Genomic DNA, 144,179 nt, shown 5'->3' with positions numbered 1-144,179 from the left:
GCCCAGTGTTGTATACTCAGCTAGCTCCATCATAGGCACCAACCACCCGTCATCGATGACCTCTTCAAAAGGCAGGGCTTCATCAAGGTGGTATCAATCATCCAGGACATGCCTCTTTTCATTTCTACAATCAGAGGGGAGGTACTGGAGCCTGTAGATGTACACTCAGCATTTTAGGAAGATCTTCTTCCCTCTGCCATCAGATTTGTGAACGGTCCGCGACCCCACAAACACTACCTCGCTCTTTTGCGCTCTTTTTGCACAATCTAACCTCTTATAATTTTTCATGCATTGTGCCGTACTGCTGCTGCAAAGCAACACATTTCAAGATGTAGCTCAGTGATAACAAAACCTGATTTTGATTCTGGTAATTGAAACAGAAATTTATCAGCAGAATCTTTGGAGTGAGGAGCAGTGTTTACTTTGCAGCTTATTAGAATCTGAAACATTAACTGTTTCTCCCTCAAGTTCTACCTCATTTGCTGAGCATTTCTAGCATTTTCTATTTTTATTTAAAATTTCCAATTTTTTAAAAAGTTTTCCTTCTTGTCTTTTAAGCAAAGCAAACAGTCTGCAGAATTTTATTCCAAGCCCTGTGCTGCGTTGTTCAGCATTTTCCACTGGGACTACTGGGATGTAATTTTCAAATACTGTAGGCCTTAATAAACTTAAAAAAATGCTTATAAATGGTAACTGAATTTTACTGAGACAGGTGTACTTGTTAAGAGGTGTAAATGGGCTACTTATCTGCTGGAAAAGAGAGTAAAATAAATGGGTTGGAAGAGCAAAGATATCTAGGGATGCTGATTCACAGCTGAAAGGGCCAATTCAGGATATTAATATAATTGCCAAAACACTGAGGTGCAATTCTGGAGAAGTGAAATTGAAAAGGGCTTTCCATTACACCATTATATTATATCATTTGCACTTCCCATTCAAACACCATCCTATTGTTTCAATTGTGAAATAAAAGCAGAAAACGCTGGGAACACTCAGCAAGTCAGGCAGCATCTGAAGAAAGAGAAACGGCTGACATTTCAGGTCTAGGACCCTTCATCAGGACTGGGAAAGAGAGAAGCAAGAGAGCTTTAAATAACGGAGGAGTGGGATGGGTTGGGTTGAACAAAGGAAATGTCTCTGATAGGGTGAGACCTGATGACTTAATATGATAAAATGGGTGTTAAAATTAGAGTAAACCTTCTTGTTTATGTATTATGTTGCTAATAGTAAAATTGTGGAACATATTGTGGGCAAGACCATGCAACACAATGGGAAAAAAAATGGCCAAAATTATGAAAGGCAGAATTCGAAGTTCTGACAGAAAGAATGAGTGACTTACCTAAAGTTAGAAAATTTGATCATTGAATTTTGAAGGCTGCAATTTACCCAGAAGGAAGATGAAGTGCTTTGCCATGTAATTGTGCAAGAGGCCATTAAGAAGAGATTAAACAAGATATGTGCAGGGAGGAACATAGTATTGTCAACAATTCTGTAGAGTTATGGTCATTATTAATTTTAAATCATTTATTATTTTATCATTAATAACTTATTTTTATTGGGATGAATGGGGTTGATGTTCATGTCAATGGCCTGTAGCAAATAAACCAATAGCACGAAATCACTGGAAACTTTCACAGCAAGATACAGAAGTAGATTGCCAGGCCTCCCTTCTGCGCAAATACTGCTGCTGCCCAGGTTGGGACCCGGCTCGGTTTGAACTCAGGACCATCTACCTTGAAGTCCATTGCTGATACCACCACACCACCAGGCACCCAGTGAAGTTCACTTACTGTAATTCAAAGTAATACACCCAAGATGCTGAAGGAATTCAGCAGGCCAGGCAGTATCTATGGAAAAGAGCAAACAGTCAACGTTTCGGGCCGAGACCCTTCATCAGCCCTGAAACATCAACTGTTTACTCTTTTCCATGGACGCTGCCTGGCCTGCTGAGTTCCTTCAGCATTTTGTGTGTGTTACCTTGATTTCCAGCATTTGCAAATTTTCTCTTGTTTGTGATTCATTTACGGTAATGTAGTTTTTTCTCTATAATTATTTATCATGTATTTAATTGTACCGCTGCCGTAAAGTTAACAAATTTCACAACATTACATGCCAGTAATATTAAACCTGATTCTGATTATGTTGATGGACTATGGTAATGTTAGAAGGCATCATTGAGACTGGTAGGTCAAGGACTAAAGAAAGATGACATGCGCAATTGAACTGACCTTGTGTTGTCCCTTAATATGTGGCATGAGACAAGGTTTATATAGGTTAAATGGCCTTGCTATAAAACAGTGATTAGCAGTTTGAGAATTAACAACAAAAGATGTTGCCAAACAATAGACTCACATGTGGCTTCAGTATATGTTACATTCTAAAGTCCTGAATGCTGTAAAGTTTTTTTGTAGTAATTCATTTCATCTAATATTTCAACCAAATTTCAGAACCAGATCTAATTCTTTCTACATTTTTATCCACATTCAAATATGCACACATATTTTATTAAGGTTTAAGATGTTGTAGGAATTAAATTTAATCTTTCTGGCTTTTTAAGAAATGTGGCTTGAATTTTTTCCAAAGGTGAAATAAAAATAGGGAAACTGTCAATTCAAACTGTTTTTTCCCCCAAACTGGCACTTGTAGAAATTTATATGAGGTAGCAAGCTAGCAAGGCAGAGTAAGCCACATGCCTTACAGCAGACGTTTGACAAAAGATAAATTAAATAAGGTGTTGTAACAACAAAACAGATTGCATTTAAACATCACCTTTAATATAGTATAATATGTGTTGGTATTTCATTTTTACTAGTGCTGATAAGCAGCAATGATCAAAAGTTTGTTTGAGATAGCCAATTGTGAGGAGTGATGAAGTAGAGGCAACAGGGATGTTGGGTGGTGAGGGGGTGTGGGGCGAAGAGAGAGCAAATTGATAACAGAGTTTAGGATCCAAAAAGGTCATTTGGAAATCATTATAAGAGACTAGAATTGGTGGAGCACAGAGCTTTTGAAGAGTTGCAGGCCCTATGTCAGCTTATAAAATAGGAAGGAGTGATATGGGATAAGAATGATATTCTTTAAATTGAGGTGATGTTGAACTGATAGCCAATTTAGGTCAGCAAACACCAAAATGTTAGAATAGTGCTTAGTTTAGAATTAGATCTGGGTGATGGAAATTTGGATGAGCTCAAGTTTCTGAGTGGTGATGGTTGAGTCTTGAAGAAGCAAAGGAATGATTGGGATTTCCTCAGCTGATTGGAAGAAACTGGGGCAAAAATGAAGAACATTGAAGAGATAGGATTAGAAAATTGTGGTATTGGCATGGATGTTGGATGGAAAGTGCAACCCACAGTCAGGATCAAACTCTCAAAGAAATACGATAGAATCAATGGAAAACTACAATTAAAGAAATACTGATAACCAAAATGGAAAGATAACTAATGTGCAAAAGAAAATAAACTGTGCAAATACAAAAAAAATAATTATTATTAATAAATCAGTAAATACCTGTAAATATTATTGAGAACAGGAGTTGTAGAGTCCTTGAAAGTGGGTCCACAAGGTGTGGATGAAGTTCAGTGCTGAAGTGAGTGAAGTTATCCACATGTTCACCAGTCTGATGGTTGAAGGGTAATAACTGTTCCTGAACCTGATGATGTGAGACCTAATTCTCCTATACCTCCTTGCAATGGCAGCAACAAGAAGAGAGCATGGTCTGGATGGTGGGGGTCTTTGATGATGGATGCTGCTTTCTTGTAGGAGTACTCCATGTGAATGTGCTCAATGGTGGGGAGGGCTTTTCCTGTGATGGATAACTGTATCCACCACTTTTTGTCAGCTTCTCCAGTCCTTAGCATTGGTGTTTCCATAGCAGGCCATAATGCAACCAGTCGTGATTCACTTCGCTGTGCATCTAAACAAGTTTCTCAAAGTTTTACATGACATGCGAACCTTTAGAAACTTATAAGGAAGTAGAGGCGCTGCCAAGTCTTCTTTATAATGGCACCTATGTGCTGGTCCCAGGACAGATCCTCTGAATGGATAATGCCAAGGAATTTAAAGTTGCTGACCTTCTCTACGTTTGATCCCTGAATGAGGACTGGCTCCTGGAACTCCAGTTTCTTCCTCCTCTAGTCAATAATCAACTCTCTGGTTTTGCTGACACTGAATGAGAGGTAGTTTTTGGAGGAAATTTTTAATCTCCCTTCTACATGCCAAATCACCACCACCTTTGATTCAGCCAAAAGCAGTGGTGTCATCAGCAAACTTAAATGCAGCATTGGAGCTGTCTTAGTCTCTCAGTCATAAGAATAAAGTGAATAGAATGGGGATTAAGCATCTTGTAGTGCATCTGTGCTGATGTGATTGTGGAGGAAACATTGTCAATCCAAACTGACAGGGCTCTGCAAGTGAGAAAATCAACGATCCAGTTGCACAAGGAGGTATTGGAGGCTTAGCTTTTGGAACTTATTGATTAGCTTCAAGTTGAAACCCCGTGTCAGGACTGATGCAAATTTTTGGCCTGCAGCATTGGAAATTCTTTTCTTCCACTCAGCCTCCCGAGTTCATCCAGCAGATTATTGCTGACATTATTTTGTTAATAGTGAATTACTAGGATCTGTGGAAAGACAAAATTGTTTAGTCAGAGTTATGTTTTGTAACTCTAAAACTAATCAAAAGAAAAGCACAGGAGAGCCGGGGATAACTTGTTTACATTGTTTTTACTTTAAGCGAGACACATACAAATGACATGGGGGGGGAGGGGGCGTGATGACGTATGCCATTCGCATACTTTAGCATAGAACCCCCAGTGCATTATGTAAACAACAAAGAGTGCTTCATCAAACAATATATTTACAACATTACTCAAATATTACCGAAATAGTAAATACACGGCATTCCTTCCTGCTTAGCTATAAACTCCAACTCAATATAGAATGCTTCTCAGCTTATATTCCTATATAATATATACTATGTTGAGTTCCATAGCATAGTAAATTTTAAATTGTTCCATTCAGGCCTACTGCTTTTGTCACTGTGGAGAATTTCTTACTGTTTTGGGATAACGTCTTTCTTGACCGGGTGGTGGTGGGGGGGGGGGGGTGTCACTCTACTTCGCAGGAGTAACTTATGGATGTGAAACAATGTCAGGTTCTGGACCCTCCTCTGTGGTGGTTGTAGGAGTTGACTCTGGGCCTGCAGGAAGTGGTTCTGACAACTCTGGATACCTTTCTTTGGGATGTGTTGACATCCTGAACAGTACATGGCAAGCTTCAATGGACAAATTATGAGTACAGTATTGCAGGAAAGCTGCATCCATCATCAGAGACCCCACCACTCAGGACATGCTCCCTTCTCAGTGCTGCCATCAGGAAATAGGTACACAAGAGCCTCAGGACTCATGCCAGCAGGTTCAGGAACTGTTACTACCCCTTCGCCATCAGGTTCTTGAAACAAAGGGGATAACTTCACTCAACTTCACTTGCACCATCATTGAAATGTTTCCACAACCAGTGGACTAACTTTCAAGGACTGTTCATTTCATGTTCTCAATATTTATTGCTTATTTATTTATAATTATTGATTCTTCTTTTTGTATTTGCACAGTTTGTTGTTTTCTGTACTCTTGTTGAACGCCCTACTCGGGCGGTCTTTCATTGACACTGTTATGGTTATTATTCGATAGATTTGTTGAATTTGCCCACAAGAAAATGAATCTCCATGTTGTATCTGGTGACATATATGTACGTTGATAATAAAATTTATTTTGAACTTTGACATCACCATTTCCTTTATCAGTTCAAGGGGTGGAGCACCAAAGCCAGATGTGGCAGGAATCTGTTATAGTAATTCAAAATCCTAAAATGGACTACAACTGTGGCATGTCCTTTGGTCTTGGGGCATCCTCCACTGCTTGAATTTTCCCAGAACACTTGTGTAATCCTAGCATATCAATGCTGTGACCCCAGTAAGTGATGATTGGTTCAAAGAATTCACAACTTTTGAGTCATCTCTGAGCTCATAATCTTCTAATCTTTTTAACACTGAGATTTTGGAGATGTTCTTTGTCATCCTTACCAGTAACAATGATACTGTATAATCCAGGTAAAACTGAGTGCCTATGCAGCTTTATAGCACCTGGTTTATAGCTTTCTGACACAGTGCAGGTGCAGATGCTACTCCAAAAATAAGCCTACTATAGTGATGAAGCCCTTTGTGGTTGTTTCTGATGAGAAACACATTAGACTCTACTTCCTTCTCCATTTGTAAGTCCACTTTACTGAAGTGTTACAAACGTCATTCAGACAGGTGTTATTTTTTTCTCCAGCATGCATTCCTCATTGGGTATCTGCACTTCATTATCTTTGAAATGCCGTTCAAATTCATTTTGTGGAATGAATGAAACAGCTGAGTTAGTGTCCAATTCCATTTTAATTAATTTGCCGTTCACTTCTGGTGTAAACCATATTGCTTGTCTATTGTTAATTTCCACCTGGTAAATCTCAAGGCTACTCAGTCCAATGTTACTCTCATCCTTATCAGATTTGTCATCAACAGCTTGCAAGTTAGTGCTCTTTTTGAAGCAGCAACATAAGCTTTTATCTTTTTCTCTTCACTGTACAGTCTATTTACTTTTGTCTTCCCGACATGCTCTTTGTATGTACCTTAATTTGTTGCATTTTCTGCAATTTTTGTCTCTAACACTACATTGATCCAGTGTATGTGAGCCCCTGCCACAATGGTAATACAATTTGTTCGATCAGGCCCATTTCTATTTAGACATTGCAATTTTGTTTGTGCTCACTTCAATCCCTTTCTGCAACTCAACTGCATCTCTATCTGCTGTTTCTATTGACACAACTATTTCAACTTCTCTTTTAAATGTAATTTGTTCTTCTGTTAGGAGCTGCTTATGAATATTTTCCTGTAAGATTCCACAAACAAAACAAACTCTCAGTGCGTCTTTAAGCCCATCATTGAACAGCCAATGCTGAGACAATCTCTACAATTCAGCCAAGTAAGCTGAAATGGACTCCCCTTCCTTTTAATTCCACCCATGGAACCTGAAGTGTTCTGCTATCATCAATGGTTTCGGTTCTGAATGTTCCTGCATTACTTTCACAATATCAGCAAAGCTCATTTCATCTGGATTGGTTGGAGCAGTTAAACTTCTAAGCAAACTGTATGCCTTTAAACCCAATGCACTCAGCAAAATTGACACAGACCTCACTGGCAATTTCACTTACTTCAAAATACTGCTCAATTCACGCAGTATACAGTACCCAATATCAGTTATCTCCTGGGCTATCTATCTTTCTGATGTAACCAGCCATTTCTGCTATTTTTTAAATTTGTGCTTATTATCACCCAGTACTCACTGTTTATGAACCCATGAATTTGTCCATTTTCTGCCGTTTTAAAAATTCAACCTGTTCTCTTTCATCCTTCCAAGGAGACACACGCTGAGCTGCTTTTTTTTTAAAAGCTCAGACGACCCACTATGCTTTTTTTTTAAACATCTTATGCTTCAACGGGTAGGTCTCCATCTCAAGTTTGCTTTAAAAATACATCAACACCATGATTATTTTTGTAATTCCATAACTAAATGAAAGGATAACAAGGGAGAGCCGGGGCTAATTTGTGTATTTTGTTTTTACTTTCAGTAAGACACTCACACATGATACTGTGGCATGATAACATATGGGATTCATGTTCTTTTCAATAAATCCACCAATGTATTACGTAAACCACAAAGAATTGGTTAATCAAACAAGATATTCACAACATTACTCAAATTTTGGTTGGTTGGCATCCATCTGCCTCAAAGAACAATGGGTGATGATCATCACCACAAGCCTGGGTGGAAGGTGTGGAGATCCTGAGGTGCCCAGTTGTCAAGATCCCCCCTCAGCCTCACCAGTATAGCCCAATGGAAAGCTTATGAAGCAATATGTTTGGCACCTGCTTGGCTGCAGGAGCTGCCGGAAGGATGTTCAATGATGTCCAGCTGCCGTAGGGGCTCCATTTGCTGTCTGTGTGTAATCCCATAGCTTTCATCTTTCCTGACACTGCTCACAAGGCAGTGGGGCTATTTAGCTATTACTGAGGGTTCTGGTTCATGAGCACTAGGGCAAGTCCACACACTGGTGGACCTGTATGCTACATGTGCAAGGGCCAGATCACCTCCCCATCCTCTGCAGTTCAGCTGAGTCCAAAAGGAATTCAGTCGCTGTGTGTCACCAGCGAGGAGGCACTACATGAAGCTTGCTGTTGGAGAGGCTATGTACTGGCAGGGAGAGACTTTCACATCCAGCCCTCCTTTTCACAAGACTGCTAGCCAGCAGTGGAAGATGAAATTGAGAGCGACAAGCACTAACCACTACACTGCCACACTAGACACATCATAACAACCATTTTGACACCACTCAAATATTGCTGAAATATTAAATACACAACAGTCACCCATATTGATTTTCAATTGTTGCTAATGTTTATATTGAAAAGAACAACAAAAAGGCACATACAATCCAGATTTCAGTAGAAAAATTAGGAAGCAATGTTTCAATTGTTTAGAGACTAGAGCACAGCAATTAGTTTCAGCCATCAAAGTGTCCAGAAAGTTTTATTGTTTCTTGTCTTAATGCACAGCAGGTTCAGTGATTTGCTAATACGGATGAAAATGATAAAATCGCAGTGTTGCTTAACTGTGAATCAATGAAAGTCATGAACATTGGGAGTTATGGATGAATGGGATTTGGTGTGCATTAGGAAGAAAGGAATTTTGTATTACTTCAAGATTCGGAGGTTGGAGTCAGGGAGGTTTTCTAAGGATGAGCTTATGTAGTGAAGTCCAGAGCTAACAAAGGCATTGCTGAGGGTTTCAGGAGCAAATAGACTGAAATAGACCTGGAGTCAGAAAATATTATGGAGGTTGAAACTGGGAATTTGCATTATAACAGGAATATGAAATACTGCAATTCAAACTGAGGCCATAAGACCATAAGACATAGAGCAGAATTAGGCCATTCTGGCCATCAAGTCCTTGTATGCAGGAGCTCTGCCCCCTGGTCCTAGACTCCCTCACGATAGGAAACACCTTCATCATGTCCACTCTTTCAAGGGCACTCAGTATTTGACAGGTGTTATGTTACTTCTATTTAAACATTCTGTGGATTAACAACAACAAAAAAAATCATGTTCTCGAACAATTAGAGAACTTTTATTTACAGAAATAAACAAATACTTATTTACCCCCGCCACATGGTGAAACATACTAGCAAACCCCACGCATGTTCAGTGCTCTCCAATCAGGAACTGGCACATCATTGCACGTGATATCACTACATCTTCCCTTCCTTAAAAAGAAAAAATAAAGAACAACATTAATCAAAACAAATACATAATTCAACAAGTCTCTATCAGTCTCTCTGTGGGTTTACTTGTTATTATTTACAGGTTTTGTCTCATCTTCATCCTTTAACTGAATCTCTGAAGAATCACAACTTCTTTTCCTTAAAAAGAAAAACAAATAACAATATTAACCAATAAACAAATCTATATCAGCTAACTGACACTCTGAAGTTGGCTCTTCACTATCAGTGTCATAACTCTTCTTGTGCTTCTTTTTCTTCTCCTTTTCTGCTTTAAGTTTTTCTAAACTTTTTTGTATACTCTCACATGCCTCCTGGTTAGAATCTGGAATTTCAGGCAAGCAGTTCACACTATCCTCCTCAGCAATATCCTTCCCTGCTTCTGTTTGGACTGTATCTTTCCTAATTCCTTCCACTTCCATTTGTAATGAAATACAAATCTTCTTTTCTTCATCTAATTCATTCATTAACTGTGAAATCTCTTTTTTATGCTGAGACTTCATCATTTCAATAAAACTTCTCAATTCCTTCATTTGTGCTTTCACTTCTTGCTTATACTGTACCCACTGTGAGCGTTCTTGCTCTAGACGGCGATTAGACTGAATCTCATATTCTCTTAGTCTCTTTCATCATTGCTTGCATTGAAGCAACCTCTTCCTCCCATTGCTTTTTCACATCATCAATTGCCCCCTGTTTGGTCGTCTCAGACACTGCAGTTACTGCTTTTATATTCTCCATGTCAGCATTTTCATAAAGCACATCTGTATAAAATTCCTCACGTTCATCTTCAATCACAGTAGTTACTTGTTTCATTTCAGTTTCCTTCCTTCTACTTCTAAAACAGTGCGAAAAATGATTAATCTTACCACAGCTGTAACAAAGTTTGCCATATCGGAAACACTGATTTGGACAGTATTCCCATGCACAGCAATCACGTGACTTTTTTTTTTCAAATGCCGTCTTGCTTTCTGTTGGTTTTGTCCGCTTTTCTATCAGCTAAGGTGGCCGATACATATATCTCAAACTGTTGCTTGAATATCCTCCAATTCTCAGCTTCATAGCCAGTCAGCTGCAATTTTTGTGGGCGTTGTAAACCTTCCATATTACTGAATACCATTCAAACTCTTTTCTTCTTTTCTTTTGGATTATCTTCGATTCTTGATTTTCCTGTATTATTCTTCCAAAAGCACTTCTGACACTATGTTATGTTACTTCTATTTAAACATTCAGTGGGTTAACAACAAATAATCATATTCTGGAAGAATTAGAGAACCTTTATTTACAGAAATAAACAAACACATCTTAGCTCCTGCCACATGCTGAAACATATTGGCAAACCCCGGACATGCTCAGTGCTCTCCAATCAGGAACTGGCACATCATTGCACGTGATATCAACACAACAGGTTTCAATGAGATCCTCCTTCATTCTTCTGAACTCCTGTGAGTAGAGGCCCAAAGCCATCAAACACTCAATATACATTATCCCTTTCATTACCGGGATCATTCTCATGAAACTCCTCTGGACTCTCACCAATGTCAGCACATTGTTTCTTAGATAAGGGGCAAAACTACATACAATTCTCCAAGTATTGTCTGATCAATGCCTTATAAAGACTCAGCATTACATCCTTGCTCTTGTATTGTAGTCCTCTCAAAATGAATACTAACATTGCATTTGTCTTCCTTACCACCAATTCAAACTCCAATTCAACCTTCAGGGAATACTGCATGAGGACTCCCATGTCCCTTTGCATCTTTAACTTCTGAAGTTGCTCCCTATTTAGAAAATAGTCTATACCTTCATTCCTTCTATTAAAGTGTATGACCATACATTTCCCTACACTGTACTCTGTCTGCCACTTCTTTGGTCATTCTCCTAACCTGTTTAAGTTCTTTTGCAGACTCTCTACTTTCCCAAAACTACCTGCCCCTCACCTGTCTTCATATTGTCCACAAGCCGGGCCACAAGATCAGCAATTCTGTCATCCAAATCATTGATATATGACAGGAAAAGAAATGGTCCCAACACTGACTCCTGTAAAACACGTCACTGGCAGCCACCCAGAAAAGGCCCTCTTTATTCCCATACTTTGTTTTCTGTCATTCAGCTAATCTTCTAGCCATGCTGGTATCATTCCATACCATGGTAATACCATGTGCTCTTATCTTGCTCAGTAGCCCCATGTACAGTACTTGGTCAAAGGCCTTCTGAAAAGCCAAGTAACCGGCACCCACTGACACTCTGTTGTCTCTCCTACCTGTTATTTCCTAAAAGAATCCCAACAGATTTGTCAGATGAGATTTCCCCTGAAGGAAACCATGGTGACTTTGGCCTGTTGTATCATTTCCTTCCAATTAGCCTGAAACATCATCCTTAGTAATAAGCTTCAGTACCTTCCCAGCCACTGAAATTAAGCTAACTGGCCTATAATTTCCTGTCTTTTGCTAGGCGAATATAACATCAATACGAATACAAAAAAACTTCTATGTTTCATATACACTCAGTGGTCACTTTATTAGGTACAGCTGTACACCTACTCATTAATCCAAATATCTAATCAACCAATCACGTGGCAGAAACTGTATACATAAAAGCAAGCAGACATGGTCAAGATGTTCAGTTGTTGTTTCGACCAAATATCTGAATGGGGAAGTAATAGGGTCTAAGTGACTTTGACCATGGAGTGGTTGTCGGTGTCATAAGGAGGTGGCTGGGAACGGACCCAAGTGCAAAACACAGACACTGAAGTACTAGGGACAGGACTAGGATACAGGGTGAGGGCAAGGACATGGACACGAAAACCGGGAACCCGGAACAGGACTGGACAAGAGAGCTAGGAGCCCGGGCTTGGACTCCGAGCCAGAGACTGGACAAGGACCCAGTACCTGGGTCTTGCCTCTGGCTCGGACCCCAGAACTAGGCAAGGACGAGGCTTGGCAGGAGGCTGGAGTCTTCAGGCTTGCGGCTTGAGGCTAGAGACTTGAGGTGAGGCTTGGCAGGAGGCAGGAGGCTAGAGACTTGATGCGGGGCTTGGCACGAGGCAGGAGGCTAGAGACTTGAGGCGAGGCTTGGCAGGAGGCTAGAGACTTGAGGCGAGGCTTCAGGCTTGAGGCTAGGCTGGAGGCTTCAGGCTTGAGGCTAGGCAGGAGGCTGGAGGCTTCAGGCTTGAGGCTAGGCTGTAGGCTTCAGGCTTGAGGCTAGGCAGGAGGCTGGAGGCTTAAGGCTTGAGGCTAGGCAGGAGGCTGGAGGCTTCAGGCTTGAGGCTAGGCAGGAGACTGGAGGCTTCAGGCTTGAGGCTAGGCAGGAGGCTGGAGGCTTCACGCTTGAGGCTAGGCACAGTACTCCTGGGCAGGGCACAGATCACCACCTGACGGAGGCATGGAACAGGAAGGGACAGAACCAACCGCAGGTACCGGCAAGACGGCCTGGCTTACCCGACGGAGGTAAGGGACAGGAAGGGACAGAACCAACCGCAGGTAACGGCAAGACGGCCTGGCTTATCTGGGCAGAGGCGAGGGACAGGAAGGGAGCTAGGTACAGGGTGGCTCCAGGACAAGACTGCAGGTGAGATGAGGCGAGAGATACCAGCAAGACAAGACAAGGCTTCTGGCAAAGCAAGGCGAGAAGAGAACTTCAGGCGAGGCGAGAGTTACCAGCAAGACAAGGCAGGGCTTCAGCCGAGGAAACAGGAGGCAGAGGAAGGGATACAAGGAGTAGGACAAGAACAATCCAGCAGCCACGCCCTGGTCTCTGAAGGTATTTATGCAGCCAGCCCCAACAAGCATCAGCTGCCTCAATTAGAGCTCAACAAGAACAGAAACAGGGTAGACAGGAAAACCTGGAGCAAGGGTCGATGGACCGGACTGTGAACTGGAATACGGTCTTCACGGACCGGACCATGACAGTTGGTGCCTGATAGGATGGTTTGAGTATCTCAGAAACTGCTGATCTCCTGAACTTTCATACACAATAGTCTCTAGAGTTTACAGTGAATGGCGTGAAAATTAAAAAAAACGTCCAGTAAATAGCAGTTCTGTGGGCAAAATGCTTTGTTAATGAGAGAGATCAGAAGAGAATGGCCAAAATGGTTCAAGCTGACCTCTCTCCCACTGTTCTCTTTCTGCTACTGCCTCTCTTCCTCTCCTTCCTTCCTCCCCCTCTTTCCCATCCACCCTCTATCTCACTTCCTCCACCCCATCTGTCTCACCCACAACCCCTCCCTCTTTCCTCCTCCCTACCCCTTCTCCCTCCTGCTCCTTACCCCTCCCCTACATCCTCTCCTACTCTCACTTCCTCCCCGCTCACTGCCCCCTCACTCCCTCTCTCCCCTCCCTCAGACCCTCCCACTCCATCTCACACCTCTACCCCAGCTACTCTTGCCCACCCTCCACCCTCCCCACTCTATTCCTACCCATACCTCTCTTCCCCTCCTCCAGCTCTCCCACAAACCCTGTCCTTCCTCCACCCCACTCCCAAATGACGCTCTTCCCATCCCTTCCCCACTCCCACCTCTAATCCCTTACCCCTGCTCCTTCCCATATCCTCACTCCTCCCCTTCACCTTCTCCTTCCCCCTGCACATTTCTTTCCCTCTCTCCCCTACCCTCTGTTTCCTTCCTCCTTCCCCTTCCCTGTCCCCTATCCCACTCCCTGTCTTCCCTTTTCCTACCGTCTCTTTTCCCCTCCCCATCTCTACTTCATCTTCGCCACTCTTCTCTCTACTCCCTCGCTACCTCCTCCCCTCTTTACTGTTCCTATAGATGGCAACTTGGCCAAGTATGAGCAGAGGGCAGATAGTAATTGGTTTATTTTTGGATTGGAAGAATGTGAAAAGTGGAGAGCTGGGACTGTTACCTTTCTTGGATCTATTTTAGTGAGTTGGACCTTGGAGTGCATGCCACAATTTCTTAATCTGCAGATGACACAAAGCTTGGCAGCATTGTGAGCTGTGAAAAGAATAGAGATAGTTTGCAGTGGCATATAAATAGGCTGATGGCAAAGGCAGACACATGGCAGATGAAAATTCTGAGGTAATGCAGTTTGGTTAGAAGGTTGAGGAGTGGTGATATAAATTAAAAGGCATTGTTCTTTAAGTTTTTGGGTGCAGAGGAGCCTGGGAGTATCTGTACACAAATTACTGAAAGTGGTTGGACAGTTTGGAAGCTAATCAATAAAGTGGGATTTATCAACAAGTGTATAAAATAAAAACAGGGAAGTTATACTGTATTTTTATAAAACACTGCGCCAGCCTCATCTGGAGTGCTGTGTTCTGATCCAGTTGCCGCTTTGTAGGAAGGATGTGATGGCGCCGGAGAGGTTAAGAACAGGTTTACAAGCGATGAGGCACTAAAATTGCAGTAAATGATTGGAGCATCTGGGGCTACTTTCTTTGGAGAAGAGAAATCTGAGAAGCTAAGGGAATATAAAGTGGACAGAGTGGATAGTGCAGAGGTCGAGTGCTAGAGGAATATAAAATGAAGAGGAAAAGATTAAGAGTGACACGGGGAAAATCTTTTCTCAGCAGCATGTGACAGGAATTAGGAATACACTGTCAGCAGGTGTGGTTGACACAAGGTCCACGGCAGCCTTCAGGAGGGAATTGTATTAATATATGGTGGTGAAAAAAATGGAAAGGTTGTGTAGAAAGGGTGACTGGAACCACAGAGTTGCTTTGGTGGAGAGCTGGCACAGACATGGTAGGTCAAATTGTTTTATTCTCTGCTGTAACCTTTTTATGACCAGTGCTATTTTGGATGGTGTGTCCAATCTTCATATGCAGCACTTTAACAAATTGTTTCTGAAGTACAAGCAAATAGCATTTTCTAAGCCTCCTTTGATTATCCTTCTTTTTATTATCTCAAGGAATTTCAACAAATTTGCCAGGCATAACTTGCACTTAAGGAAACCAAATAAGGACTTTGGCCTGCTTTACTTCCCCATGCCTCTAAATACCCCGAAACCTCATCATTAATAATGGACCATAAGTTCTTACCAACAACCACCAAAGTCAGATGAACTGGCCTATAATTTCCTGTCTTTTTCCCCTTCCCTTCTTAATGAGTGCAGTGACATTTGCAATTTTCCAGTTCTCTGGAACCATTCTGGCTCTAGTGATTTTTGAATGATCACTACTACTGCCTCCACAATCTCTTCAGTTATGTATATCTTTTAGAACCATTGGCTGTAGTCCATCTGACTTATCCACCTTCATACCTTTCAGCTTTCCAAGCACCTGCTCTGTAGTAATAGTGACTACACTTATTTCTGCTCCCAGACCATCTTGGATATCTGGCATGTTGCTAGTGTTTTCTACAGTGAATACTGATGAACAATACTTATTCAGTTCATCTTCCTTGTTTTGTGTACAGTGTGCATTCAAATATAACACCTTAAGTCACGTATTCACCACCCCTTTTCTCAAATTTGTTTCCATGTTACCTGCAGTTAAATTCGTATCCCTTGCTGAACCTAGTGTTTACTCTGGAGACCTTGGTAATCTCTCCTGCACTCTGCTTCCTTTTACTTTATCTACACTTCTCTGATTTGTTGAACCCAACACCTCCTCCTCCACCAGCTATTTAGTTTGAAACCCTATCTCTAGCCCTAGATCTGTGATTTGACAGGAACCTGGCTTTCACAATCTCTAGATCTCTGAAAAAGATACTCTGGCACTCATAGTGCTCCCGCGATGAAAGGAAAACAACAGCTAAATTGGGCTTTGAACTTTTTTAAAAAAATGCCTATGAAAATGCATATATAATTTATTTTGAGATTGTAGCTGAAAGTTAAATATAGGTCACATCTCTGTGTAGAGGTTCTCTTCCTTATGAAACACTTGAGTGGGATTATCATCATCATCTGAGTGTGGCTGGATATCTCCATCTAACAAGCCATCTGATAAAAAGACACCTCTTGTAGTGCACCTGTGCCTCACCACTGCACTAGAATGCTTGCTAGATTTTGTGCTTGAAGTATTGAAGTAGGACTTGAACTCATGGAAGCCTTGAAAATGGATCAATTAGTGTCTGTTTTTTGTGGGTAAATTGTACACAAAGTGATTTTAGTTGGGGTTACACCTTCAGGCACAATTGCACCCACTGGGACATTGGCTGGGGAACTCCATGCATGACTGATATTTTCCTAGCTACAGTTGCTTAACTGACAAAACTATAGGCTGTGCATTGTATATTCCCCCCCCCCCCCCCAGCCCCCATATATTGGATCTTTAGGATTCAACCTTTGAATGTTTTGAACACACTTCAAAACTAAGAATGTGTCACATTAATATTGCTAATGACATATCAAAGGTTGTCCCCTCTTCCCATCAACCTTTTGTATGCAACATCTGCCAGCCCTGTTTTTCATGTTTGGTAGGTGGAAACCTTTTCACTGATTGCAGCATTTTATATAATTCAGGTCAGAATTGTCCACTGTGACCTCTGACAGTTGATCATACCTTAGAGTGAAGTGGGAACACTCACACCACTGTGACATTCTATTCTTAACATATTTTTGGTTGGGTAGATTCTTTATTTGGAGGATCTGGTTGTGCATGGGAATGTTGGGTAAAATTGAATTTTTGGGCTCTCTTTGTCACTCTGATGTGAGAGTGCTGATATCTAGTACTAGTGATTAAGGAATTCAACTGTGGTCTGAAAAAAGCATGCATTACTTAATATAAAAATTGCTGGTGAACGCAGCAGGCCAGGCAGCATTTATAGGAAGAGGTACAGTCGACGTTTCGGGCTAAGACCCTTCGTCAGGACCCTTCCAGCATCTGCAGATTTCCTCGTGTATGCATTACTTAATGTTTGATTTAGCAAAGATATTTAAATTAATGAATGGGTTTCATTCAGTATTTTGGAAACAGCATTTCTGAGAGATGGATCAAGAATAAAGGATCTTATAATTGGAATTTTATCAGTTAGTAATAAAATCAGATAGCACCTTGTCATAAAAAGAGTATTAAATATCCAAAATTCCACTACCCCCCTTCTTTGCAGCATACGCAAAATACTGGAGGAACTCAGCAGGCCAGGCAGCATGTATAGTAATGAGTACAGTCAACATTTCCATGAAAAAACCATTTCCAGGTCTCGAAAAAAAGCTGAAGAGTAGATTTTAAAGGTGGGGGCGGGGAGGGAAGAGAAAAACACAAAGTGATAGGTGAAACCTGAAGGGGGAGGGATGAAGTAAAGAGCTGGGAAGTTGATTGGTGAAGGAAGTACAGGGCTGGAGAAGGGGGAATCTAATAGAAGAGGACAAAAGGCCATGGAAGGAAAAAAACGGGGGAGGAGTTCTAGAGGGAGGTGACGGGTGGGCAAGGAGATAAGGTGAGAGAGGGAAAAGGGGATGGGGAATGGTGAAGGGGGGGAGGCGTTAACGGAAGTTTGAGAAATTGATGTTCATGCCATCAGGTTGGAGGCTACCCAAGTGAAATATGAGGTGTTTTTCCTCCAACCTAAGTGTGCCCTCATCACAACAGTGGAGGAGGCCATGGATAGGCATATTGGAATGTAGCCGTCAGGTTGAAGGCTACCCCTTCCATCCTCACTTTCTCACCTCCTCTTTAAATGTTTAGTGACTAAGAGTTCAATTGACCGTATTTACGAGCTGTTTCCTAAGAAAGGAAGCAGATTCAATGGGTCGAATTCTTCTCATATGTCTTATGGTCTTATTAGGTTCTTGATTAGTTAAGGCTTCAAAGGTTACAGGGAGAAGGCAAGAGAATGGGGTTGACAGGGATAATAAATCAGCCATGATGGAATGGCAGAGCAGACTTGATGGGCAGAATGGCCTAATTCTGCTCCTATATTTTATCGTCTTATGGCAAGGAATAAAGACCTGTGGAAGATAGATGGATAATTGAAGTTAAAGCAGAGATAAAGTGTGGTCTAATTGAATGGCTGAGCATATTCAGAAGGTAATATGGCCTATCTCCCTGGACACATATTCAGTATTCAGGATCTGTTGCAAGATATTTTAAAAGAAGTTTCTTATTGAACAGTACTGTCCAAAAGGTCTTAGGCACCCTGGATTTTTCTATATGGTGTCAGATGGTATGACCTCCACAGAGCCCTGATCTCAACTTTATCGAGACTGTCTGGGATTACCTGAAGAGACAGAAGCAAATGAGACCGGCAAAGTCTGCAGAACAGCTGTGGCAAATTCTCCAAAATGCCTGGAACAAACACCAGTTGATTTTCTTATAAATCTGCACTGCAGTTTACCTAAGAGAATTGATGCAGTTTTAAAGGCAAATGGTTGTCACACCAAATATTGATTTGATTTGATTTTGTTTTTTTTACTGTTTACTGTTCTTTTTAGTAAATGTTTTGATATTTAGAAACCTTGCATTTCATTATGTTTGAAAGCAACTTCACTTTACAGAGTTTTCTTAAACGTGCCTAAGACTTTTTCACAGTTCTACACATTGTACAAAAGTGAAGGACAGGAAAACAAAATATTAATCAATATATTCTCTCTCCATGGTAGCATCTGGAGGAACAATGAACTCTTGTGGGGGCCTTAGTCCAATGATTATTATTGATTGATGAAAAATGATGTGTAGCGGCTACAGTATTAAGATTTTATATCAATGAGCTTTTATTGACACCACATGGGAATATTTGTCTGGTCATAGTGAAGGTGCTAAGCAAAAACAAGACCTTCTTCCAAGGAAGCAGGTGGAAATTTGGAGAGTTGGTTAAACTGTGTTTCCCTCATACATCCTGTGAGAACTAGTTCCGGAAGTATATTGGCCAATCAGCAAATTAGAGCATAAAAAATGAAGACACAGAAAGAGGCCAGCTGGCTCACGGAGTCCATGCTAAATCTATGTACATAAAATTCAAGTTCAATGTTCAAAGTAAATGTATTATCAAAGTACTTATGTGCCATCATACACTGTACTACGCTGCAATACATTTTCTTGCAGGAATTCACAGTAGAAAAAAGAACTATAATTCATGAAAAACTACAACAAAGACTGGCGAAAACCAATGTGCAAAAGAAGATAGACTGTGCAAATACAAATAAAGGAATAAGTAAGTAAAGAATACCAAGAACATAAGTTGCAGAGTCTTTGAGTCCATCGGTTGTAGAATCCATTCAGTGTTGAGGTGATTTAAGTCATGGTTGAAAGGTAATAACTGATCCTGAACCTAGTGGTGTGGAAACAGTTATTATCCTTCAACCATCAAGCTCCTGAACCAGCATCCTGAACTAATGCTAGCAAGAGAATGTTTTTATAATAACAGTGAAAACAAAGGTATATTCTTTTCATATTTTCTTGTAACTTTCCTCTCATTGGCTGAATTTGTGTAGCCCAGCATAGCAAACAAACTTTCATAAATCCTGCCCAAAAATAAGAACATCTGATGTGGGCAGAATATTCCATTCCACTGCCTCAATGAGAAACATGGCAGACTTACAGATATAGAAACAAGGAAACAAAACATTCTCTAATCTTCCAGCAGGGAACAAAAAGACATTCCAGTACAATAAAGTACATGTACAATCAAATCAGATACATTTTAGGATGAAAATGAATCCCAACTGTTTAATTCTTTTTTATGTCACAGAATAAAATGATACTTCAGTGGAACTGATGTTATTATTGTCTGTGTTTGCTAGGAACTTGAATCCAGATTTTCCACTGTGTAGACTTTAAAGAGCAATGGATTGCCTATTATAGATCTATGAAAACCTGTGCTCCAGTTACAGAGGGCCCAATCTTCATTTGTTCATCAAAAATTTTTTGATTGCACTGAAGTATTCTTCCACATTCACAGCAGTCTTCATTCCTTTTGGCAATGAATAGTGTTTTTGGTCAGGCATTTGATCTGGAGAGGTAGTCGAAAAATAAATATCTCTTACATTTTGTCTTTTTCCCATCCATCCATCCATCAAACTACATTTTCACCATTTCCATAGAGTCACTGCTCTAACTGCACTGCCCAACTTCACTTCACTCCTCACTGTCACTTTCCTACTGTTCCCCTCCTCGCTTCAGTCATAGGATAGGGAATGTGGAGGTTATATTAGGACTGATTATTCTGCCTTTGATCCCCTTGCTGTTCAGGTGGAAGACAGAGTTGTTCAGCCATATCTGAATGATGGACAATCAGTCTGACAATGCAGTAGTCATAAGAGTTGGGGGAGAGCTGGAACTGAACATTGCCCATGCAATTGCATGATTAAGAGTTGTGCAGAAGATGCACATTGATTGTAATGGCATGTTCTCTACAAGGACACGGTCAAAGAAAGTTATGTTCTGATAAGGTGCTGATTTTCAGTGACATTCAGACTGAGGTAGCTTTTATGACTGAAACTGAAAGAGAGAGACCTTAGGCAGAAGAAATTATCCACAACTCTTTTACAGAGGGAAGAGAATTTTAATTATCAGCAGCTTAATAGAACTGGAAACAAGAACACAAGATTTATGCCTCAAGGATTAGATTAGATAACAGAGGAAGGCTAAGGGAAGATATGAAATTACGAAAAGAAGATCATGAGATTGTGGAAGGGTGAAGCCGGTTGATTTGCACAATAGTGAATCATTATAATGGGGAGATGGGTAGCAAATATGAGACAGCTGATCAAATAGTCTCAATTTTGCTCATAGAAAGCTCTTTACACTTACTAAAGGTGAAGAAATGGTTGCTAGTAAAATATTCCCAGGTGAGACTAATCACCTGAGATTAGATTGGAACTGGTGACATTGTTGTGTGTGTGTGTGTGTGGGTGCGCGCACACACGCACATAACTGTCTTGGCATTATTATTTACCTTATCATGTACATGTACTTACATGACACTCTGTGTGAATTCAGACACAGGCATGTAGTGTGAAGTGTTTCCCTGTCCCAGTTGCTCTCTGGAGTTTCATGATTATTAGTGAAAACTTAAATAGAACCATGCTCTAATGTCTTTCAGTCTCATTACCAGAACAAGTTCACAGCCAGGAGAGATGATTGGAGTAAGTCCAAAGAGAAAATGATACAGAAATAGAATATATTTCAATTGCCAGGCTTAAGTCATTTCTGGACTATTTTAAACACTTTTATTCCTGTAGTTCTACATAGTGCATACCAGAAAGTGTCTTCAGGTAAAATGTGTTTATCAGAGGCTACAGTCTTTATCCAAATAATTTTGTGCAAGATTTGTTGAGCAAATGTTGGCTTTTGAGCAAAGCAAATCCACATTTGCTGACTTTGATTCCCAAATTCTCATCTTGCCCCTCACAACGTTCCTTGTTCTCATCACTTCCCATGTCTGTAATTTCCCCACCTTACAATGCATTGAGGTTTCCCCTAAATTTGATCTCCTGAGCATCCTGAATTTAACCTTTCCACTATTGGGAATTCTGCCTTCAATTGTTAGCTGCTTGATGTTCTGGAGTTTCATTTCTATATCACACAGTTTCTTTTTCCTTCTTTAAGAAGTGCCTTATAACATCATGTCTGCTCCAACAATCTAATCAAAGGATAAAAAATTGCCACAATCCACTATTCTTCTTAATAACCACACAAGATTCTTATGTCTGAGGTCGCAGATCAGGCAATGAGTTAACGTTTAGCTTGTCTGGCTCTGTGGCATAGCCTCAGTACTGCACTTAGGGTTCAGCCTAGGTTACATACTCAGGTTTCTAGAGTTGTAATTGGGCTTCTTTGAAAAGATGAGAGTCTGTTCCAAAAATAGAAATTAAATGGACTCAACTCATGATTCACATTAAGGAAGTTCTATAAATAGAATAAAAACAACTTGACTTTATTTTACCACTTTGAGTGTAGTAAAGTATCCTAGCACATGATTTATGATCACTTTGAAACAAAATTTGATTACTTAGCCAGAAGACAGAAAGCTTTCAAGTCAAGTCAAGTCAGGAGAAGTATATTGTCATTTAACTGCATACATGCATACCATATAATGGATATAGAAATGAGACAACGTTTCTTCAAAACAGGGTGTAAAGCTTAGTAGTACACATAACACACAATAACTTCTGAAGGTAAGAATACAAGCTACACATAAATAACAAACTAATATGCATTAATATTAAAAATTGTAAGGTACAGATCAGATTAGCTAGTGACACTTCGAATCACTAGCTAATCTGAGTTCAGAAGTCTAATTGCCTGGAGGAAGAAACTTTCTCATCCTGACCATTCTTGTTTTTATGCATTGTAGTCTCCTGCCTGGTGGTGTAACATCAAAGAGGATGCTGGATGGATGCGTAGGAACCTTAATAATACTAAGGACCCTGCATATGCAGTGCTCCTGATAAATGTCCCAGTGGATGGTAGGATGCCAGGGAGACCCCTATGATCCTCACTGTCCTTTGTTGGAACTTCCGGTCCAATGCTTGGCTGTTCCCATACCAGATGGAGATACAATTTGTCAGGACATTTTTAATGGTGCTCCTGTAAAATGCAGTTAAGATGAGGCGGGCGAGGGGAGGGGATGTGGGAGCTTTGCTTGCATAAAGCCTGGTTTATACTTCTGCGTCAATGTGTCGCCGTAAGGTCTGCGTTGCCGCAAACCCTACGCAAAGCCGACGTGGAACCCTACGCGAGAGCTTGCGTTGCTGTGACGCACACCGCTCCCAAAATGTAACCACGCGTCGCGGCAACGCAGAACGCAACAACTGTGATTGGTCCGCTTGGTAGCTTTGCACGTCATCCTACGCTGCAATAGCTTCCCATTGGCCGACTGAAGGGCAGGGAAGGAACTCTGGCTGCAATGCTTTCCATAAAGCTTTACAGACCTCCGAAATTATGCAGGACACATTTTGCACGAGAAAAGACGCTCACAACTTGTTTACCCCGAGGCTACCACGACCGTGAAGCCTTGTGCGGGCAGGTGAGTGCGCATGAGTGAGGTGCGCGAATTGCCGAGCGACGCAGACAAACCAAGGCACAAGTATAAATGCTCACAACGCGCGTAGGCCACTTGTTTAGGTTACGGCTTCCAGTTAACGCAGAAGTATAAACCAGGCTTTAGTCTTCTTAGAAAGTAGAAGTGTTGCTCTGTCTTCTTGTTCAGGGAGGTGATATTAAGGGACCAAGTGAGGTCATCCATGATGAGAACTCCCAGGAACTTGGTGCACTTAACTCTCTCTGTGGAGGAGCCATGTATTCGCAGAGAGGGATGGTTTGTCTGCAGCTTCCTGAAGTCCACAATGATCTCCTTTGTTCAGGTTTAGCTTTTACTTCTCACATCAATCCACCAGAGGCTCCACTTCCTCTCTGTACTCCGTCTCATCATCCTTGATAAGGCCAACCACTGTTGTCTCATCTGAAAACTTGATAACACAATTTGAGCTGGATCTTGCAACACAGCCATGCATCAGCAGTGTGAACAGCAGCAGGCTGAGCTTGCAGCCGTGGGGACCACCAGTGCTCAGCATAATGGAATGAGAGACATTGCTGCCCACATGGACTAAATGTGGCCTTACTGTTGAATGTCCAATATCCAATATCTAATATATAATGCTTTATAATTTATAACCATGAAAAAAATCTTTCAGCTATAGATCTGATAGATGGAGAGCCAACCACAAATTTAGGGCCTTCTTTCTCTGAAAGGTGATTGGTATCCAAATATTTTATTCATAGTGTATGGCCTAAATTGCCAAAACATCAAAACAGAATGACCTTAATTAAATCACAAAAAAGAGAAAATCTGCAGATGCTGGAAATCCGAGCAACACACACAAAATGCTGGAGGAACTCAGCAGGCCAGGCAGCAGCTATGGAAAAAAGTACAGTCGATGTTTCAGGCCATAACCCTTCGGCAGGACTGGTGAAAACAAACTGAGGAGTAGATTATGGACCGAAACATTGATTGTACTTTCTTCCATAGATGTTGCCTGGCCTCCTAAGTTCCTCCAGCATTTTCTGTGTGATGCTCGACCTTCATTAATATGCAGCTTTTTGGAGCATCAGACTTTGTACAGTGTATGAAGAACTTCCTAACACTAGCAGCCTAGGAAATGAGACATACAATCGTCGCACTCTCTCCTACAAAGAGAGCCACCCTTGTTTAGAAACGATGATTTCAGAATACATCCTGGAGTATGTACTCCAAGAAAAACTCAATCATTCTTTCTGATATTTCTTGGCATCTTTTACATCCCACTGAAATGGTGCCTTGGTACATCTAAAAGATGGCCTTTCTAACAGTGTAGCCTCTTTAAATTTTGAAATAAAATTCAAAGTAATACCAGAAACACCCTGCAGATAAGGAAGCATCTGGAAAGTAAGAAAGTGATAAAATTCTGCTTCTTTCCATAAGATTTCCTGTCTATTTCTTGAATTTTTCTCTTTTATTTCATGCTTCCAGCATTTGTGTTTTGATATCGGTCTGGGTCTTTTGTACTCAAGTCTCAGGAGTGGTAATTAAATTTATAACCTCAGGATCAGAGGTGGAGGTATTACCAAATGAGCCATAGCTAATTAGCCAGTAATATCTCCTTACATTGACAGTCAGTGTTTTGACTGAAATGAGTCAGTAGCACCTCTGTGATTTGTCCTAATAGTTGGTCCGGAATTCCCGGGATACTGAGACCCTGTGCTCACTGTTTACCTATCTGCTAAGCTGCTCTTAGTTCATGGGGAACCTTCAGTGAGAGCTTCCCGAATGAGGCTTTGTCTGGCTTGCAGGGCCCTGTGTGGTGCATTGGCCGACTGAGTGCAAATTCCACTTTTTACAGATGGTTAAGCTGCATCTTAGGCTATACCAGCTGTCAAGCAGTTATATCCTGCTTATTAATGCCTTTTGAAACTTAATCACACTATTAACAAAAAATAACAATTACATTCCCTAAAGTAGAATTGAATGTGCAAAACCAATTAGCTCCCTTTTGTAGCATAAAATAATTAGTTTACAGTTCTTACATGAAAGTTACATTGTAAATTATGTTTCTGTATAATTGTATATTATTCTCAGTAACTAAGTGGTTGAGAAAAGTTCTTCTTTCTCCAGATATAGGGGGTCCAAATTGGAGAGGTTAGAGGAGCACTTACAGGGAATGCAATGAGTGACTTATGACACCAGTGTTAACTGAGCTCTGCATTGGAGAGCCTCTTTAATAATTTCTGTATCCATTTATTACAATTTTTGCTTTTGACTGCCTTTAGTGATATAGTAATGGACTCAATATTGTCTGCAATATGCACTTGTGCTCATGCTTGCTTGTGCTGCTTAAAGTCTTGCTATAGCTTTGAAATGAGGGGTGCATTAAATCATGACCACAAGAGCTTTTGCAAATACTGGAAATCCAGAGCAACACACACAAAACGCTGGAGGAACTCAGCAGGTCAGGCAGGATCTATGGAGAGGAATGTTTCGGTCTGAGGCCCTTCATCAGGACTGGAGAGGAAGGGGGAAGATGAAGGATAAGGAGGTGGGGGGGACGAGAAGGAGTACAGCTGGAAGATGAGGTGGGGGGAATAGGTGGGTGGGGAGGAGGGGTGAAGTGAGAAGCTGGGAAGTGATAAGTAGAAGAGATAAAGGGCTGAAGAAGAAAGAATCTGATAAGAGAGGAGAGTGAACATGGGAGAAAGGGGAAGAGGCGGGGCACCAGAGGGAGGTGATTGTTCTGGTACTCGCAGCTGATCAGAGAGTGAGTTCAGCCTGGCACAGGGGATATTCTTACGAAGCAGGTCTGGAAACCTGTTGGAGAACGTGATAAGAAACAATATAGTTAAGGTAGACAGGAAGCCCTATAGCCACACTGAAGTGTGCATAGGAGTGACTATGGGAGAATGTAGGCCATTCAGCCTATTCAATGGCTGACCTATTACAATATTATTTTCCTTCACTACATGCATATACCTTAATTCCTTTACACCAGAGACCTATCTAGTTGTTCAATGACTGGGCCTCCAAAAGGACAAAGAATTCCCAAGTTTTGCTACCAACAAAGTTATATTTTCCAAATTTCAATCTGATATGGCCTAATTTGAGACTTGTGACCTCTGGCTCTAGACCACTCACCCTGGGGTTAAATTCACTCAGTACCTACCCTATAAAGTCCTCTAAGAACTGTGTATGTTTCAGTCAGATCATATCTCATTATGTGACAGACCTACCACACTGGAGGAGGTCGCTGCTGTGGTGAATGCAAGATGCCACCCAAGAACCAGAGGAAGTTTTGGTGACATCGCATGTAAGGGTCTCATGGTGGTGGGGCGTGTTAATGAGTGGTGTTGATCAGTCTGATGGAAAGTAGCTGTTTCTGAGTCTAGTGTATATAAACCCAGATATGTGCCCAACATTCATGCCCTTCACTAAATGTGCTCTTGGTCATGGTTAAGCCTGACCTCCAGCCTACACACTCTTTCAGCTCTTCAGTCTTAGTATACACATCAGAACAGTTCCTGAAACACCCAAAGAGTGGACATGCCACCTGATTCCATTGTTCTCCCACCTGAAATAATGCAGATAAGGTTTACTGACCAAGGGAAAAACAGGTGTTGATCACACTTTCACAAAATTAAGTACCTATTAAATTCAGAAAGGAGTTATCAATTAGGCACTGGTTTATATAATTCATAGAGGTTGCTTGTTCTTTAATATAATGGCATAAACCATTTTAAAGTCCTTTATCTTTTGACAAATCATAGATCATGGCAAGAAATTGTATCAAAATGAGTTTGAATACTCACAAGTTTTTTTTCCATTTTGACAGTATTGAAGGAGCCAATAATGAGTCAACTCTGAGACAAAGTACTGTGAATCAATCTTGTAACAACACTTCAATCCAATTTTTGTTGCTTTTCCCCTTGATTTCTTGATGTGGCAAGGAGGACAACACTGCAATCAAGCTATATTTTTTAATTTGTATAGTTGGGAACTCTTATATTGAATGATCCAAGAATGCTAACCTTGTGAGATATGCTGAGATCCTAAGAAATAAATAAAGTTTTAAAACATGCCAACAGCAAATAGGGTATCATTGGTTAAGACCCAGTGCATGTTGGTGGAGCATAACATTTATTCAGCACTTCGATCAAAGGGTATCTTAGAAGCCTTCATAATTGAGATTCTAAACACTTAAGCCAAACCTGAACTTTTGTCTGAGGCAATATTTTCATAAACATGAAGTTGATGAGAGCCCAGATCGCTTGTCATTTAAAATATAGTCTGTTTTTTAATTTGTCTACAGAACTGAAGAACTGCACATCTTTTGCATTATATTCCATCTATCATGACCTCACCTGTTGCCTTAGCCTATGTGCGTCACTTAGAATTCTTTAATTATTTCTGTATTCTCTTCACAATGCTCACCTCAGCAAACACAAATATGTTTCAGCTGGTTCTTTAATCAAGATCATCGATACAGTTAATGAAGACTGAGGGCCTTAACACCAATCCTTTTTGGTAGAATATTAGTTGCACACTTCCAACCTGTTTTTCCCTTTTCTCTTCTCTCTTCTCTTCTCTTCTCTTCCTCTCTCTCTCTCTCTCCCTCTTTCTCTCTCTGTCTCTCTTTCTCTCTCTGTCTCTCTTTTTCTTTCTCTTTCTCTCTCTTTCTCTCTCCACAGAATCACAAATGCTGCCTGACCTGCTGATTATCTGAGAGACCTTGAAGAGAAGAAGGAGCAGGAGTATTTCTCCTCAGGTTAGAGTCTAAAATTATTTTCAGAATAAGTAGACAACTTAAGTGATGAGACGTAATCTCTTCTCTCTCAGAGACTTGCAAATGTTTGGTAAATTCCTGAGAGCTATGAATACCGAGTCATTAAGTCAATTCAAGTCAGAAACAGACACATTTTTGGATAATAGGGGTATCAGGGACAACTGGGATAAGGATAGGTAAAAGCTACAAACAGATCAGCAATGATCTTATTTATTCATTTAGTGCAGGGGTCCCCAACCTTTTTTGTACCGCGGACCGGTTTAATATTGACAATATTCTTGCGGACTGGTGGACCGGAACAGAGTGTTCAAGTAGGGTTAAACTCACCTCAACATGTCTTTTACAGTTAGGGTTGCCAACTTTCACACTCCCAAGTAAGGGACAAAAGTAGCAGTCAAATCCTGGGACACTTTACACCAGGAAAGACTGCCATGACCATGAAGCCTTGCGCAGTCACCTGTGTGCGCATGCATGATTGAACATGTGATGCGTACATGTGCGTACGTGCCGATTTTTTCTCCCCCCACAAATCACTTTTGCCTTCATCTTCCCGACTATACTGGACATACATTATTTCTACTTTATATAGGCTGTGTATTTATCATATCATTCCTGCTTTTACTATATGTTAATGTTATTTATTTTTGGTTTTATCTGTTATTTGGTATGATTTGTTAGCTTATTTTTTGGGTCTGGGAACGCTCAAAAATTTTTCCCATATAAATTAATGGTAATTGCTTCTTCGCTTCACACCATCTCGGCACAAAAGGTTTCATAGGAACGCTCTGCCTCAGCGGGGGAAATACGGGACAAACCAATTTAGCCCAATATACGAGATGTCCCAGCAAATACGGGACAGTTGGCAACCCTACATTCAAGTTCAACAGTGTGTGACAGGGAATCAGGAAAAGGTGCAACTGACTCATATCGTTTCCTTGAAGCCCGGTAGCACATGCTTTGCGGCCCGGTGGTTGGGGACCGCTGATTTAGTGATACCGCATGGAGTAGGCCTTTTGAGCCATACTGCCCCAGAAACACCTCCCCAACAAATCCAGTTAACCATGGGACAACTTACAATGACCAATTCACCTACCTGGTAATACCTTTGGACGGTGCAAGGAAACTGGAGCACTAGTGTAAACCCATGCATTCCATGCGGAGGGCGTACAGAGACTCCTTACAGGCGGCGCCGGAAATGAACTCATAACTTCAAAGCCATGAGCTGAAATAGCATTGCACTAACCACTACGCTACTTTGGCATCCATTCTTACTATTATTACTGAATAGTAGTCAAGGCTCAAGGCAGCATATGTTCTCCTCTGCCACAATTATCACCAACTTCAAGACCTATATGGATGAGTGTGTGCCTTCAAGAACATACCAGTCATACCCAAACCAAAAGTCAATGAAGAACCAAAGATTTGCAGTCTGCTGAGGGCTAGATTGGAGGTATCCAAAACAGGTGATCCAAAACTAAAAAAAAGTCCAGGCGTGACTCATGGAATTAATTAGCCCAATATACGAGATGTCCCAGCAAATAAGAGTGAAAAAACAATTCCGATTGAAGTTAGATACAGCATTGAATATAAACCATCTCTGGCAGGGTTTGTAGGCCATTACCATTACTTCTTACAAAGTGAAACCAAGCATCAGGACATCTGAAATCACTGTGATGCTTCACTCCCAGGTGAGCTCTACGCCTTTCAAAGGGAGAATAAACTACACCTGTGTGAATCCCTGCAGCATCACAACATCTTTAAAGAGGGTGAACCCCCGCAAGGTGTCATGCCCTGATGGTGTACGTGGTAGGACACAGCAAATCTGTGCCAACCAACTGCAGCAGTGTTCAAGGTCATCTTCAACCTCTCACTGCTGCGATCAGAGGTTCCCAACTGCTTTAAAAAGGCGACAATCATACCAGTGCCCACGAAGGGTAGAATGAGTTGTCTCAACAATTATCACTCACAGCTATTGTGATGAAGTGCTTTGAGAGGTTGGTCATGGCCAAAACCAGCTCCTGCCTGAGCAAGGACCAGGACCCACTGCAATTTTCCTTTTGCCACAACAGGTCTACAAATGATTCAATCTCACTGCTCTCCACAAGGCCTTGAACCACCTGGACAATAGTAATACTTACGTCAGGCTTCCATTTATTGATTACAACTCAGTGTTCAACACCATCATACTCTCAGTACTAATCAAGAAGCCTCAGAACCTGGACCTCTTTCTACAACTAGATTCTTGACTTTCTCATCGGGAGACCACAGTCAGTGCAGAACAGAAATAAGAACTCCTCCTCGCTGGCAATCAACATCAGTGCACCTCAAGGATGCATGCTTAACCCAATGCTCTACACTCTCTGCATCCATGATGGTATGGCTAGGCACAGATCAAACACCAGCTATAAATTTGCCAATGACACACCTATTGTTGGCAGAATTTGAACGGTGATGAGGAAGCATACAGGAGTGAGATAGACCAGCTGCTTGAGTGATGCTGCAGCAACAGCCTTGCACTCAATGTCAATAAGATCAAGGGATTGTTTGTGAACTTCAGGAAGGAGATGGCGAGGGAAACACACACCAGTCCTCATTGAAAAATCAAACACGGAAAGGGTGAGCAAATTCAAGTTCTTGGGTGTCAACATCTCTGAAGAACCACCCTGGGCCAACAATATGGATGCAATTACAAAGGGGCTATATTTCATTCCGAGTTTAAGGAGATTTGGTATGTCACCAAAGATGCTAGCAAGTTTCTACGGATGTACCATGAAGACATTTTAACTGGTTGCATCACTATCTGGTATGGAGGGCCCACTGCACAGGACTGTAAAAAGCTACAGAAAGTTGCAAACCCAGCCATCTCCATCATGGGTAGTAGCCTCTCCAGCATCAAGGGCACCTTCAAAAGGCGATGCCTCAAAAATGGTGGTATCCATCATTAAGGACTCCCATCACACAGAACATGCCCTCTTCTCATTGCTACCATCAAGGAGGAAGTCGAGGAGTGTGCAAATACTCAGTGTTTTTGGAACAGCTTCTTCTCTCCACCATTAGATTTCTGAATGGACAATGAATTACTCTACGTTATTGTAATTTATAGTGCTTTTTATTATGTATTGCTCTGTACAGCTGCCACAAAACAACAAATTTCACAACTTAGGTATGCTGGTGATATTAAATCTGATTCTGATTCCTCTTTTCTTGTCTTTGATGTTCTTATACATTGATATAAAAGATTCTCATATCTCGTAAGAAGAGACTGCGGCTGCACTGTCTTGACCCAAAACACCAGCCATCCCTTTGTATCCATAAACTTGCTGAATTCATCCAGCAACTTGCTTTTTGCTTTCATGCGTAATTCCTCACTGAAGCTGATGAAGATTTGTTCCATAATTATATCTAACAGTAATAGCAATCTGTTGAGAGCCTTCCTTTCCCTCCTCATCTTCTTTCTCTCTCTTCCAATAATTTCTCCCACTCTGCTTGCCCTCTAATCATTCTCCAAGTCATTCATTCCTAGAGAAATGCTGGCTAATGTCTTCTTGCCTAATTCATGAAGAAGCTTTGAAGTCAGCACAAAATGCAACATTCCCTTTAAAATAATAAAGCTTCAAAGAACTCTGCAAAGGATTTAAGAAAATTGCAAAAGCACAGCCAGTGCCAGTAGAATTCAATAAGCAACTGACTTCCAGGTGGATAATAATTCCTCTGATAGATCTGTTGTGTACCTTTCCAGCTATTTAATGTGTGTTTATCTGTGAAGATATCAAAGACTACTGGATGTCTGACCTCCAAAATGGCAGTGATAATGTAGGCACCATTACCTACCCAGTTTATATTTCTGATGGACATTAGCTGTGAAAGCATATGTACCCTCACCAATGTTGCAAACGGTGTGATTCACGTACTATTTTGAAGTCTTCATGTCATCAGTAGCACACAGAATATGAACATGACTAAAGGCTGATTTATACTTGTGCGTCAACTCGACGCAGTAGGTACGGCATTGCTGTGAACCCTACGCAGAGCCTACACAGATCCCTATGCCGTAGCCCTGACACGCACCTCTCCCAAAATGTAACTACGTGTCGCGGCAACGCAGACCTCAACAACTGTGATTGGTCCGCCTGGTAGCATTGCATTTCCTCCTACGCTGCAATAGCTTCCCATCAGGAAACTAAAGGGCAGGAAAGGAACTCTGGCTGCAATGCTTTCAATAAAGCTTTACAGACCTCTGAAATTATGGAGGACACATTTCGCTTTTACGAAAAAATACGCTCGCTTTAAACTTGTTTACCCCAAGAAAGACTACTATGACCATGAAGTCTTGTGCGGGCAGGTGTGTGCGCATGCGCGACGCAGACACTCCAACACACAAGTATAAATGTTCACAACGCGCGTAGGCCGCTTGTGTAGGTTACGGCGTCAATTTGACGCACAAGTATAAATCAGCCTTAAGGCATGTAGTGTGTTGTTATGTGTCTCGATGTCCACTTGATGTATGTAGTCACGATTTTTTAAAACATAAGTTATACTTTTGAAGCATTTTTCCTTCTCTGTCACATGATAAACAAATTTTGTTATTTTCAATTATTTATTTGTAATCCCTAAAAACACATTATAATTAAAGCCTTGTTCTCTTAATTATCTTTTAATTCATGACAATTAAAAAAAACATTCTGACAATAACAAATGTATCTGTGTCACATGCAATAATTATTGTATATTGGGGTGCATATGGTAAATGTTACAGCCATGATACGTGCAATTAATATTGTACATTGTGGCACATGCTGGAAACTTTGTATATTGTGGTGCATGCAATGAATATATTGTACGATAAGACACACAATAAATATTGAATTTTATGCCACATACAATAAATTAGAGTTTACAGAGTTATTGGATCCTTGGTCTAAACTGAATATATTAATGATAGCCCTCGTGAAATAAGCAAAAATGACTAAAGTTAGTATATTTAATTCAAGAAAGCAAATAAATTACGATAATATTGCAAAAAATCATGATAGTTTAAAGTTGTGGATTGCATAAATTGGGAAACTGTGTACACAATAATGACAAAAATAGCACATTAGGAGGAATTCTTAAAGCACTGAACTGGAGGCTCACCAGACATTGAACCACAGAAGGTGATAGAAGGATCAAAGACCAAAATCCTTTTCAAAGAGATGCAGTTTAACATGTGTTCTGAAAAATAAGATAAGTTTAAGGAGTACCAAAGGTTCAGGAGCTGAAACTGAAAGCATGGAAGCAACGGTGGTGTATTTAAATTCTCCAGAAGTGGAGATATTTCAGAATTATTGAGAAGGAGGTTGTTTCACAGATGGGATGAGATCATTGAGGGATTTTAAAGGAAGAAAAATTTAAAACTGAGGTATTACTTAATCTGGAACCAATAAAGTTGGTGATGTGTGAACAATTAATAGTGTGAATTAGAACATGGGCAACTTTGATGATAGAAAACTTGAGTTTTAAAACCTTGAATATTACATGAGATGAGAGAAGTGGGAGAGGTAAACAGATGCAAAGTCAAGGGTGAAGAGCTGTTGTTATAATGTTGCAAGCAGGAATAGGATGTTGATGATAGCGTACATAGAGCTGAAGATGAATAAGAAATATAAAAATCAATAATTAAAAATATGATTAATTATGTTAATTACATGTCTATCTAAAATTATGCAATTAGACTTCAAAATTGCATTTTATTGAATAAATTGGCAAATAAATTATTTGATGAATTTTGATCATATGCAAGAAAAGCTACAAAAAGTGCACAAAAACTAAAGAATTTAACTGTAATATAGCCATACATGTGAATAAATATATTATGTAAATACAGATGGACATTTTTATTAGATACTTAGTATTGACAGATGTTCAGTGTACTGTGGAGACAAAGAGTGTGAAATATGCTTTTGTCAACCTTACTACTTCTTTATAGATGTCACTCTGGATACAACATTTTTCCAGCTATGGAAAAACTGGATTCAATGTTCCTGGAGTAGCCATTTCATTTACACAATGCAATGCAGAATATGAAGTAATACTCTACATTTGTCTTGTTAAGTGCAGTGTGAATAACATTCAAGAATCACAACTCCATCCAGGACAAATACATTGCTTTGATTGGAATTCCATCCACCGCACGAGATACTCACTCCACTTCTAATGCACCATGGTTGCAATATGTACCATCTACTACCAACCCTCAACGACCTTCAAAACATCTGCAATGAATCAAAAAGGCAGCACACTACCATTTCCTCAAAGGCAATAAGTTAACTTTTTACCTGAATTTTATTTCTATGAGCCTGAATCTTGAAAAGTGAATGTTGAGAAATCACAGTACTACCCCACATGTATTCCCATCCAATATACTCAATTAAAGAGTTACAACCTTTCAAGTTCCAGGAATTCTAGTTTGTGCATTCTCTTCTTATAACTGAATTCTCCATTAAGGCTCAGAGGTGTCCTGTGCTCCGCCCGCCAGAAAAAGCGGGATTTCCCAGTGGCCACCCATTTTAATTCCACTTCCCATTCCCGTTCCAATATATCCATCCATGACCTCCTCCACTGTCACGATGAGGCCACACTTAGTTTGGAGGAACAACACCTTATATTCCATTTGGGTAGCCGCCAACCTGATGGCATTAACATCGATTTCTCAAACTTCCAGTAATATCGCCCACCCCCCCCCTTCACCATTTCCCATCCCCTTCCCTCCCCCTCATCTTATCTCCTTGCCCAGCCATTCCCTCCCCCTGGTGCTCCTCCTCCCATTTTCTTTCTTCGCTGGCCTTCTGTCTCTTTCACCAATCAACTTCCCAGCTCTTTACTTCATCCCTCCCCCTCCAAGCTTCACCTTTCTCCTGGTGTTTCTCTCTCCCCTCCCCACACCTTTTAAATCTACTCCTCAGCTTTTTTTCTCCAATCCTACTGACGGGTTTTGGCCTGAAATGTCAACTGTACTTTTTTTCTGTAGATGCTGCCTGGCCTGCTGAGATCCTCCAGCATTTTGCGTGCTCTTATCAGGTTATATCTCTCCAAATACTCATAAATCCTGCCCCCTGCTCCATCAGAAAATCATGAAATCGCTAGTTCATTAAGGGGGTCTAAAAGTCTGTTACTTAAGTCTTTCTTATAAGCTGCTGATTGCAGTGACGGTAGTTCAGAAGAAATATATTTAGAAGTTTTATAGGCTGCCTGCAAAGTATCATTATCTTACTGTTATCCACAGGACCTTGCTGATGCAAGTTATTTGCCATGCTTCCTACAGTGAATCCAGTTTTAGAGTACTCCATTGACCATGAGGCATTTTAGGATATTCTGAATTTTTTCCCCCTTTTCAGTTCATTAATCTAGTTAAAATCAGTTTGTAATTTTACTAAGGTCCATTTATACTGCTGCAATATTGTCAGTCTTTGTGCCCTTGGCAATTTGGATATATGACTTTATAGTGCATTGTAAATGTGAAGGTCAGCTGCAGCCTCTGCTCAGATCCTTCTTGTCTTGCCTAGTGTACATTCTAACAATTGCACATACATTATCCCTGATCACTTTTGTTTCTTAGCTCATTAATTTATTTTCAATTCCATGAGCTTGAGCATTAGTTACAAGCACTTTGCAAGGGTCTTTTAAAAGTCCACACAAGTACAATCCATTCCTATTTATGGGAATTCCAAGCCTGGAAACTGGAATAAGGCTAGGACCAGAATTCCAGTCTGAAGCTGAGCATGTGACCTTCTGACTGATCTTACCTGATCCAAGTAATCAAAAAGTAAGGCTGCAGAATGGGAGCCAGTACCCCGAATAACTCAGCAATACAAACAGACATAAGTGGGAGATACAGCATCTTCTACACCTATACTTTTATTACTTCACTTACTGCAATAGGTAGTCCAGAAAACTCAGATAAATACTTTTCTTTTCCTGTTAGGATCCAAAACAGAATTATTTGATGTCACTTAAAATTCATTCATATTGGTGCAGGGTTGCAAAATGTTATTTTTATTGAAAATGATTGGTGAAAAAAAATTGAGAAATGTAGGAGGGAATGGTCTTTGCAACATGGGATTAAAGCAGGTTATTGGAGGTGCACAAGAGACAGAGATTTCTGCTACATTTCTGGAACTGACTGGGATATACCAGAAATAATTTAAGTCTGAGGAATACAAGTTCCTACAGTTACAGTTACAAATGGCAGAGGAAATGCACAAGCAGACTGAGCTGGAAAAGACAAGCATTGAGGCTATACTGTGCTGTTGGAACGATGGAGAAAACAACCATATGGCAACAAGTGAAAAAGACAGGAAGCAAACTCACCATTGGAACTAACGAGCTGTTTGAATCGGATTTGAAGATTCACAAGGGAGTTGGGTGGGGAAGCCTCTCAAACAATAAAAGTAGTATCATCTCAGGTGCAACACACACAAAATGTTGGAGAAACTCAGTGAATCAGACAGCATCAATGGAGAGGAATAAAGGAGTCAACATTTTGGGCCAAGAGTCTTCATCAGGACTCAGTTCAAAATGTCAGCTGTGTATTCCCCTTCAATGATGCTTCCTGACTTGCTGAGTTCCTTTAGCACTTGTAATTGCTGCTCTGCAGTTCCAACATGTGCACAATCTTTTGTGTTTATCATCTCAGGCAGCATGTTGTGGCAATGGTGCTATTTGTCTGTGCTATTCTCTCTCTTTAAAGTTTACACCATGTAACGTACTGACCATGAACGTAAAGGAATTTTGGATTATATATTTTTATAATGAAAAATTCCATTGTTGAAATCTTAAAAAGTACAGTATGTGTTGGTGGTGAATCTCTCTCAGAATACTAAATGACCCTGCTTGTACATTGAATTTTCACATATCCTTTGGTGAAATGAAGAAGATGTATTTACTTACAGCCTACCACATCCTGGGACATTTTAAAGTGTTTCACAGCCCCATTCTTGTACTGTTTATATAACAACATAACCAGATTATACATAGCAAAATCCCCAGAAATAGCAAAAGTAAACTCTTTGACTAAACACGCCAAATGCTGGAGGAACTCAGCGGGTCAGGCAGCATCTATGGAAATGAATAAATACTCGATGTTTCTGGCAGAAACCCTTCATCAGAACTGGAAAGCAAGAAGGAAGAAGCCAGTCTGGTTTCTTCCTCTTTTATACTTATGGCTGTGAGGCTAAGCACAGCTCCAATGCCATATTTAAGGTTGTTGTCATTGGCTAAATCAAAGGTGGTGACAAATCAGCAGATAGGACGGAGAGTGAAAATCTGGTTGAGTGGTGGCACAAAAACAAACTCTCATTCGATGTCAGCAAGACCAAGGATCTGATTATCGACTACAGGAGGAGGAAATCAGAGGTCCAAGAACCAGTCCTCACTGGGAGATCAGAGGGAGAGAGCATCAGAAAATTTAAATTCCTTGGTGTTATCATTTCAGAGGATCTATCCTGGGTCCCACACTTAAGTGCCATTACAAAGAAAGCACAACAGCATCTCGACTTTGTAGAGATACAACATGTCATCTAAAACTTTGACAAACTTCTACCGATGTGAGGTGGAGAGTATATCAGTTGGTTGCATCACAGCCTGGTATGGAAACACCAATCCCCTTGAACCGAAGAGTCTTATTTATTATTTTTTTTTTCTCAGCTCATGCTGATAAAACCTGAGCTACAGGCATAGCCATGCACACTCATTTCGCAAGTGCTAGGAACTTCCAGACTATTCTAGTGGTATTTAGTATTGTAGCTTAATATTGCTTTGTAGCCCTAATTGTTTAACGCTATTGTGTGGAGCCTTTGGGATGATACCATTTGTAGATAATAATATCAGGACAATGCACACCCTGTTCATATTCCATTGTCCTTCAATTTCCTCTTTTAATTCAGCATATATCTGATGTTTTCACTTATTGATTTCTGTAAGTTATGTGTGTATGGCTATATCTATTAAGAAAGTTGTTCTTGCTTGTTTATCCTGTATTACTACATCTGGATGGTTATTACGGATTGTCCTATCTGTAATAATGGATCAGGCTTAACACAATTTGTGGGACTCTGACTCTAAAACTGGATCAGGCTTGTATTTATAGTAGGGTATGATTTCTTTTATGAGTTTGTATTTTAAAGTAAGATTTTGGTGAATGATGTTTTTCAGTTGATTGTGCCTGTGTAAGCAATCAGATTGATTTAAACTGCTGCAGGATCCTGTAATGTGTTGGTTTCTCTTAGCAATTTCTACATTTATTAACTTAAATTTGTTGGTCTATTATAATATATTTTTGATAATATTGTTGTGTTAACCACCTGGTCTTGTATTGCCAAAAGGAATCCTTCTGTTTCTGGGAAGAGGTCTCCAACTCTGAGCCAGATGTTTGTCGCTTTCTTGTCGACATTTAGTCTGGTCATATCATGGGAATGACTTCCATGGATGGTCATGCTCTTCCATTAATTAACAACTTCTTCAGTAGTGATAACTTCTTCATTTTTCTGAATTGTGCTCTCCTTTAAGTTTAGTGGTGTGTACTTGTTATGAGAATTGCTTATGCTCATGTAGAGTGCTGAGTCCTGTTTTTATTGATGAAGATATATCCTTAGAAGTTTGATTTGACAATTGTGTAATTTTTTAATGTCTGTCATTCCTCTTCCTCCTTCTGTTCTCAGTAGTGTTAATCTAAGTACGTTCAAGTGTGCAAAGTGCTTTCTGAAATTCATCATTTCATTTCATATTTTTTTTTGTAAATTTTCCAGATCAGCTTTGGACCAAGATATTATGCCAAATGAGTATGTTAACATGGGTACAGCAAAAATATTTATTGCCTTTGTTGTATTTTTAATGTTGAGCTTTGTTTGGCAGATTTCCTTAAGCCTTGAAATAAAGTGTCAAAAGTTTTCACTTCATCACACTATAATCCATTTTCTTTGCTTGTGATATCCCAGATACTTACATGTTTCATATTCATCTGTATAGCTGTATTGTATCCTGATGCTCTGCTTTGTATTCTATTAGCTCTATTGCACCTTTTTTATGTTTAATGTTTTGCACTTACCTAGTCCAAGGTTCATGTTCATATCTTTTGAAAATAGTTCTACTATTTGAATCAATTGCTGATGAAGAAGTGTATAATTTCAATTCATCCATGTATAGAAAGTGGGTCAAAGTATAAGTCACTTCATTGTTTCTGATTTGATATCTAATTTTTGTTCAACTCAGTAAATTAGAGAGCTGGTTTCAAGCAAGACAGAACCATAGTGGGCTTAGAGAGTTGCCCTGGAAAAAGCCTCAGTTTATTTTGATATTGGTGGTTGTTCTTGTTTGGTTGTCAATAGACAGGGTGATTCGAGTATGCCAATACTTCATCAGATGTTGAAAGAATTTCACTAGTACTGCATGTTGTTTAAGGACTTCTATTAACCATGACTGTGGGACAGAATCAAATGCTTTCTGGTATTCAATATAGCAACATGAAATATTTCTGCTTTTCTGCCAGGCTTGATTTAGAATGATCTATTATCGGATGTTCTTAGCATCCTCTCATTCCCTTATTATTATTATTCACTTTCTGTATCTGCACAGTTTGTTGTCTTTTGCACACTGCTGTACATCTATTTTGTTGGATGCAGTCTTTTGTTGATTCTATTGTATTTATTGTGAATACCTGCAAGAAAATGAATCTCAGGGTTGTACCTGGTGACATATGTACTTTGATAATACATTTACTTTGAACTTCAGTGCATCTCTCATGGATGTGTTTGGATTTTGAATTTTTTCATGTTTGAACTTATGATGTCTTAAATACTATCTGAATTAAACCGATAGAACATAGAATATCAAAGATAGAAAACCTACAGCACAATACAGGCCCTTCGGCCCACAGTGCTGTGCCGAACATGTACTTACTTTAGAAATTACCTAAGGTTACCCATAGCCTATTTTTCTGAGCTCCATGTACCTATCCAGGAGTCTCTTAAAAGACCCTATCGTATCCACCTCCACCACCATCTCCAGCAGCCTATTCCATGCACTTATCACTCTCTGTGCAAAATGCTTACTCCTGACATCGCCTCTGTACCTACTTCCAAGCACCTTAAAACTGTGCCCTCTCATGTTAGCCATTTCAGCCCTGGGAAAAAGCCTGACTATCCACATGATCGATGCCTCTCATCATCTTAAACAACTCGTCGACTGTACCTCTTCCTAGAGATGCTGCCTCTCCTGCTGCGTTCACCAGCAACTTTGATGTGTGTTGCTTGAATTTCCAGCACCTGCAGAATTCCTCGTGTTATACACTTCTATCAGGTCACCTCTCATCCTCTGCCGCTTCAAGGAGAAAAGGCCGAGTTCACTCAACCTATTCTCATAAGGTATGCTCCCCAATCCAGGAAACATCCTTGTAAATCTCCTCTGCGCACTTTCTATAGTTTCCACATCCTTTCTGTAGTGAGATGACCAGAACTGAGCACAGTACTCCAAGTGGGGTCTGACCATTATCGAATATACCTGTAACATTACCTCTTGGCCCTTGAACTCAATCCCATGGCTGATGAAGGCCAATGCACCATATGCCTTCTTAACCAGAGTCAACCTGCGCAGCAACTTTGAGTGTCCTATGGACTTAGACCCCAAGATCCCTCTGATCCTCCACACTACCAAGAGTCTTCCCATTAATGCTATATTCTGCCATCATATTTGACCTATGAAAATGAACCACCTCAAACTTATCTGGATTGACCTCCATCTGCCACTTCTCAGCCCTGTTTTGTATCTTATTGATGTTCGCTGTAACCTCTGACAGCTCTCCACACTGTCCACAACACCCCCAACCTTTGTGACATCAGCAAATTTACTAACCCATCCCTTCACTTCCTCATCCAGGTCATTTATAAAAATCATGAAGAGAAGAGGTCCCAAAACAGATCCCTGAGGCACACCACTGGTCACCAACCTCCATGCAGAATATGACCCCTCTACAACCATTCTTTGCCTTCTGTGAGCAAGCCAGTTCTGGATCCACAAAGCAACGTCTCCTCGGATCCCATGCCTCCTTACTTTCTCAATAAAACTTGTATGGGGTACCTTGTCAAATGCCTTACTGAAATCCATATACACTACATCTATTGCTCTTCCTTCATCAACGTGTTTAGTTATATCCTCAAAAAAATTCAATCATGCTTGTAAGGCACGACCTGCCTTTGACAAAGCCATGTTGACTATTCCTAATCATATTATGCCTCTCCAAATGTTCATAAATCCTGCCTCTCAAGATCTTTTCCATCAACTTACCAAACCACTGAAATAAGACTCATTGGTCTATTATTTCCTGGGTTATCTCTACTCCCTTTCTTGAATAAGGGAATGACATCTGCAGCCCAGCAATCCTCCGGAATCTCTTCTGTCCCCGTTGATGATGCAAAGATCATTGCCAGAGGCTCAGCAATCCCCTCCCTCACCTTCCAGTAGCCTGGGGTACATCTTGTCCAGTTGCAGAGACTTACCCAACTTGATGTTTTCCAAAAGTTCCAACATATCCTCTTTCTTAATGTCTACATGCTCAAGCTTTTCAATCTGCTGTAAGTTAACACTACAGAATAGCTTGTGATGGAAAATCTGCAATGTTATTAAGTCATTTTGTGGATTGGAAGTAATTTTATTCTGTTCAGTACTGACTTGTGCTTAAGATGGAAGTAGTTGGCACTAGCATTGAAGATAGACAATTGCACTGACATTGCTTAATGTGAAAAGCCAACTTGCACACTAAAAAAGATGAATTTTTGATCTTGTTTCTGATATTAACTTTACCAAAACAAGAGTTATATTGCCAACCTATGGCACAGAATGGCATTGTTGCATTCACAGTAAGGTCAAAAGCAAATGCACTGCTTGTGTCATAAGACACAGACTTATACCGTACTATCACCACCTTTTCTTCAAAGACTAGATCACTTCCCTGTTTGCAGAGAGCTTAAGTGCCAATACCTACTTTTTGAGCTATGGCTCCTCCTTTCTACCAAGGAAGAGGTACTTCCATCTAACAAAGTAGATTAAACTCAGTTCATTTATTTTTAGTAAAGTACTGTGCTTCAGCTTGTGGGTTGGAGAGCTTAGCTTGGCAAAACTGAAAGGCACCCTAGTCTTGGACAGTAAATATCCATTGCACCTCAAAATGCCTGAGGGAAACTCACCTAAAGGATGTACAGTATTATTGTACATTCACTGGAGTAAATGCAGTATTAATCTGCGTCTGATTTCCATTATTCTTAGACTGAGGTAGATTGATGCTGAGAAAGCATCCAAGATGTAGCCCAATTACCCTCATGCTTTGGGCGTATGCAAGAAATGGGAATGACACCCTGCCCCCCCCCACCAATCTGGTATTGTGTTAACTGAAGAGGTCTCTTCTCTTATCAAAATTGAACCAATTCTGAGTGTCGCCATCGCCAAACCAGTGGCAAGGGAGTTGAGCCGGAGCACTGGGTAATGAAGTTTTGTCCTGGGCATCGGTCAACTCTGTAGTATCCAGCACCTGCTTCCAAGGAAATACAATTTGACAACAATGTTAGTACAGGTTAAAAATGAATGATATTTAGCTTGTTACACTGGCCTTCATCAGAATTACATCGTTAATTGTCTGAGTATCGTTCAATAGCTTGAAGAGTCTGGTAAAACTTATCCTGTTAAATGATTGGGTGGCTTTGCATTTGATTTTGCTCCTCCTCCCATCCTCTATTCTTCTCCACACTGTCTTTCTTGAATCTCAGCCCCTGCTACTGCACCCCAATCAAACCACAGACAGAAATTTGCTCCGGTTCCACGACCCTGCAAGTGCTGGTTTCTGTTTGTCCCGTTCAGCTGAGAGTACAGAAGGAAGGAAATCGTTGGGGAGTGGAGAATAAAATGCCCGCTGTTGATGTACGGGGGCTGGTTAACGCTCTTTAACAAATGGGTGGCGGGGGAAGTGCTTCGGGGTTCTTTCTACTCACCTTTGTTGAGAGCAGACTGGACATTGTGGTGCTGGGTCCTGCGTGACAACCCGCAAACACTTGAAGGGTTTATTGTTCAAAGAGCCCACACTGGCGCTTTGTACACAAAATGTATTAACGACAACATTACAAATGTATTTAGACTTGAGAACACTGTGAGGGTATAGACTGGATGACACTACGAATGTAATGAAAAACCGTGTACTATTTTGTATTTATTGTAGATTTTTTTATGAATAAAGATTTTTTTTTGTAAATTGAAAGAAAACTGCCTTTTGTTCCCTGAAACTCACCATCCTGGTTGCCATGGCAATGAGCAAGTATGGCCGGCTTGCTGTATTACCATATCAATCCTGTCCAATGAAAACAGTTTAAAAAATAAGAGCTGGCATTTCAGTCCTGCTCCTGTCAAGAGAAAGAAAAGAAGCAACTCCTTGTTTGCTCTATTAACTGTCCCATTCAGACAGTGCTGATTGCAGTTTTTCTCTTCTCTGTTTAAAATACTCTAAATCCAGCAGAAAGGGGTCATAGCCCAGGTAAAGCTCCCTTTTATGCCAATGCTGCTTCCCCATTGGCTCGTCGGCTCGCATGCCAGCGGTGCTTTGTTCTCCCTGTGAGGCTGAAAGGAATGTTTCGTTTTTTTTTCCCCTGTGCAGCCACATTCACTAAAGCTCCTGGTGAAAGAGAAAAGGGGATTAGAGAGAAGTGCGGCGGAGTGCTGATGCAAGCTGATGGGGAGCATGTATCTGCGCCGGGGCCTCGCTCCGCCCCGACAGGCTGCCTCCAACAGCGGAGGAGGCAAGAGGCAGCGCTCAAGTAAATACCGAGGGGGCAGGCTTCTCATGAACCAGCGCCGCAGTAGCCCACATCCAAGTTCTGCTGTGGGAGTCTAATCGGGAGTCTTTACTCATGACCAATGGCACTCTCAGGTAGGGTCAGCTCATTAACTTTCTTCTTCTTGTTCTTTTTGCAAACTCTGAATGGGTCCGAGTGAAATAACAAAAAAAAAACATCAAAAAGCAATAGTGTGCTTTGGCTGGGTGGAGGGGCGGGGGGAGATACATAGAGAGAGGGGCAATGCTATTGACTGTTGCTGAAGTGAAGATGTTAGGCAGAGAAAGTTAACAGCTGTGGTTCCCTGGAATAATCTAGTTCCAGCCTCCGTCAGTTGAAGATTAAGTGCTTTTCAGAATGTGTGTTCTTTGTTGTAACCTCTGCTGCTTTATTTTTACTGTTCCCTGAATCCACGCTGTACAGTATATATTTCCCCAAAGTGCTTGCTTGAAGGCAAGGTTTGTCATTTTCTGTTGATCGTTTTCTTTATTTTGAGGGACAACATTTTTGATTTAAAAAAAACTCTCTAACACTTTACATCCCTGACATCAAGCACCAGTGAGCTGATTTGCAGTTCTTTATCTTTCGTGATTTATATTTTGCATATTGTTGGCCAAACTTCATCCAGTCCGAGAAGCTTTCTTTTCACCGGGGGATTGAAACAAATCATCAAAAATCACACTTAGAATTTCAGATTACCAGCAGCTGAACGAGACACCACAGCTGCCGCCGATCCGGTTCCTAATCTTAGCTGATTTGTGCATCTTGTGTGGTTAAGGTAGCACTTTCAGCTAAAGATGTTGGTGTGCATGTGAGTTAACAACCGGGAAGATCGAAAGGCAAAGGCTGGTGTAAAAGTCCCCATTTTTATACTTTGTAACAACTTTTTCTTCCTGCATCTGCGCGGCTTTCCATTTGAAACGAACCTTTTTTTTTATTGAATGTGGTCCATGTGGAGGTCCTAGGACTCAGATTCTATAGTAAAGGATTTGTACTCATTTCTTTTTTTTAATCCATAAATGACGTTTTGTTTTACTTTCTTCCTTGGCCTATAAAATAAATAAATACTCTTTAAGCAAAGAGGCTGTGTTTGGTGTTTGTGGTTTGTAAAGTTTCTGAATTCGGAGATTTTCTGGAGTATAACACTTTGCATCTCATCTTATGAAGCATCCTAGGACCTGCCAGCACAGCTTCTACCTTCCCCAGTGAGGTTATCAGTAATAGAGAAACGTGTCACCTTTTGTCTTGACCAGCAGCTTCAATACACTAAAAAAAATACCCTATAAGGGTCTGATGCAAAGGGGAAAATGTAGTCCTCTAAAACTTAAACCTTTCAGCAGGTGCAAGTAAAACAAAGAGTGCAGAATTCTTAAAATCATATTTGAAGTGTAACAGGGCCAGGTAACCTGAAGAATCCTTTAACATTATTTTAAATACATGTTTTGATTTTTTTCCTCATAAAATAATTATTTTTATTAAAATGTTGCTAATAAGCATAATCCAGGCAAAAATCAGATACGAAGAGTTATGTATCATATGTTTATGGGCTATTATTTTGGTTGATAATCTGCTTCTGGTGGATAAGGAGAGTCTTTTGATAATGCTGGACAAATCAGTGCTGAGAATATTAACAATGAGATTTGAGTTGACTGAGACTGTCAATGTCCATCATTTAGATGGATGGTGTGCCGCTTCAATGTCCTATTAACCCATACGTTGCTCTGGTTCCTTGAATGCTATCAAACCATTTTTAACCAGTGTTCTCTCCTCGCTTTACCCCCTTCTCCTTTTTCTCTGTGCTTTCCCAATTTTTGCTTCCACCCTGAGCTCTGTTTTTCTTCATTACCACCCTGATGTCATCTCAGTATCTTCTTTCATCCCCTCTCTTAACTATTGAATGAAAGCAATCTGAAGAAGATATGCCACCAATCACTATCATACATTTGCCAATCCTTACTGAAAATAGCATAGAAATGGAACTTTCAACAACTTTAATGAGCAAAGTTGATATATCTTTTTAAATCGAGCAAGGCAATGCAATGCAGGAGATGCTAAAGACGCAATAAACAGGTTTCCTTACGTCTTGTAAAATTCTATGCCTGTTTCCTACAAGGAGCTGGATAGTAGCTAAAAGTCAGAGCTGCACTGATGTCTCACTTTCCGCTCCTGTGAGGTTGAGGAAGATATTGTGATCACACCAGCTGAAGTGACTTCAAAAATTACCCAACTAGGAATCAAACCTGTCTTTTCATCTGCTGGATTACACAGGCATTTTTAATATATGTTTTGTCTAATTTACTTTACCATTAATTCCCAGCTTAACCTTTATGTGTGTTTGGCATTGTATGTCTGGGTACATATTAGATCCTCTTGCTTTGATATAGATACTGTAATTAAAGTATGACATTCTATATTTAACATTAATATTTATATTTAAAATTAATTCCATTTCTAATTTTATTATAACCTCCCTCTACCAAAAGGCCTCAAAGTCACTTGTTACCACCTTGAAGTGCTACTCAAATAGCAAGTGAGTTTCCCATCTAGTCCAATGGCCTGATTCTTTCCTTCATCGATTTCCATTCTTTCACTGAAATGGTCCAAGCTACTTTTGTTGCTGGTGTTTGATTCTAGTGAGATTCTGTTTTTTTTTTCCCCATTACACTGGGGAAAAAGTAATGTGTTGATGTTTCCTCCCTTTTTGCATTTGTTTCAAGCTGATATGAAAATCTTGACCAAGGATATGATCGGACAAAGCATCTATATTTTATTTTTGTAATTTTCAAAATGAAAAATGGTGGCAATATTGAACAGGGTTGCTAAAATTATAGAAGGTGAATTAACCACTCTTATTTCATGTACATCTTAAAATACTGTTTCCCACATCCCACCACCTTTCCCATTCTAGTATCCAGTTGTCTTTCATTTTATAGAGAAAGCTTACTCTATTTTTATGTTCATGTTTTCTCTGTGAAGAAGCACTCTGTGCCAAACCTAAATTTGTTTGTATTGGTTGTTTGCATCGTCATTTCTTTTAAACCGGTAGATTTATAGAAGGAAGCCAGATATTGCATGTCGATAAAATGACCCTGTCTCTTTCCAGGCATGGCTGTTTAGTAAATGGATGGAGTGGATGTCAGTAAACATTGACTAAATATTTCAGAGTATTGCATTTTAAAAGAAGCTTCTGAATGTGGATCAGTTGTGTACTCTTGTCGGGAAGCTTGTTAAGAAAGCTGGTATGCACATGATAAATGAGTAACAGGGAATATCCTGCAACAAACAAACATGTCAATGTGGTGCTAATTCAAGTTTGAGTGCAGAGTGCATGGTTTTGTAGAAGGATGCACAGGGATTGTGTTTTATGGAGATGTGCATCTTTTGTGGGGAATATGTCTTCACTTGACTGCCTATGTGTGTGAGGTTGACTGAAGTGACTGGCTGATTATAGAAAGTATGTAATGTAACAGTTGATGTTAGTGAATATCGTCAGTTCAGAGTGAGGCACTGCTTGTATGGGAAATGTGCACTGCATTGCATCTGGGAAACAAAAATTGTGTCCACACCCACATGATGCTGCTTTTTATACCCTTCAGACCTTCTACTGCAGCTATACACAGAGACTTGACAATGAGACATGCACACATTATGAACATGTTATTAGATTCTACCATATTGTATCTATCCAGACGTATACTTGTATTTTGTGATGTGTAACCTGTCTAAGCTATCATGCTTAAACATAAGAACTTTCCTCAACTAATTTTATGTTGCTGTCATTCATGACTTAAACTAAACTAATGTTCTTCCCCTTCCCCCTCTCTTTTCTGATTGTTCTCTTCCTTTCTGTATTCTTTTCTTTGCCCCTCCTCTCTCTCTTGCACACTGACCCCACCTACTTCTTGGCGTCCAGTTTACTATAATGGGAAAGAGGGGAGTGGAGTGTAAAAGCCCAGATAGTTCTAATAGGATGGTGTGCACATTGGCTCATGATAATGTTTACTTAGATTTTGTCTCTTGGATGGGACCTCTTCTGTCACACCCATCTTTTTGGTGATATAGTATGTAAAATATCTTGTGGCACTAGTTCAGCGAGGTCAAGGGACTTCTCCTGTTCCCAAAAGGGTGCAATAATATTTGTGATTTCTTGCAAAGGCCAATTATACTGTTACTAATGTCGCAATGCAGTAGTTGCTACTTTTCAAAAGTCTCTAATTGGTTGAAAAGTACTTTGGCCTGTCCCAAGATTATCAAAGCATCTATTTTGACGCATCTGTTTTTAAAATTGTCTCCCTCTCGTGGGCACTCTTTTCCAATATAGCAAAAGAAAAGGCTCTTCCAAACTATCTAAGGGAGGATTCTCTAACCTTTATGTCTTTGGACTTGGTCTGTAGAAAGATCTTACCTTGGGACCACATTTGTTTGTTCAATGTTTTTTTCATGTTTTGCAGGTCATGGGCAGTAACAATTCATGATGTATTAATTTACAATTTAATATGAAGATTTATAAGTGAGGCAATTGTGCTGTCAACAGTTCGTTCTAAATGTCATAATTCAATGGGTAAACTGGCATATAAGAATTACAAGTGCAAACAAGTGCACATTGATTGGCTTTGAGGAAGAAACTAATCATGATCAAAAAGAGCTCTTACAATCTTGAATCCTAAAATCAATAGAACTGTTCCCTCGTCTGCAACTGAGTGAAATGTAAAAAAAAGCTTTCTCTACTCTTTATTGCTAACTGTATAAAATCAGGTGTGAGTGGTTAAGCATCTATCCTTGGCCACTTCCCTCAAATGCAAAAGACTGCACCTGTACATCGAATTCAATGGAACTGAAAGCAGAGTTCAATGATGCTAATGTGACAAAGAGCAAATCTGTGCATCCAAGTTTCCTTATATAAAACTGTAACTATTTTTTCTTATTTCAAAACTATACAGTAAGCACATTGAAACACATTTATTTCCAAGCAATGCAAAAGAAAATCATTTCTCCAGGCGTTGTTTAAGCAAAACATAAATGACCCTCATTTTAATCGATTAGCTCCAACATCTGTTATCACTGTGATTTAAAGATGGAGGGTTACTTCAAATGATCTGATAGTCAAAAAGAAAGAATTTATTTGTTTCTATATCTATTTATTGAGATACTGTTTGGAATAGGCCCTTCTGGCCCTTCAAGTCATGCCACTGATTTAACCCTAGTCTAATCACAGGACAATTTACAATGACCAACTAACCTACTCATTAGCTGGCTGGTGGGGTAGTGGCCTCAGCACTGGACTTCAAGACAAATGGTCCTGAGTTCAAATCTGGCTGGCTTCTTGCACGCTTTCCATCCATGCTGGGTAGTGTATGTAGCTAGCAACTCGGCCTTGTTTTATAAAAAACAGTCAAATGCTATGGAAACATCAAACATGCAAAAAACAAGGTGCGAAAAGTAACAGCAATTAACCCTACCAACCAATATTTGATTGTAAAGGGTCTTAAGCTTTGGTTGCCCCACTGCACATACAATCATTAAACAATGCATGCGATGTTGCGATTAGGAATGGCGTGAAGCACAGCAATGCCCCACAAAAGTAAAGAAAAAATCACCAGATAATACTGCTGGAGGAGGGGTAATCATTTGGAAAGAATCTGGGGAAATATTTACTGCTCATTTATCAAGAATTTTATGGTATCCATTAAACCCATCTGCATCCTGGACATAAAACTGGTGTAGTGGCAGATTCAGAAGCCAGAACCTCTGACGCAGCCAAGTTTACCACAGCACTGCACTGCTTTAGCAAATACATGGACCAGAATTCTACCTGCAATCATTCAACATGGACAGAGTAGATTTTTGTGAGCTGTTGTGATTATAGCAGCTAGATTGTAGTGATTGGCAGGTCTGCAAAGTATTGAAAGTAAAAGGATATGCCTCGGCTTTGCCAGATGACTTGGTAGACGTAAATTCTGTTGTGATGTTCAGCCGAGAAAGGGACAAAGTCCTTTTGGTTTATTTCTCGATTGGTGTTATGTGATCAGGGAGGAAACATTTGAATAGATAGTGTGTGAGAAAGGAAAGGAAAATTAGAAGGCCCTCATTTTCTGACCACTGTTCGTCGACTGCTTCTGCAGTTTTATACAAATGGCCCGTGCTGCTTGAAACCAAGGTTGCGATTTTTAAGTTAAAATGAAGACATTAATTTCCATAATATTTCCAAACAAACTTCTGAAGTTAGGTAATCTACTATACAGAATCTTGAGTCCCAAAGCTTCCCAGTGGGTTTCTCTACAGATAAAGCAGGAACATGTGGTCAATTCAGTATTATGGAACACTGTTCATCTGTGTGGTTGCCATCTTGTTATTAGTCTTTGTCACTTCTTACTACTTATAGATAATTTTTTTGTACATTTAGATGTTTTGCTATATTGGAAGAAACTATAAAGTCTAAATATTTCATGATCAGGACACATTTTCTTGTTTGTGTATGTAGATTTGATATTTCATTACATACATTTAAAAGTAAAGGTTAACCAGTAAGTTAATTGTTGACATACATATGACTCAGTTAATTTAACACCACTTTAGCATGCCACCATTGGGGTAGTGCCCTCTATTTGGCTTGATGATCACCACAGAGAAGGGCAAGGATTATAATTGCATTGGGCTGCTGTCACCACCATAACTTCTACCCTTAGCTCATGCACCATCTTGCCTTCATCATGTGTCACCAGTCCTTCATTTTCCCTGATTTGAAATCCTGGACCTTCTCAATGGTGATGAAAGTTGGGGATGGTGGTGTGGTCGTTAGTCCTGGTGCCTCATAGCTCCAGGAACTCAAGCTAAATCCTGATCTCCAGTGCTCTCTGTGGGGAGTTTGCATGTTGTCCCTGTGACAAAGCACGTTTCCCCAAAGTACTCCAGCTTCCCCCACCAGGTTGCAAAGGCTCTCTGACAGGTTAATTACCTACTATATGTCAGCATTTAGCGTAGGGAAGGAGTGAAAGAAAATAAGATGCCCATTAGTGTAGTGGTTATCACATTGCTTTACAGTGCCAGTGGTCACTGATCAGGGCTCAAATGCAGCCACTGCCTGTAAGGAGTTTGTACGTTCTCTCTATGTCTGTGTGGGTTTCCTCTGGGTGCTTTGGTTTCCTCCCACATTCCAAAGACGTACAGTTAGGGTTAATGAGTTGGAGGCAGGTTATGTTGGCACCGGAGGTGTCACAACACTCGTGGGCTGCCGATCACAATCCTTGTTGATTTGGTGCAACCAACGTATTTTACTGCAGGTTTTGTACATGTGGCAAGTGAAGCTAATCGTTATTTTAAAGAATCACTGTTGAGCTGATGAGCATGCGAAGGAGAATAAGCTGCAGGGTTACATAGAAAAGGGTCAATAGGATTTGCTCTGCTGAATGAAGGGAACAAAAAGGCACCTCTTCTGTTATAATAAACAAATACTGTTAGTCTGAGGTATTTTGTGGACGATAGTAGTTCAAGAAAATTGACCACCACCTTCCAGACATGTTTTCTTTAAACTTCAACACAAAGCAAAAATGTTGTAAACATCTGCCCTTGTATGGCATGCAGGCTATCTATGGGAAATACTTCTTGAGTCACCCATCATAACTGAATGGAGGGAAGATATGAGCATTGCAATGACCAAAATATAGCTGGAGTTATCTTCATGGAGATTGAAATTATACCCAGACTAATCAGGGAAATATAAAACAAAAAATGAAATTAGATTCATTAATTCTACTGAAGTAATAATATGCCAAGATTGTGCAATAACTCTAATGGATTATAAATTAACAAATGTAACAGAGACATACTGAAAAGGAAGGGAAAAGGAAAAAGGGAACTACAGATTGGCTAGCCTAATATCAGTCTTCAGAAAAATACTGAGGATTAATTATTAAGCAAGCGGTAATATAGCACTTGGGAAATCATAATATGATTATGCAGAATCAATGTGACATTATTAAAGAGAAATCATGCTTGACAAATTTAATAATTTTTTGAGAGTATAATGATAGCAGGTCAGGTAAAGGAGAAACAGAGGTAAAGGAGAAACAGTGGTGATAATATATCTGAAGTTTTGATGTTGTCACAGTGAAGACTGTAACATAGACTGGTTAAAGGGCCAAAAGCAGACAGGAGGAATATACATACTATTTGTAGTTTGACAGATGTTGCTTATGGGTATGAAAAAGATCTGTGCTGTGGTCTCAGCTGTTTGAAATCCATATAATAACTTGCGTGAAGAGACTAATGTAACGTATCAAAATTTGCTGATGATAGCTGGAGAGGTTATGAAGGAAGGCAAAAATTCTCAAAAGGATAATGACTGACTCCAAAGGTGAGCAAGAGCTTAGCAGCTGGAATGAAATATAGGAAAATGTGGGATTATTCTCTTTGGATAGAAAAATAAAGAATTGGGGTATTTTTAAATTGGGGAAAAGATAATAAATGTTGATGTTCCAAGGAACCTGGTTTTTTTTTGTCTGTGACATATGTTGTCAATTACAAGTACAACAAGCAATTAAGAACATAAGTGATTGGTGTATTTTAATGCAAGATTTTTGGTGTTTCACAAAATATAAGAGAATCTCGCTTGAATTACTTAGGGCTTTGACTTCTAAAGAAAAAAAGATTTATTAGTCACATGTACATCAAAACATACAGTGAAAAGTGTTATTTTGCGCCAACAATCAACGCAGTCCGAAGATGTGCTGGGGGCAGCCTCCAACTGTGGCCATGCTTTCAGCGCCAGTGAAGCATGCCCACAACTTAATAACTCTAACCCAGACTTCTTTGGAACATGGAAGAAAACTGGAGCACCCGGAGGAAACCTGTGGGGAGAACTTATAAACTCCTTATAGACCACGACGGGAAGTGAACTGGAAATTACACTGCCTCTGTAAAGAGTTATACTAGCTGCTAATCTATGATGCTGCCTTCTGTAGTTGCCTAGATAACATAGAAAGAAAATGTTTCCTCCATGGGGCAGTACACATATTCTCTGGACGCAAGCATTTTTGAGGAATAGATTGAGTAGCAAATTTTTAATGTTCTCTGATTTAAAAGAATTAAAAATAATCCATTGAAGTGTACAGATTCTAATGGAGTTTGAGCAGGTAAATGTTATGAAGCTGGGCTGGTTGTGAAGAAGGCTTTTTGTTGACTGGCCTTCAACAGTCAGGGCAAAACCTGAGGAAGCTGGAATATTATGTCGCAGTTGTATAAAATGTTGGTCAGGCTGTATTTGGAATATTATCTTCAATTTTTGTCACTCTGCTATGGAAAAGACTGCATTGAACTGGAAAGAGTGTAGAAGAAATTTACAAGATATTCAAGTGACTGAGTTATGGAGAGAGGTTGAGCAGGCTGGGACTTCTTTCGCTGGAGCATGGAAGAATAAGGGGTGATTTTATACTGGTGTATAATATCATGAGAGGCATAAGTGGGATGAATGTGCTCAGTCTTTTTTTCTCCAGAATTAAGGGAATCAAGAACTAGATGTCATATGTTTAAGGTGAGAGGAAAGAGATTTAATAGGAACTTGAGGGGCAATTTTTTTTCACCTAGAGGGTGGTCACTAAATAGAATGAGCTGCCAGAAGAAGTGGTTGAGGCAGGTTCATTAACAACAATTAAAAGGTGTTTGGACAGGTCCATGGCTAGGAAAGGTTTATACGGATATTAAAGGAACACTGGCAAATGGGACTAGCTTAGATGGGAATATTAGTCAGTTTGAACCTGTTTGGCCAAAGGACATGTTTCTGTACTGTATTACTCCATGACTATAAATTAAGGCAAGATTTTTTGAAAGTGGGGTAACTATTTTTGATAAGATGAAGAGAAAATTTTTCAGATGGAGGACTAGAATATTTGGAATTCTTGGCTGCAATGTGGTATTGCTTCTTAATTGTATACATTTATATTTGAGATTGATAGATTTTTGAATTTTACAGAAGTCTAAGGTTTCTGGGAAAGCAATGAGATCAAAGATTAACCACGCTCTTATTAAAGGACTCCATACTCCTTTGCTACTTGTACTTCTTTCATCTATTTCCTGTTTCTTTTGCTGCCAGAAGAAACCGTGATTTAATTTTGAGAATTTCATTACTTTCTTGATATCCTGACCTAGAGGAATTCATTTGCAGTGAGATCTTCCATTTCAGTAGTTCATTAATTGGCCTTGTTTTTCTCTTTACCTTTAGAGATGCTGTTAAAATTGTTAATCTCCCAATCAAGATTAAATTGTTTAACATGGGTAGTGATTTATACTTAGAACCAAATAATTAGTGTGGATCAAACTGTGGCACAATTCATTTGGTTGGTAGTAATAATCTTGATAGTATTAGCAAAAATAAAAGTTCAAGAGATTTGCTCTAGTGCCTCTGTTTCTTTATCCTCACTGATTTTTACCCTTACACTGTTGCTCCTTTCTGCCACTGATTGTCGTCTTCTTATTGCAACCATGTTCATGCTCAGTTGATACTTGAACTGTTGCCAGCTTTTGAGCAGTTTATATTAAGTCCTTGGGGAATCAGCAGGCTGGTTATTTAAAAAAAATGTTACCTGTCCAGGTTCAAGGCCCAAGGTGATATGTTATGGCGAAAAGAGTTAGTAACCCCAATGAAAGGTAAAAGAAAGTAAAATGTTAATTTTGAAACCCTTTCACACACCTGGAAAAGGTGAGAACAATGGTGATTTTTTTTTCAAAAATCCTGGGTATAGGCAATTTCTGTGAATGCCTGAAAGAGTTGAACTCTGGCTGGCAGAGTTTCAAATAACTCATGCATTCAGTAACTAATTAGGTTGTAACTTTAACTGTCTAACAACCAATGCAAGTTACAATATAACTGCTGGCATTGAAGTAATGGGATTCTATTAATGACAATGCAATCTTAATTAAAAAAGAAGCAAGGTTTATCATTTATGTAGTGTGGTGTAATTTACTGGTGATTCTCCATTATAAATCATGACAAAATGAAAAGGGCACTGCCAGGACCCTGGGGAAGAGAACTAACAAGTAGTGAGAGAACATTTGGGAAGGCTGTCAGGATGTAGTAGTGATATGGAAACAAAACAGAGCTGAGTTATTACAGGGATGCAGCTACAAAAGTCATCCTGCACTGATGAGGAGCAGGATCCTGAAGTAGTGATGGACGGGTAAAAAGTACGGAAATGAGATAGGACTAGAAAATGGAGAGTAGATAGAGATTGGAGATGAGATAGAGAACATTACTGGTGACAGCACATGACAATATGGTTGTAAAACATAGAGAGAAACACCAGAATAGAAAATGGAAGCAAAATAAAGTAAGAGGGGATAAAAGTAGTGAAGTAAAATGGATGACTAAAATCAATAAAAAATCTATGGATTGATGGGCAGGTAAGAGAAAGCAATAATGTATTTATTCTAACATTGACCATTAACTTCATCTATCTGAGTATTTCTACATGAAATAAATTTTCTAAATTCAGACTTTAGAAAGGCTTTCAATAAAGTCTGACATGTAAGGTTGGGTCCCATGGAATGCAGGGAGAGCTAATGAGGTGGATTCAAAGTTGGTTCAGATGTTGGGTGCAAAGGGTGATTTTTGAAGGAAGATTCTCAGAATGGAGGCCGGTGACTGGTGGTGTGCCACAGGGGTTGTTGTTGGAACCCTTGTTATTCTTAATTTATATAAAAAAAATTGGATGTAAATGAATAGAATTTGATCAATAATTTTGCAGATAACACAAAATTAGCAGGTGTTGACTGTGAAGAAGGTTATCATAGATTACAAGGAGATCTTGATTAGTTAGGGAAGTGGAGAAAATGGGTTTCACTATAGATTAGTGCAAGGCGATGTGCTTTGGGAAGGCATGACGTACTATGAATGGAAAGGCACTAGAGTGTGATGGAACAGAGGGACTTAGGAATGCAAATGTATCTTTGATCAAAAGCGCCTCAACAGGCAGACAGCACGATAAAGAATGCTTTTAGCATGCTGCCCTTCATCAGTCAGGCCAATGAATATAGGAGCTGAGACATTAGACCACAAGACAACGGAGCAGAAGTCAGCCATTTGGTCCATCGAGTCTGCTCCGCCATTTTATCATGAGCTGATCCATTCTCCCATTTAGTCCCACTCCCCCGCCTTCTCACCATAACCTTTGATGCCCTGTCTACTCAGATACCTATCAATCTCTGCCTTAAATACACCCAATGACTTGACCTCCACTGCCGCCCATGGCAACAAATTCCACAGATTCACCACCCTCTGGCTAAAAGAATTTCTTTAAGCATCTCTGTTCCGAATGGGTGCCTTTCTATCCTTAAGTCATGTCCTCTCATACTAGACTCCCCCATCATGGGAAACAACTTTGCCACATCCACTGTCCATGCCTTTCAACATTCAAACTGTTTCTATGAGGTCCCCCCCATTCTTCTAAACTCCAAGGAGTACAGTCCAAGAGCGGACAAGCGTTCCTCATATGCTAACCCTCTCATTGCCGGAATCAGTCTAGTGAATCTTCTCTGAACCCTCGCCAACGTCAGCACATCCTTTCTTAAATAAGGAACCCAAAACTGCACACAGTACTCCAAGTGAGGTCTCACTAGCGCCTTATAGAGCCTCAACATTACATCCCTGCCCCAACACGGACCCCGTGGAACACCACTGGTAACCGGCAGTCAACCAGAATGGGATCCTTTAATTCCCACTCTCTGTTTCCTGCCAATCAGCCAACGCTCTATCCACGTATGTAACTTTCCAGTAATTCCATGGGCTCTTATCTTGTTTAGCAGCCTCATGTGCAGCACCTTGTCAAAGGTCTTCTGAAAATCCAAATACACAACATCCACTGCATCTCCCCTGTCCAGCCTACTTGTAATTTCCTCAAAAAATTGCAATAGGTTTGTCAGGCAGGATCTTCCTTTAAGGAAACCATGCTGAGTTCTGCCTATCTTGTCATATGCCTCCAGGTACTCTGTAACCTCATCCTTGACAATTGACTCCGACAACTTCCCAACCACCGATGTCAAGCTAACAGGTCTATAATTTCCTTTTTGCTTCCTTGCCCCCTTCTTAAATAGTGGATTGACATTTGCAATCTTCCAGTCCTCTGGAAGCACGCCAGAATCTATTGACTTTTGAAAGATCATTGCTAATGCCTCTGCAATCTCCACAGCTACTTCCTTCAGAACATGAGTGTGCATTCCATCTGGTCTGGGAGATTTATCTACCCTAGACTATTCAGCTTCCTGAATAATTTCTCTGTCATAAATGTGACTGCGCACACTTCTCTTCCCTGACACCCTTGAACGTCCGGTATACTACTAATGTCTTCCTCAGTGAAGGCTGATGCAAAATACTCGTTCATTATGTTGCAGTTGTCTAAGTTGTTCATGAGGATGTTGTGTACAGTTTTGTACACCCTGTTATAGGAAAGGTGTGGTTAAGCCAGAAAGAGTACAGAAAAGATTTTCAGTGGTGTTGCTAGAACTAGAATATCTGAGTCATAGGGAGAGATTGGCCAGGCTAGGTTTTTGTTCCTTGGACTGGAAGAGAATGGGGAGCAACCTTATAGAAATTATGTGAGACATAGATAAGTCTGTATAGTAACTGTTTTTTCTTAAGTAAGAAAGTTCAAAAATAGGGGGCATATGTTTAAGGTAAGAAGCGAAAAATGTAAAAGAAACCCGTGGATCATACTTCTCATGCAGAGGGTGGTGGGTATATAGAACGAACTGCCAGAAGATGTTTTGAGGTAGGTACAATAATATCATTTAAGAAGCACTTGTACATATAAAAGGAGGAGTGGGGCTTAGAGAAATATGGGTTGAACACAAGAATTGGGATTATCTGGGTGACATCTTGTTTGGGTTGAAGGACTTGTGTCAGTAATGTATTGCTCCATAACGCTATACCTCTAAATTGCAATCATCATTTCTTTAAAAAAAAATCTTCAACGTCCACTTTTTTAACCACGCTTTTGATCATTCGCAACATCTTCCAAAGTTCAGCATCAGTACCCTATGTAACCTTCTATGGAGCACACTGGCACGTTCTTCATTTTAAAATCACCATATAAATGTAAATCATTATAAAGCTGTGAGAGTATTTGTGGCACAGAGACTAAGTCTCGCTGTGGACTGACACTAGCCCAAATTGTTCATGAGAAAGCAGTTCAGTATTGGATCTACAGAAACAGGTGGCTGAGTCTATTTTCCTGCCTGGTACATTAAAACTGCTTTCAAAATGGAAGCAGCCCTATTTTGAACAAATCTGACAGAACAGTATTATTTTTGTTAAAGGAAGCTGACCACTCTTGTTGAGTACAGCAAGATCAAAGGAGCTACATCAAAGGGCCGTCTTGTTAAATGGACATGTGAAATCAGAACTGGTTGGTCTCTCCTTGTATCATCACTTATTTTCAGTAGAAACATTTTCTATCGCTCGATTTGTATTCTCCATTCTGACATTCAACAATGGAATCTGAGTGCAATATTATCCTCACTGCTGTAAGGCCAGGAGACAAGTTCTATTTGTTGTGAGGCACGGTATAGATTGACTATTCGAAAGGTCAAACTGAGCAACCTTGGGCAAATAGGCATAAAGGCATTTAAATTACTTCTAGATCTCAGAGATTCCACTGTTTATTAATTACTAGGCTGTTGAATTGATGACGCACAGTTCAGTGTGACACTTTTCATTTGAGTCCCGAAACTTTACTTCACCGCATAAACATGTTAATGAGAATCCCAGGGTCCTGTCTTCATGGTTACTGCAGACACATTTTAAATTATTCTTGCTTTTCAGTGGCTGCTCTTTGCAGTCATTGCTTCTGGGCACTGGCAGCAGCTACTGGAGACAAATTATCTTTCAGCTGAACATGGATGAAGCTTCTGTTTAAGAAGCAAATGGAGATAAAAACACAGGAGGAGACAGGCCATTTAGCCCAATGAAGCTCACTCCTTAATGATCAGTTTGCAATTTTAGAGATATTCAAGTTAGTAATTCAGGAGATTATTCTGAACACTTAGCAGTCTATGAATGTAAGAGGCATGAGTATTTGTTAGTTAATTAATTTTTCTGGCTTCTCCGTGGATCGTCAACTTGTCGTGGTGGAGATGCTTGTGTGGTCCTGTGATCCCAAGAGCAATGCCGTGTGGAGCTATGCTCCTGGTAGGGTCACCCATGGCGGTGAGGTCGAGAGTGAGGTCCCTGACAGAACAATCGAACCAAGACCTCAACAGTGGAACAGGGGGACGAATTTACTTCAAACTCAATGGCTGTGAAGGCGGATGAAGGCTGCAACAAATCCATCAGCTCCAATGGTCGTGGTTTCCGTGCCATTGGAATCAGTTGATTGTTTTGTGAAGTATCATGTGCTTCTTGGAGTGCAACATCAAGCACACATTAAACAAATACATGCACAGGCGTCTTCACTCTGTGGGCCACTCCTTCAGAACGAAGACCATCATCCTCGACTTCGAGGGATAGCCATGACGACGACGAATTTTTTTGGGTGAGTGCTGGAGCTGATAGGGTTAGTATCTCACAACCCAGGTACAATCTTAACCTCTGGTGCTGTCTGCATGAATTTTGTGTATTTTCCACATAACTGGGCTTCCACCAGTTGCTCCAGTTTCTTCCTTCAGCTCAGAGATATGCGGGTTATTACTGTGTCAAGCAGTAGAATCTGGGAGGATTGATGAAATATGTGGAGAATAAAAAGATACGGGACTAATATAAGATTAGTAAAATGGTAGGCAGAGGCTTTGTAGGCTGAATGGCCTGATTCTATGCTGTATCTCAATGGCTGTAGTTATCTTCACCAAGGATAGTTATTGCTTTCCTTTTCTCTTTGATCCTCTTGAGCATTTCAGCATGAAGCTCAATGGCTCCTGCTACACCCTGCTTTTGGTCTCTGTCAAACTTGGCTGTGCTAGGAATTTGGGTAAAAGAGCCACCATTAATCCTAACCCTTTCCCGTCACAATGCAGGCTGATGTCTTTCAACTGCTTCCAGTCAGCTCTTCCAAATTCAGCAGTACAATGTGCACATTGTGCAAGCACAATGTATTACGTCGTAGCATTGCCAGCTTTGGATTGCTGATCAGTGCTGGCCCGACTGTGTGCACTTTGCTGAGGAGGACATCGGCCTTAACAAGAGCACAAATGCCTTGTTTATAGAAGATCCTGTACAGTGACAATGACAATCATTTGTGCCTCTGTTGCTCCCACTCGGCTGTCCATCCGTGTACTCATTGAAGGGAGTCTGTTCAATGAGATGGACACTACACTAACTTTACAAGGGATAATCTTCAGGTTGTCACTAAGGTGTGAAACAGTGAGGTGTTCCTTAAGGCTGATTTATACTTCTGCGTCAAATCGACGCCTTAGGTACAGCGTAGCCATGAACATTACGCAGAGCCTATGCGTATCCCTACACCATAGCCTGACGCGCACCTCTCCCAAAATGTAACTACGTGTCGCGGCAACGCAAACCGCAACAACTGTGATTGGTCCACTTGGTAGCATCGCATTTCCTCCAATGCTGCAATAGCTTCCCACTGGGCGACCGAAGGGCAGAGAAGGAACTCTGGCTGCAGTGCTTTCCATAAAGCTTTATAGACCTCCGAAATTATGGAGGACACATTTCGCTTTTACGAAAAAAGACGCTCGCTTTAAACTTGTTTACCCCGAGAAAGGCTACCATGACCATGAAGCCTTGCACGGACAGGGGTGTGCACATGCGTGACGTGCCTGAATTGCAGTGCAACACAGACACACCAACACACAAGTATAAATGCTCACAACGTGTGTAGGCCACTTGTGTAGGTTACGGTGTCAATTTGACGCAGAAGTATAAATCAACCTTTACTGTTTTCTTGATTTGGGCATAGTTAACCTTTCCTTTGGCACCACTTGTTCAGTTTTCTAGAGGTTATTGTGGGAGAGCTGCCTTCATTCAAGCTGTAGCAGTAAATGAAGAAGGCTCTATATTATCATCTCCCTGCTGCTCAGTTCTCACAAATTGAGAATACATATATGCAAGAAAGGACCACCCAAGAGAACTGGATGACTCTTTTCCTAGGGTGAGAGGGGGAAAGTTTACAAGAGATTTGAGGCAAGGTTTTTTTGCATAGCGTGGTAGCAGCCCGGCAAACACTGCCAAGGGAAGCAGATCTAATGGCAATGTTTAAGAGGCATTTAGATAGACATAGAAACAGTTGGGGAATGGATTGATGGAGAGCATGTGTAGTTTAAATTGGCCACATGGTTGTCAAGGACATTACAGCTGAAGGGTCTTTTACTGTGCTGTACTGTTCTATGTTCTATCTCTGAATTAGTGCATGTCCCAAGATTTTTCTCTGTAAAAGTTCATAAGTTCTTCTGCAAAGACCGGTTATCCTAATCATTTCTGATCACAAAGGAGCTCAGTGTAACTTAGTTCCTTCCATAGTTGGGCATCCTTGTGTTGATTAAAAGCTGAGCACATTCTAAACAGAGGAAGAAGATAATTGCCTTTTCTGTAAATTAGATGCTGCTGTACATCCATGCTGCACCACAAGGTTAGTTTTACTTCCTTTTTAAAACATTAGAATGTGATGGGAGTGCAAAAGTTACATGTACTTTAGAATCCTATCAAGGTTTCTCTGCCTTCTCTCACCAGCTGTGCTCTGACAAGACCATTAAGGCTGGATCCTGACTGTCAAGTCAGTCAAACCCTTTCATTCAGAAGGGCACAATAGATGTCTTTCGCAAACTGGATGCGCTACATTTGACAGGTAGACAATATATCCAACACAATAGAACCGGACAGCAAGAATAGATAAAGGATATTTACACTGCAAATTTGAGGCATTAACACTGTCCTATAGGGCTGGTAGCAATGAATGTTGCTTAATTCCTAAAGGTTGTTTGTGAGAAAAGAGCATCCAATGTGGCACTGTACACATAACCCCAATTTATCACAAATGGTTTGCTGGTTGATTCTCTATCTAGGATTGTATACATGGAATGACCATTGACAAATAGTGCTGGTGAATACTCTTGCTCAACAACCAGGAATGTTGTCAGGAAACAAAGGCAGAAGGGAGATATGAAGCAAATAAATAGATTGGCTGGTTTGTGTGTTATCCCAGAACACCTAAGCACGTGAGATATAGGAGCAAGAATAATTCGTTCAGCCCATCATGTCTGCACTGCTAATCATTAGCATCTTTCACTCCAGTGCTGCACAAATGTCATATGCTTTGATATCCCTAATATCCAAAAAGCTATTGTTGGTGACTGAGTCTTCACTGCCCTCTTGGGCAGGACATTCAATTGCAAACTGATAAATCTATTGCAACTAAATTTCATTGTAGGTTGTGAGATCGGATTTGTAAATAATATTCCAAGTGTGATCTCACTAGAGCCTTTTATAATTGCAATGAAAAATCTTGTACTGTATTCAAATCCTCTAGCAAGAAAGACAAATATACTGGTCTTTCCAATTGCTCGCTGTGTGTGTATATATAAAACTACACATTTTCTTCAAGCTACTTACAAATATACTCTGCTTTTCTGGGTTTTTTTTGTACCAAAATGGAAGCCTTTCCATTTTTCTACATTATATTCTATGTCCTCATCCATTTTCTCAGCCTGCCTTTATCCCCTGAAGCTTTAGGATGAGACATCCTAAAAATTACCGCACTGCAGAAGATTAAACTTTTTAAGGTAAGTTAAAGGTTTTCTGTCTGATTTATATATTGACTGAGCCAATTCGCTTTATCTGTGGAAACTGGAAAAAAAAAGCATGGTCGCTGAAAGGTGACTGTTTAATAACTCAAATGCTGTGGATTTCACATATCAGGAATATTATCTAAACTATATTAGGACATAATTGTTTGTCTCCTTTAGCATATGCCCACTGACAGTAATCAGATCAGAAAATTCTGATATTATAAAAGATGTTGGCATCGAACTCCAGATTGTGAGACTGCCTGTTTTCAACTGACGCTATCCGGAAAGGAAGGGGTTAATAGCAGTCTTTTCATTCCAGTGCCCCAGGCTAGTTTATTTTTATTTGTTTATTTGCAGCAAGCACAAAAATTGTGAATTGATTGATTCAAACAGTTAGACTATTCATGAAGGACGTGGTTTCCCTTCCTCCCTCTTACAATGCAAAATAAATTGCAAGAGATACAATGTCAGTTATTCCCATTGTTCTAAATTTTAATGTCTCTCTTTTCAATAGTTTTCCCTAGATTACATGTTGCATATTTTCCTGACACATTTTATTGGGGTGAACAATGGTAACCAGCAGCTGATTTGAATGAATAGCCTAGGCTTGCACGCTTTGCAAGCAAAATTTATTTGGCAGAGTCCTGATGTGGTGAAGTTGCTCTTTGATCATACGAAATGAAAGCACTTGCAGCATTACCGAGATTCAAAATTTAATTTCTCTTGAAGTATGATTAATGTTGCCATTTATGTTTTAAAAAAACAGAAAATGCATGCATAGCAAGATCCCACAAAATGCAAATATGATTAACGGTCTAACTCTATTTCAGCTAAATTACTTCAGCTCCAACAGTGCCTCACTTCCTCCATTGTGTTCTGGTTCGTTGTCCTGAATTGTGAACACTGGTCCTGGATTGAGTTTTGAAATGGCTACTCTTTGATTCTGAGGCAAGAGTTCTTAAACATTGGAACTATGTAGTGTGTGAGTGTGTGTATGTATGTATATATATGATTTTTTTTGTTAAAGATCTTAACTGCAAGTTGCATCTTATGGCAAATCATACAAAATGAGGGACTAATCATTGGAAGCAAGTACATGGGAATTTCTCCTCACAGAGGATGGTGAGTCTCTGGAATCTTTCTATCCTGGAGGTTTATGGGCATAAAGAGGAGATAAGTTAATATTTTGAAAGATTGAAGAATTGAGAGTTATGTGGAATATTTACAGAAGAGGAGCTGAGGACAGGGACAGATCAGCTATGATCATTTAGAATGATGGGGTAGGCTTGAGAGGCTAGGTAGCCCGTTACTGCTGTTATCTTGCGTCCCTGTGGATAACATATTGAATAAAATACTTGCATAAAAGCTAAATATATTTTACACTGAACAGAAAATGAAGTTATGATCAAAGATGTGGTTGAGGATGCAGACGTTAATTGTTTTTGAATTTGAAGGGAACCGTAATATTGCACAGTAACAGACTCTGGGGTTGTGGTGGGGACACACATTATACCAAAATATTAAGGGTATTTTAATATTTTGGATATTAAAATATCTTGAATGCAATGCTACCACCCTATCTGTTTTTTTCTTACATTGTTGAGAAGTGTCTTTTCTATGCTAAAGGTGCCATTTAAATGCAAGTTGCTGCTCCCGAGCTGACTGTGTTGTGAGAATATGTGGAAATTTGAAAGCGAGGACCATACTTGAAAGCAGTAGTGATGAGGAATTTGAGGTTCTTTGTAAGGACTGAGCAAAATATGTTTCTGAGCTTGTTTTGAGATTGGATCGAAATGAGTTGGAGCTGAAAGAAGATAGGTGCCAGCAGGTGGTGTGGAGAAAGTTTCAAATATTGAAGTTCTTGGGAATAAATTATAAATGAAAATTTCATTGATGGCAGAGGGAAGATGTAGTGTATCGGCTTGGAGGCTGAATAATGCAGGATTTGGACGTCACAATTGAAGAATTCTCCTGGATGTAAGGTCATTAAGTATTTCTTAGTGTGGAAAACACAATCCATGCATGAAGTTAAGATCTTCAGATGCACATGGTTTCAATACCACTGCAGTGCATTTACTCACCATGCTAGTAAGAACATTTTACATGGTAAATAGGCAACTTTCAGGTGGGTGGGTTGCAGAGAATAACACAGAACAACAAAGAGAATTTTCAGGTTCAACTAGGCAAATTCATAGCTTGGTTGTGTTGGTGGATGGGAGAGCTGGTGAGAGGAGGGAAGTTGGGAGGTTATTGCGAAGATCCAAGGCTCAAAGTTTCAAACAAGAATTGAACAGGACAGTTGAAGTGTTGCAGTGTACAAGAGATGTTGCAATAAGAACTCACTGAAAGGCAGATGGATGGTCTGGCTCTTAGAAGTTTTTCACTAGTTTCAGGTCAAGATGTTGATATTTGATGATGGAGTGGAAATTTCCAATTGTTCCTGTCCTTTTTATTCTCGTACGTTTAGTATTATTTGCAAGCCTTTTACTGTTTTGATTTGAAACTTGGACAACAAATATTTGTATTTTCTGTTGTTTATATTTCCTGGAATTCCAACTGTATAGCTTTGTAGGATTATTTTCAGGATTCCTCGATGCTTTTTATTTTTTTGCATCACTACCAAAGGTTTCTACAGTTTGTGACTAATACCTGGAATATACATACACAGGGAGAAAGTGAGTGCGTTGGGAACATGATGAAACTTATTCTGGAGTTTGGAAACCTCAGTGTACGCCATCTAGGACAAAGCACAAATATGGAAAGGCAAGGGATCTTCAGGGATAGACACTGGAAGAGTCAGCGCCTTCAGAAGATGAAGAGCGAGCACTCCCTACAGTTTCATTGAAATGGCCAATTTCAGACGAACTCTGATATCTTTGAATGCTGAGAAGTTTTTCTGTTGCCTCTGGGTCAGATCATTGCTTGGATCAGACTTTCTGTGGAGCTTGTACATCCTGATCAAAAAATTCCAGCATAGTTTGCACCTCAGCTCAATTCAAAATTCAGATCAGCAATTAAATCAAATTAAAACCTCACTAAACATTGTGCTGTTAGGAATGACAAAGCTGCTCTTTACAAGAAGGTGTGAATGAGCTTGAAATGAATTGTTTAAGATCTGTCATTCTAACTGGCAGTAATTATATAGCACATTGAGAAGATCTGGGTGAAGAATACTCAAAGTAAGCCTGAGTTTCAATCTTCCATCATTGCTACATATTGATAAAGCAGCAACAAACACTGGACTTTCATCTCTAAATTCTGGATTTAAATTCAAATTGAACTAATTTAAGCACGCCTTTACATTCTTCAATGCCCATAACACTTTGGGAATAAGAATAGCTCCATAAGTTATTTCTCAATGGTAATGCATCTCCTCAACTACCTCTGTGACTTCTATTGCCTAATTGTGAGGGTTTCATGGTTTTAATTGATTTATGTTTACTGCTTTACAGGAGACCTATTTTTAAAAAAAATCACAATTCCCCACAATGCCAACCACAGCACAGCTCTTGATTCTTCACATATCCTGATATTAATTCCAGATTACCTACTCTTCTCCTTGCCACAATGAACCATGTCACTCATGAGCTTTCCTGAAGCATTTTTGCTGAAATTGTTGTTGCATCTTTCTGTAATGCACCTCATAAATTTATATTGCCACTTCCCTCAAAAGGCTCACCCTGGATCCTAGTTGGAATCAAACTGAGTCCTGTTCTTTTGCACTCTTAACTAAGATCCTTGAATATGTTCCCAAAGTTTAGAATACAAGAACAATCTTATCATTCCAGATTGGATAGTACGTTGCTTGTTAGATCTAGAGAACTGCATTTGGTGTTCACAATGTGGCTTCCTCTGCATCTGAGAAACAGACTCAGACTGGGTGTCCACATTGTGAAGCAAATTTGTTCAGTCTTCAGGGGTGACCCAAGGCTTCCATTGTTCCCACTTTAAGTCAACATCACTGTTACACTGATCTTTCTGTCGTGGCCACCTGCACTGTAACAAGAATACCCAATGCAAACTTGCAGAGCAACACCTCATCTTTTGTCTGGCATGTGCAAACTTCTGGACTTCACTTCAACTTTAGGTAACTGGTTCTTTTATTCTTTCTGGATCAGAATAGCCATTTTTTTCCCTGCCATTGTTGTGGCTGAGATGTTTCTTTTTGTATAGCTGGGTATAGTTCACAACTTAATGATTAACCACACTTAGTTCAAACTGCCATTTAGCATCACCCTGTCAGAAATATTCCTTTTGTTCTTCCCTTTTCATCCGTTTGTTTTGAATTCATTCTGCATCTTTGGATACATTGAACTGAAATGTCTCTTTATTATCTTCACTATGTCTACATATGATCCTTCAGTGTTAAATTATGATACACTCACGAACCAACATTTCACATGTCTTCAGCCCCACTACCAAATGTAGTATCATCATTATACCCTATATTATATGATTGTGTTCCTTTGTTCTCTGTCCTTTGGGTATCAATGATACTGTGGAAGACACTAGCAGTATGGTGGAAGTTCTATGTGTGCGCTCATGAATTGTGTGAAGCTACCATTACTAGGGAGAAGGTTCTAGGGAAACTGAAAGATCTGAAGGTAGGTAAGTCACCTAGGCCAGATATTGTACCCACTAGGGTTCTAACAGAGGTGGTTGAAGGCATTGTGGAGGCATTAATAATGATATTTCAAGAATCACTAGATTTTGGAATGGTTCTGCAAGACTGGAAAATTGCAAATGTCACTCCTCTTCAAGAAGGAAGAGAGGCTGAAGAAAGGAAAAATTATAGGCCAGTTAGTCTGACCTCGGTGGTTGGGAAGATGTTGGAGTCTATTGTTAAGGATGTAGTTTTGAGGTACTTGGAGCCACATGATAAAATAAGCTGTAGTCAGTGTGGTTTCCTCAAGGGAAAATCTAGCCTGACAAATCTGTTGGAATTCTTTGAAGAAATAACAAGCAGGATAGACAATGGAGAATTGGTGGATGTTGTGTACTTCGATTTTCAGGCCTTTGACTAGGCACCACACATGAGGCTACTTAGCAAGCTATGAGCCCGTGGTATTACAGAGAGGATCTTAGCATGGATAAAGCAGTGGCTGACTGGCAGGAGGCAAAGAGTGGGAAGAAAGAAAGCCTTTTCTGGTTGGCTGCTGATGACTGAGATCTGTGTTGAGACCAATTTTTTTTTTGTCTTATTTTTGTGTGGTATGTTAATGATTTGAATGATGGAATTGATGGCTTTGTTGCAAAATTTGCAGATGATACGAAAATGGGTCAAGGGACAGGTAGTTTTGAGGAAGTAGAAAGGCTACAGAAGGACTTAGATTAGGAGACTGGGCAAAGAAATAGCAGTTAGAATGCAGAGTCGGGAAGTGTATGTTCATGCACTTTGGTAGAAGAAGAGAAAGGGTTGACTATTTTCTGAATGGAGAGAAAATACAAACAACTCAGGTGCAAAGTGCTTGGGCAGGATTCCCTAAAGGTTAATTTGCAGGTTCAGTCTATGGTGAGGAAGGCAAATGTGATCTTAGCATTCATTTTAAAAGGACTAGAAAATTAAAGCAAGATGTTATTTTGAAACTTTATAAAGCTGTAGTGAGGTTTCACTTCAGTATTGTGAGCAGTTTTGGGCAACTTATCTTAGAAAGGATGTTCTGAAACTGAAGAAGGTTCAAAGGAGATTCATAAAATTGATTCCAGGTTTCAACAGCTTGTCATATGAAGAGGGTTTGATGGCTCTGGGCCTTTATTCACTAGAATTTAGAAGAATGAGGTGTGACCTCATTGAAACCTATCCAATGATGAAAGGCCTTGATAGAGTGGATATGGAGAGGATGCTTTCCATGGTGGGGGTGTCTACAACCAGAGATCACAGCCTCAGAATGTAGAGTTACACTTTTAGAATGGAAATTAAGATGAATTTCTTTAGTCAGAAAGTGGTGAATCTGTGGAATTCGTTGCCAAATACAGCTCTGGAGGCCAAGTTTGTTTATATATTTAAGGCAGAGGTTGATAGAATCTTCATTGGTCAGGTCAAGAAGGGATACAGGGAGAAGGCAGCAGATTGGGGCTAAGAGGGGAAAATGGCTCAGCCATGATGAAATGGCGGAGCAGACTTGATGGGCCAAATGTCCTAATTCTGCTCCTATGTCTTATGATATCATTTCCTTTGGAGAACACCTCCACATGCTCCATATGCAGGATGAATGATAGGCTGCTTAGATCGGGGTCCCCAACCTTTTTTGCAACGCGGACTGGCCGAACCCGGGGGTTGGGGGGGGTAGGGTTGCCAACGGACAAGAGTAGCAGTCAAATACATTGTTTACCCCGAGAAAGACTACAATGACCATGAAGCCTTGCGCGGGCACCAGTGCGCATGCGTGTACGTGCTGATTTTTTTTTTGCCCCACAAATCGTTTTTGGCGATTCTGTTCAGGGGGGTTGTTAATCACGACCGGAATATAGGTGATAAGTGGCTCATGCACTCAGTTTCCTTTCTAAAAGGGTTTGTCCAACGAATTTAATACTAAACACACAGCGCATATTTTCCTCGCATGAATATAGTGATAAGTCAATTATCAAGGGAGGACAGGGGAGCTTGAAGTAAGTGTTGAACGAACTTCCAGTAGAAGTGGTAGAGGCAGGTTCGATATTATCATTTAAAGAAAAATTGGATAGGTATATGGACAGGAAAGGAATGGAGGGTTATGGGCTGAGTGCAGGTCGGTGGGACTAGGTGAGAGTAGCATTCAGCACAGACTGGAAGGGCAGAGATGGCCTGCTTCCGTGCTGTAATTGTTATATGGTTATATAAGTCACTTATTAGTCAATAGCATCATAACATTTTAAGTAATATTTGAATATTAAACACACAGCACATATTTTCCCCGTATGAACATATAAAATCATTGCAACACACCAATATCGCTGAATCAGTGGGAGTCCTGGGCTTGTTTCCCTGCAACGAGACCGTCCTATCGAAGGGTGATGGGAGACAGCGACACTCGAAGGGGTTTCCTTATGTCCAGTCTATTCCCCAATTGAGATTTCATTGCATTCATTGCAGAGATATGTTGGAAATGGAAGCAACGTTTTCAGTGCTTTCATAGCTATCTCAGGATATCTAGCCTTGACTTTGATCCAGAATGCCGGCAGAGATGTTATGTCAAACACACTTTTCAGTCCGCCGGCACTTGCAAGCTCGAGGAGTTGATCTCCTTCCCGTGCTGACATGGATGACGTGCAGGTAATGACCCTGCGTGTGTTCAAGCTCAGCAGTGGCCGTGACAGGGAATGAGGAAAGGTGCAGCTGACTCATATCGCCAAATCATATCGTTTCATCGCGGCCCGGTAGCACATACCTTGGTGGTTGGGGACCAGTGGCTTAGATTGTGAAGGTTCCTAAGGCATCTCAAGTTAATTTCCTACCATTCCAACGATGCATACTCAAACTACCTCTGTCCACAGCTTTACCATGTTGTGGCTCCATTTCCTGATACTTTCACATACAGCAGCATCCAAATTTGGAAACCTGTGTGGTGTCTAAGTTTCTTTTTGTGTTGCTGTAAGGAGTGTTAGTTGGACTAGGGCTAATAAGAGAACATTTTTTTGAGCGTGTATTTTACGTGTACTATATTGGTGCTGGAATGAGTGGCAACACTTGCAGGCTGCCCCTAGCAGCACATCCTTGAGCGTGTTGGTTGTTAACACAAGCAATATATTCCGCTGTATGTTTCCATGTACATGTAATAAATGAATTTGAGAATGGTCCTTCCCAATCTAAGCAATAGTTCCTAGTATAATGGTACTTCCAGGTTATACAATAAGGTATACGCAGTTCTTAAAGGTACACCTACACCTGTACACTTAGTGGCCTGCTTTTTAATGCAAGTATCTAATCAGCCAGTCATGTGGCAGCAACTCACTGCACAAATGCATACGGACATCGTCAAGAGGTTCATTTGTTGTTCAAACCAAACATCAGAGTGGGGAAGAAATGTGATCTAAGTTGCCTTGACTGTGGAATGATTGTTGGTACCAGAAGGGGTGCTTTGAGTTTCTTAGAAACTGCTGATCTCTTGGCATTTTCACATAAAACAGTCTCTAGCGTTTACAGAGAATGGTGCAAAAAGCAATAAACATCCATTAGGTGGCAGTTCTGTGGGTGTAAATGTCTTGTTAATGAGAGAGGTCAGAGGAGAATTGTCAAAATGGTACAAGCTGACAGGAAGGCGGCAGTAACTCAAATAATCACTGATCACACAACATGCCGAATCTTGAAGTGGATGGGCTACAGCAGTAGAAGACGAGGGGCATACACTCAGCTGGTCAAGGATAACAAGTTCATTTATAAGTTGCAGACCATTTCTCAAACCAATTGCATTTTTGCTATGAACTATTTAATTGAATGTTTTTGCCTTCTTTACCTCAAAAAAGCAAATGAGACCCTTTTCAGCATAAGCTAAGTATGTCTATTTTTAAGAGTATATTAGCATTTTGACCAATTGGTTATCATTAGCCAGATCAAGCAAGACTCTTCACTATTAACTCTTATACAAAAACAGGCCTTTCTTCCCATCGAAGCCATGCCGGCCATCCATCACCTATTTGTATAACACATACTAATTTCAATTATTTTCCCCATGTTCCTGGATTCTACCACTCACTCATTAAGAGCAATTTACAGTGCATAATTAACCCAGCAACCTGTAAGTCTTTGTGGTGTGGGAAGAAACCAGATCTCCCTGGGAAAATAGTGCAGTGACAGGGAAAACATGTAGTTTCCATACATATAGTGCTGGAGGTCAGGATCAAACCCTGATCGCTGGAGCTGGGAGGTAACATGGGTGTCACTTAGGGTCACTCAGGTAAGGGTGATCCTAAATCAAGAATGGCAAGCCTCCTTGTAATCCACCATAATATTTTACAATAGTGCTGTGCTGCTGCCTCAGCTATGGAAAATGTGCTATATGCTGTTTACCGACTTCTCACACTGGCCATTCTGTGATCTTTCTAAAAAACATTGCTCATAAGTGCTGAAAGAGAAATGGTTCTGTCGATTAGGCCCACATCTTTCTGAATTGTTTTGTGATAGCTCAAACTAGTTTCATATAGGATACTGACCTAATTTCAAGAGCAGATAATTGAAATGTTTTTCAATACAGACTTAAATTCTAATAGGGAGTGAGACTGACAGATCTGACCATTCAAATAACTGGCAGCTATGCTCAGGTCGGAAACTGATACTGTGAAGGATTAGTCAATTTGGATTTTTATTGTGAGAACTAAATACTGAAATTGCTTAATTTGAAGTTGATACCAAGGCAAGCGCAAAACATTCTGGTCAACATATCAGGTCATAACAACACTCGAATTTCAATAGACCGGGACCCCAAAGGCAATCAGCACATCTGAAGTTTCTGTCTTGTACAGGATAAAGGAACAGAGGAAGAATATGTTACATGTAATTTAAATAATTCATTTTCAAACAATATGATCTGGAAACAAATATTTTTGTGCCTGCTTACTTTTGCTTTGTTTATTTTTTTCAGTTTTTCTGCATGTGAATTCCAACACTGTATCAGGTTTTACTTCAAACACTGAGAGTGATTAGTTGACAGTTTATCACAGTGACTCCGCTCTTCAGGATGTTGAGCTAATCAGAATCCGGTTAAATATCCAAGCTTTTCATATTTGTATGGACCTGCATGAATTGCAGTTCCATATTTTCCTCATTGCCCTATGACATTCAGCCCAACAAGTCTGTGCTAACCCATGGAGCAGTCCCATTAGTCTAATTCTTCTACTAACTTTCCCTGTAATCTACTATCCCTGCATTCTCATCCTACTAATGTTAGGAGCAATTTACAATGGTTAATTACCTACTGTCCTCTGTGTCTTTGGCATGTGTGAAGAAACCCATGTGGTCACAAGAACAACATGGAAACACTGTTCAGAGAAGACCAGAACCGAGGTTGCTGGAGCTGAGGCAACCATTCTACCAGCTGTTCCATGTCACTTCAATATGAATTAGCTGAAGAAGCAAGAGAGGAAACTCTTACTCAGATTCATCATAAGACATAGAAGGTTTAATCTATTTGGCCATCGAGTCTGCTCCACTATTTCATTATTGACTGTAGAACATAAGCTTTAGGAGCAGGTGTGGGCCATTCGGCCTATCGAGTCTGCTCCGCCATTCAATCATGGGCTGATCCACTTCATCCAGTCATCCCCACTCCCCTGCTTTCGCCCCATACCCTTTAATGCCCTGTCTAATCAAGAACATATCTATCTCTGCCTTAAATTCACCCAATGACTTGGCCTCCACAGCTGCTCGTGGCAACTACTTTCACAGATTTACCACCCTCTGACTAAAGTAATTTCTCTGCATCTCAATTCTAAAAGGACATCCTTCAATCCTGAAGTTGTGCCCTCTTGTCCTGGAATCCCCTACCATGGGAAACAACTTTGGCATATCTAATCTGTTCAGGCCTTTTAACATATGGAACGTTTCCATGAGATCCCCCCTCATTCTCCTGAACTCCAGGGAATACAGCCCAAGAGCTGCCAGACGTTCCTCATACGGTAACCCTCTCATTCCTGGAATCATTCTTGTGAATTTTCTCTGAACCCTCTCCAATGTCAGTATATCCTTGCTAAAATAAGGAGCCCAAAACTGCACACAATACTCCGTGTGGTCTCACGAGGCCTTATAGAGCCTCAACATCACATCCCTGCTCTTATATTCTATGCCTCTAGAAATGAATGCCAACATTGCATTCGCTTTCTTCACAACTGACTCAAACTGATTGGTGTATTATCCTTTTCAACAGCATTCTCCTGCTTTCTTCCCATAGCCTTTGACACCCTTACTATTCAAGAACATATCAACATCCACTTTAAATATACCCAGTGACATGGCCTCCACAGCTATCTGTGGCAATGAATTCCATGAATTACCAACCTATTGCTAAAGTCCATGAACATTCTATCTTGGCCTTTCAATGTCCAATAGGTTTCAATGAGATCTCCCTTCATTTTTCTAAACTCCAGTGAGTACAGGCCCAGAGCTATCAAACGTTACTCACACGGTAACTCTGTCTTGTATCCTGTATCTCAATCTGCCTAGGGAAAACTGGGAAGGGGAAATCGGCCAACACTTCCCTCAGTCCCAGTACAGGTTCTCAACCCAAAATATTAACATTTACCTTGGGCCTCTACAGATGCTCCTTCACCCATTAAGTTCTGTTTCTTTGTTTCTGCAGCATCTTCTGTCTTCTTGCCAACATTCCTATGTCTGATTAGTCTCCAGCCTCCTTTCCTGGGAAGTGCTTGCTGGACAAGACTGATAATTAATAATGTGACCAAACATGTTGAGTATGATATTCTTCAAAGGGGTTTGTCTATTGATGGGTCCTCGTGTGGCTGTCGAGGCCAATCCAGGATCCACATAACTAGAATATTAGGGTGGATACCCTTAATAGAGAACACCCGTGTGTGACTTTGTTTAATGTCAGGAGTGTAAGGGTCTTTGAGAGATCAGGATCAGTGTCCATTGGTATGGAGTGCAAGAAGACTGGAGACCCTTCACTGCTACATCCGTCCTTCGCCTTCACTGTCAATGTTTTATGTCTTCAATTTCTGCTAACTCCATTGTTGAGGTCTCTTTGTATTGTTCTTTGTCAAGAACCTCCCTCTTGCCTACCAGGAGCTAAGTGCCAAATGGTTAAACTCCAGATGACATCACTCTCAGGATCTTAGGAACTTTCAAGCCTGTCTGACATGACAAGACAGTAATCAAGACCGATATGATTGCTAGGTAAGACTAGGTTGCTCCTCACATAAAGCAAGAATTTGCATTGTAGAACAGTTTTGATGATGTGGTCGTGTCTTCAAGTACTCTGCAGCCAGCAAATTACATTTGAAGTGTAATCATTCTGTCAAAGTAGGGAATGTAGCAGTTCGTAGTTTTAACAAGCTTCTCTTTAAAAGCAATGCAACATTGATCAAGTTACCTGATCATTTTGATGTTTAAGGATTGAGCTTTGTGTTCAAATGGGAGGACTCCTTTGAAATAGTGAGGAGGAGCCTTTTGAGTCCACATGCAAGGATCAATTTGATATCTCCCCTGATTGATGGTGTCTTCTACAGCCAAGCAGGGATGCACTGGGAAGAGTCGGTCCGAATTTTGAAAAGGAGTTTGAATGCATAGCCTTCTAGGGTAATGTTTTATCACTGACCGTGATAGATAGACAGACACTTCATTGATCTCGAAGGAAATTACAGTGTCACAGTAGCATTACAAGTGCACAGATATACAAATATTAGAAGACAAGTAAGAAAGAATTAAAAATAAGCTGCCTCAGACTGTGCTGTATAATTATAACAAATGCTGACTCTGGCCAGAGATGATGCATTTATTAACAGTATCCAGAAATCAATACAGCTTGCATCTCCACACGTTTATCATTCAACTTCATGATTGATTTAGGAACAGCACTAACTTCATGAAAAATTACATGTAGAAATGTTCGGTCCAAAACGCTGACTACTTTTTTCCATAGATGCTGCCTGACCTGCTGAGTTCCTCCCAGCATTTTGTGTTTGTTGATCTTATTGAGTAGTACCTTTGCAATGCAAATAGCACAGTGTGGGGCACATGTACAATACACAGTGGATATAATGCACATCCGCTAATATGTAATATATTGTACAAATATTGTGTAAATAAGTTTATAACCTTTGTATATTGTTCATTATATACCACACACTGTCCAGTGTACAATCTAGCATATAAGTGTTAAACTCTAATGATCTGCTGTTCAACTATTCAGAGATCACTGTGGCATCTGCCTCACCGGGTAATGTCTGCAGTTCCTGTGCTCCCTTTATGAAAGCTGGGACCCTGATTCCTACCTTCACTGTAAACTATCCGGCTTTGTTTTACATACTCTGGAAAAATTATCATTCTATTGTGTAACATCTTTTTAAAAAAAAAAGTGAATTAAAAGTGTGTTGGAATATTGATAGGAATAACATTAAAAAAACTGGAAAATATGCTAGTCTGGTACTGTCAAAGTCCTTGGCATACAGAATAACGGAGTTTTACTGTATATGGTATACTATATTGTATTTCTCAGTGGGTTGCTCAATGTACAGTTACAAATATGGTCTGCACTATTGTGCATGTGTTAGATATCACTCACTTTGCCATAGATTTGCTGTGTACAATATACAGTGGGAAAACTAGATACAGGTCTTCCTCAGGTTAGGAAGCCTGATTTACTGTACGTAGAGCTAGTACACACCACCAAGCATTTGAGGGACTGGTGGGATGGATTTTCTGACTGCTATGGTGCTGCGGGCATCTGCTGGTGCATTTCCAATTTGTGAACCATTCAGGTACCAAGAGTTCATATGAATAGAGCCCTGTCGTCAGCTGGGGCAGACCTCTGGAGTATGCAGAATAAAACACTGCAGGAAGTAAGGAGGTGTGTGTATGCTGAAAGTACAATCTGAGATGTCATGCATAGATGCAATACATAATATACAATTGAATTAGCATGTGCGGTATGCCATGCACTATACTATAGATAGTATAATCTACCTCTGCAGCCACAGCAAGGGCAACAGTATATTTGCAGTATGTGCGTCGACAATATAGCATATGTGTGCAGTGCCTAGACAGTCTTGTGGGCTATGTAACCATTGCAATCTGCAGTATAATATACCTGCAAAATTTATAATGTATACATACCACACAGGCAGTTTAGTATGTAATACATCTTATAGTTTGTATATAGTGTCTTGGCAGTACCTAGCATGCAGTGTAGTGTAGGTACAATGTAGCATTTTTACAATACTTAGTTTTCAATTGCAATGATAGGATATATGTACAGTAAATGGCATGCATTCCCCTGCAGAATATAAGACAGTGTGATTTATACACTGGGAACATAATATAACATTATTAAAGATATTTTATGGGAAACTTTGAACTAATTTTAATGCTACACAGTGTAAATGATTACCTTGTACTAAAATTTGAAACTGCTAGGCAATGAGAAACCAGGCAACCAAACAAACTAAGGAATGTCTTCAAAAACAAGGGACTATTAGTTCTGGAAATCTGGAATAAAATAAAAGATATCTAAAATAAAAATAGATAATGCTGGAAATTCTCAGCAATCCAAAGAGAATCTGTGAAAAGAGAACTTTAAAAGGAGTTCATAATTGTGTTGCTGTGGATTTCCAACATATGCAGAATCTCTTGTGTTCATAATACATGTTAATAGTCTTTCATCAGAACCAAACATTTTAAATGTTGGCAGGTCTCAAGTAGTCATGAAGTCAAAAAGTGGGAAGTTTTAGTGAAAAACAGGAGGAATTATTGACAAAGTGGATGACAGTGCATGGCAAATGGGTTTGACAAGAGCAATGTTGGCCCAACAGGCAGTTTACCTGACAGCAGCATTTTCTGCATCGCCTGTTCACAAAATAAGGCAGATTATTTTGATATGATGTTGCAGAACTTAATATTGAACTCAGAGTAAAACGTCCTTTTTTTAGATCAGAAGCATCAATGCTCAAATGTCTCAGTGGGCATTTACTGCCCTCTACTGGTTTACTTGGGATTGCTAGCTCACACGTTAGACAAGAATGTTTTCAAAAGTACTTAATACTCACAAAATGCTGGTGGAACTCAGCAAGCCAAGGCCCTTCATCAGTTATGGAAAGGATATCTACTGATATCTTTTATAAACATACTGACTCTCTCAGCTATCTGAACTATACTCTTTCCAACCCCTCACTTGTAAAAACGCCATTCCCTTCTCTGTGTTTCTCCATCTCTGTCGTATCTGTTCTCAGGATGAGGCTTTTCATTCCAGAGCAGCTGATATGTTCTCCTTCTTCAAACAAAGGGGCTTATCTTCCTCGACCATCAACACTGCCCTGTTTCCCTCCCTTCATCATCAACACTGTCCTCATCCTCATCTCTTCCATTTTGCGCACATCTGCCCACACCTCATCCTCCCACCGCCACACCAGGGTTAGAGTCCCTCTTGTCTTCGGCTACCACCACACAAACCTCCACATCCAGCAAATAATTTTCCGTAACTTCCGCTATCTCCAGTGGCATCCAACCTCCATGCACTTCTTTCTCTCTTCTCTTCCCCACCCCCCAACACTTTCTGCTTTCTGCAGGGATCACTCCCTGTGCATCTCAATTGTCCACCCATCCCTCCCCACTGATCTCCCTCCTGGTACTTGTAGTGAACAGAACAAGTGTCTCACCTGCCCAGCACTACCTTCCTCACTACCATTCAAAGCCACAAACAGTGAGGCAACACTTCACCTGTGAACCTGTTGGGGTCATTTACTGTATCGGTGCTCCTGGTGTGGCCTCCCGTTTATCAGTGAGACCTGACGTAGACCGGGAGACCACTTTGGTAAGCGCCTTTGTTCCATCCACCAGAAAAAAGAGAGATTTCCAAGTGGCCACCCATTTCAACTCTACTTCCCATTCCTATTACGACATGTCAGTCCATGGCCGCCTCTACTGCCACGATGAGGCCACTCTCAGGTTGAAGGAGCAACACCTTATATTCCAAGTGGGTCACCTCCAATGTGATGACATGAACATCGACTTCTCGAACTTCTGGTGATTGTCGACCCCCACCCCCCCCACCTCACACTTCCCCATTCCTGTTTCCCTCACACCCTTCTCTTACCTGCTCATCAACTCCCTCTGGTGCTCCTTCCCCTTCCCTTTCTTCCATGGTATTTACTCTTCCCCACAGATGCCGCCTGACCTGCTGAGTTTCTCCAGCACTTTGCTGTGTTGCTCTGGGTTTCCAGCATCTGCAGGTTTTCTCATGTTTTCAAGTATATTTAAAGTACCTCTTGGTAAACTTACCATCCAGTTTATTTGTGACTTGTTGAGTGCAGTTTGCTGGAAAATACTAGATTTGATTATTGATATACGGGCAATACATAATCTTTTTTTTAGATGAAAACGTAAACAATAACAAAATGAATAAAATTGAGGCACTTCACAATTTTATGATCTTTGAACTCTTGGTGCAATATTGGAAGCAAAACAAACAGCAACATTTCAACTACCATTGAGGCTGTTTTAGTCATGTGAGTTGTAGAATAGGTCAGGCATAGTAGGGAGACTTTGCTCGTTAATGGAAAAACTTAATCATATTTTACAGCAACACACATAAAAGTTGCTGGTGAATGCAGCAGGCCAGGCAGCATCTCTAGGAAGAGGTACAGTCGACGTTTCGGGCCGAGACCCTTCGTCAGGACTAACTGAAGGAAGAGTGAGTAAGGGATTTGAAAGGGGGAGGGGGAGGGGGAGATCCAAAATGATAGGAGAAGACGGGGGGGGGGGGTGGTGGATGGAGCCAAGAGCTGGACAGGTGATAGGCAAAAGGGATACGAGAGGATCATGGGACAGGAGGCCTAGGGAGAAAGAAAAGGGGAGGGGGGGGGAAGCCCAGAGGATGGGCAAGGGGAATAGTCAGAGGGACAGAGGGAGAAAAAGGAGAGAGAGAAAAAGAATGTGTGTATAAAAATTAATAACAGATGGGGTATGAGGAGGAAGTGTCCTCCAGAGAGCTCGTTTCGCTGAACACCTACGCTCTATCTGCCAGAGAAAGCAGGATCTCCCAGTGGCCACACATTTTAATTCCACGTCCCATTCCCATTCTGATATGTCTATCCACGGCCTCCTCTACTGTAAGGCGAAGCCACACTCGGGCTGGAGGAACAACACCTCATATTCCGTCTGGGTAGCCTCCAACCTGATGGCACGAACATTGACTTCTCAAACTTCTGCTAATGCCCCACCTCCCTCTGTCCCCCTCACTATACCCCTTGCCCATCCTCTGGTTTTTTCCCCCCTTCCCCTTTTCTTTCTCCCTAGGCCTCCTGTCCCATGATCTTCTCATATCCCTTTTGCCAATCACCTGTCCAGCTCTTGGCTCCATCCCTCCCCCTCCTGTCTTCTCCTATCATTTCGGATCTCCCCCTCCCCCTCCCACTTTCAAACCTTTTACTAGCTCTTCTTTCAGTTAGTCCTGACGGAGGGTCTCGGCCCGAAATGTCGACTGTACCTCTTCCTAGAGATGCTGCCTGGCCTGTTGCATTCACCGACAACTTTTATGTGTGTTGCTTGAAATTCTAGCATCTGCAGATTTCCTCGTGTTTGTGTTATAATATTTTACAGTTGTATTTGACAGTAGGTAAGTCCACTGTTTTTAATGAAGTAGAAGAAAAGCATTGATGTTAGTGTATCGCATTGGTCAGTCATGATCTTGTGACTGAAGTTCTGTTGGTAGATTTGAAGCGAGAATAAGCTGGAAAGGTTAATCCATATACCTTTTATTATACGTAATATCAAATACCTCCTTACAGCTCTCACGATAGCTCAGTTTTACTGAAGCATACAATTCCATTTTTTAAAAGAAACCTTTATTCAGACTGACCAAAGATTTTGGGTAATGATACATTCATGGTGCCTGAATTGTTAAGGCCAAACTTCAAAATTTAATTTCCTGGTGTGAACTAACTGAGCCTTAAGCCCATGTTTAAACATGTGCAGCCATATACAGGAAACATAATTGCAGTCATACTCTTAGTACTTCTGAATGAGAGCTTTACCAAACTTCAAGGATTGTTCTGGAGTTTCCTAGAATTAAATTCTAATCCTCTATGACAAAGACCACAGAGTCATTGTATAAACAGTGAAAATACTGTGGTTAAGGCCATTACTGTAAACACATTTCTTTATTACTATGTAAAGTATGGGTGTTGGAATAACACTTATTGAACTGTTAGGCACCCATCATCCAATCGGACAATGAAAGTATTATTTGTGGCTTTGACTATGGCTATGTTCACTGACCAATGGCAGTCTTCAGAGATGGGGTGAATACAGAAGGTCTTTCCCCCTGGGTAGAGGTGCCCAGCATTAGATGGAATAGGTTTTGAATGAAAAGGGAAAGATTTAAAAAGGATCTAATGGGCAACATTTTCATGTAAAGGTGGTGAGTGTATGGAACAAACTGCCAAAGGAAGTGGTTGAGGCAGATACAATATCATTTAAGATGTATATCGAGGGTCAGAGCTTAGGATATGAGGTGAATGCAGGAAATTATGACTAACTAAGTGGGCACCATGGTTGGCGTGGACTGGTTGGCTGATGGGCCTGTGTCTGTGCTGTATTGTTCTATAACTGCGTGATATGGAGAGATATTGAAGGTGAAAGCATCTTAGGTGTGGATAAAACACTGGATTGAATTTCAAGCCTTGCACCTCCTTGCAATCATGCTTATTATTCTAGGGCTGTTAGATTCAGAAACATTGAATAAAGCCAGATTTGATTCATTCAACCAGCTCTAGATCATTGAAAGAACCAATCAATCAGCTCCACTTCCATTTTCTTTCCCCAATTTCCAGAACATTTTCCATTTTATGTTTCATTGCCTTTCGAAAGTTACTATGGCTACTTTTGTTATGCTTTATTTCATATTGTTTTCCAGATCATGTCTTGGTATATTACAAAAAAAATAGCCTCATCCCCCCTAGCAGCTTCCTTAATTCTGTTTCTTCTGGTTACTGACTATCTTCTTAAAAGAAATCGTGTTTCTTCATTTTGGTTCCTCCACCATTTCTGTCCTTGTTCTGAATTTTTAAACCCTTTATTAATTTTCTTTGAATCTTATTTTCAAATAGGAACAGACCTGTCATACGTTGTTTACCTTGGGGCCTTTGGTGATGTAAATGGCATCTTATGATCTGCCCACGAAGCAGCTGGAATGATACCCAACAACTGATGAAGCAATCGCACCTGGGTTTAACCAGCTGTCAAAATAGTTGGACGCTCCTGAATTTCTTTATTGGAATTAACAAAGAAGTTATCCTGCTCCAGAAACAGCCTGGTGCAGGGTGTTTAAAGAAATGTTCTAAACAGGGAAATCTGGCTGGATGTGAGGAATTGCTAACATCCCTGTATAAAATCCAGACTTACCAAAATATAATTTTCTATATCTCTTATATTGATCAATATATTTCCTGAAATATTCTGGCAGATGGAAATGCAGCATTCTGTGAGTGACATTTGATGGCAAGGAGTTTGAACACACCTTTCCAGAGAGTTACTGACTCGAGATTCTACTTCATGCCCTAGGCACATCACTGCAGCAGGCTGTCAGTGAGGGGCAAGGTTTTCACACAGGATGTTGTGGGTACATGCCACGGGGATTTGGATCTAAGGACTCAGTTTGGATTGGAATGCTATTGTTGTTGCTCACCTCTATTGTTTGCATGATTTGTTTTTTTTCTCTTTCTGCGCGGAGAGGGTTGGGGGTTGGCCTTTTTTAAAATAGGGATCTTTCAGGTTTCTTGTTTTGCAGCTGCCTGTAAGTAAACAAATCTCCAGGTTGTATAATTTATACATACTTTGAAAATAAAATGTTCTTTGAATCAAGCTCCCAGTGGATATGGTAGAGGCAAATATAATCATAGCATTTAGAGAAACATTTGGGCAAGGAAATGTATAGGCAATAAATTGAGTGAAAAGGTCCAAATGCTGGAAAATAGACAGACACCTAGGTCAGCAGAGGCGATTCAGGCTGAAGTGCCTGTCTCCATGCTGTACAACTATAACTGCCATTCTACAACATCTGCATTAAGTTTCTGATTTATAAACGTGTATAATAATTAGAGTGGAGGCTTGGACTAAACTGCCACAGATGCATATCAAATGTGGACTTCTTTTTATCTTTGAGGATAGAATAGACCTTGATGCTTTGGCCTATAGTTGCACAGCCCCTTGATTCTTGCAGCTTGGGTATATCAGGTTAAATGCAAGGACACGGGGAAAAGAACGCTGTAGACACCAACTGAGATGGGAAGGAGTTTACTGCCTGCTAACTGCAGCAGGCTGCCAATAAAACTTGGTTATCTGAAATGGAACTCTTGCAGTCAGGAGATAGCTGATGATCTGTAACTGATGTAGATACTGTATATACTAGAATACAATTTCAGCTCATCCTCACTACTCTAAAACAAACTTTCTAAAGATGAGCTGTGTTGCCACATTTCTAGTATATTGTCTGATTGCCCTTGCACTAATACTCTTTCAACAATCAGTGTAATGCTCAAAATGGGAGCAGCTGTAATATCTGAAAAACAAATTAAATAAAAGGACATTTCATTAATAGCAGGAAGAATGCTATTTATTTCCCATTTGAGAACTACTAATAATATAAGCACATCAATCTTTTTTTTGCATTAGTGAAGCTAATGTGAATTTAATTAATGTTGCAATATAAACCTTTTTACGTAAAAATCATTATTACTTCAATTTTCTGATGAGAATAAGCATTCATAGGAAAAATAGAATGATGCTTAAGGGACTATTTAAAAGCTTATTTTGGTTTTGGGGCCCATAGTAAAATGTGGACCTCATTTTATTGCAGATTATTGCTGCATTAGCATTAATGCTGAGCTGTTTTCTCTGCCATCAACCTCATTCGATCTTCCTCTCCTGAATCTACAGAGCCATGAGTCTTCCCAGTCTGAACAAACATTCTTTACTTCTATATAATGCTATCGGCACCTTCAAATGTGGCGGAACGGAAGAGGGAGGAGGCCATGGAGATCAAGAATTTACTCTTCCTTGCAGGGTGTCAGACAGATCTTGCATACATATATTGGACTGCTGAACTGGTTAGGATATCCCAGGTGGTTCTACAACCACTAGAGTACATTCAAAATGAAGGACACAGCAGTTGATGGTAAAGATCCTAAATATTGAGTAAAACTCTGGAGTGATTCTCTTCCTCTCCCTTTCAAAATTCTACTATGGAATCTTCTGTCTTTCCAAGGAGCAAATAAAGACCTTGCATAAAGCTTCTTTCAAAAGATGGTGCTGGAATCAAGAAAAATTACCTTGTGCCCAGATGTTGCACTTGTTCCTGGACTCTGACTTTATCCTAAAACCTTTTGATGCTGTGCCACAGCTGACAGTGAAAAGAGTGGAAGCATTAGTCTGATTTCTCTGTCCTAAATGCAGAGACCCTCTGGTTACATTCTAGCTCAATTCAAACAAAGACTGGAAACTGAACTTGTAGACTTCTGGTCTAACTTCATCATTTCCATTCTGGCACATGCACAATCTCTGGATCAAATGTTAAATCTTTCCCAATGCTAGTGAAGGAAAACTCAGGAGCAACATCCAGTGATTTGCTAAATCCACTTTTGGAATTGGAAGACTGCATCCAAATTGTTCATCCATCTGTGACTTACTTGCAAAAAAAAAATTGGATGCTGTTTCACAAAGGATAAAAAGCAGAAAATAATTTGTTATTTAGATAGGCTGGCATGGAAAAATCTGTGTGCAGAAAGTGCAGAAATAAAGGGAAGTGAAATTGTTTTTCCTATTTAACGTGGATTAACGTTTTATTTTGTTGACAATGTGTTTCTTTGCTGTTTGAACGCTGATACTCTGAAGGGCTTTTGCATTATTCATTACCTTCAAACATGATATTCTGTGAAAACCAATATTCTTATTGCCACAAAGGAGCGTGATAATGAATTTATAATTACATTGAATATTTATAAGGAGCAGAGCTCCCTCTGTGGCAAAAAATGCATCAATTTTCATAGAATAGTGGCAGGTTTTCTGTCAGGGATCCACTGTTTTCTTCTGAAACCAGAATAATTACAATTAAACAGAAATAGTTAGAATAATTTGCAAGTAAATTAATTTTATAAAGCATTTAAGTCTCTTGTCAGTGGGTAAACACAGTGTGCAGTGAGGTACTGAGCCATAGAAATCAGTAGGACCTATTGGTACAATTCCTAATCTATTCTACAATTGTTGGTCTCTTCCAGTGGTGCTATCATTGACTTAATTACCCTAGTTGAGGAGAAGTTGCCATTTACTCTTCAACATTCCTGCTGAAATGTTAGTGTATCAGAGAAGCAGCCCACCAATAATTTAATGCTTATGCAGGTGACCAATCTTTTATTGAAGACATGCGAGGAACAATTGTCTAATGAGTAATAATTGAGCAGGCTGGGTTTGTAGTCATTGGAGTTAGAGAATGATACAGGATCATGTTAAACCATGTAAACTTATGAATGGGTTTGATAAGTAAGATGCTTAGAGATTTATCCTATTTTTCCCCCACATGGGGCAAATCTGGAATTAGATTTGAGTATCTTCTCCCTCAGCTGCTCATAGATCTTTGGATTTGAAATTCTGACAACCACTGCCCTTTTTATTTTTCCACCTCTTTTCATTGCCGCATTCCCCCACCCTAATGACCCGTCCATCCCCTCCCTTGGTTCTGCACCTACTTCACTTTGTTCCACTGTCCTCTCCTGTCACACTCCTTCTCCTTCAGTCCTTTACCTCTTCCACCAGTCGCTCCCCCTTTATTTCTAGTCCTGATGAAAGATCTCAGTCCAAAACATCGACTCCCCGTTCTTCCTTATTTCTACCCATTCCATACAAAAACTCAACACTCATTTGTCCAAAGACACTTTGCATCATTATTATTATTATTATTATTGTTATTATGGGGGGGGGGTATCTTGCATCTCATTATAGATTGCAGATTTTGTAGGCTGAGGAGAGGATATGGAAAAGTTGAAAAATCTAGAAAACCAAAGAAATATATTATGTCACAGGATCAGAAAATTAGAGCAAAGATTTTAAAAATATCATTTTATTTTGGGTTTTCATTATTTCAAGATGTTTAAGGGGACATAAAGTGCATGGTTATTCCCAATGGTCACTGTTCAGCAACAGGGGAGCACAGTTTCAAAATAAGTACAAGGAAATCAAGTGTGGAAATGTTCCACTAGTACAGGGATTCCCGACCTGGGGTCCACAAACCCCTTGATTAATGGTATTGGTCCATGGCATTAACTCCTGCACTAGAGGGTTTACCAGAAGGTGGAGCAGCAATAGAGACAATTATATCACTTTAAAAAAAAATTTAAAGATCTTCTGAAAGCACACTGCCATCATTTAAATAATTCTTGAAATGTCCCCGCTGCAGGAAGCATAGCAACCAATTTGCATGCAGATAATTCCCATGTAGCAATATGTGATAAATATTTAAAGATACAATTATTTTATGAAGAAATGCTAAAAGGACTATGTGAAAGGGGATGGGTAGGAAAAGCAGAAAGCATCATTTTAAGAGCTTGTAACCATGAAGAATTCTGCCCCAATCATATCTTGCTGAACAGTTATTTGTATGACTCCAGACTGGGCTTTGTCCCTCAGAGTGTTAGATATCATTGTAATAGAAGTGAAAATTAGGACAGTGAAATTCTTCAAATCAGTCAGCATGGGAATCAATTTGCTTTTTCTTTAAATAGCGGATTGCTGATGAATCTAAAATAGAGTAGTTGTTTTGTAATTAATAATAATTTGGCCCCATATCTGAAACATTTTTATAGATGATGTGAAGGCCTGAAGGTTTTTCCTTTTAGAATTTTGAAGTAGCCCCGAGGAGTTTGACAAAGCCAATCTGTGAATGAATTATATAGTTTCAGGGTGGAATTCTCAGTGAATCTAGAGATATTTGGAAAAGGTAAGATTATTGTGTTGTGATAGGGACTTGATTCTGTTCTGGTAAGAAGCCACACCCAAAATGATATTTTGGCTTTTTGATTGTCTAGATTTGTTAAGCAAAGTAGCAAATAAAGCCTTGAAGAGTCTTTTAGGATATTTAATTGAAGTAGTTAATTGACCACGAATAACTGCAGCATTTAGATGGAAGGTCCTGGATTCAAGTTCTGGTGTTGAATCCAGACTGCAACTAATTAGTCTTCTAATTCCTTGGTGAATATTAGTATACTCGTGCATTAATATGAAGAAGAATATTCCTCCCATTTTCCCAGAAATATATGTTCTTTAATTAATATCATTAATATAGAATGCTTGATCAACTTCACGTTGCTTATTTTGGGAGCAATGGCCAAGTTGTCTGTCATTTTTCATATGATTATAAAAATGTATGTTTTCTAAATTTGCTTTATTCACCATTGGGCATCTTTGCATTATTTTTTTGAACTGTTTCTCTTAAGTTTAAAAGAAGTGTAGAAGACAAATTCACTAATATATTTTCAGTGCCACACAGAAACTATTTTCTGATTCTGAAAATAAAAGCCCTAGGACCTTACAAATATTAAAATACAGCAATAAAGCAATTGTCTGCATTTTTGCAGCTATCTGACACTCTGATGGTTACACTAGACAAACTGGACCACAACTCAGTAAAAGATACACTTCATACCCTAATGAATAAGCTCCATCTCATTAGATAAGAATCTTGCTGGCAGGACAATCCTTATGGGCTCTGTATGGCATGTTATTTCTCTCCGCCTCTCCCACTTGCTCTCTTTCTCATTCTTTCAAATCTTGCTCTGCCACTCTTTCTTTCTCTTTTATTCACCCCTCATCTCTCTCACTTGGTAAACAAATAAATGTTTTGTTTAATTTTAAGGAAAGCAAAAAAAGAAATAATTCCTGAACTAAAAGACTAAGCCTGTTGATTATTTTCTGTTTTTGTGATATCAAAATAAATTGTTTACTTTTTGAGACTTGAAAGGAAGACTTCTGGTACATACCATTGGTTAATCAAGAATGCAAATACAATGTGCACCTGGTTAGACTAGCTTCCTTTCATAAATGATCTTTTAAGTTCATTCAAATATTTATCCAAAACAGATCAAAATATAAACATCAGGGCTGGCCAGCAAATATGATTCCTCTGAAAGTATTAGTATGCCTTTCTCTTTCAGAAGGTTTCTAATGCTTCTGAATTTCAAAAGCAAGAACCTTTATTTGTGATTGACAGAATTTGATGTTTCAGTTTTATCTCTAAAGATCCATCAAGCATGAATTTCTCTCATCCTTCCTAAGTGCAGTTGAATTATTATGTTAATTCCCTGTGTTCTAGTTTAAAAATTAATAGAATGGGTCATGCAGCTGACCCATTTTCATTGCCTGCCACTATCATCAGTGTTAGTTTTCATTTCACCAGCACTCTCAGGGGAGTTATAATGTTGATCGGTGGTGGCAATCAATCAGAGGAGATGATATTGACACAATTTGTTACCATATAATTGCATTTCTGAAAGTTCTGATTTAATCCTTTAATTGACTCTGAAGGGGGTTGTTTTACTTCATAAAAGACATCCTATGTGGAACTCTGGCACATTTGCTGACCTGAATGAGTTTCATTCCCCCATTGAGAGATATGCAAACTACTAGAACAAGGGAAGGAAGGCCCTCAGTTCTCCCAACCTGGTACTGAGGTCAAGAACAGTGTAACATCAACAAAACTCTTTCCGTGTCAGCCAACAATAAGAATCATTCTCAGTCCGAAATCGACATTCATTATTTATCTGATTGCCAAATGGCCTCTCAGATGATACCACCAAATGGCCTCTCAGATGGTACCACCAAATGGTGGGAAATTTGGTAGCAGGTTTTCATCATTTAAGGCCCCGTGCCCATTCAGATTTTATTCTTATTGTGTAGTACATTTTTTGATCTTTTAATGACATAGAAATAGGCTGAACCCACGGCATCCAATTAGGGACCAATGCCATTACTCTTCTTTATATGCTGTATCTCTGCAGCTGACTCTCCATCAAACCCTTACGATTATTGCTCTCATTTGAACTCCACTAAGTAGCAATTTACAGTGGCCAATTAACTTGGCAAACACGCCATTAGATTGTGGGAGGAAATCAGGGAACTCTAATGAAACCCACTTGGTGATGGAGAGAATGGGCACGGACAGGACCCGATACCAGAATTAAACCCAATCCTCAGAAGCTTAAAATGTGCCTTCAGCACATGATTTTGGGTTGGACTGATAGATAGCTGTAGTATCCTGCCCCTGCAAATATTTATAGTAGATCTTTGGATTGTGTTCCCTGATGAGCCCTAGTCAATGAGCAACATAGTGCATCCTTGCAGTTTTACACAGTCCCATAAATGTAAATATGCATAAAAATCAGTGTTAACACCTTCCTTCTCCAACTTCTTCATTTTTGGCCTGCAAGTTAATGTATCAATATCAATATGACATCCACAATATACGCAAATACAAACCACATATAACATTTGGAATATGTAATATACCTCATATATTACAAAGACAGATGAGTAGTAGGATAATTGGTGACATGGGTGTATTCAGTCAGAATCTTCTTTTTACCCCCCAGGGTAAAAATTCAAGTAAGTAGACATGCCTTTAAGGTGAGAGAGGGAAAGTTTAAGGGAAGTGTATGGAGCTAATTTTTACACAGAAAGTGGTAGGTACTTGGAACAGGCTGCCAGGGTGATGAAAGCAGTTATAGTAATGGCATTTAAGAGGCTATTCAACATACGTATGTGAGAGAATGAATAGAAATGAAATGCATACAAATATAAGGGAATTAGTTTGATTCAGTATCATGTTTGACACAGATATTGTGGTCTATAAGGCCTGTTCGAAGTTCATCAGAAGAAATGTCTCTCCAAAGTAATCATGTGGAACAACCCAAGTTTGGTTAATTTCAAATTTTCAGAAAGCATTATGGGAGATTTAGACTGCCAAGGGGCATGCTTTTAAGTCCAATAACTATAAATTTTTCCCATTAATGTGTTTTTGCAAAATACTGAAATTAGTTTGCTATATCCAGAAATCCCTGAGACATTAAACTAATTCAATTAGTTTAGTTTCTAGAGATACAAAAACTGCAGGTGCTTGAATTGCCTTTCCTTCTGCACATGCTGCTTGCATTAGTTTAATTTTTACATTTTAATAACACAGTTTACAATTTTAAAACATCCTGAGGAGCAGTGTGGTGCAGTGCAGAATGTGTACTTCAAAATGGTGCCGTGCAATTTCTAGCCACGGTGCAAGTGGTTGTGACCTCCCGACAGACACAACATGAATTTGTAGTGTTACACTAAATCAAAACATAACCAATGCTGTTTGACATGCAAAAGGATTCTGCAATCAATATTACAAGTGCTGGCCTATACTGTCATCCCTTGAAGTGACTCTAATGATGTTCTCACAGCAAATTGAGCAACCTTTGCAAAAATATTGGAAATCAATGTTGAACCATATTTTGCCTATCTGCTTTCATAATGAGGAACATTGAGTATTTGTTCAGTGTGATATTAGATCATAAAATCAGAAAATGCTAGAAACACTCAGCAGGTCAGGCAGCGTCTGTGGAAAAAGAAACAAATTTAACACTTGAGGTTGAAGGCCCCTGATTTGATCTGGGAGAATGAATAAATGAAGTTAATTCACAGTCAGCGAGAGAGAGGGTCAGGGAGAGATCAGTGGGGCAAAAGGAATCTCTCTGATCGTGTGAGGCCAGGTAACCCCAGTGCTTACAGGGCCAACTTGTTTGCGGATTAATAAGGGACGTTAGAGAGAGAATAGTTGGCTACATGTTGAATTATGGCTGTGCCAAAGTTGTTTTGGGTAAGGTTGAAAGTGACATGGCTGAGGCAGTATGAATAGGAGATGTAAGGAATAATGTGTAAGGGATGGGTATACAAAAAATGCAAATCAATACAAATGAAAATCAGAGATGCTGGAAATCTAAGAGAAAGAAACAAAACAACAGCACACTGGAAACACTCACCAATTCAGGAAGCATTAGTGGCAGAATATTGCTAAAGTTATGCTGGTGGAGGGGAGATAATGGATTAATTTATTTGTAGTTAGGAGAATGCAGAGTCTAATACTGAATGCTTTAATGACTATCTTGTTACTTGTTGTTTTATTGATCAGCTTTCGTTATATTTGTCCTCAGTGTTAGCCTTTGGAAAGACCCCTCGCCCCACCTGTGACATTGAAGTTACTGAAGATCTTTACAGCTATTGCCAAGGCAGTCAAACAAACAAGGTGGGTCACGGGTCTCCGCTAAGTATGTGAAATAAAGCTCACAGCTTTAGTTGTAAAAGAACCTCTAACTTGCTATTAAATGCTAATAGACGTTTGCATTTGTCAGCGTACACCATATGGCAAACGGCAGCTGTCCAAGTTTGGACTTGATCCACTGATGTAGCTTATTTGGAGAAGCAAAGGGATCAAAGAATCCCCATTGGGAAACCCACTGTGGCTGGCTTGATAGGGGAACTGCGGCCCACTTTCAAAGGAACTGATACCTGCAAACAAAACTAAAAAATAATAATGCAACAATAAATATCACACCAATGGATTAATGTTTTAAGCATACGTATATCCCAAAATGGATATGTTAATCCCAACATTAGTTTTACACTGGTACAATTACAAGTTATGTGCATTTTAAAAATTGCCATTACTGCCTGGTTTATTTGTTTATAGATATAGCGTGGAACAAACCCTTCCGGCCCAACAAGCTGCACCGCCCGATAACTCTCCTATTTAACCTGGCTTAATGAGAGGGCAATTTACACTGACCAATTAACCTGCTAACCCGGTACATCTTCGGACTGTGGCAGGAAAATAGAGCACACAGGAGAAACCCCTGTGCTTGTTGGAAGGACGTGCAAAATTCTTAAAGGATACCGGAATTGAACTCTGACGTCTGAGATGAAATAGCCTTGTGCTAAGCTACCGTGGCACCCCACACAACCCAAGGTAAAGGACAGTGTAATATTACGGGAATTGGTGCCATCTCCCACTCCTTCCCATTCTATTATTGTTTCGAATGTGACAGGATGGATAGAAGATTATTTACTGTTGACTAGATAGAATTATCCTCGCTGACTTGCATAATTGCAATAGACGTTAAGGTATTTAAATTAGTCATGATAATAACTAGAGTGCATGATAACTTAGTGTGTTAATATGCTGCATTAATATTGGTATATTGTAGGTTGAGTGTCCCACTTGTGCTGAAATAACAACTGTCACTGCAAATCACTTGGAAGTGCTACTAACTTATACACGATAACAGGTCTCTGTAGCTTGATTGGATCTCTGCTGAAACAGCTGTCTATAGCTGCCAGCAGCAATGATGGAGCAATATGAGTTCCAGTGAGAGGATCTGAAGGAATGAGTGCAAATTCAGCTTTTCCCCATGCATTGATGTGCTGTAGTTCTATTTCTAAAGAGACCTCCCCTTCCAATACCTCACCAATATAGCTTCCCTCTGGGATGGAGAATTTTTTTGAATTTACTAAGGAATGTTTATGGAAAAATATTTTTTAAAAACTATGGGTAGTTGAAATCAGCATTATGAACAAAAAATGCTGGAAACTCTCTGCAAAGGAGACCCTTTATCAGAGTAGCTGAACAAGACCCTGGCAAAGGGTCATTGACCTGAAAGATGCACCCAATTTCTCTTTCCATGGATGCTGCCTGACCTAAATGATTCCAGCATTCATTGTTGATGCCATGAGTGATGAAAAGCTGGTGGTTAAACATATCATGGCTATTAGCCACATGTAGTAGCTATTTAATTGTAATTTCAGAGCTCTTTTAGTTGTCGGGTTCAAATACAGAACACAGAATTGAAGTAAGTATACCAAAGATTACTGGTTTTCACTGAGTGAGCTAAACTCAATCTTCCTGGATTTGGGAAGAGGAAATTCAACCAGGGTTTTACACCAAACCTTTCATTGTTCCTTTCATCTGCAATGTAGTACTGATGTGAAACGTGGCATATGCATTGCAATAAAACATCCAGAAAAGGTTACACCTGTGCCCCATACTTAATAGGAATATGCACTCAATAAATCCCCTTCAAATGCTCCCATCAGTAACAGCAACTTGTAACCACTTTTGCATCTCAAATTCTTTTTCCAGACTGCTCAAATTCAGCACACACACGAATCCGTGACTAAATATTCTTTGTAGTTCCAGGCGATGTAGGCTTAAACAAATTCAAATATCCAACATTATGCTTCACTGAAATCCCAGCAACAGATATAAAATGACCTGTCCCAGATTTAGCATTTCATCTTTGCGAATCACCTTCCTTATTTGCATAAACCTCACAACATCAGAAACACCAGGCATCTAATGAAGATTTGTGTTAAATTTTGCTGTTTTTTTTTTTGCAGTGAAGGAAGAGCAAAGATAAATGGAGTTTTGCAGCAGTTGCTATGTTCAGATATTAATGATGAATCTGTAAGGTCATTCTTTATTTGCAAAATACAGACACGGCAGCAGTCCAATCAATTTTCAGTAATTGAAATTTCATGCCCAAGCTCTGATATCCGCTTCCATTTTGTGAATGCATGAAATTTCACATTTTCTGTAGAAATATTTACCCAAATTTCACACTGGAATAACACTAGGAAGTTTTGTTTTTAATTACAATATTGTGCATTGTCAGATCTCTGCGGTGGATTCATCTCTTGGTTGAGATGAAGTACGAAGAGAATTTATTGGACTTTCCATTAAGTACTGTAACTGAAGTAATTTACACCTTTCATCACCACCAACTGACCCAATCAGGACCATCTCAGTGGTGGACTAACAAGATCAACATAAGTTAGCTGTACTGTCCCTCGCTGTTTAACAAGTTATATACAGAGTAGAACAGTTCAAAACAGGACCAGGCTCTTTAGTCCATGATATCTGTATTAAATATGATGCCAAATTAAATAATTCTGTACTTCCTGCACATGATCCATATACCTAAATTTGTCCAACATCTCCTTATAACTCATAGCCTCTAAGTCAGACAACATCCTGGTAGACCTCTACTACATCCTGTACAAAGGCTGTATATCCTTTCCGAAATACATGAAAATGATGTAACAATGTCCTCGCCAAATGAATGCTAACATTATATTTGGCTTCTGTACCACTGACTCAACTGCATGTTAACCTTCAGGGAATCTTATACAAGGACTCCCAAGACCCTTTGCATCCCTGATTTTTTTTTTTTCCCCCGTTTAGAAAATAAACTATGCCTTAATTCCTTCTATCAAAGTACATGGACATACACTTCCCTACAGTATGTACCATTTATCACTTATTTGCACATTCTCCTTATCTATCTTAGCCCTTTTGCAGAATTCTTGCTGCCCCTTCAACTATTTTTGTAGCATTTGCAGACTGGGACACAAAGCCATCAATTCTGACTTTATTCTGTGTCTTTGCCTCCTGCCAGTCAGCAAATCTTCTATCCATATTAGTATTTTCCTGTAATGCCATGGGTACTTATCTTGTTAAGCAGTCTTATGTGTGGTACCTTGTCAAAGGCCTTCTGAAAATACAAGTAAACAGTATCCACTGACTCTTTATTTATCCCACCTATTATTTTCTTAAAGAACTCCAACAGATTTGCCAGGCAAGATTTTCCATCAAATAAACCAGGCTGCTTTTGGCCTCTTTTATAGTACACCTCCAAGTACCCTAAAACATCATCCTTATTAATGGACTCCAACTTTTTCCCAACCACAGAAGTCAAGCTAACAGGCCTATAATTTCCTTTGTTCTGCTCTCCCTCCCTTCTTAGAGTAGGGTGACATTTGTAATTTTCCAGTCTTTTAGAACCATTCCGGGATCTAATGATTCTGAAAAAATCATTACCAATGCCGCCACGATCTCTTCAGCTACCTCTTTCAGAAACCTGGAGTGTTGTCTACCTGTTCCAGGTAACTTCATCTACCTTCAATCCTTTTAACTTCACAGGCACCTTCACCTTAGTCATAGAAAATACACTCATTTTTGCCCCCCCCCCCCCCCACCCCCGGCCCCGATGCTCTTGAATTTATGGCATACTGCTAGTGTTTTCCACATGAAGACTGATGCAGAATACTTATTAAGTTTGTCCACCATTTCATTGTTCCCCGTTACTACCTATACAGTGTCATTCTCCAGTGGTTTGATATCTACTCTTGTCTCTCTTTTACTCTTTATATATCTGGAAAAAGTATCTGGTATTCTTGTATATTCTAGCCTTCATATTTCTTCTTTTCTTTCTTTATGGCTTTTTTAGTTGTATTCTGTGTTGGTTTTTAAAAGCTTTCAATCTTCTAACTTCCCACTTAATTTTTGTTATGTTATATGCTCTGTTTTGCTTTTATGTTGTCTTCAACTTACCTTATCAACCACAGTTGTATCTTCCTCCCATCAGTTTTCCTCTTCATCATTGGGATCTATCAATCTTGTTCCTTCCAAATTATTCCCAGAAACTCCAGCCATTGCTGTTCTGTTGACATTCTGGTTAGAGTCCCCTTCCAATCAACTTTGACCAGCTCTTCTCTCATCCCTCTGTAATTCCCTTTACTACACTGTATTACTGATACATCAGGCTTCATCTTCTCCCTCTTAAACTACAGGGTTCATTCTATCATGATCACTGGTTCCTGAAGGTTCTTTTACCTTAAGCTCCCTAATCGTATCCCAAACCCAATCCAGAATTGCCTTTTCTCTATTGGGCTAACCACAAGCTGCACTAAAAAACATTCTACAAATTCCCTCTTTTGGGAATCCAGCACCAGCCTGATTTTCCCAACCTACAATACATGCATATTGAAAATTGTCCATGACTAACAGAACATTGTCAATTTTACAAGCCTTTCCTATCTCCCATTGTAATTTCCTGGTTATTGTTCAGAGGCCTGTATATAACTCACATCAGTGTCTTTTTTCCCTTGCAGTTTCTTAACTCTACCCACAAGAATTCTATATCTTCCGATCCTATGTCACCTCTTTGTAGGGATATGATTTCAATTTTTACCAGTAGAATCACCCCATACCTTCTGCCTAACTGCCTGACATTTCAATACAATGTGTCTCCTCGGATGTTAAGCTCCCAACCTTGATCTTCTTTCAGCTATGACTCAGTGATGCCCAGAACGTAATACCTGCCAATCTCTAACAGTGCTACAAGTTTATCGACCTTATTCCATGCATTCAAATATAACACCTTCAGTTTTGTATTCATTACCTTATTCATTTTTCCCCATGTTGCACTTCAACTCGTCTGAATGACTGCAGTTTTGCCCTATCACACTGGTTTCTATCTCCCTGCCAAATTAGTTTAAGCCCACCTCCACAGCTCTAGTATACCTGACCATGAGGATATTGATCTTCCTCAGTTTCAAGTATAACCTGTCCTCTTTGTACAGGTCATACCTTTCCCAGAGATCCCGTTGATCCAAAAATCTGAAACTCTGCCTCTTGCACCAATTCCTTAGCCACACGTTCATCTGCCAAGTCATCCTATTCTTATCCTCACTGGTACATGGCACTAGCAGAAATCCAGAGATTATAATCCTGGAGGTCCTGCTTCTCAGTTTCCTACCTAAGTACTTTCACCCTGCCCTCAAATTTACCTGGTCCATTTCCGACACCTCCCTCCCCTTTCTAGATCTTTCTGTCTCTGTCTCTGGAGACAGCTTATCCACTGATGTCTACTATAAGCCTACTGACTCTCACAGCTATCTGGACTATTCCTCTTCTCACCCTGTCTCCTGCAAAAACGCCATCCCCTTCTCGCAATTCCTCCGTCTCCGCCGCATCTGCTCTCAGGATGAGGCTTTTCATTCTAGGACGAGGGAGATGTCTTCATTTTTTAAAGAAAGGGGCTTCCCTTCCTCCACTATCAACTCTGCTGTTAAACGCATCTCTCCCATTTCATGTACATCTGCTCTCACTCCATACTCCCACCACCCCACTAAGAATAAGGTTCCCCTGGTCCTCACCTACCACCCCACCAGCCTCCGGGTCCAACATATTATTCTCTGTAACTTCCGCCACCTCCAACGGGATCCCACCACTAAGCACATCTTTCCCTCCCCCCTTCTCTCTGCATTCCGAAGGGATCGCTCCCTACACAACTCCCTTGTCCATTCGTCCTCCCCATCCCTCCCCACTGATCTCCCTCCTGGCACTTATCCGTGTAAGCGGAACAAGTGCTACACATGCCCTTACACTTCCTCCCTTACCACCATTCAGGGCCCCAAACAGTCCTTCCAGGTGAGGCAACACTTCACCTGTGAGTCGACTGGGGTGATATACTGCGTCTGGTGCTCCCGATGTGGCCTTTTATATATTGGCGAGACCCAACGCAGACTGGGAGACCGCTTTGCTGAACATCTACGCTCTGTCCGCCAGAGAAAGCAGGATCTCCCAGTGGCCACACATTATAATTCCACATCCCATTCCCATTCTGACATGTCTATCCACGGCCTCCTCTACTGTAAAGATGAAGCCACACTCAGGTTGGAGGAACAACACCTTATATTCCGTCTGGGTAGCCTCCAACCTGATGGCATGATTATCGACTTCTCTAACTTCCGTTAGGCCCCACCTCCCCCTCGTACCCCATCTGTTACCTATTTTTATGCACACATTCTTTCTCTCACTCTCCTTTTTCTCCCTCTGTCCCTCTGAATATACGTCTTGCCCATCCTCTGGGTCCCCTCCCCCTGTCTTTCTTCCTGGACCTCCTGTCCCATGATCCTCTCGTATCCCCTTTTGCCAATCACCTGTCCAGCTCTTGGCTCCATCCCTCCCCCTCCTGTCTTCTCCTATCATTTTGGATCTCCCCCTCCCCCTCCAACTTTCAAATCCCTTACTCACTCTTTCTTCAGTTAGTCCTGACGAAGGGTCTCGGCCTGAAATGTCGACTGCACCTCTTCCTAGAGATGCTGCCTGGCCTGCTGCGTTCACCTGCAACTTTGATGTGTTTTGCTTGAATTTCCAGCATCTGCAGAATTCCTGTTGTTTGCGTTTAAAATCTTCTACGACAATTCTGTTCTTGATTTCACATTGCCCATCTCTGATTTTCCCTTCTCTTTCTTGATCTCCCTATAAGTCCACAAACTTCTACAGCTAGCTTGATCATCTTACCTTTAGTTTATGTGAAGGACTGATTCACTTCCATATTTTCAATTTTAGAATATTGCTTTTGGCTTTCTCAATGTGTCTCCTCAACGCTGGAGAGAATAAATGCAGTTTGGGTGACAACTTTGCACAGTAGTTCCTTTCAATGAGGATTCTGTCACTTTAAATCACCACTCCATTCCCACTCTGCCCTATCTGTCAGTGTACAGTGAAGGCCAAATTATCTTGAGGAACAGTACTTAATCTTCTGATGCACACACCAAAGCCTTGAGGATATAATATCAAATTCAACAACTTGGCTTGTGTCAAAACTGTAAGGTGATTCCTCTGTCATATTGACTCATATTTTCTCACTTCACAGACACTACCTGCTCTGCTAATTATTTTCAATGCACCCTTTTAGGTTCTCTGCTATAGTAATAACTCTGACCTGCATCTCATGGCTTTTAAATGGCCCTTTGTTCTTCTTTAACAACTCTTGTAACATATAATCCCAATGTTTCCAAAACAGCAGAATAACATCTGCACACCCACCTTCTCTACAAATTAGATCTAATTTGTTTTCTCAGTTCTGATGAAGGGTCTGTTTTTGCTGAACTTACCTGACTTGATGGATGTTTCTAGCATTTTCTGAAGAAATAACCAGAGGTATTTCATGAGTATGTTTTTTAATGTTTTTCTCCTGTACAGAAGAATGGATGCTCGTAAAATGGTGTGAATGTGCAAAAAAAAATGGAGCTTGGCTGGTTTCAGAAAGCAGACATCCTACCCTGCAAAAATTCATTTCAGGGAGGTAGCACCATCAATTTGCGGGAGACTTCTGGGAAAGGTGGGATGACCGAAATAGAGTAGCTCCTTAGCAGCTAGCCAGCTAGTTTGAATAACGTTAGCTATGCTAATGAACAAATGACACCTGTTAAACTCATCTCAACATGTCTTTTACAGTTTTAACCCACCATGGGCAATAGAAAAGTCACTGTTGCAAACAGTGCAGCGAGAGACACTGTCATTATTTTTGACCCCTATTAGGCAGGGGTACACTTTAGTGTAGTCTGGGGTGACATACGTTTTTTTTTGGAACACTCTGCCACTCTGACTTTTTTTTGGAACTCTCTCACTCTCTCTTGTGCTTGTTTTCTCGCTCTCACTCTCTCACGCGTTTGCTCGCTCTCTCTCTCACGCTTGCTCTCTCGCTCTCTCTCTCGCGCTTGCTTTCTCGCTCTCTCTTGCGCTTGTTCTCTCGCTCTCACTCACGCGCTTGCTTTCTCGCTCTCACTCTCGCGTGTGTGCTCTCTCGTGGTCGCTCTCACTCGCGCTCGCTCTCTCGCGCTTGCTTTCTTGCTCTTGTGCTCGCTCTCTCGCTCTCTCTCGTGTTCTCTCACGCTCGCTTCCAAAAAAAATCAATTTCCGGAATATTGTATATAATTTGCGGGCATCAAGGAGCCACTATTAATTTGCGTGAGACTCCCGGACCTTCCGGGAGATGTGGGATGTCTGAGAAAGGCTTGACTCATTTATAAGGATTGATTGAAATATGACAGGTGCATTTTCATGCAATTTGACATAGAGCAATGTAATAAGTGGATTCTTGTAAAATCGGAAGTTGCACTATTCGAATGGAGGGAGGTGAGACCGTAACAGATCTACACTGAAATTAATAACCCTAGTAAAGAAAACAAAAGGACTCTTAAACAGTATTAATTCAAAGTAGGAATCTGAAGAACAAAACTTATGTGCATTTATAATATGACTGAATTTGGAATGGCAAAGGGTTTGAGAGCGATTATTGATCAAACTATAAAAGAATACATCAGTTACGAAGAAGTAAATAAGTTTTGGGATTCATGTGAAGGACATTAAAATCAGGCATGTTTTAGTGTACGTCAATTTTAGAGATGCCAGAGACTGCAGATGCTGAAATCTGGAACATCTGTAGGTTGGGGGGTGGGGGGGCAGAGAGGAATTGGCGATATTTTGAGCTGAATCCCTGCACCAGTCAGTTTTACCTCAATGTTCTTTTTTTTCTCATCCTACCACAAAAGAAATATACAAATTTCTGTAAATAAAATGTGAAATCAATATCAGAGATCGTTCCAGGGTTCAAGAGCCAGCTTATTGAAAATCTCCAAGGAATCTTATATACTTTCAAGAGAAGACCAAGGAAGTTTGCGGATATAAAATGTGCCATTCTATTAATTGGATTTCTAGTGGTGTTATCTCCATAATGGTTGCCTCATCAAATTCCATTTCTCCTGATCATGTTCTCTTTCCAGTAATAGTCCTCAATTGTATACATAATTTTGTTTAAAAAGAAGTTGAGTTGTGCCAGAGAGTTCCCATGTTCTAATAATATAGTTTAAAATTCCTTAAATATGTCCATGATTATCTTATTTTTCATTCCATTAGTAGCCATCTTGGCTAGTGGAATTAAACAGTTATAAATTCACCTTGTACCTTCTGGTAGAAAGAGTCTAATTTCTTTTTCTTCACCATTGTGTTTTCGCAATGTATCTCTATGGCAAATTTTAAACTGCATTCATAGTATTTTTTTTCAAAATGAGGTGGCTGTACTATACCCAGTACTTCAGTTATGACTTAATTAAGCTCTTCTGAAAGTTTATCCTTATTTTCCCACACTTATATTTTGTTCCTGCAGGAGGAAATAAGAATTTCTTTCCAAGGCCTCATTTACTGCAATGCCACCTTTAAGCCTATTTACCTGCAAGGTGTATATTCTAGATGAAATCTTGCCTCATGAATTGTTTGTTTCTTCCTTTTTAACATGTGTTGTTTAATATATTTTACTTGGGAATTTTCTTTTTCGTTCTGTTCGCCTATACCATAAGCCTATTAGTTGTATGCAGTCTCTCACTATTGTCACCCATAGCCTTGCCCTCCAATTTGGTATCGTCAGCAACAGTCAATATTTAATTTTAATTCCATATTGCAGAAATAAAATGAACAAGAGCAAGAACAACTATTTGGCAGCTTTTTCCACAATAAGTAGCTTTACCTGTACTCTTTATATGTAGCCCTCCATGTATTTCTGTCTAAGACACCATTTTATACAATAACACAAGATGTCAATCCAGAAACAAATTAGATAACTAAATTTTTCAATAGGACTGGATGAAGGAATTTGTTGCAACATTAATAAGGCTTGAGCAAGGAAAGAGATTAGGAAACATTTTTTGAAAAATTCTCTTTAGAACAGAAAAGAGAATCAATCAAAAGTTGGTCGACATGTTCTAAAGGGAGATTTTTCAACAGCTATTGAGAAGAGTGGTAGGTCATCTAGTACTAATGTCATTCTTTGATATTTGCCAGAAATGATGAGGGAAGAAATGTATTTTTCCTTAAAGTAGTCACAGCTATACCCATCATTGATGAACTTAATCTCCAGGCAGATTCACATATGCAGATTTTCTTGCGTTCCATACTTTCTTGAAGAATTCAACTGTATTTCAGGCTATTGAAATAGTCCTCCAGGATGGGGTAGCATCTAGCCATTCATTAGAATAGAGAAAAGATCTACACTCTGAATGCCTGTGAGTACCAGAGTTATGCACCTTTTGATGAACTTTCCATGATGAAGCACTAACCTTTTCCTGGGCAGTCTGACTGAAATAGATAACAAAGTGAAGCAACAGCAGTGACCAGTCTGCAGCCCACCCACACCATTATACTATGCAAATATTTTAAGTACATGTGTAAAGAAATATTAATAAACCTATGACATTTCAAATTATTCTTTCATAATTGCTTTCTATAGAAATCAAAGAGGAATGTCTATTCCAAAAATGTATGAAATAAATCAAAAATTTGTCCCATGGAACAAACCCTCATGTTTCACAGCATGTTTGATTTGTTCCACTGTGGCTCCACCACACCCACTTAAACTCCCACAGGAAAAAGTTCGGTGACAAAACCATGTGATATTTTGTATTCTGTCTTAGACTTTTCCCCAATTCCCAGTCAGATATTTAAGAGTCTTTTTGAACATGTTCTTCTTCATACTCATCTCTCAAAGTTGTGGATCTTTCCATTGGCAGGTTTAATAGTAACTGTGACATCTTCAAAGGAGATGTTTCTGAGTGTTTTACATATCAATTAGGTAGAGAATATTTAGAAAGTATTTGCACTAAAGCACAACCTCTATCTTTATCACTGGAAAATAGTAACAAAGTCTGTCATGTATTATGAATCATCAACTATTTTATTCCATTAATTCTGCTGTGTTTTGACCCGCTGAGTATGCAGCGCATGGCAGGCATCACTGCTCTTCATTACATGTACATTATATAGGTGTCCCTCGGTGCAGAGATAAAACACATGGTGCTTCTTTCATCTGTCCTTCATTTTGCAGTTGAAAGAGCAAGAATGTTGAATTGAACTCTGGACACTTATTTATTCATTTTTTAATGTTCATTTTAAAGAGCAGCAGATGGATTTAGCAAAGAGAATATTTTAGCCTTTGCAACTTCTGGCATTACTGAGACTGCCCTCAACTGGATGTGGATAAATTATCCCCTTTCTACAGTTAAGGGCCAACACCCAGAAACAAGAGCTCTACCGTCTGCGAGGAAGAGAAACAGAACTGATTACCTAGGAGAACTACTTTCACGCTTCCAGAGTAGGTGAGCTGTTTAAGCTATTTGCATTTTTTCTTGATTTGAGAGTCAATAAGTATGTGTGGTACCTGTTTAAGCAAAACAGATCCTTTGTTATAGCCTAGCTATATGAATGAATGAGCAGGCAAACCATACACAACAAGACGATGTCAGATTTTTATCCCTTCTCTGTGCTGAGTTAGCTGATCTCAGTTTTATTGCAGAAGAGAAAATAAGCAGTGGTCTCTGTCCATGACTCCTAATGAACATGAACGTGACTGTGTGGCAGGGTCAGACAGATTGTTGACACACACTTTTTAAGATATCAACTAATACTGTAGATGTCCGCATGTGCTGATCATAGAACATCCAGAGAATCACTCGTGATGCAATCAAATAATAGATAACGGATCTCATCAAAAGTTGCATGGTTAAAGAGACTTGCATTTATATGGTCAGTTTTACATCCTACTTGCATTAAAACGCCCTACATGCATTAAAATGTGGCAGCTGGTTTAGGTGAAGCAAAACGCCATCAGCATCAATGCGCTCGTAAATGGGTATGTTTTTTTTTCATAATTTTAAATGAAGGATAAGTACTGGTCAAGAGACCAGGACTAGCACTTCTCTTCTTCAAAATTTTGCCATTAGATTTTTTTTTTTTTTGCATCTCAGAAAGGCAGAGGAGCCTTGTTCTAACATCATATCAAAACACGGGCATCTCCAGCACCGCCACAACATTCTGCTGGAATGTCGATGCTTTTTGGACTTGTGTGTGTGTGCTTCTGGAGTGGGTCTGTTCATAGTCATAGTCATCATAGCCATACTTTATTGATCCTGGGGGAAATTGGTTTTCGTTACAGTTGCCCATAAATAATAAATAGTAACAGAACCATAAATAGTTAAATAATAATATGTAAATTATGAAATAAGTCCAGGACCAGCCTGTTGGCTCGGTGTCTGACCCTCCAAAGGAGGAGTTGTAAAGTTTGATGGCCACAGGCAGGAATGACTTCCTATGACGCTCTGTGCTGCATCTTGGTGGAATGAGTCTCTGGCTGAATGTACTCCTGTGCCCAACCAGTACATTATGTAGTGGATGGGAGACATTGACCAAGATGGCATGCAACTTAGATAGTATCCTCTTTTCAGACACCACTGTGAGAGAGTCCAGTTCCATCCCCACAACATCACTGGCCTTACGAATGAGTTTGTTGATTCTGTTGGTGTCTGCTACCCTCAGCCTGCTGCCCCAGCACACAACAGCAAACGTGATAGCACTGGCCACCACAGACTCGTAGAACATCCTTATCATCGTCCGACAGATGTTAAAGGACCTCAGTCTCCTCAGGAAATAGAGACGGCTCTGACCCTTCTTGTAGACAGCCTCAGTGTTCTTTGACCAGTCCAGTTTATTGTCGATTCGTATCCCCAGGTATTTGTAATCCTCCACCATGTCCACACTGATCCCCTGGATGGAAACAGGGGTCACCGGTACCTTAGCTCTCCTCAGGTCTACCACCAGCTCCTTAGTCTTTTTCACATTAAGCTGCAGATAATTCTGCTCACACCATGTGACAAAGTTTCCTACCGTAGCCCTGTACTCAGCCTCATCTCCCTTGCTGATGCATCCAACTATGGCAGAGTCATCCGAAAACTTCTGAAGATGACAAGACTCTGTGCAGTAGTTGAAGTCCGAGATGTAAATGGTGAAGAGAAAGGGAGACAAGACAGTCCCCTGTGGAGCCCCAGTGCTGCTGATCACTCTGTTGGACACACAATGTTGCAAGCACACGTACTGTGGTCTGCCAGTCAGGAAATCAAGAATCCATGATACCAGGGAAGCATCCACCTGCATCGCTGTCAGCTTCTCCCCCAGCAGAGCAGGGTGGATGGTGTTGAATGCACTGGAGAAGTCAAAAAACATGACTTTCACCGTGCTCGCTGGCTTGTCCAGGTGGGCGTAGACATGGTTCAGCAGGTAGACGGTGGCATCCTCAACTCCTAGTTGGGGCTGGTAGGCATACTGGAGGGGATCTAAGTGTGGCCTGACCATAGCCAGAGCAGCTCCAGAACAAGTCTCTCCAGGGTCTTCATGATGTGGGAGGTCAATGCCACCGGTCTGTAGTCATTGATGCCACTGGGGCGCGGCGTCTTCGGCACAGGGACGAGGCAGGACGTCTTCCACAGTACAGGAACCCTCCAGAGGCTCAGGTTGAATACATGGCGAAGTACTCCATATAGCTGAGGGGCACAGGCTTTGAGCACCCTGGTACTGACTCCATCTGGTCCTGCAGCCTTGCTTGGGTTGAGACGTCTCAGCTGTCTTCTCACCTGTTCAGCTGTGAAGCCCACCGTGGTGGTTTCGTGTGGGGAAGAGGTATAGTCATGAGAGCAGGGTGGGGGACTGTGAGGAGGGATAGGAGTGGAGAGTGGAATATGTGTTGGTTGGGGGCTGACAACAGATGGCTCACGTGGGGGATGGGCAGGGGCCACAATGTCAAATCTGTTAAAGAACAGTTTAAGTTCATTGGCCCTGTCCACACTGCCTTCTGCTCCTCTGTGGCTAGTTTGCCGGAACCCAGTGATGGTCGTTATCCCCCTTCAGACCTCTCTCATGTTGTTCTGCTGGAGTTTCCACTCAAGCTTCCTCCTGTACCTGTCTTTAGCCTCCCTGATCCTGGCTTTCAGGTCCCTCTGTATTGCCCTCAGCTCCTCCCTATTTCCATCTCTAAATGCCCTCTTTTTAGCATTCAGGATGTCCTTTAATGTCCTTTGTCACCCATGGCTTGTTATTTGAATAACTAAGGACAGTTCTTGTCGGAACATTGCAGTCCACACAGAAGTTGATGTAATCAGTGATGCACTCTGTGAGCCCATCAATATCCTCTCCATGTGGCTCACAGAGTGCCTGCCAGTCTGTCATCTCAAAACAGCCTTGGAGCGCCTCATAAGCCTCCTCCGACCATTTTCTCACTGTCCTCGAGGTTGCAGGTTTACTTTTCACCAGAGGCACGTAGCAGGGTTTTAGATGCACCAGGTTGTGATCTGACCTTCCCAGTGGGGGGAGGGGAGAGGAGTTGTATGCATCCTTAACGTTAGCGTACATCAAATCCAGAGTCCTCTCCCCTCTGGTTGTACTGCGTGAAGTTGGGCAGTGTTCTAGCCATAGTAACCTGGTTGAAGTTACTCGAGATGGTAATGAGGGCACTCGGGTGCTGGGTTTGTAATCTGGCTGTGACGGTGTAAATGATGTTACACGCTGATGTCGGGTTGGCAGAGGGAGGGATGTACACAACAACCACGATTGCATACGAGATTTCCCTTGGCAAATAATATGGCCGGAGTCCAACAGCAAAAAGTTCAATATCCGGGCTACAGACACATTCCTTGATTGTAATATGCCCAGGATTGCACCATCTGTTATTTACCAGAACTGCCAGCCCCCCTCCTTTACAGAGACAATACTGTGACCCACTGACCACATTTAAGAAAGCTCACTCTTGGAGCATACAGATCTCGGACCTCCAGAAAGTGCCCACAGCAGGGGTGATTGATAAGTTCGTGGCTAAGGTAGAAGGAGATGAATTATTAACTTCACACTTTTTGCATTTTCACTCAGAGTTGAACTGCATGTGCATGTAACGAGAGCTGTATAACTTATCTCCTTCTACCTCAGGCCACGAACATATCAATCACCCCTGTTGTGGACCACCTGGAGGTCCAAGACACTCTTGTTACATGTACATGCAGTTCAACTCCGTGAGTGAAAATACAGAAAGTTTGAAGTTTCTCCACTTTTCTTTCTACTTTAGGCCATGAGCTTATCAATCACCCCTACTGTGGACCACTTTCTGGAGATCCAAGATACTGACTTCTACAAAGAAGGGATCCGTATGGTCCATGACCGCTGGACTAAGTATGTAAATGTAGGAAAAATAAATGTGCTAGGTTTTCTAAAATTGACTCCTTCTACCTTAGGCCACAAACTTATCAATCACCCCTCGTATATAGAACAAAATCTCCCTAGAAGGCTTTTATATAACATACTAAACTGTTTGAAGTAACTGGTTCAGATTTAATTGCTGCAGTATAACATCAGTCCTTCTATCATTTGCTTCCTCTTTAGATGAAGGGTCCCCAACCTGGGGTTTATAGACCACTTGGTAAGGCTCTATGGCATAAAAAAAGATGTTTTAGATAATCATCCCAAAGTGAAGGAGAGTGAAGTATTCCCAATATACAAAGATATCACCAATAAAATGTTTGTATGGTTGGCTCATAGATGCTCTGGTCAAATAATGTTTGAATGAGAGGATCTTTTCTTTCATAATTAGGGCTGTTATTGAGTTAATGAGTGGCTCCAGTCCTTGGAGCTGCTCAATCTTTAAAACAAACTTCAACCATTATTTAGTTCATCCACGTAAGCAGAAATTTCAGTTGGGTATCTTTCTCTATAATTGGCTACAGAGATTCCCGGATAAAAGAAAATCTGCAGATGCTGGAGATCCAAAACAACACAAAAAAAAATTGCTGGAGGAACTCAGCAGGCCAGGTAGCACCTATGGAAGTGAGTAAGCAGTCGACATTTCATGCCGAGACCCTTCTTCAGGAAACAAAGAATCCCAGCTTCAGAGAAATTCACAGACAGATAACAACTATTCCTTGTTCTGTATAGATTTCTGTAGACAGTCGTTCCATTTTCCAGGACTATTCTCATAGACTTACAGCTGATATTCTCTATTCCAAAGAGATGCCCATTGATTGGCAGGACCATTCCTTTTTCCAAAGAGAATCAAAGATTGACAGCTGTTGTTCCCTTTGCTACAGAGATTCCACAAACTGACAGAAATGATTCCCATCTCTAGAGGGAAAAGTAATGTGGAGTGCCAATACCTGTCAGTTTTGATTTCAATGCAAAAAGACCAGTACTAGCAGCAGCTGAAGAAGATTTTAATTAAGTCATCAATTGCATTTTGCTAAAGTAAACTAAATCATATGGTGATCCAAGCTATTCATTTATGAGTAAAACATTTATTAAATTATTTGTTTCTGCTTGAAGACAAATGGTGCAAATTATAAATTCATTTGAAGTTGATATAATTATGATTAAAAATTGCAGCTGATAATTACTGATCTCCTAAAACCTCATTCTTGATTTTAAAAAAAATCAACCTGTTAACCATTTTTCTTAAAAAAAAAACACAATTTCTTTCATTTCAGCTGTGGCACAGCAGTCCTTTGCTTGTGTTACATTAGTATCAGGCTCTCATATATCGATTATCCGTGTTTTGTGTGTTCTGCTGATTAATTTTCTGGTTCCTCTATTTTTCCATGCAACCACAGCTAGTAGATTGAAGTACAAATATATTAAAAGTAAAAGGTAGCTATGGAACTGTATCATACCATGTCCAGTTTTACGTACGGAAACAGAATATTTGTCCCTTTGATGCACCTTGGTAATGTATCCAAATGATTCCAATGGAATGCTGCTAAGGTTCTATTAGTAGTGATGTTTGCAGGACGCAGACGCTTCAGCTAACTTACTACACATGCTACTTGCATCATTTACACAAAGAGATGATAATATCAAACTTCCCTGATTGCTATGTGAAAAAGCAAAAAAAAAAAGTGTAGGTTATGGCAATCTGAAATGGATATAGAAAACACTGGAAATACATAGCAAATCAGGCGTCCTCTGTGATGGGGAAACAGTGGTAACATTTCAGATTTTATAGAAGGTCATCTCTTTCCACAGATACTGTTTGGCCTCCAAGGATCCCCTAGCATTTCCTTTCTTATTTCAGAATTATATAGCAGCAGTGTTCGTTTTTTTAAAGAAAAAGAAAATTAAAGTTTGATTTTATTTGCATTTTTGTGTTCCATACGCTATGGTTCCCCTCCTATCAATTGCTGTTATGAAGGAGAAAGGTGTTTGGGAAGATGAAAAGTCTGAAGGTAGATAAGTCACATGGACCAGATGGACTGCACCCCAGGTTTCTGAAAGAAGTAGATGAAAAGATAATGGACGCATTAGTAATGATCTTTCAAGAATCACTAGATTCTGGAAAGGTACTGGACACCTGGAATTTTACAAATGTCACTCCACTCTTTAAGAAGGGAGAGAGGCTGAAGAAAGGAAATTATGGGCCAGTTAGTCTGACTTCAATGGTTGGAAAGATATTGGAGCCTTTTATTAAGGAAGAGTTTTCTGTGTACTTGGAGATGCATGATAAAAGAGGCCAAAGCCAGCATGATTTTCTCAAGGGGAAATGTTGCCTGACAAATCTATTGGAATTCTCTAAGGAAATAACAGGCAGGATAAATAAAGAAGAGTCAGTGGATGTTGTTTATTCAGATTTTCAGGAGGCTTTTGGCAAGGTGCCGCACATGTGGCTGCTTAAGAAGATGAGAGCTAGTAGTATTTTAGGAAAGGTACTAACATGAGTAGAAACTTGGCTAATGGGAAGGCAGAAAAGAGTGGGAATAATGGGAGAGCCTTTTCTGGTTGGCCGTCGGTGACTAATGTTATGCTGCTGGGGTTGGTTTTGGTACCGTTTCTTTTCACATTATATGTCATTGATTTAGATGTAGGCATTGATGGCTTTGCGGCCAAGCTTGTCAATGATTCGAAGATAGGTGGAGGGGTAAATGGTGCTGAGGAAGCAGGGTGTCTGCAGAAGGAGTTCAACAGATTGGGGAGATGGGCAAAGAACTGGCAGATGGAATATACTGTTGGGAAGTGCATGGTTATGCACTTTAGCAGAAGGAATAAAGGGGTGGACTATTTTCTAAATGGGGAGAAAATTCAAAAATCAGAGGTGCAAAGGGACGTTGGAGTCCTCATGAAGGATTCCCTAAAGATTAACTTGCAGGTCAAATCAATGGTAGCCGGCTGGTGGCGTAGTGGCATCAATGCCGGACTTTGGAGCGAAGGCTCCCGAGTTAGAATCCAGCCGGCTCCCTTGCACATCTGCCATCCATGCTGGGTTGAGTGGCGAGCTAGCAACTTGGCCTCATAAAAATAAGAAAGCCTACTAAATAAAACACTGTCATGACGGCGTCCTGATGACTCCACTTGCAGTTAAGGGCTTTCTTCTTCTTCAAATCAATGGTAAGGAAGGCGAGTGCAGTGTTAACATCCATTTCAAGAGAACTGGAATATAAAAGCAAGAATATAATGCTGAGACTTTATAAGGCATTGGTCAGACTGCACCTGGAGTATAATGAGCAGTTCGGGGGCCCTATTTAAGAAATGATGTGCTGGCATTGGAGAGGGTTCAGAGGAAGTTCATGAGAATGATCCCAGGAATGAAAGGATTAACATATAATGAGCCTGTACTTGCTGGAGCTTAGAAGAAAGGGGAGGGGATCTCATTGAAACCTATCGAATACTGAAAGGCCTAGATAGACTGGATGTGGAGAATATGCTTCCGACAGTGGGTAAGTCTAGGACCAGAGGGCACAACCTTAAAATTGAGGGATGTTAGTTTAGAAAAAAAGATAAGAAGAGATTTCTTTAACCAGACTGTGGTGAATCTGTGAAATTATTGCCGACAGTTGTTCAGGCCAGGTCATTGGGTATATTTAAGGCCGAGGTTGATAGGTTCTTGATTAATCAACACATTAAAGATTATGGGGAGAAGGCAGGAGAATGTAGTTTAGATAGGAATAAAGCAGCCATAATGGAATGGTGGAGTAGACTCAATGGCCAAATGGCTTACCTCTACTCCTGTGTCTTACGGTCTTATCAAACTGATCATGCCCGAGGATGTGTGATTCTACTGATAGCAGCATTTCAGCATGCATGATCTAATAACAAACTTTGTTTTTCTTTAACATTAAAACATAGCTTACTGTGATTGATTACACTGGACAACAAATTTTTTCAAAAGCGTTGCTTCCTCAGAATTTTTTTTTTGTTTATGATAGACTGCTTGAAGATGAAAACAAATATAATTTCAGACTACTTGTATCGCGTAGGAATTTGGAAAGACAACAAATTAACTCTTATTGAATATAATGTATTTAACTGCATAATGGTGCTGATGCTTTGCAATAGTTCAACTAAGTTAAAAATATTTTGTTAATGATTTTCATTTGTTCTCAGTGTCTGAGGCTTCTCACTTAAGTGTCCTACAATAATTCACCAGCATTGATGGATTCCAGTTGCCCTGGTATCTTTTCTCCATGACCGCAATGTCCTGGTGAAACCTTTCACCATGTTCATCACTAACATCACCAAGATTTGCAGGGAAGAAGTCTAAATGGGAATGTAGAAAATGAATCTTTAGTGACATGTTGCACTTCATGGTTTTATATGCTTGAAGCATGCTTTCAACCAACTGCATGTAATTGGGTGCTCTGTAGATGCCGAGAAAAATTTCAACAACTTCTTTGAATGCCTTCCATGTGATTTTCTCCGGTCCCATTAGAAATTCTTCAAATTGCCTGTCATTGATGACCTGTTTGATTTGTGGACCAACAAAAATGCTTTCCTTAATCTTGGCATCAGTTATTCTGGGAAGCATCTGTCTCAAATATCAAAATCCTTCATAAAAATTTTTGTGCCTGGTGATGGCAAATTCCATCCTTACTGTCTTGAACCCAATAATTATTACTAAAACCTGTCGTGCCATGCAGCAGCTGCATGCCTGGACAAGATAGGAAACTTTCCAGCTTACATTGTAGGCAATATTTTAATTGACTTGAATTATGAACTGAAATAATAAACATAAGTTTATTTTAAAAATGGTGCGTGATAGGGAAATTTCATTGTGATTTTCATGATCAGTAGCCCAAAATTCATAAGATACACCTAAAGGTATTCAGGAAGCAAAATCTTTGTTGTCCAGTGTTATTGTATATCAGTCCAAATTCAAATTTATTGTCATTTAGCTGCATACATATGCACTGCCAAATTAAACAATGTTCCTCCAGATAAAGGTACACAACACAGTACATATAACATATGACTCCGAAAGGTAATATTACCACAAATGATTGAACAAATAATAAGGTGCATGTACGGCACATGTCAAAAAGTAAACGGTATACTCTTGCACTTGGACTGGCACTTCATACATGATGAGACCTTGGTGGTGGCAGGGAGTTCAATGGTCTTACGACTGGGGGAAGAAGCTCTTCCCCATGATAACAGCCTTTGACTTACTGCTATGGTACCTGATGGTAGGGGGTCAAAGGATTGTTGGACAGATGGGAAAGGTCATTGAAAATATTAAGGGCCCTGCATATTCAGCACTCCTGATAAGTATCTCAGATGGGTGGAAGAGAGACCCTGATGATCCCCTCAGCGGTCCTTACAATCCTTTGTAGGGTCACGAGATAAGATCCCTTGTAAATCTTGTACCAGAATGTGATGGAGCTGGTCAGGACAGCTTCGGTGGTGCTCTAGTAAAAATTGGTTAGAATGGGAAGTGGGTTGGGCCTCACTTGCCTCAATCTCCTCAGGAAGTGGAGGTGCTGCTGTGATTTCATGGCTAAAGAGGTGTTGTTGAGGGACCATGTGAGATTATCCATTATGTGCACTCCCAGAACCCAGTGCTTCTTACTCTCTGCATGGAGAAGCTACTTCTGTGCAGTGAGGAGTTGTCAACCTGCACCTTCCTGGAGTTCACAATCATCTCTTTGGTCTTGTCCACATTGAGACTCAAGTTCTTGTGCTCAGACTATTTCATCAGCTGCTCTACCTCCTTTTATCTGTACAGTACACCATTTTGTCTTTGTTGTTGATGAGGCCAAACACTGTTGTGTCATCAGCAGACCTGATGATTCATTTTGAACTGGATCTAGCAGGTTAATCATGTGTCAGCAGAGGGCTAAGCACACAGCCCTGGGAGGTCACCAGTGCTCAGCATGATAGAGCTAGAGATGTTGCTGCCAACCTGGACTGACTGTGGTCTTTCCGTCAAGAAGTCCAAGATCCAGTTACAGAGAGAGATGTTGAGACCCAACAGGGACAGTTTATCTACCAGCTCCTGAGGGTTGTTTGGATTAAGCGCTAAGCTGAAGATGATGAACAGCATCCTGGTGTATGAGGCATCATTTAATTGTCCCAGTAAGTACTTCAGTTGTGTGTTTTAAATTATTTTCAATAACTTAACTTTTTTTGAAATGGTTTATTTTTTTGTTGCGCATTTTCAGCTAGATTTTCTTTAAATGGACTTGACTACCAGAGTTACTTAGATTATTGTTTTTAATAGAGGAAAAGCAAAAAAATGTATAGTCCAACATGATTTCATTGGTTGCTAATAGATTCTTTGATTGGACATGAATTGAATTACTCACCAAATTCAAATGCATTCTGTTGCAACTTCCTGATTGTGTGAATGTGGAGATTCCTTTCCTAAGTATTTCCGTGCATTCTTTTGAACCTCAAAAGGCTAATACTCATTGCTTTCATTACTCTGCTCCTGTGGAAGGAGTTTAATTTCTGAGCAATCATAATTGGTTACAGTACTCAAATTGAGATAGGATTAAAATGTTAATCACCAATATCTTCTGACTTGCTTCTACTGTTTTGTGGGTGCTGCTGATTCTCTTCTGTTTTGGAAGAAGAGAATTAGCAGTGGATCTAACAAGAATGGACTCAGCAGATAGTGTTGGACCTAGAGCTCTTATTCTGGGGCAATGGATGAGCTTCATCTCCTGTGAATCTCCATCACTCAGATGCTTTCTTTAATAATCACAAAATCACAACAAAGAGTAAGAAAAAATTAGAATTAACAAAAACTGAGATACAAACTTGAACAAATGGGATTCTTGTGAACTCTTGGTTGAAAGTGTAAGGTTTTCATTAAAAGCCGCTCAATCCCTGTCAAAAACAGACTGTGATTCAAGGGAGAAGGCAGTTTACTGCATATTCTGGAAGGCTCAGGGGAGCGTTGCCTGCCAAAAGGACTTTGAACATTGCAAAGGCTGTTGTCATCCTCAGACATTAAAGACTGGAAAACTATTTAGCAAGGCGTTGAAGCGTATTCGAGAGAGAATTGGTATGATACATTTTTAATGATGTTGCGGCAGTAAAGATGTCTGTATTCGAATCGCCTTAACCGAGAATGGCCTCGGGAGTCTTAAAGAGTTGTCAACAGACTACAGAAAGCAGGATTGTGAACTGAGGGCTCGAGAATCAAAAGGTTGCTTGCTTTGTACAGTTAGCTTTTTTACCTCCCTGGAAGCACATTTAAAAAAAAATCTTAAAAAAAACAAAAATTAAATATGAACATCTAAAGTGCCCTCTTGCCCCCTCTGAAGTAATTAATGGAACAGAACGGAACTGGAGCAGTACAACACAGGAACAGGCCCTTCAGCACACAACGTTTGTGCTAACCATGATGTCAATTGAAACCACATATCTGTCTGCACAGGGTAGATAACCTTCTTTCCTTAAAGTTCACTAGGTCTTCTAAACGCTTAAACACTACTGACCTGTCTACTTCCACCACCTCCACTGTCAGAATATACTAGGTACCTCCCACTCTCTGTATAGGGGGGGGGGGGGAGAAACTTGCCTTGTAAATCTCCTTCAACCCCCACCCAACCATTCTCTTCTTAAAGCAATACAGTTCTACTATTTGACATTTGCACCCTGGGAAAAGACTCTGAGACTCTCCCCTTTTATGCGTCTTGTAATTTTATGTATTTCCCCGCAATCTCTGCTTCACCAGATGAAACAGTTCACGTTTATCCAACCTTTCTTTATAGCTAATACTCTCCAATCTAGGCATCATCCTAATGAACCTCCTCTGCACCCATTCAAATACTCCACATCCTTTCTGTAATGTGGTGACCAGAACTGCATACAGTACTACAAATGTGGCCTAACCAAAGTTTTATACAGTTGCAATCTGGCTTTCTGACTTTTATACCCAAAGTTCTGAACAACGAAGGTAGTTATGACATTTGCCTTCTTTAAGTCTGAAAAGGTCTGAAGAGAGGATGCTGTCTAAGTTGCATGCCATCTTGGTCAATGTCTCTCATCCACTACATAATGTACTGGGTGGGCACAGGAGTACATTCAGCCAGAGACTCATTCCACTGAGATGTAGCACAGAGCGTCATAGGAAGTCATTCCTGCCTGTGGCCATCAAACTTTACAACTCCTCCCTTGGAGGGTCAGACATCCTGAGCCAATAGGCTGGTCCTGGACTTATTTCATAATTTACTGCCATAATTTACATATTACTATTTAACTATTTATGATTCTATTACTATTTATTATTTATGGGCAACTGTAATGAAACTAATTTCCCGCGGGATCAGTGAAGTATGACTATGACTATTTATCGTCCTGTCTACTTGCATTGCCACTTTTGGGGAGCAATGGACTTGAACTCAAGATAACTCTGTACATCAATCTCAAGATTATCAGTTAAAACCAGCAGGGGACCCACTCACTGGGATATGTCTTTTTGATTTCACCCTGCTTGCAAATAATTCTATTTAAACTTAAGTAACTGATCTCTGTGGTTCAAGATCAAGCGTATTATTCAAATGTCAGCTTGGCGGGAGGAGAAGATGGCGGCGCGACGCAGCGCGCAGCCTCTCCGGTGATGACATCTGTTGTCTGTCAAGTAGGATACCGTGCACAATTCTGATTTGATGGAGGCAGACGTGAGAGCACAGAGGAACATCTGGTGAAACTTCTGAAATGCCTGCTTTGCTGCCGCTGCTACTGTGTGATCCAAAATCTCCAGAGAGGAAGGCCCCGAATCCTCGGCTTTGCCTGTTGCTTGGCGGCCGGGCCCAGGGTCGAAGTGCTCAGCAGAGATGGTGCTTGGCGCTCGGTGTCGGAGGGCTGGTTGGACGCTCGAAGTTTTCGGATGGACTCAAAGTCAGACTGTGGTCGGGTGCTTTCAGGGTGCTGCATCGACAAGTTTGTAGCGCTGAAGGTTCATGGCAGGGAGAGTTTTTCTTCCTTCTACTGTCTGCGTGAGATGATGGGCTATCGGGACTTGGAGACTTTTTTTTAACCATGCCCATGGTCTGCTTGTATCAAATTACGGTATTGCTTTGCACTGTTGTAACTATATGTTATAATTATGTGGTTTTTGTCAGTTTTAATCTTGGTTTGTCTTGTGTTTCTGTGATATCATACTGGAGGAACATTGTATCATTTTTTAATGCATGCATTTCTAAATGACAATATATGTGGACTGAGTGTCCTCATAATCTAATATAATCTAAATACTAATGAAACGGCAATAATTGTAATTCTACTATGATGCAAGACAACCTGATTTCTCTCAGATCCAATTTAGTTTCAAAGATCAAATCAATGCAGGCATTGTAAATCTAAAGCAGAAAACAGAAAATAATGTAAAGATTTGAAGAAGTTCAGCAGCATCTGTGGAAGGGAAGCCTACATTAAACAAACCCGGGCTATCAAGTCTCTTCTTATAAGCTTTCCATTTCCAGTAACATCCTCGTAAAACTTTTGAATTCAGTTATTCCACTTAACCAGCTTATTGTGTTTTCTGGTTCTGAAGTAGGGTCATCCACCTGTGAAATTAGCTTAATTTTCCTCAGTTCTCAGATGCTGCCTGATCTACAGGACATTTCCAGCTTCCTCCGTCATTTCAAATTTCCAGAAACTTCTGTTTTCTGCATCTCACAGTTCTAAGATGTTATTATATTTTCTTGTTTTCTCTTTTGCTTTCCTCTTGTCTGTCAATTAATCATATGGTACCAGAATTCATTTGAATAACCTTGTTCTCCTCCTATCGTAGACATTTCCTTCGCTCTCTTTAACTTAAAGCAAGAGTCCTGAGGACTTTCATTTGATCTAAAATTTTAGCTCACTTTCTTTCTGTACAGGTGTTCATGATCTGAATATTTGTATAATTTTTCTGCCATCCTCTAGGTGTTGGACTACCGATAGTCTTTTTGAACTATCTTCCTAACAGTTCTTAAAATTATTGACTTACCACTCCCATTAATATCCATATATCAAGCACAACTTAAGCTCAGGGGGAAATCTAGACTCATTAGAACCCTTGGGACTCAGTTTTGTTCTGCCATATAAACCTTACAAAGGGGAATCACTTTATCAATCACCTTTGCTCTGTCCAGTGCAAAAGGCAGGATCTCCTGGTGGCTACACTTTACAATATGACTTCTGACATGTTTGTCCATGGCCTCCTCTACTGGCATAATGAAGCCAAACTTAAGTTGTAGGAGCAACACTTCATATTCTGTCTGGGTGGCCTCCAACCTGATGGAATGAACATCCCTGCTTCCCTCCTCTCTCTTTCCATTCTGCTTTCTGATCTGTGCTTTCACCCCTTCTCTACTCCTCACCTACCTGTCACCTTCCTCTGGTTCCTCTCATTCCCTTTCTGCTATGGTCCACTGTCCTCTCTTATTAGATTCTTTCTTCCTCAGCCCTTTACCTCTTCCACATCCCCTCTCTGCTTCTTACCTCAACCCCCTCCTTCACCTGCCAGTTTGTACTCATTCTCCTCCCCCACACTTCCATATTCTGGCTTCTTATAGCACTTCCCAGTCCTGATGAAGGACCTCAGCTCAAAACATTGCTGTTAATTCCCCTCCATAGATGTTACCTGACTTGTTGATATCCTCCAGCATTTTCTGTGTGTTGCTCAGGAAGTAATGAAATGGGCTTCCTCGTGGTCATTACTCTAGGCTTGATTAAATGTTTTTTTTCCTGTAAGTAACAAAGGCTGAGGAGAAATTGTATGACTCTTCCTTCAGTTTTCATGCTCTTGATGATCCAGCAAACCTGTAACATTTGCATGCTATCCCATCTTAGAGGAAAGCTGAGCACAAAACTGTGAATGGTTTGATTAGGAAATGCAATACAACAGATCTTACAACTACTCTTTTGAATAGGTGCCTGGAACCAGCTAGGTCCTCGTCTGAATTTGCAGTTTGAAATCTGATAGCTTTGCTGTGCCTGGAGTTCAACATTAACTGGGACCAGGAAAGGCAAAGTGCCAAAACACTAGAAAACTCAAACACAATTTAGGACCAGAAAAGTTTACTGATGAAAAATTCTACTGAATTATAATGAGTACTGGATATTTAGCCGAGGAAGGGAAGCTGAGGAGGTTCTATTTAGTGCTCAACACTCTTCACGTCCATCAGAATCCTACTCTCAGTGGTAATTATCTTTTAGTAGGGTGTTCTGGTTTAGACTGGGTCAGTGGATGCAGCAAAAAGTGTAGAAGAAATGTGGGAGCAAGGTTAATAGATGGGAATTAACTTTTTTTCCTCTGCTGTGGGTACAAGCTGAGGACTGGGTAGGAGGATGTTTCAATAAAGGAGCATTATATACGCTGAATTTGCTTTTGCAGTTTTTATTTGGTGCCTAGGCACATGGCACTGAAGCAAGGTTTGAATACCGTACTCACTGTAGATGTATAAATAACTTGGCTTTCGTTAATACATTTCCCTCTAAATCGTTCATCATCTTGTCTCCATGAACCGCCTTCCCAACAACCTTGAGAGAGTCCATTCATGAGAAGGATCGTAGTGATTCAAGAAGGATCGTAGTGATTCAAGAAGGTGGCTCACCATTGCTTACTCAAGGGCAAATAATGACTGGAAATAAATGCTGAGCACAAAGTAAGAAAAAGGTAGGAATTTGTTATCATATTCCTGTATACATGCAGTGTCTTGAGTTTAAGCAGGGGCCATCCATTTGATTGTAAATGCACGAACTGGTGGGCATTTTGGTGTTCGAACAAAACAGTAAAAGAGTGTCTAAATTTTTTTTGATATTTAATACTAATTAAAAAGAGGATAAATTATAAAGGGTGAGATTTTCATTAACTTAAATAGCCTTGGGCTTTTATTGAAAAAGATCACAGCAGCAAAAGTGTAAGCAATGATCTGTAAAAATGACTCTTCAGAATTAGGCACCCTCTACCATGGAACTCCTCCATCCTCGTCTGTTTCATTTGCTCATCATTTAATTTCTGTTTTCTCTTCTCAGCTGCTGTTGCATCCACCATAAAATTAAGATCTGCTGCTCGCTAGCAATGGCAAGGATGAACTGGTATACAACTACTGCAACGCTCATCAAAGCCGGAAGAAAAACAGACCAGAGAGCTATTGCTTCTCTGTGAGCACAGCAGGCATTTTTGCAAGGTGCCTGCAAAGTCATTAGTTTGACTACAGCCCAGATGTACCAGAGAGAATTGTATTTGCAGAGTTAATTAATGGCAAAATGAAATGTTGTAGAAACACAGTGCCAGCTGTCAGGTTTAAGACCTGGCCTTGCTGGTAGAATCCACTACTAATTCTAATACTCCATAACATTCCCTTGATGAATCCACTGCCATAAACTTCACTTGGGACCTTGATGTGTTACTGGGCCAGTTATTTTTGCAACCCTTTAAATTTTACAAATAAAATATTGAAAGGTTACATTGATTGGCCATCCTTCACTGCCTGGGCCAATGCCAAATGTGGCAGGTTATTTCATCAATGATTACGGTAACCAGTAAAAGAAACAAATTCTTTTCTTGAGGCTTACTCCAAGTCGAGGACAATTGTAGCTGTGCATAATATTGTCAGAATTTGTCATTTGCCAATATCAATCTCAGTTCCTATTTCAGTTTGGGTTATCTACTCAAGACTATTGAAAAGTAATCTACTCAAGACCATTGAAAATATTACACGAAAGACATCTGTTGAGAAAGCTCCACCATTATCCCAACCAGTGTTGTAAGTGTGGAGTACCGCACTGTTCCATGATGCATGTGTATAATAGCTTGGGCAGTGATTTCCCCTGAATTATTCCAAAGTGTCTCCATGTCTCGAATTCTTATAGAGAGTAGGAAATGGTAATGACCATCTGAGAAATAATATGCAGGAGGAACTCAAAGGGTGGAGATGCATCTGAGGAGGGAAGGAGTTGCCCATGTATAACTTCTAAGAATGGAGAGGATAAAGAGGTGAAGGTGAGTGGTTAGAAAGAAGTCAAGATGACTGGGGGACTGAGGACGGGTGTAAGATGACATACAAGCTATACCGAGAAGGGTAGCGGGGTGGGAGTTGGGAGACAGTGGCATAAGGATGACGGAGGCAGACGAAGAAGTCCTCCAATTAAAAAGTGTTATGATCCGAGGTCCTCCAACTCAAAGGACCTTGAATGTACGTGTTTCTTCTAATTCAGAAACAGACTCTTTTGACAACCAAGCCCACACTGAACATGCTGAACCTATTTGCACCAATCCTATCCTGATCCCATTTTAGGAGAATGAGCAAAGAAGTGGCATATAGAATGCAGTGTAGGGAAGCGTATGGCTATGCACTTTGGTAGAAGGAATAAAGCTGTAGACTATTTTCTAAACGCGAAACATTCGGAAATCAGAGCTGCACAGGGATATAGGATTCCCTAATGATGAGCTTGCAGATTGAGGCAGTAGTAAGGAAGGCAAAAAGAGTAGAATATAAAAGCAAGATGTAGTACTGAAGTTTTGTAAGGCATTACTCTGACCATATTTGGAGTTTTGTGAGCAGTTTTGGGTTAGTTATATAAGAATGGATGTACTGGCATTGGAGAGGGTCTGTAGAAGGTTACAAGAATGATGCTAGGAATGAAAGGATTAATGTATAAGAAACATTTGATGGCTCTGAGCCTGTACTCATAAGAGCTTAGAAGAATGAGGGGAGATCTTATTGAAACCTACTGAATATTGAAAGGCCTAGAAATGAGTAGATGTTTCCAATAGAGAGAGAGTCTAGGACCAGAGGGCACAGCCTCAGAATAGAAGGATGATGAGAAATGTATTTAGCCAGAAGGTGGGGAAGCTGTGGAATTTATTGCCACAGGTGGCTCTGGGGGCCAGGACATTAAGTGCAGTTAAAATGGTGCTTGATAGGTTCTTGATTAGTACGGTTACTAGGAGAATGCAGGAGAATGAGATTGAGAGGGAAAATAAATCAGCCGTGATGGAATGACAGGTCAGACATGATGGGCCAAATGGCCTAATTCTGCTCCGATGTCTTGTAGTCTTATGGGAAAATTACACCAAAAAGAGGGAATATGCAAACTCCACACTGACAGCACAAGGAGCATTGTGCCTCTGTGTCTCCTTCAAGATGGTTTAAAGTGATTGTTCCTTAAACAATGAATCTTTTGAAAGTTCTGTCTGGTGTAGCAGACTGCAGCAGCCAATGTATTGTTTATTCATAATGGAGCATCTTCAGAAGAATAGTATAACAACTGACCAGGTGATCTCCTACTGTCATAAATGTTTTCCTATGAATTCAAGTTCCTATAAGGAAATTAAATATCCAAAAACTATGCAGCAATATGATAGTTTCAGGAGAGGATAATATTTAAGCACATTTCTTTGTTTCCGAGAACTACAAAGATCAGCCTACTCCCCTCCCCTCCCAGCTCCAAATTACAATCTATGGTTCATTTGCAGGCTTTCTAAATGGGGGTAATTATTTTCATTAGATTCCTACTTAAAGTGGTTTGTACAAGAGCAAGGTGAGGCCATTAGATGTGGCAAGCTTAATTGTTTGAAATAGATTGACCCTGGCAATTGCTCTCCTCACCAGTTCTCTCAAGGAGCCAACTTTAATTGCTTCATGAACTCACATAACCAATGTACTTCCATGGTAACAGCTAACATTCAATGACAGTTTGTGTGTAGATATTCTAGCTGTTTTATATGTTGTTACTGACTTCGTGAAACATTCACTCTGGAGCTGAAGAAGGTGATAAGAGATTGCCTGTTCAATACTCAGGAGCACCAATTTGATCTTCCATTCTCAGTGTCCAATTTATTCTAGCCCCTCTATGCCAAAGTTGAATGTACTGCCCTCTCATTTTTAGTACATCCCTTCCGCAATACATGCATGGTTTGTATTCATTCTAAGTTAAATTGAAACTCTGGTGTGCTTTAAAATTTGCCTTACGAAGCAAACACAATTGATTTTTTCAACTCAAAATCCTGGCACCTGGAATCCTTGGATGTTCGTTTCTCTCCTTCCAAAAGCAGTCAGGTCTTTGCTCATTCTATTTGGGTCCCTGTGGAGGAAAGCAATGGTTTATATTATTCTGATATTGAACCCAGGTCTTTCACTGTTTTGCAGTAACTGATAGTGCTGCAGATTTATCACAGATTAACAAACCTTTCCAACATTCCATTTAGCACATCTTTGCTCCGACTCCAATTACTACCCGTCATTCATATTGAACGCCCCCTTGTACAAAGCAAGCAAATTGCCTAAGGTATTGACTTCCCATTGAGTTTCCATGTTGCCTTTCATAACACACAGTGCCACTATGCTGGCATGACTTGTGTTGCTGACTTTTGGTCTATGTGGTGCTTGCATGTTCTCCCTGTAGTTTCACCTTGAGTGCTCCAGGTTCCTCCTACATCCCAAAGACTTGATAGTTATTAGATTGATTGGACACTATAAATTACTCCTAATGTACATGTCTGGAAAGAGAAGCTCGGAGACATTAATGGGCATGTGTGAGGGTACAGGGAAATAAGTGGAGAAATGGGAATTTGAGACTTGATGGACTGACTGAGCTTTTATTTTATAAGAAAATACAAAAACATGGGTGGTAAAACTAATTAGTTTCTTTGCAGTTTGTTTATTTTCTATTCATTAACTTACTATATCTAACAAGTGTTTAACTGTTTAAAACCCTTAGTATAGTCTTGACAAAATCTTATCAAAGAAAAAAATGCACTATCAGTCTCATTTTCCCACCCGATCATGCCTTTTATCAAGTGAATCCCACAAGCCTTAGTGAAGACTGTGACCAACCTTCAATCATCCTTGCTAATTCTTCAAAAAAAAAGGTTGCTCATTCAGTTGCGCTCTTAGAATGATTATAAAGGCATCACTGATAGATGATGTTAAAATGGGGCTATTTCATGACAAGATCTTTTAAATGAAAGTGACATGGGGCATTTATTGAACCAGTATGAAATGAAACAAACTTACCAAAATATATAAATGCATTAGTTATATCTTTTTGCATCTGAATGAATAGCTATATTGTGCTGCTATAATTCTATCAGATATTTGTAAGTTTAATGCTTTAATCCTCAGAAAGTGGCTCGCCTGCCAAAATACTGGATTCACCAGAATTCAACAATCAGGAAACATCCTGATTCATTGCTGTGAAAAGTGTAAAGCTAATCGTAAGCTATCTTTACAATGTTCTGTAATAGATACAGCAAGGCAGTGATCTCTCACCATCATGAATGCAAAAAGATATGTCTCCACTGTCTTCTATGGCTTTTTATTCCTATGTGATTTGACTCATGTTTCATATAGGGATGAAAGCCATGAAATACACTGTGAGCAATCCAACAGACGATGCAGCAACTTCCTGCGTGGAGTGTCACTTAGGAGATACTTGATGATGTTCTGCCAGAGAAAGAAGCGTGCCGCTAATGTGAACTGTGGAGTTGTGGATGTTGACAACTCAGCAGCTTGTGCCTAACATCCCAGCACTGTGATGATGACAAAGCAGCTGATATCATTTCAGCCTCAAACTTGTATCCAGACATCTCACACTATGCAATTTTTTTTGTCATAATCAATGATCCCAGTCAGCTAACAAACCAGGGAGATCTCTGGTTTTTGTTCTGCACTAAGGGGAAAAAAAAATCCAATGAGGATTTGTGCTCCTACTCCCCAGGAAGGTCTAAATTTATGCTGCTGAGCAGCTGAGATAAAGTAACATGGTATAATTCTGACAGTCTATGTTCATGTGAACAACTGCTGTCAGGAGGGCAGGGAAAGGAGGTGAAAGGTGAAAAGAATAGAGGAGGCAAAAGAAGTATTAAATAAGGATTGTGACTCATTCCTCTGAAGCAAACTAATGATAGCAATATGTGCAAGCTGCCAGCCATTTTCTTGATCCAGAAATTTTAGTCTGTTACCATTTTGCTACATTTGCTTGATGTTAGTACAAAAAAAGTGTTCTGAAGTTCCAACATTTTTGCACCAAGAGTTCTTGCAAGAAAGCAAGAAGTTTCATGTTGCCAGTAGCATAAAGTAGGAAGATAATGGGGGAAAGGAGTTGTAGCCTATGTACTTTGACAGCAGAGGCCTTACAGGGTGACGTGGAGTTGTTGATTTCCTCAAGTCCTGTGATGCTGTATCATTATTCCTGCTAACAAAGGAGTCCATTCTAGGGGCATTTTGAATTACAGCTAGGTCCAATACCATGGCTTACTCTGAGCGTGGACAAGCTGCAGCAAGTACATCTGAAACAGGTTTTACAGTACTGTTCAGAGAAGACTTCCTGAAGCAAATGTAAACTCTGCAGACCAAATGTTAACACTGTTCCTGTGGACAATGGACAGACCAGGAGTACACAGGTTTTCCAGGGGGAAGATTCCCAAAAAATTATCTGACTTTGCTTATGCAAATACTTTGCATTTCAAAATGTAAATAATATGAAGATTCTATTTTTATTATGTATAAAGTGGGCACTGTGAGATTAATTCAGTTTCTGCAAACACACTGAAACATATTTTAAAACAACTTGAGTGCATAAATGTGTGTTCTCTTTCCAATATAGGTCTCAAGTCAACCAGTCCAAGCACTTCTGAAAATCCCTTTGGTGATTGTTGTTCTCTGTATAGAACTAAATATTTTGGAAATTGAAGATAATAAGTTGATAATGGCTCATCTGTCCAGATAGGAATAAGAGAAATAGAACTGATTTCACGTTGGTCGGGGTACAAGACTGCCATTTGCTATACACAGGGTGAAGCCATGGTTTGATTAAATAGCTGGGCACAGCTAACAAAGCTGACACTCCAATGTTATAATGATGATGTACCGCACTCCCTGAGTTAATCTTTTGGATGAGGCATTGAGTCTGAGACCAGTCTTCTCTGTTGAATGGGAGTTTTAAGTTTTCAAGACATGATTTTGAAAAGTAGGGGATTTATCACCAGTGTTCTGATCATTAATAATCCTGTACGCAACATTTCATGGATTTAATTTTCATAATGACTATATGATTTTCAGAAATCAATGGAATCGATTGCCTAAAAGTTCAGCTTTACTGTTTAGTGTATTAACCATGCATAGTGCTAATGGCCAATCAGATCTCTTGAAAACATTTGTGAAATTATGCAAAAATCAATGATATGCATACAGATTAATTCAAAAGGTAGAGCATGTGTGGTTTAGGTCATAAGCTGCCTGTCACAATCACAGCTGCTACACATTTGTCCTGCTCATCACTTGAACACAGGTCACCAATTAAGGAACTCTCTTCCTGTGGCCATCACAGCTGAAATGAAGGTGAGGGGTTAATAGGTGGGGGAGTTGGGGTTTAGAGGAAATGCAGGAGCACACTGCATGGAACTCTATACACTTCCTTGGCCTGAGCCATTCCCATGCCATGAATAGTCTCCAGGCTGATGAGCACACTGATTAAAGGGCCAATTAGTGCCAGGTAGTTTGAGCAAAGAGACTTGGATCAGTGGTTCGGTTGGGGGCTTGGGGGAGCACCAAAGAATGTTACACAATGCTAACCATTGGACAGTGCCATTGCTAGATGCAGTGTCCAGAGCACTGATGTGAAAGTCCAGGTTCTTAGAATCCCAGAGTTCTACATAGTTCCTTCAGTGCAGATCAGAGTCGTGGAGCTGCAATCTGAACTGGGCTATCTGGTGCCTCGGTACCGCTTTCATATATAAAAATAGAAAATGTTGGAAACACACAGCAGGTCAGATATTTGACTTTACTTATGTTTGTAAATCTTACATCTGTCCCACAATGTGAATGAATAAAAATCTTTGCACTATGACTCCATCGCAATGTACAGACATGCAAATTTATATGTCTAATGGCCTGTAGAAAGAAGCTGCCCTGTAGTCTGTTGGTCCTGGCTTTAATGCTGCAGTACCGTTTGCCAAACAGAAGTAGCTGAAACAGTTTATGGTTGGGGTGACTGGTGTCCCCAGTGATCTTCGGGTCCTCCTTACCCACCTGCTGCTGTAAATGCTCTCACTGGAGGGAAGTTCACAGCCACAGATGCTCTGAGCTGACTGTACCACTGTCTGCAGTGCCCGGTGATCAAGGTTAGTGCAGTTCCCATATCAAGTGGTGATACAGCCAGTCAGGATGCTCTCAATGATGCTCGTGTAGAAGGTTTTGAGGATTTGTGGGCTCATGCTGAAGTCTCTGGAAAAAGAAACAGTTAAGGTTTCAAGTCCAACAATTGGCAGAACAGTTTTAATTCAGATTTCCAGCCCCTGCAATTTTTTTAAAATTTTTATCTTTTTTTCACACGTCTTGCATCTAAAGGAAATCTTGGGCACCCACATTCCAAAAATGTGTTCCAACTGGGTAAAGCTTCAAAAATATGAACTGATTTTTTTGATTTTTTTTTTTCATATGACTCAGCTTCTCCGGAATGAATGATCCAAGCATTGAAAATGGCCCTAAAGCACCCTATTGCCAAACCAAAGGCATGTTCATTCAAATGTTTGATTTCTAACACAACAGCAGAGGAGCTGGACGGACCAGGCATATAAACAACGGGTTATTGGTGATGAGTCAGTGCATCATTTCCATTCAATGCATTGTCTCAGTGCGTATTTATATAAATATTCTTGCCACAATCATAGCACAAATTATATATATAAAAATACACACACGCATGCTAAATTAGTTATAGATGTTGATATGGTTTGTTACTTGGGTGTTTGAGGAGTAGATTTGTAATCGGAAATCAATTTTCCTCAGAATAACAGCCAAAGAGGAATGAGGTTACAGAGACAAGCATTTCATGGTTACATTCACAATCTTTCTGCTCTATGCTTTTTTTTGTAATGGGCTTTAAACTTGGATGATGAGATGATCATCAGAACAGCACAGATGATTGAACCCTTTCTGTTTGAGCAGCCCAGTATAATGCCTAATAATAATACAAGCGAGCAATTGCAATATAGATTTAAAAATGACAATATTAAAGGGCCTCAATTAAATAGTTTAAACTACCAGCCTAGTAATCTAGAAACTTGTTTTGTTAATGGAATGATATGAGTTCAAGTTCCATCCTAACAGCTGGATATTTTAAATTCAGTCAATTAAGTAAATCTGGAATTTAATAAGTCCCATTTAGTTCATGGCTGTTTGACCATGCAGTTATCAAATTTTTAAGAAAATGCCTCTGTCCTTTAAGGAAAGGTGTTCATTTGCCTTTCTCAGTCAGTGTGTGTGACTAACACACACACAATGCTGGAGGAACTCAGCAGGTCCCCTTTATGGTGTCTTTGGAGGGGAATAAACAATCGTTTCAGGCTGAGACCCTTCTTAGCCAGAACTGTTGACTGCTTATTCCCTTCCATGGTGGCTGCCTCCATGGAATATTTAAATAAAAGCTATATATATTCATATCCATAGCATTTATACATCTGTACAGCCAGGACAGATCACTGTTTTGTTGACAAAATGTTTCTGAGCTCAATGAAGTCTGATGTCATCAGGTAAAGGAATGTAGGTAAATATAGGTAAAGGAATCGCCTGCTGATGAGCCCACTCACCTCATAAATTTGTTCTCTTTGAACATCACTTGAAGGGACAACAGGAAACCAGGGTAGAAATGTACTCTCGGTGAAGGGCTTTGACATTCCTTTCCAACAGTGGCTAGGATCAGTCCTCCTGGTGGAGATGGTTAAGTCCTGGAGTATTAAATTTAGAGTGTGTACTAAATGAATACAACGGCAGTGACAATGTATATTGTGAATCTATGACAAGGGAAAAGCATTTCCTTTCCATGCAAGGAAATGTTATTTGGCCTAATTCCTCCTTCCAGCTTGTTGTCCATAGGGCTGCAGATCATGGCTCTTCATGGCTCATCCATCTCCTGTTAAAATGTGATGAGCATTATTGCTTCTATCACTCTTTTAGATGATAAATTCCAGACCTCAACCACTTGATGAAGATTTTTATTTTTGATTCCCCTCCCTGCTAATCCTGCTATCTATCAGTTTAAATCTATACGTCTGTATTTTTTTTTTGACTGGTCAGCAAAGGGAAGCAGTTCTTCCTCTTCACTCTTTCCAGACCTTTTGTGTTCTTACATAATCAATTACAAATTGACAAGAGCCTCCATTCCAAACAAAATGCCCTAATTTTATTGAATCAGTGTTGCACATACTTCTGGCATAATCCCTGTATTGTTATAGTTTACTGCTTGGCGAGATATGAAAAACATACTACATGCTTTTTTTTTTATAAAGCCACTTCATCTACCTGCCCAGGTACTTCGAAGAATCAGTATACGTACATTCTGAGATCTTCTGGTTATTCCACAATTTTTTAATACTCAGTTTTTATTATCTGACCTTTACTGTCAAGGCTGCCATTTATTCCCATCATGAGATGCTCTTGACCTGAGGGCATTTCAGTGCAAACTACCTGGGTGTATCTGGAGCCACATATAGGCCAGACTGTGAAAGGAAGGCCAAGTTCCTACCCTGAAGGATACCGGTGGACCAAATAGGCTCCTGTGAGAATCCAATACTACTTATAATCATTATTACTAAGTCTGGTTCCTTTTTAACCAAATTATACATGAAATTTAAATTAATTATTTCTTTGTTTGAGTTTGAACTTGCCCCTCAATTTTGTTTACCGGGCAATCACTCTGTGTTACTGTCCTAGTAATTTAACTGCTGTGCAGCCATTGTAGTTAGTCTACCAACCCAATATATTAACTCACATTTCTGTGGATTAAATTCCTTTTGCAACTTCTCATCCCAACTGACTACACACTCCTGGGGGCAAAAGCTTTCTTCCTTCCTGTCAATTAAGATGGCCAACTTTTGTATCCTTTGCAAACTTCTTTATAATACTCCCTGTATTTAAATCTAAATCATTGATTCTCACAACAAAAAAAAAAGGCTGGGTATTGTATCTTGATTTATATGACTCTGTCCATTCACTTTTTGAAATCACATCGAGTGATTGAATTGGATTCCCCGATACAGATGATCTCAAGCAGAGACAGAGATGGACATTTACTGAAACTTGTCAACCATTGTTGGGAATGGTATCCACAGTTATTAGGATTGAGGTTGTATTTTTTTATTTGGAATTGCCTCCTTTTATTTCTGCCAATTTTGGAAATAAATGTAGAGGTACTGCAGAACTTCAATCAGACCCATTGGATATTAAATTGACTATTTTTCTTGGCTTCTTTTCCCATTGTGTACTATGCAGTCTCATTAAAGCTTCAGCTGTGGCTTCGCTAACTTATTACACCACCTAATGGTACGCTTAACATTACTTTGTCTTCCTCATTGAACCAGCTTGATGGTTATAGTAACTTGAAAGATATATTCATCTATGACTCTACATATTGTACTGGGTTATAAAGTAGTTGTGTTGGTGCCATTGGCTCAGAACAACATGGGTGCAGTTTGGAATGGATGGATATGTTTGGAATCCATCACAATTAGCACCCAGTGGTAGTGTCACACAGCTTGATAAAGGTTGTCCTCATTGCAAAGACCATAATTTGTCAACACAAGACGTAGAAGGAGAACTTGTTATAGTCTTTAATAAGGATCTAGCCAAACTATTCCAACATCAGTACTGAGTTTTGCCTAAAAGTAGGAAAAGTTGCCCAATATATTCTGGGTATTAAAAAAAAAATGCCCATCTAGCCAATTACATACCATCAGCCTATATTCAGTTGTGTAATTAACAGTGCATCACCAACTTTGGTCCTAACAAGGACAATATGGATAAATAGAAGACATGAGATTAGATTTTAATTTCACTGTGACTTTTGACATTTTGAGGCATCAAGGAGCGTTGGAATAACTGTACCCAATGAAAGTAAAGAGAAAAAAAATGTCCACTGGTTGGAGTTATCCTCTGTTAGAAGTAAGGTGATTGGGACTGTTGCTGCAGTGATACCTCTGAGCTGTGAACTGCTTTTGGTTGCTTCATCAATCCTCTGTCCTTTGTCATTGAGTGATGAAGTAGGGACATTTGCTGGGAATCGTATAGTCTTCAGAAAATGATAAAGTCCATATATCAAGTCCTGGACTGGATTCAAGTTTGGCTTGATGCAGTTAGTAGTATTCATGTCACAAAAGTGGCAGGCAATGATCATTCCCCACATGTTATAAAACACCCACCAGTCTGCAGAATTTAGGAGCAAATTTATAAAGAGATTGTAGATTTCTCAATAATCATAAGGTTGTGATAGTAGGTGATTTATTTTTTTACTTTCCAGATATTGACTGGGGCTCCCATATGGATAAAGGCCTGGATGGGAAAGAGTTTGCCAAATGTGTTCAGGAAAGTTTCTTGAACTCCTAACTAGAGAGAGTATGAGACTAAATCTCCTGTTAGGGAATAAGACAAGACTGGTAACAGAACTTCATGCTGGGGAACATAGTGCCATTAGTTTCAGAGTAGTTTTAGAAAAGGATACATCTAGTCCTCGGGCTGAGATTCTAATTTGGAGAGAAGTCAATTTTGATGATATTAGAAATGATCTGGCAAGCGTAGATTGGGACAGGTAATTTTCTGGCAAACGTGTACTTAGTAAGTGTGAGGCCTTCAAAAGTGAAATTTTGTTTTCAGAGTTTGTATGTTCCTATCAGAATTAAAGGCAAGGATAGTAGGTTTGGGGACCCTTGGCTTTCGAGAAATATTGAAGCCTTGGTTAAGAAAAATAAGGTGGTGTGTAGCAGGTATTTACAGGCAGAAACAAATAAGGTATTTGAGTATAAGAAATGCAAGAGAATACTTAAGGAAATCAGGAGGGCTAAGAGAACATAAATCCTAAGGCTTCTACAGATATATCAAGAACAAAAGAATAGCAAGGGACAAAATTGTTCCTCTGGGAGATCAGAGTGGTATTCTATGCATGGAACTGGAAGAGATAGTGAAGATCTTAAACAGATTTTTTTTTTGCATCTGTATTTACTCGGGTGATGGACAGAGAGTTTATAGGTGTTGGGCAATACAGCAGTCATTTCATGGACCCTACACAGATATAGAGGAGGACTGTTTGCTGTTTTGAGGCAAATTAGAGTGGATAAGTCTCCAGGGCCTGACAATATGTTCTCTTGGGCCCCATGACTGGCTCATGCAAAAACTGTAGGGGCCCTTGGAGAAATACTTAAAACATCCTTAGCCATGGGTGAGATGCCAGAGGATTGGAGGATAATTTTGTTCTTTTGTTTAAGAAGTGCTCTAAGATTAAGCCAGAAAATTATAGACTGATGAGTCTGACATCAGTGGTGGGAAAGTTATTGGAAGGTATCCTAAGGGACTGAATATATGAGTATTCGGATATACAGGGACTGATTAGGGATAGTCAATATGACTTAGTGGATGGTAAGTCATGTTTAACCAATCATAGTTTTTGATAATGATGCCAGGAAATTTGATGAAGGCAAGGCAGTGGAAGTTGTCTACGTGGACTTTAGCAAGGCCTTTGATAAGGTCCTGCATAAAACATGGGTCCAAAAGGTTTGGTTGCTCGGCATTCAAGATGAGATAGTAACTTGGATTAGGCATTGGCTTTGTGGAAGAAGCCAGAGAGTGGTTGTAGACAGCTGCCTCTCTGACTGGAGTCCTGTGACTAGTGGTGTGCCACAGGGACTGGTGCTGGATCCTTCATCAACGATCTGGATAATAATGTGGTAAATTGGATCAGAAAACCTGTGGATGATACCGAGATTGCGAGTGTAGTGGACAGTGAGGAAGACTGCCAAAGTTTGCTGCGGAATCTGGACAAACTGAAAAAATGGACTGAAAATGGCAGATGGAATTCAATGCAAATAAGTGTGAGGTGTTACAATTTGGGAGGACCAACTAGGGTAGGCCTAGTTGGTGAATGGTAGGAGACCGAGGAATGCAGTAGAACAGAAGAATCATGGAATACAGATCCATAATGCTTGAAAGTAGCATCACAGGTAAATAGGGTGTCGAAAAAGTTTTTAGCACATTGCCTTTCATAATTCAATGTATTGAATACAGGAGTTGGGTTGTTATATTGAAATTGTATAAGACATGGGTGAGCCATTATTTGGAGTATTATGAGCAGTTCTGGTCACCTACCTACAGGAAAGATGTAAATGAGATTGAAAGAGTGCAGAGAAAATTTACAAGGGCGTTGCTGAGCTTTGAGGACCTGAGTTATAGGGAAAGATTAAGTAGATTTGAGCTCTATAACGACCTACCGATGCTCACCACTAAAATCGAGGCAAGAAGACTGCAACTAGTGGGGCACTGTCTGCACCACCCCGAGCTACCTACCAGCCTAGTCATCATATGGGAGGATGAACCCTGGGCACCCTCCCAAGACTATGGTCAACATGCTCCTAGAAGACAGCGGCGCAGCGAATGTAAATGAACTGAACACACTGATGAGGGAGACGGAGAACGGGAGAGTCCGTCATCGTGCCCGATGCTGGTGCCCTAGGCCCGAGTCGACATAGTAGTAGTTGAATAGATTATGACTTTATTCCCTGGAACATAGGAAATTGAGGGGAGGTTTGTTAGAGATATACAAAACTATGAGAGAGGATAGATAGGGTAAATACAAACAGGCTTTTTCCACTTAAGTTGGGTGAGACAACAACTAGAGATCATGGGTTAAGGGTGAAATGTTTAAAGACAACATGCGGGGGAACCCAGTGGTAAGAGAGTGGAACAAGCTGCCAGCACAAATGGCAGACACGGTCAATTTCAATATTGAAGAGAAATTTGGATTGGAAGATGGATGATGTGCTGACACAGTGCTGATAGCTACTTCTAAAGAGAAGCTCCAAGAAATATTAGACAAAGTCATCGAAGAAAGTGCAAAGAGAGGATTGACCATCAACTGCAAGAAGACTGGACATATTATTGTTACAAAAAACAAAACACAGAAATGTGAACTGAAGGTGGGCAACAAAACAATTAAACAAAAATGAAGTTCAATTACTTAGGGAGCACGATAACATCCAATGATAGGGCTGATGGTGGAATTAGAAGAAGGATTGGGATTACTAAAGGCATATTCAAGCATTTGAGCAAGGTAGAATAACATAATTTCTATGGGTACAAAATTCAGAGTGTTGCAGTTCTGTTTTCATTCCACATGAACATAGAGAAGTGAATGTTAGACAGTAGGAAGACTTAATGCTGCAGAAATGTGGCTTTTGAGAAGAATGATGAAAATAACAAATGAGGAAGCATTGCAAAAGCCAGAATAAGAAGACAGCTGATACCATCAATCAGGAAATGGCAGCTGGAATTTCTGTGACATGTATTGAGGAAAGAGAAGCTCGAACATCTCTGAAGTAATGGGAAAACTGATGAAAGAAAAAGTTGTGATCAACAGTGCATGACATTCATGAGTTACGGTAAGGGATGGACAGGCAAAATTTTGAAATGCTGACTGGAACTCAGATTAAAGACATATGGAAGATCATAATCAATTACCACACATGATACAACACATAATGATGATGATGACCTGGATGGGAGGGCTAGGGAGGGCTATGGTCCAAGTGCAGGTCAATGGGACAAGGCAGATTAATCATTCTGCACAGACTAGAGGGGTTGACGGGCCTGTTTCTGTTCTGTAGTTGAATAGAAATGTACTGTAAGTAGCTCATTCATAAATGGTGTGGACAGGATAGACAGCCAGGGCTTAGATACATGGCAGTGACTGGCACATCTCATAATTTTGCAAAGTCTATGATTTACAAGCACACAAGCAGTGTAATGAACATCCTCCATATGCCTGGATCAGAGCAGCTCCAGCAAAACTTAAAAACATCCACAGTGTCCAGGAAAAAAGCAAATATCTTAATTGCCATCCACTCTTCCTATTAAACATTAATTTCCTTCAATATTTATGCATCAAACAGAGAATGTTTATAATTTACAAGAAGAACTTGCAGTTACACTCCAAGCTTTTCTGGACAACATCTTCCATATACACATTTCCTATTATTCAGAAGGACAAGATTATTAAGAACATGGGAAGACAATAAGCAATAACTTACTTTACCTTCCAGGACATTTCCCAATTTGACTTTGAAATATATTGCCACATTGTCAGTAGGGTTAAATCGTGCAATTCAATGTCCAGCAGCAGTGTGGAAGTACCTATACAACAGAGAAATTATGGATGACAAATTCTGTTCAACCCAGCAATGATTCAATTCATGATTAATAATAAATCATATATAAATATTATAAATAAATCATATGAACATGTTATTCACATGGACTCCAGCAGTATTATATCATATCCAGTTAAAATAATCTTCAAAGGCATCAACACTTGTAGGAAATGAAATGAGAATTGCAAGTGGGACTCCAGTATATGTATAAGAAAGGAGGAAGAGAAAATACAGGAAACTACTGATCTGTTCACCTATTATTGGTAATATTGAAAATGTTGAGATCTAGAAAGAATTTAATAGCAGAATATCTAAATCAAGACGATAAGACTGAGCAATCATGTAGCTTTACAAAAGGAAAATAACATTATCCATTGGAGTTATGGGCATATGACTAGTGAAACAAGTAAGAGGGTGCTAATGGATGTGGTGAATTTAGATATTCAGAAAGCTTTTGAATGGCTCACACAGGATGTTGGTCAACAGGTTAGAGAGCATAGAGGTACTATACTGGCAAGGACAGAGAATTGATTAACAGAAAGGTTGCAAAGGGTGGGAATAATCAGTGTTTTCTTAGATTGGTTGGTTGTAAACAGACAGATACTACAGGGATCAGTGCTTGGGCCTTAGCTTTTCACAATATATGTGAACAATTAGAGAGAAATAAATGTCAGATGTCTAATTTGCTGAAGCCAGTGCAAGTCTGAATACTGAGGAGGATATAAAGAGGCTTCAAGTGGATATAATCAAGCTACATCAATGGGCAATAACATGCAAGAGAAAGTAAAATGTGGGAACAGGAGCAGAATAGCTGAGTTTTTTTAAATGTTAGCAGGTTCAGAAATATTAATGTTCAGAAGGGGTTTGGTGTCCACGTTTACAAGCCAATGAAAGCTAACACACACGTACTGTGAGTATTGGTCTTTATTACAACAGAACATGAGTACAAGAGAAGAAATGTCTTACTCCAATTTTATAGTGCCTTAGTAAAACTGAGTCAAAATTTCCAATGAGCACCGTTAACCATTAATTTTCCATGAAACCACATAAAAGGATGAACAGGGACTCATGCAAAGGCTAGGTCAAGGATTTCAAAACAAGTAGATTCATAGAGAGAGCAAGGAAAGGACAACCAAACCTGGTCTGCTGAAGGCGGAGCTGGCAGTAGTGAATAGGTTAACTTCAAAGATGATCAAGAGGCCATACTTAGGGCAGAGGATGTATCTCAGGGAGTTACACAGAAATTTGACATGCCGTCAAAGACCTTCACCAATTTTTACAAACGTACCATAGAAAGCATCCTATCTGGATCCACCATAACTTGGCACGAGCACTACTGTGTCCAAGATCACAGTCAATTAATTAGAGTTGTGAACGCAGCCTACACTCTCATAAAAAACAGCCTCCCCTACATTGACTCCATCCACTCTTTCTGATGCTTCAGGAAAGCAGTCAACATAATCAAGAATCCCTCCCATCCCTGTCATGCTCTCTCATCCCATCTCGCAATGTGCAGAAGATTGAAACCTTGTGAATGTATACCACTATGTTCAGAAGAACGTCTATGCCACTGCTATTCAGACTCTTTGTACAGGCCCCTATACACCAAAAGACGCACTCTTGATCACTCTATCAAAAAGATCCTTGCACTTCATTTGTCTATGTGCGCAGTGCTTTCTCTGCAATAAGTACTCTGTTTCCTTTTGTGCTACCTGATGTACTTATGTATGGCAATATCTGTTTGGATGGCATGCACCAATAGGAATCGCTGTATCTCAATACATGTGACAATAATAAGCCAATTACCAATTAGAACTGGGATAGATGAAACTATGGGAAATTTGAAAGTCAAGATGAGCATCATGAAATCAAAACCTTTCACTGGTGCACCTGGAGTTCAGCAAACACTAGGGGGGTGGATTGATGGGGCATAATTCTGCGAATAGGACATTGACTTCAGGGCTTTGGGTAATCTCAAATTTACAAAATAAAAAGGAGCCTGGCTAGGGTGGAGGCCAAGAGGCAACAAAGACATGGATGACAGTTGTAGCTGTGGAGACAGGGGCGGTATTGGGTAATATTATGGAGGTGGAAATATGTAAATGAAGATGGATCCCTTCCATCCTTCCTGCAATCTCTTTGGCCTCCTGCTGTCATTCAGAAGATATCACAGAATAAGAATGAGAACTGTCAACTGGGTAACAGCTTCTTTCCCTAGACTGTTAGACTTATTAACACCCTTCTGCACCTAGCACACAAGTAGACTCTGTCCACTTCCGCCTCTCCACACCACCCCACCCCCAGCAGTGAATGAGGGTATTACAGAACAAACGCTTCAGTACTTAAACCAAGAAGGACCCAGTGGTAAGAACATCAACCCACAACTGGTAGAAATGGGCTGGATTTGCACAGTGAGCTTTTTTGCAATAACAATCAGGTTTAAAACCAGTTCACTCACAGAGCACACAGAAAGCATTGTGTAATGCAAAACAGTTAAGAATACATTGTGTGTTAAGCCAACAGTTCCCTTACAGTCACTGTAAGGAAAGAGTTAAATGTGATTATTTCTTGGTATATGCTAAAACAAAATGGAGGACTAAGACAAAATGGTGTTAGCTTAGAGTGCGATTGTTCTGAGAAAGTTAAAGGAGTACTAGTCAACAGCCTTCAGAACAGATGACAATGAACACGTTTATCTAGAGGAGGTGAATTTATTGTGCAGATGCAGGTACTAAATGGCGCCCTGTCGTGGGAAAGTACTGGGAAAAGAATTATGTCAGAGGGATTAACGGATCTTGAAGGGTATAAAAAAGGCATTTTCTTTGTATGTGGGGTGAGGGAATCTTCTCTTAAGCTTGGTCTTGGCCAGTGACAATGCTAGGAGTTGGAGAGGATAGGGATAAGTATGTCAAGAGGATGAGACAGAGAGAGGCTATATGAAAGCTTTCACATCTACAGTTCTCGTTGGTATTCTGCAGATAAGCATTCAGTAGATGACAATTATTAATTTCTTTTCTGTACTGCTACTTTATTAACCATTTGTTTACCACATGTACAGTGACTCCTTTGTTTGTGAACACATACACATATGCCCCTTGCTGAATCAGAAAGAGCATGGAACTGATTTTTTAAATACTTTCATTACAATCAGACACCAGGATACTCAGCTGACACAGGAGCAGGTAGCCACTCAGTTTCATTCCCAGCTCACAGAGTGTGAGATTTTTCCACTGGACAGGAGAGGAAGGAATGCTTTTGATGACACACTAATTTCTGTTTCTCTGACATAATGAGCATTGATTCAACGTAGAGTTGAGCAGCTGAAAAGGAGAGGGCAAGCTGACTCCAGGAAATGAATAGTTAAAGCCAAATGCCTCCACTAAAATGTCCACGTCTAGCTCTATTAAGGCCACTCATTGGGAGCAAGTGCATTTCAGGCACGGTGCTACACTGTCAGTGGTGCTGCTATCCAGATGAAAGGTTCAAACAGACACTTCAAGCAGAGTTCAAAGTTCAAAGCAAATTTAATACCAAAGTGCACATACAGGATGTCACCATATACAACTCGGAGATTTGTTTTCTTGCAGGCATCCACAGTAAATCCAAGAAACAAGAAGACCGCACCCAATAGCGCGGACAAACAACCAATGTGCAAGAGACAATGAACTGTAGATGTACAAAAAAAATGATGAAATTGCTAAAGCAATTAATTCAAAGAGTAGAACAATTTTTTAAAGATATAAACATAAACTTTGGACCAGATGAGTGCAGAAAATTAAACATGAAGAACGGTGCAATAGAACTAGTAGAATATAGACCAGAGCAGCAGGGTACAATACAATTGATGCATGAATATGAAACATATATGTATCTGGGATATCAGCAAGCCAAGAAAAGAAATCATAGTGCGATGAAGGGAAAGCTTTCAACAGAACTTACTTGAAACCGTAAGAAAATCTGCCAAACAGAGCTCAATAGTAAACATATAACAAAAACAATGAACACTTTCACTATACCCACATTAACATCATATTCTTTTGGCATTATATCTTGGTCCAATGCTGATCTGGAAAATTTATAGAGAAGTAAGAATTGAAGTGACAAGTTTTAGAAAATGCTATGTACACTCAAATGCACTTAGATTAACACGACATTGCACAGAAGGAGGAAGAGGAATACAGACATTAAAAAATTACACAACTGTCAGATAAAACCTCTAAGGGTATATTTTCATCAATGAAAACATGATCCTGTGCTTCATGTGAACGTATGTGGTTCTGAGAAGTACACACCACTCAACTTAAATGAAAACACAATCCAGAAGAAAGAATAAATTATCACAACAGAGGAAAAAAGTTAACCAATGGAAGAGCGTGGAAGACATCCCCATGATCTGGGCAGACCAGATATTATCAAGGAAGCATCAAAAGCCTGGCTCAGTACTGAAGACATCTTTTTATTAGAAACTGAGGGGTGATATAGGACCAGGTGGCTAACACAAAACATGATCAAAAATGCATTATAACAGACCAACAAATTCAAGATAATAAATGCAGAATGTGTCAAGTGAAACCAGAAACAATACAACACATTAGATAGATGCTTTTTTGATGTCAAAGGAAATTACAGTGTCACAGTAGCCTTACAAGTGCACAGATATAAATATAAGGAGAAGTAGAAAGAAAGAATTAAAAGTTACAGGATCCTGCAACAGTTTAACTCAATCTGATTACTTACACAGGCACAATAAAGTGGCAAACATCATTCACCAAAATCTTGTTTTAAAATAGAAACACAAAAAAAACATAACTTACTATAAGTACGAGCCTGATCCAGTTTTAGAGTCAGGGTCCAATAAATTATACGACAACAGACCCATTATTGTGTATAGGATAATTCATAATAACTATCCAGATAGAATATTACAGGATAAACAAGTAAGAACAACTTACTGAATAGATATAGCCATTCCAAACACGAATAACATACAGAAATCAATAACAGAAAAATACTAGAAATATACTGAATTAAAAGAAGACATTGAAAAACTATGGAATATGAACAGGGTATGCATTGTCCCAATAGTAATATCTATAACTGGTATCATCCCAAAGTCACTGCACAATAGCATTAAACAATTAGGCCTACACGACAAAGCTTATGTAAATCTTCAGAAAGTCACAGTACTAAACACCACTAGAATAACCCAAATGCTCCTAGCAATTGATTACTGCCTGTGCCACAAGACAGTGAGTATAGGAAGAGAGTGAAGTGGAGGATCAATGTGTGGCTGGGGAATTAGGACAGGGGGCAAGGAATCAGATTTCTGGATCATTGGGACCTCTTTTGTGGCAGGCGCAACCTGAGCAAAAAGGATGGATTGCACTTGAATCCGAAAGGGACCAATGTCCTGGCAGGGAGGTTTGCTAAGGTTATTGGGGAGAGTTTAAACTAGAATTGCTGGGGGTGGGAACTGATCTGAAGAGACAGAGGAAGGGGCGGTTGGCTCACAAACAGAGAAAGCTTGGAGACAGTGCAAGAGGGAGGATAGACAGGTGATAGAGAAGGGATACACTCAGACTGATGGTTTGAAATGTGTCTATTTTAATGCAAGAAGCATCATGAACAAAGCGGTTGAGCTTAGAGCGTGGATCAGTATTTGGAGCTATGAGGTTGTGGCCATTACAGAGACTTAGATGGCTCAGGGGCAGGAATGGTTACTTAGAGTGCCAGGCATTATATGTTTCAGAAAGGACAGGGAGGGAGGCAAAAGAGGTGGGGGCGTGGCATTGCTGATCAGAGATAGTGTCACGGCTGCAGAAAAGGAGGGAGTCATGGAGGGATTGTCTACTGGGTCTGTGTGGGTGGAAGTTAGAAACAGGATGGGGTCAATAACTCTGCTGGGTGTTTTTTATAGACCACCCAGTAACAGGGACATCGGGGAGCAGATAAGGAGACAGATTCCGGAATGATGTAATAATAACAGGGTTGTTGTGGTGGGAGATTTTAATTTCCCAAATATTGATTGACATCTCCCTATAGCAAGGGGTTTAGATGGGGTAGAGTTTGTTAGGTGTGTTCAGGAAGGTTTTCTGACACAATATGTAGATAAGCCTACAAGAGGAGAGACTGTACTTGATCAGGTATTGGGAAATGAACCTGGTCAGGTGTCAGGTCTCTCAGTGGGAGAACATTTTGGAGATGGTGATCACAATTCTATCTCCTTTGGAAACAGATGTTCTCAGGGAAGTGTACGGCAGAAATGTGCCAAATGTTCAGGGGGTATTTGAGTGGCGTTCTAAACAGTAAGTTCCAATGAGACAGGGAAAGGATGGTAGGGTACAGGAACCATGGTGTACAAAAGCTGTTGAAAATCTAGTCAAAAAGTTCTCTTTCAATATTTTTTAATATTATATAAGTTGCATAAATACAAATAGAAAATTCATAAGGATACAAATAAGTAATATGAATTGCATTACATTTATGATCACAGTATCCCATATTCCAAATCAATCATGTAGAAAAAAAAGAATGAATTATGGAATGAAATAAGATAAAATAATTGTACTTCATTAAAAAAAATCTAACCTCACTACCAAAATGACCTGGTTGGTAAAAAAAAGAGAAGTAAAAAAAAAGAAATACCTTACTATATAATATAATAATAATGTCTCAGATCCATACTTTAATAACAGTTCAAAGATTATGAAAATAACTCAGAAAGGGTCCCCATCACATTAGAAATTCATGTTTAGAATCAGAAATCTAGAATCTTCTCTAGATCAAGGCTCTGATAGCCTTTGAACATGAGTGTGCGGGGCGGCCTCCTTCCACTTGAGCAAGATCGCCCTCCTGGCTATAAGAGACGTAAAGGCCAATTCCCACAAATTAGATGGCTTCAATTTTGTTGCACTATCCTCGACAACACCAAACATGGCAGTCAAAGGATTGGACTTAAAACTAACATTGAAGAGTACAGAAAAAGTTTGAAATGCATCTTTCCAAAATGTTTCAAGGCTCAGACATGTCCAAAGCATATGAATTAGTGTGGCCATTCCATTAGTACATCTATCACAGTAAGGGGAAATACCTGCGTAGAAATGAGAGAGCTTGTCTTTAGACATATGAACTCTATGTACCACTTTGAATTGAAATAAAGAATAACGAGCACATAATGATGAATTAATCAATTTTAAAATATTCTTCCAGCTCCCTTCAGATATGAAAATCTGTAAATCCTTTTCCCAGTCTCCTTTAATTTTGTCTAAAGAGGCCTTTTTCAGTCCCAACAGCAAACCACAAATGTAAGATATTGAACTGTTGTCAAAGGGTTTCAGATTAAAAATTGTATCTATTATATTCTTATCTGGACTTGTAGGAAATGTATGTAATTGAGATCTTTAAAAAATCTCTAATCTGTAAGTATCAAAAAAAAGTGGGTATTGGGAAGGTTAAATTTTGCTGGAAGTTGCTCAAAAGAAAAGAAATTCCCTCCATCAAACAAATCCTGAAATCGTTTAATACCCAATCTATCCCATTCTTTGAAAGATAAGTTAATTAAAGATGATTTAAAAAAGCAATTGGAAAAGATGGGGCTTGAGAGGGAGAATCTCAATAAACCAAAATGTTTTCTAAACTGTAACCAAATCCTCAAAGTATGCTTGACCACCACATTGTCAGTTAGTTTATTTATAGATAAAGGAAGCGAGGATCCAAGTAAAAAAAAATTGGAAAATTTCATAACAGAGTTGACTTCCAAAGAAACCCATATAGGGCAATTCCCATGGTTAATGTAATATATCCAGAACGTAATATTTTGTATATTAACTGCCTGATAATATAACCAAAAAAGGCAAAGCCTCCATTCTGTTTGTTTTTTTGAAGGTGAATTTTATTTATACGAGGTTTTTCATTCTTCCATATATAAGAAGAAAGAATTGAATCCAAAGAGTCAAAAAAAGATTTAGGAATAAAAACAGGTACAGCTTGAAAAAGGTATATAAATTTAGGTAAGATATTCATTTTAATAAAATTAATTTGGCCAATCAGTGATAAAGAGAGAGGCGACCAATTAGAAAGTGTTTTTTTAACATAATTCGATAAAGTTAAAACATTTTCCTTAAATATATCTTTATAATTCTTAGTAATTGTTACTCGTAAACACGTAAATTGTTTTCTTAAAAATTTAAAAGGAAGGTTAATATCAGTTGGTATAAAATTGTTTAAAGGAAATAGCTCACTTTTATGTAAATTTCATTTATATCCTGAGAACTGACTAAAATTAGTAAACGGAACACAAATGGTAATGAGGTTGTAACATTAGATATAAAAAGCAATAAGTCATCAGTATAGAGCGACACTTTATAGATAATACCTCTCCCTAGAATACCAGAAATCTCTCTAGACTCTCGAAAAGCAATTGCTAAGGGCTCTAATACCAAATCAAAAAGCAGAGGGCTCAATGGACAACCTTGTCTAGTTCCACATTGGCTTTTAAAGGGTTTAGAATTGCGAAGAGTAGTAAGAACCCGAATGGAGGGAGATAAGTAAAGTAATTTAATCCAATGAATAAAATTAGGTCCAAAATTAAATCTTTCTAAGGATGTAAATAAATAATTCCATTCAACTCTGTCAAAGGCCTTCTCCGCATCCAAAGATATCACACATTCCAGTATTTCTTTAGATGGAGAATGCATAAATTTTAACAAACACCGTATATTAAAATGGGAATATCGATTTTTAAAAAATCCCGTCTGATCATCGGAAACTATAGAAGATATAATATTTTCAAATCTGCGAGCCAACACTTTAGAAAATATTTTAGTATCAAGATTGAGTAAAGAGGTAGGTCTATACGAAGAACGTTCAGTAGGATTCTTATTCTTTTTGGGAATAAGCAAAATGGAAGCTTCATAAAAAAGACTGCAGTAATCTTCCTACCTTAAAGGAATCTGTAAGGGTAGAACATAAGTGTGGTATAAGCAAGGAAGAAAAAGCCTTATAAAACTCTCCAGAGAATCCATCGAGTCCTGAGGATTTCCCAGAATGCAATTCTTGAATAGCCTGCGCAATTTCCTCCTGGGAAATGGGTTGATCCAATTGCCTACGATCATCTAACAAAAGATTAGGAATATTTAATTGATCTAAAAATTATTCATTGCAATATTATCCTTAACAGAGTCAGAACTATACAATTTGGAATAAAATTCCTGAAAAGTGTCATTAATTTCAAAATGGTCAGTTGTCATATCTCCATTAATTTTACATAATTCTTTAATTTGCCACTTGGCTATAAATGGATTCAATTGATTAGCCAATAGCTTACCAATTTTATCTCTGTGAATATAAAATTGACTTCTATCTTTTATAAGCTGGCTCTCAACTGGATACGTTAAAAGAAGATCGTATCTAATTTTGGTTTCAATACATCTCTTATATGTTTCAGGATCCAGTATCGAAGCATATTTATGGTCCAGTTGTTTTAACTGATTAGCTAGTTCATTTCTCTCTTTGTTAGCTTTTTTAATGATGTTTGCAGTATAAGAAATAATTTGATCCCGGATATATTCTTTAGAAGTATCCCATATAATAAGACTAGACTTCTATTCCAAAGTATTTTGTTCAAAAAAAAGAGTAATTTGATTTTCCATAAATTTTAAAAAGTCCTTATCAGAAAACAGAGTTGAATTAAATCGCCAAAATCTACTCATAGGGATAGGACCAGGGAGAATTAAGATTGAAGTACAGGAGGGTGATCAGAAATAGCAATCTCTTTATATTAGATTAATCAAACCAATGGAATCATTTGATTGTCAGTAAAAAATAATCAATCCTGGTATAAGAATGATGGACATGAGAGAAAAAAGAATACTCCCTGTCCATCGGATGAAGAAAATGCCAAGCATCAACTATACAGCATTTAGTTAGAAAGGATTGGATAAACAAAGCTGATTTATTAAGTGTGGCTGGTTTGACAGATGAGCGATCTAATACTGGATCTAACCAGCAGTTAAAATCTCATCACATCACAAAAGAGTAATTACACAAATCTGGCAAAAACGAAAATAGACATTCAAAAAATCCTGGATCATCTATATTGGGGGTATATACATTAGCTGAAACAACCAATTTGCTGTCTAAAATCCCTGATACAATAACAAATCAACCATTAGGATCAGAAACAACTTTATGCTGAACGAAAGAAACTGTATTATCTACAAAAATCGAAACTCCATGTGATTTTGCATTAAACAAACAGTGGAATTGCATATCTTTCCACTGAGTAAAAAAACATAAGCTATCACAGCTGCGTATGTGTGTTTCTTGTCAGAAAATAATGGGTGCTTTTAATTTTTTAATATAAGCAAACACTTATTTCTATTTAGTGGGGTGATTCAGCCCTTTCACATTCAAACTAAATAAGTTAATATTTTGAACCATTTTAAATACAAATTGTCATGTAATTAAAAGATCTGGCCATAAGTTATTAAAACTAGAAAGCAAATCGTAAGGTAAGGTAATCAAACAAACAATCATATAACCAACCCAACACAGCTTCCAGAGAGAAATAGGTCCTACTCCCCTTCCCCACCCAAAGCAAGAAAGCTGACCAATAGACAGTCAGCGAGCTAACAACTAAGTTCTCCCCCCAAAAAAATCCTGTTGACAGAAACTCCGATCCTACAAGGTCAAATATGTCCCTACCAAGACACAACATAAAAAGAAAAATAACTCAGTATTCAAAAATATAAAAGGATCAGTTTAAACAAATTCAAAGAAAATTATATTAAAATAAACCGTCAAAAAGAGATGTAATAAAAAGTATCAAAAAAAACAATAGACAATATATGAACAGCCAAAACATAGGCTTATTGAAACCTTATTTCAAATTCATATTAACAGAGAAGAAAATTGATCAAATAAGAAATATAACAATTTTAGGCTTCATCCTTCAGAAACTTCTTGCATCTTCAACCGACTTTATTCTTTTTCGC

The 144,179-nt window shown here is 39.9% G+C and overlaps 1 long non-coding RNA gene across 3 annotated transcripts; it reads left to right on the top strand.

Annotated features, from left to right (window-relative positions):
• Positions 1–43,712: 43,712 nt before the first annotated feature.
• LOC140210865 (uncharacterized) lies at positions 43,713–118,416 on the top strand. Of its 3 annotated transcripts, none has more exons than XR_011889317.1 (6): positions 43,713–43,958; positions 90,457–90,548; positions 90,993–91,268; positions 101,980–102,076; positions 117,385–117,666; positions 118,026–118,416. It is a non-coding gene; the product is annotated as an uncharacterized lncRNA (long non-coding RNA). The 3 variants fall into 3 exon arrangements; XR_011889316.1 differs by having other exon boundaries at positions 101,876–102,076; XR_011889318.1 differs by lacking the exon at positions 90,993–91,268.
• Positions 118,417–144,179: the final 25,763 nt, after the last annotated feature.

The sequence above is a fragment of the Mobula birostris genome, chromosome 16, assembly GCF_030028105.1.
Source record: "Mobula birostris isolate sMobBir1 chromosome 16, sMobBir1.hap1, whole genome shotgun sequence".
NCBI classification, from domain to species: Eukaryota; Metazoa; Chordata; class Chondrichthyes; order Myliobatiformes; family Myliobatidae; genus Mobula; species Mobula birostris.
Note: the sequence above shows the minus strand (reverse complement) of the source record. Positions and strands in the feature narration are given on the sequence as shown.